The sequence below is a fragment of the Cavia porcellus genome, unplaced genomic scaffold (genome assembly GCF_034190915.1).
Source record: "Cavia porcellus strain 051 isolate PalLab524CR breed Dunkin Hartley unplaced genomic scaffold, mCavPor4.1 scaffold_16, whole genome shotgun sequence".
In the NCBI taxonomy this organism is placed as follows: domain Eukaryota; kingdom Metazoa; phylum Chordata; class Mammalia; order Rodentia; family Caviidae; genus Cavia; species Cavia porcellus.
In genome coordinates this window covers 45,997,833-46,142,011 of record NW_026947499.1, presented here as the reverse complement: position 1 = coordinate 46,142,011, position 144,179 = coordinate 45,997,833, and the positions used below count along the sequence as shown (strand labels likewise).

Sequence of the window (144,179 nt, the reverse complement as noted above, 5' to 3'; positions counted from 1 at the left end):
CAGCCTGCAGCTGCTACATAACTCCCTGCCATTTCTCAGGTTAGGCTAGGAGAACCCCTTGCTGTGCACTGACCCTCCTTGTGCAGCTGCTCTATTAAAGACTTACTTTGGTAGTCCTGTAAACCTGCTCATGATTCATTTCTCCAGTAGGGTAAGCCCCAAAAGTCCTATAAATCCACTCAGGATTCTTATCCTGAGTAGTGAGGACAGAGTAGTTGATTCAAAAGAAAGAGCAACAATTACTAGGGGCTCTAAGCACTGCAGTGCTCCAGTGACCACTAGCCAATGGAGACCAGCTGCAGACATTAGCACCCAGAGAATCAACCTACGATGTCTGGCATGAGCTGGCATCAGACCATCTACTGGCAACCAGCATTATCTGATATTATCTGGTGACATCAGGACAGCTAATGGTGCGGCGCTTTGCTGATTCACAGTTTCTATCTGAATCAAGGAAAAGAACCCTGGGCTGATTGAAAAACAGTAGGATGAACTCAAGAGATTTACACCAAGATATAACATAACCAAACCGTCAAAAACCAAGGGCAAAGAGACAGTCTTGGAGAGAGAGACGGAGAGATGGGGCTGGGGAGAGGACTCATCACATACAAACGATCCACAATAAAATTATCAGCTGCTTTGTCACCAGATACTGCAGATGCCAGAGGACAAGTGCTAGAAGAAAAGGCCTGTCAATTAAGACTCCTATGTTTGGTAAAACTGTCTTTTAAAAGTAAATGACAGGGCTGGGATGTAGCTCAGTAGCAGACCACTTACCTAGCGTGCCTGAGAGCTTGGGTTGGACCTCAGCACGGGGGGAAAAGTAAAAGAGTAATTAAGACATTCTCAGATTTACAAAATCTGAGGGAGTTCACACCAGACTTGTCCCACAAGACACGCTAACAAGAATCCAGCAGTTGAAATGAAAGGATACTACATAGTAACTTAAAGAAATAAAGACTTCAGTAGAAATAAACACAGGGCAGTTATAAACAGTGAGTATTATTTTAACTTTGACTTGTAATCTCATGTGTTAGTTTTACCTTTTTGAGATAGGTTCTAACTATACAGTTCAGGCTGGCCTTGAGCTCACCTTGTAACTCAGGCTGGTCTTGAACTTGCAACACTTCTCATGCCTCAGTCACTGAAGTGCTGGGATCACAGGTTTGTACCACCACACTAGCTATATTTTGTTTTCTATGCTATTTAAGCATTAATGCAAAAGAATTTATTAATGCATGGTTTTGGACACATTATATATTAGAGATGCAATTTTATAGCATCAAATACTGGAAGACACTGGGGATGGAGCTACATAGCAGCAGTTTATTTATTTGTCTTTTTGAGGAAGAATCTTACTATGTAGTTCAGGCTGGCCTTGAGCTCACTTTGTAGCCTAAGCTGGTCTCAAACTTGCAACGATCCTCCTGTCTCAGCCTCCCAAGTGCTGGAATTACAGATGTATGTCACTTTCCCTGGCTGAACAGTAGCAGATTTTTATGTTATTGAATTTCAACTGATATAAGTTAAAATTAGAATATTATAATATTAGGATGTAATCCCCATAGTAATCTCAAAGAAAAAATACATCTATATATTTTATAGCTATAGAATACACATACACATATACACAGAAAGGAATTAAAATATTTCACTGTATAAAATCAAGTAAACACAGAACATGAGGGACAAAAAAGCCATAAGGTATATAGAAAATGAATAGCAGGATGACAAAATTCTTTTAGTAGTTGCTTTAAATATAAACATATTCAATGTTCCAATCAAAAGCAGAGACTGACAGAATTAATTTTAAAAATATGATCCAACTATATGCTACTTACAAGATTCTCTCTCTCTCTCTCTGTCTCTCTCTCTCTCTCTCTCTCTCCCTCTCTCTCTTGTTGGAGTCGAAGTGAACACAGGTTCAGGGCTGTGGTATGGCCCGGGTTCTACCATGGCTCACCTGAGAATGAGGAGATGCCTCAGGGGACAAGATAGCCACAGCTGAGGACTCCTGGAGACTTTTTCCTGGGATCGTTCTCCTTAATTAGCATCGTCTGTTGCTTGGAGGGGTCCTTGAATCCCTTCCAAGGTCCTGCTCAGATTTCGTATATTTTCCACCCTAACCTCTTCCTTGTTTGAATACTAAATAAATATGGGCTGCCCAGAAACACTGTCTGTCTCAGCCGCCAGAGTTAAAAACTTTGCAGAGGGTTTTGCCTCCTGGAGCCCTAAAGATCATACTGCTTGTCTCATTCATTTGGACCTTGGCCATGCACTGATTTGGAAGGTTGGGGATCTAGGCACAGTATTTTCTCTCTTTTTTGAGATAAGGTCTCACTATGTATCACAGGCTGGCCTCAAACACACAGTTCCTCCTGTCTCAGCTTCCTGAGTGCTGGGATTGCAGGTGTGTGATTAGCACGCCCAGTTTAAATACCCACTTCAGATCTAAAACATAAACAGATTGCAAGTGAAAGTGTTGTTGAGACAGGAGATTCTGGCGTGGCAAAGCTGACTGGGAAGTAGGCCTGATGTGTTAACTGCAAGGTCCCAGAACGTGCACTCAGCAGTTCCCAAAGCCTTGCATGGGGCTTCTGGTGAGAACTTGAGCAGGTTTGTAACAGGATGGCCTAGATCCGATGTCAGCCTGAGTGTGGGATCCCAGCACTGCCTCTGAGGTCCTGGAGATAGATGTTCGTGTGCATTTTGCCCCAGCTTTGGATTGCAAGAAAGGACACAGATACTGTGAATAACTTGCCATCATGGCTTTCTTCATGATAGTTCACTTTGCTCCGCAGGGCCAATTTCTCTCTCCCTTCACTTCTACTGTTCTAAATAAACTTTGTCACTGTTTTGTTTGTTTTTTGAGGCAGCGTCTTACTATGTAGTGCAGGTTGGCCTTGAACTTGCTTATACAGCCCAGGCTGACCTCAAACTCATGGCAATCCTCTTGCCTCAGCCTTCTGAATGCTGGGATCACAAGCATATGCCACCAGGCCCAGCCTTTTGCTACTATTTCTTTGTTGGGCGCAGGCGCTCAACATACCATACCCCACCTGGGACAAAGGACCACATCAGCTTCCGCAATGCACCATGTCCCATCCCAACCCTGCCTCCTCGTGGCAGCCTGTGATTGGTCACAGTCAATATATAAGCCAGAGCCCGTGGCAATAAAGCGGCAGTTACCTGTTACCAACAAGAGCGTCCTCTGTTTCATTGGGGGGCTGCGCCGGTCAACTGGTGGCCCGTGCGGGGAGCCTCTCTCTCTCCGATGGAACAGAGACGTTAACAGGTAGAACTGCCAAAACGCTGGTAGCGGGGGCTACACAGCGGGTAGTGGGGGCTACAGCGCCAGATAGCGGAGGCTATCGGGCAACCTTGGGTGGACACATTGCAAGGGATTGAGGAACTCGTAAAGAGAGTTCCGGGAGCCGTAAAAAGGCAGGCTACGGGGGTGCTGTGAAGGGGCGCGGGGATTAAGCTGTCCCCTAAAGAGAAATTTATCTTAAAACAGGGTAACACTGCCAGTCAGCCGCTGTTAATTGCTTTGAGCGACTTACTGAGAGAAGAGGGACTGGAAATAAAACGAAAGCAAATCCAAAATTTTCTAGACCAGGTTGATAAGGTAGCACCTTGGTTTGGTCCCACGGGCTCCGTCACAATCCCTAATTGGGACAAACTAGGGAGAGACCTAGATTTTGCAGCAGAAAATGGCCTCCTAGAACCAGGAGTTAGACCTCTTTGGGCGATAGTGAGGAGTTGCCTCGCAGATGCTACATGTCGTGACCATATTAGGGCAGGCGCCATGGCGCTCAGCCACCATCAGACAGAATCTTCCCGCGAGCAATCTCATGAGCCCAGTGTCGCAGGTGAGGCGGCTGTCCCTGACCCAGAGAGTGAGGACTTGTCAGATAGTGAAGAGGAGGAAGAGGCACACAAAATGGCGGATGCAGCGGCCGCCGGAAAGGAGGAAGTTAGATACCCAAAGTCAGGTGGGCCTTACTTGGAAGCTATAAATGATTTACAACGTATGATATCTCAAAGCACATGGATTAATGAAGGGGAGAATGGCCTCCCAGGGCCGCCCCGCATAAGGCCTATGGCCCCACAATGGGAACCTGACAAGATACCCCAACCACCTGAATACCACGCTCACCCAGGACCCTCTTTCCCGCAATGTAACTATTTACACCTGATCAACCTCAATTAACAGAATTGAAGATAATTATAGGGGTCTTTAAGCAATACCCATAACCCTTTAACCTACTCTCAGACTCACATTATGTCGTCAATGCCCTGCAAGTGTTAGAGATCTCGGGCCCTATCAGGGAATCCTCCAGAGCCCACTCTCTTTTCCTGGAGCTCCGCACGGTGATCCCCTAGATGGATACTCCCAAGAAATAACATGGGGATTCTCCTTGGCGCCCGACTTGCCAAGCAGGACACATGACGTCCCCACGAGCCCCATAAGTAAGGGCTGGAGCTGGTATAACTGGAAGCTCACTAATCGGGCCAGAGCAGCAGGAGATATATCAGCCCTTTTCCAATTAGGCCAGACTACAGAGACCCCAGTCCGTGTTTTTCATAGCAATGTTTCAGGGGTAAGGAGCAACGATTCCTTCACACCCTCCACCTACAAGTCTCAAAAGGTCTTCAATATCACAAAAACCCCAGTCTGCCTGCAAGCTTCCTACCTTTTTCTGTTGTTTGAAGCCACCACAAATGTGATTTTTCTAAGTTGCTCCACCGCAACCTGTTGTGTGTCACGGTGTTGGGATAGCAGTACACTTTCGGCTGTCGTTGTGCAGGTACCCCGGTTCGTACCGATTCCAGTTGTGGCAGACCCGGGCAGGTTTCCTGTGATCCAGCTCGTGCGCAATAAAATGGGCAGGAATAGGGGCTCTGGCTACCATGGCTATACTTGCTGCATTCGGCAGTCTACTTCTGCTCTGTTGGATTCGCAGACAAAGGAATAGGGACAAAGTAATTATCAAACAAGCATTGCTGGCCGTGGAATCCGGTCAAAGCCCGGCAGCATGGCTCGCCATGCTGTGACGCAGGTGTGGAGCAAAGCATTGCAGGGGGTGTCGTCCTTGGCCAGGAGACACCCCGGTCTCCAAGTCGATGAGCATGCAGGTTGGGCTCATAAAACAATATTCCTGCCCCCTCCAAAAGAGCACCAACGAGTAGTGAGGCACTGTCATGACTACAGCGTGACACCTCACGAGGTGCACTGACCCCTGGAGACCCTGCATCAGTTGTAAAGAAAGGGGGAGATGTTGGGCGCAGGCGCTCAACATACCATACCCCACCCGGGACAAAGGACCATGTCAGCTTCCGCAATGCACCATGTTCCATCCCAACCCTGCCTCCTCGTGGCAGCCTGTGATTGGTCACGGCCGAATATATAAGCCAGAGCCCGTGGCAATAAAGCGGCAGTTAGGCAAGAGCGTCCTCTGTTTCATTGGGGGGCTGCGCCGGTCATTTCTTGTTTGTTTTATTCAATTCTTTGTTTGAGACAAAACAACAACAACAACAACAAAAAATATCCTAAAATCAACTCCAGGTTGAGACATGAGCACCACAAAGCTGGTAACATTTATTTGGTGAGCCCATTTCTAGAAGGAGCTGCTCAGTAACATTACCACATGATGGGCAGATACAATCCAGGTTCTTGTGTACAATGAGCAGTGAATTACAAAGCAGCAAGGGCAAGCAGCTACATTTATTGCAGACCATGGAAAGTTGTGCTCAGGGCAAGTCCATGCTGACAAAAATGTGGCACAGACAAGTTATCTGGGTAACAGAAAAGTAAAAGCCCTTCACACAGGTCACAGGACACAGACATAGTAACGGCTGCCCCCGATAAATCAGACTTTCAGAATTTAAAGGCTATACACCTCAGCCCAGGTGTCTCCCCCTCAATCTGTTGATGAGATTGACAGGAATGTTAGACTAGGGTGTTGTGCCACCCAAGGGCTCGCAACACACCTGCTTATCCCAGAATTCACTCTGATCTTAATTACATACATGACATGTAGTGCATATTTATGAATCCATAATGAGATGTGAATAGGGTGGCTGAAGGTCATGTAGGAGATTTGGCAGGTTGTGCTCTTGCCTAGAGCATCAGAGATCTGAGTTATGTGATTTTTTTTATCTCTCTTAAGATCACGGGAGGAAGAACAGCCACAGGGTGCTGTTTAAAATTAAATGCACGGAAGGAAGTGACTCTCTCAGCTCCATTATTTCTAACTGTACTAAAAGGCTGGAAAAAGTTATTCCATGCAAATGACAACCATGGACAGCTATAAATGAGCCAGGTACAAAAAGACAAATATCGTATGATCCCACTTATATGAGGTACCAAAAGTAGTCAAAATTATAGGGCCAGAAAATAGTCTTACTGGTCACTTAGGCTCATGTGCTGAGGTTTGCCTGCTCACTGCTGACCGATTCAAAGGAGGCCACATATTTGGGTAAAAAGGAAACAAGATTTATTTAGAGCCAGCTCAGTGAGACAGAGAGGCTCTTTTGCCTCGAATCACTATCTTGCTGTGTACAGGAGGGCAAGGCTCTTTTGTAAAAGGAACAGAGAGGAGGGGACCGTAGAAAGACAGTATAGATCCTACACTTGCTTTATCGCTTCCAGACGTCTTCAGCTCTTATTTTTTCTTGTGGAAAACAAACCAGACTCCTGGCCCTCTGGGACTGGCATCTGCACATCCTGTCATTTCTTTTGGGCTGACCAGAGGTGGGTGTGGGGGTGTTGCTATGTGCTCAGCAGGTAAAGTTTGGAGTTCTATTTCACAGTGCCAGTTACAATAGGAGGGTGACTGCCAGTGGATGGGGGAGAAAAAGTGAGCAATTACTATGTAATGGACCTACAGCTTCAATTTTTCAAGATGAAAAGAGATATGGAGATGTTTGTGAAACAGTATGAATATACTTAATTCGACCGAACTGTACTCATTAAATAGTTAAGATGGCAAATTTATGTTATGTTCATTTTACCACATTAAAAATGTGTTATTAAAAAAGTAAGGTGTTAAACTGGGCGTAGTGGCTCATGCCTGCATTCCCAGCACTCTGGAGGCTGAGGCAGGAGGATTACTGTAAATTCAAGGCCAGCCTGGGCTACATAGTGAGTTCAAAGTCAGCCTGTACTACATAGTGAGAACCTGTCTCAAAATCACCCTCCAAAATAATAGAATAGAGAAAAATGCATCATTTGTAGTAAAGGTGTACTGTGTTAGGAAATTTTGCTTTTGCATTTGTGTGCATGTAGGTGTGAACTGGGTCAGTCTGTAAAATGGGTAGCTGAGGGTCACAATCTAAAAAGCATGAAAGCCAAGGCTTTGCATTTCTGTATCAGGTTGTGGCATCAGACATACACTACACCTCCACACGGTGGCAGTTCAGAGTTCATGGATTCTCTCTGTCACAGATTTTCCTTAAAACTAACTAATCATTGTTCTTGGAAACCCCTGCAAGTTCAATGAAACCGCAATATCCTCTGAAATTTTTTTTGGCATGACGCTTGCAAGTAGCCAATTTGGAGGTGGTATTCAATGCTCCTTGCTGCTGATTGGCTGCTGCCCTGTGCCCCTCTCCAGCAGGTGCACCAGTGTTCCTGTGTCATAACAGGTTGCTGCACCTGGTGTTGCTGTCTCCAGTGTTCTTGGTGTTGTACTTCTTAAATGCCAAGACACCTAAGATGCTGCCCAAATGTCCGGCACTTCTAAGGTTTCATTAATATAGCGCTTTATAAATTAAATTGCATAACTGTAGGAGACGTCAGGTATTTAGGGTTCAAACTATAAAAACAGGCATTTATAGGAATTTTTCTAACCACATCTGAAACTCACCATTTTTCACAATTTGCAGGTGCTCCAGGAAAGTAAATCCCATGAATTTTAGAGGTCCACTTCGATTGAATCTGAGTTCCAGTTCTTCTGTTTGTTGACTCTGTTCCCTTCAGCAAATTTCTTAACCTGTCTCACCCTCAGTTTCCATATCTGTAAATGAAGATGAGTGCAGGGCCCATCTTCCTGACTGCTGTCGTGAGCAAACAAAGGGGTTCACATAAGTAGGGCTGCAGGATGCCTGGAACATGGTGTGTGTTCCATGAATGGTGTCACCAGTGCTAGAACGATAGAGTTATCTGTGGAGATGCGGAATCAAGGGAAGGTTATGGCCAAATGGGAGGTGTTCTTGGCTGCAGGAAAAAGAGAAGTTTCCTCCAATTGTGGGTAAACTCCATGTTTGGGCAGCAGAAAGCTTCTGGAGGAGGAAAACCTGGGTGATCCCTTGAAGATTAAACATTGGTGAGCCAACAGGAGGGTGCAGGTGCTCTGCAAGGTAGCCTGCTGCGTGTCAAACACCGCAGTGTGGGGACTCAGGGCTGCATGTTTATTTCTGGCTCCCTGGAATCCATGGTATTAGTTAGTGGGGAATCCTCACTTTGGCTTGAAATAAACTTGCCCAGTTAAAAGGAAATTTTCTGAACAACTCTATTTTTATTTGTTGAGAATGTTCTTTGGGGACCAGGATAAAAATGGCCCTCCATCTGCCCAGCCGGGTTATGGACAGTTATATGGAGGAGGCAGAGTTAGTTTCAATTCTCTGGATTTGGGCCCCGGAAGACCTTTTAAATCAGACACTATGGGAAGGAGAAATGCTTCCCCAGGCATATAAGAGGTCTTTCTTTCTTTCTTTCTTTCTATCTATCTATCTTTCTTTCTTTCTTTCTTTCTTTCTCTCTCTCTCTCTCTCTCTCTCTCTCTCTCTCTCTCTCTCTCCCTCTCTCCCCCCTCCCTTCTTTTCTTCCTTTCTCTTTCTCTCTTTTCTTCTCTCTTTCTGTCATTTTTTCTTCCTTTGCAGTTTGGGGATCAAACCCAGAACCTTATACATGCTAAGCAAATGTTCTATCACTGAGTGTATCCTTGTATTAGAGTTCTCTAGAGCAACAGAATCAATATATAACATGCATATATAATTATACAAAGAGAATTACTAGATCAGTTCACAGGATTAGAAGTGTAAGACTAATAGTGGCCATCTATGGAATCAGAAAGGTGGAAGAATCCAAAATAGCCATCTAAGCTCTAGGGAGCCAGAGGACCCAGTACCAGTCAAAGGTTGAAGATCAGGAAGCTTGCTGTAGAGCTCCTGTATTGAAGAGACAAAGAATCTGCTTTGGAAGGCTGAAGGAACTGGAGGCCAAAGTCCAAAAGTAATGGCAAAGACCTAAGCACTTCCAAAAATAGAGAAACGCTCAGTTGTTTCCCTTTTTATTCTGTCCAGGCTGTTGGTTAGTGCCACCTGCATCAGGAGTGGGTCTTCTACCCTCCATTTGCTGGTCTCCATATCAACCAACCACAGACCTTCTCAGAACTTGACTAACCTTACTTTAGTCAAGTTAACATATCATAATTAATAATCACAATCCCCAATACTTTTTTATTGTAATAAAATATGCATAACTTACAATAATGCCTATCAGAACATGGGAAATATGGGGAGATGTAAAGTGGAGAGAGGATGGTTACCAGGTCCAGGGATGCAGTTGGCTAAGGGGAGTAAGTTTGAGTGTTCTGTTACACAGTAGGATAAGTGTGACTCATAATAATTAATTGCATATTTCAAAATAGCTAGCAGAATTTTAAATGCTACCAGTATGAAGAAATTAAAATGTTTGAGTTGATAAATATGCGAATACCCTGATCTGTTCATTCCATGTTGCACACATGTATTGAAATGTCACACTGGACCCCATAAATATAAATTAAAAATAAGAAGTGCTTAAAATAGAATACATGAAATTTACCATTTAATTTTTTAAGTATTGTGGTTCAATGACATTAAGTGTGTTTACAATGCTTTTGCAACACTTGCTATTATTCATTTCCAGAATTCTTTCATCCGTCCTGAAGAGGAGTCCTGTGCCTATCAAATAATGGTTTCCCATTCCCTGACTTGCTTTAATCTACTTTTGGCTTCATGAATTTTCTTATTCTGGGTGCCTCATCTCAGTTTGGTCACACTATATTTGTTATTTTGTGTTAGGTTTATTTTCACTTAGCATGAGGTTTTCAAGACTGATCTATGTTATGGTGTGTATCAGAACTCTATTCTTTTGTATAGGTAATAGTCTCAATTATTTCTAATAGAAGTGGTGAAAGAAGGGATAGACTGGGATTTCTGCCACTGTACCTTGGCAACCACAAAGGAGAAAAGAAAAGTCACTTGTAATTTTCCTGACAGCAATACCACCATCACCATGTAAGAGCCGTCTTTTTGGGTTGGGTTTTTGTTGTTATTATTTTATTTCTTTGCAGTGCTAGGACGGAACCCATGGTCTCTTGCATACTAGACAAGTGCTCTACCACTGAGCTATATCCTCAACCCTGAACGGCTATTTTTTAATCAAGTGGTTTTATGGCCCTAAAACACATCCAATTCATTTAACTCTGCTGGAAAACTTTTGGCCCACACACTACCATCACCCCAATGTATTGGGCTGGTAATTCAGAGCTAATAAGTTGTGGATTTGTACTGTGTCAGCTTAGTTGAAATGGACCTGTACTTCCCAGAACTCACTTCTTGTGGAATTGCAGGGTGACCTGAGGCCCTGAGATACCTGTACCATGCTTGCGGGGTGGGAGTGGAATATCTGGCATCATACTTTCTACATCTAAGAGGCTGATGCCTGCAGGGCTGAGACAGCCCATCATAATATCCTGAGGCAAAGGCAGCTCAATACAAGGCCACTTCTCCACTGGCTCACCTTGGTGATTAGGGCAGCAGCCAGGACTTTGACTGGATCCTCCTTCAACTCTCCCCACTCCTGGCTCAAGTGCTTGTTAAACTGCACACTGAACTGCATCAGCTCCTTCCACATAATGCTCCCATCACTGATACTGGAGAGTGGGAGACATCAAGACACCCACACCTGGGTTTTGGCCCGTCCTCTCGATCCCAGCTGTCTTTTAGTTGCCTCTTTGGCCTTGCTGTCTTCCACTCTGCACTCATCTCCCTTTCCTGCCTGATTTTCCTGGGACTCTAACACACGATGCATAAATGACAGCCCCAGCATACTGTGCACAGTTCACTATTGTGTGAGAGACAAATTGTTTTGTACTTCTTTATGCTCTGCATCTCTTTCTAACTGCAATTCTCTCGCGGAGCCCTTCCGGATCTGCAGATTCTCAGACTTCTGTTAGCCCATGTCACTTTTACACTTTCACCTAGATACAGGCAGGGAGATGTCGCATCCATTTGTTGATAGTCTTGAACAATGAACTTGGTGGAAGCCCAGCAAGGACAGGGGCTTCTAATTTCCAGCTCTGCCCTTCCGTGGTTGTGCTCTGGGGCTATGCTCAGGCTTTCTCTCACCTTGAAGGGCCAACCCCAAAGAAGTTAAGGAGCAGCATGTTTGTGCTTCTGTTTAGTGCTTCTTTTAATTCTGTGTCCTACTTGGTAATGGCCCTACAGGCTATCAGATTGAGAAAACAAAATTGAGGAAGGCCAGAGGCCAGTAATGCCCTGGTGCTCAGTAGGGGAATCCAAAGGACAGTCTGCAGTGCTTGGTCACCAGCCTTCCACCCTCTGAAGCTCTCTCTTTAAGAGGGGTGGGCACTGAACCCCACTGCCTGAGTATCAGTTTACCCCTTTCTTCTTTCTACTTTCCAAAGATGAGTTGCTACTTTGACCAGATTATAAGACATTGATTAGGGTGTAATTATTCACGGGCAGATTCACCATCTATTGAAAGGTGCACTAGTCAGGGTTTTCTAGAGAAATAGAATTAATAGGATGTATATTAAATAAATCAATAATAAATACATACATTAATGTTTTTAAGGGTCTGTTCCCACAGTTGTGGAAATTGTCATCCAGCAAGAGCGTGGTGCCCAGTGGAGGTCAATACTATGGCACCAGGTTTTTGCAAAAAGAAAAGGGTTTATAGCTTGTCAACAGACAAGGAGGTCAGGAGCGCAAAAGAGCTCAAATGTAGCCAGGGGTTTAGCTCAGCAGCATAAGCATCTACCTGGCTAGTACAAGGTCGTGAGTTTGATCCCTGGTACCAATAAAAAAAAAAAAAAAAAAAGAGCTCAAATGTGCCTTTCCAATCAGTCAGTAGTGGGGAAGTTTATAGGACAGGAGATTGGATAGCATATCTCTTTGTTGCTTGCTATATTATCATGACATAGTGTAGGACTGTTTCAGTAGGCATGGGTCTGTGCTTTAGTAGGAAAGGAAGTAAAAACTAATGCACAGATTTATAGGAAAATAATTTCAACTAGAAAGTCAGAAGAGAGATGGGGCAGGACTTCAGCTGAGGTAGCTGGAGCGGGTAACACTTTGATATAGGGGTTCAGACTGGCCCACCCAGCTGAAAGGCCAGCTTTCAAGAATTAGCTAGTAGGCTGAGGTCCAAATGGTCATTTTCTCAGTCTTGGTGTCATAGTTCTAGAATTGTCATGGCTAAGGAGTGGTTTCCTTCCCAGGAAAGGACTGTCTCAGTCACTTGGGGCTCTACCTTTCCTGAAATCCAGGCTATCACAGATTTAGTACAATAGCTGGAGACTCCTGGGTGCAGCTGAATGTCCCTATAAACTTCTTATCTTGGTTTCTTTTGTCTTGAATGGGGATAAAAGCATGTAAATTCAGGGATAATCCACCCTGCCTGGCCAGGTTCTAGACAGACATTCCCAAAATAACATAATCCTGTGCAGAGCCGAGAAGAGACTTGGCTCAAGATTTACAGGAACAAAAGATACAAAATAATGGTCAAGCTTTGTTCTGATTTTAGTTACCTATTGAGCATATGTTGTAGATCCATGAAGAGTCATGTTTCATAGCAAAAATGGTATCCTAGAAGAAAAAAAATTATGATCTTAATGAGCAATGGGCAGGGGCCCAGGATTCTGGCTGTTTCCCCATCCCCATGTCATGAGGACATAGGGAAAAGAAACTCCCAACCTGCTAGATGTTCATGTTCTCTAAATTGAAGAATTAATTTTAGGAACAAGGGAGGTTAAGAGCAGAATATATAGTAAAGGAAAGAAAGCTCCTGTCTGAGAGAGATAGAGACAACAGGGGTCCCGAGTGGGTTGCCAAAAACCCTACCTTTTCTAGGGATTTTTATCGAGCAAATGCATGAGGTGGGGACAAATGGGTCCAAGGACAAATGGGTCCAAGGTGGGGACAAATGGGAAATCACAAGATGGGCATGAGGTGGGACAAAAATATGGTCAACCAGTAAAATTACAAGCCTAATTGCTCAGGCAAAATTGATGAAATCAGGATCAAATGGGGAATCGAGTCACATAGCAAGCAGGCATGAGACAGAACAGGGGCTCTTCCTGTAGCAGGCTGGGTTAGCGGCTCTTTCTGGCTTCTTCAAGGTGATGATGCCCATTTAGAATCGCAATCCCTGATGTTTATCCTCAGGAAGTATGTGAGTGCATTTGCTTCATCTTTGTTTTGAGGTCTGACCCTCAGCAAAGGTACCTGTGTACCCTACAGTTGGCAAGGTATCCAGTCTTCTGTACTGGCTTCTTCAAGGGCTCAGCCCTATCTGACTACCTATATTTTTATCCAACTTAGTTGCCTTTAATACTGACTGTATCATCTTCACAGATTGCATGTTCCTTTCTGAGTGTATTATGTTCTTTGGGGGTGGAGTGATACTTTGGGTTTGTGATGTCACTGATAGAAAGACCTGGCCTCCTCTGCCCATGTTCATTCTTGAAAAGCCAGCTCCAAGTCAAAAGAATCATCTTAAGAAGGTCTGAAGGCTCTTCCTGAAAGGCAACTCTGTTAAGGAATTTATGTGGCCTGGACACATAAATTGGCCTTAGACAATTTCACATAATTCCTCATATTTTTAAAAGGGGCATTCACTAGCTGGGCACAGTGGGACTCATCTGTAATTCCAGCAGCATTTGAGAGGCAGAAGTAGGAGGACTGCCATGAGTTTAAGGCCAGCCTGGGCTACATAGTGAGTTCAAGGCCAGCCTGAACTACAGAGCAAGATTCTGTCTTAAAGGGGTGGGGGGAGAAAGAAAGAAAGAAAGAAGATGGAGTTTAGGTCTTTAGAGAAATTTTAAATCAGGAATTGTTGATCATTGAGTCTGTACTACTGAATGAACCTTTGATTTGAGGAGTTAAGAATAATTACCCAAAATAAAAAGATTAAACTGTAACTTTTCAAAATCAATGAGAAAACCACTTAAGGATTATTTGATTCTCCAGGGGATGTAACTTTGACTTTAATACTGATTAGAACTCAGGTTCTATAAAATTAGGTGTTAAGCTGTAGAAAATTGATAAGTTGTTCTGTGGAGATGCATTTGATTTCCATTCATCTTCAAAGAAGATAACCTCAAAGGTCATTGATGTATTGTATAATATTCTAGAACTTTTCTGGAAATGGCCAAGCAACCTGTATTTAAACCTTGCAGTCCCCACAGTTTTGGTCAACCCCGCCATTACAGGGAAGAAGCTGCCACACACAATGCATAAATAAGTGACTGCGCCTGAGAACCACAAAACCCTTCAGATATGGACGCTGACATGAATTTTATATCATTTTCAAGTGTCGTAAATACTTTTCTTTCTTTTTTAACCATTTAAAACATGTTAACGGTTTAGTTGGTGGGTCATACAAAAATAGATGGTAATCAAGAAGCCAAATAACCAGCCTTTCTGGTAAGCTGTGCAAGCCATGCGGGGCCCAGGAACTGAGAAGTCAGATAGCACCTCCCATGAATCTACTGGCACATGGGCTGAGAATCAAGAAATACCCCCTATCCCACCCCCTGCAAGCAACCGGCTGGTTCAGAGGACAGGCTGATTGATAGCAACTAAGGTAGTAAAGCAACTGAATGCTTGTATTGTTTGGTTGACTTTGCGGGGCCAATGGTCTAAGCATCTGTTGGGGAGGATGACAGTGAGCAGCATAGCAAATATGGGAGGTTTCCTTCTGTCTTGTTTTTGAGGTCCAATATTGTTCTCACTTTTTTTGTTTTGTTCTGATTAATTATTGTGCTGTATTCAGTGTTCTGTTTTGATTGATTTTATTCTGATTTGTTTTGGTTGGATTTTGCTATATCTGATGGCATGGACAACTATTGTGAAGTTAACAAGATATACTGTGGTGGTCATTGTTGTTTTCCAATTATCTTGCTTCTAAGTTCTGTACCAATTTCACTGCTTTGTTTTGATTGGATTTTTTGTTTTGTTTTCTTGTGTTTTATTATTTTTAAAATAAAAAAATTTAATGGTAGATCAGTAATTTACTTATTCTTGCTATAAATATTTTATTTTTCTGTAAATCATGAATTAGTTTAATTTAAATTATGAATTAGTTTTAATTAGTTAAATCATGAATTAGTTTTAATTTTTAAATTTAATTTCATTTAGAGGTTTAATCTAGCATTTTTTCTGCTAAATGTATTATTTGGATATGTGCATGTGTGTGTAAATTTGGTGTGTGTATATGTAATATTTTCCTTACCTTCTTTGAACTAGCTTAGCATCTTGTTGGTTCCTTCATTAAAGGGTTAAATAAATAAATAATACATGTGCTTACATGTGTTAATATTTGTTCAACAGTTATGGAAACTTCTGAAAATCATACATGGACACACATAACAGACATATTTATGATCTATCTTCTTTCAAATCTCTCCCCAATTTTTTTGAACAGTCAAAAACTTTATCTGAAAAATGAAAGAAAACAGAAAGAAACTTTAGCTTGAGAAGAAGGAAAGTGGAAGGGGACAGAGCTGTGATGGAGAGCAGACTGGCTCTTAAAAGGAAAAGTAAGAGACGATACAGAAGGGACTTGAATTTGACAAGCTGATAAAAGGCACAAGCTTTGACGGCACTGCTGAGGTAGGCTGGGGTGTGCTGATCGTGATCTCAGTCCTGGTTTTGTAGCCCTGGAGAAATCCTTATGACCCAAGGGGCAACTTGGTTTCCAAGACATGATTGCTCCTCTCAGTACAAGGGCCCTGCTGGAATTGAAGGTGACTGCAGACTTTGGACAATGGCTGGCGTCTTCTAGGCACCCTTTCCAGGTTGCAAAAGCCAGTAGCTGAATGTCCCAGCAAATTTCTCATCTTGGTGTCCTCAGTATACGTAGGAACTGCTTGACTGTGTGAACTATACTTACTCTGAAGAAGATTACACCTTGGACAGAATCATCTCTCTGGGCTCAGTGTGGAGCTCCAAACTCTGGTAAGAGAAAGCTCAAATTCACTGTGGGTCCAGTTCACTTAAAATGTGAAGTAGTTCAGTTGTTTCTTCACCTCCTCTCCCCCCATTATTACTGTGAGGCTTGTTTTGCAACACTTTCTTTCATGAGACAGCCAGCAGGGGTGAGGGGTGGGTGGCACTGGGCTGGCCTGCACAGATGAAAGGTAATGAACTAATGACACTGGTGGTAGCATGCACAGAGGGACCTCATCAAGGCGGTGCCAGTGGACTTCCAGCTGCCAAGGCCTGCATGGAAGAGAGCATGGCACTGGAGTCTGCAAGGGCTCCTGCAGGTGTTCTTTCATCTCTCCCTGGCATGTGGGCTCACAGCACAGCTGGAGACTCGCCCCTGTGGGTCTAAGGTATCATTAATGCCGTCCAATTCTCTCCAGAAGGCTTGGGTTTGGCAGGCCAGTGTGACGAGTGGATTCTTTCTATTGTACATTGAAAGCATTGACTCCAGTGGGTGGAAAGCAAAGGATGGCCTCCTGCAAAGGGCACGTTTACCAAATACTCAGTTGATGTTTGCTTCCATGGGGGGCAGATGTTAATTAAATGGTATATAAGGGATGGCAGGTGGACATTTTTCAGCTTAGGGATCAAGGGGGAAATTCAGCACTCTCTTCCCATATAGATTTAGGAAGATGAAAAAAGAGATTCATTTTTATCTGTGGGTTTTTTTTTCAACTTGTCTTAGACGTGTTTTGAAAAGGAGGCTAAAAGCTTCATAATTCCACTGGAGAATGTGCTGTAGTTTATTTAGTAGGCAATTCCTAGGAGGGCAATGACTCAACATTTTTCTGTTACCCCAGCCCTGTGTCATAGATGATGAAAGAGGTTGGCATACTGTGGTTTGTCCCCCAAGGGTTCATGTGTTGGAAGATTGGGTCCCGTGTTGTTATAAAAGAGTTGTCGGAGCTGGGCATGATGGCACATGCTGGTAATCACAGCACTTGGGAGGCCAAAGCACGAGGAGTGCTGTGAGTTCAAGGCCAGCCTGGACTATAGAGCAAGATCTTGCCTCAAAGGAAAAAAGAAAAAAGAGTTGCTGGAATCACATTCTGACCACATTCCACCACATTCTGACCACATTCCACCATATTCTGACCTGGCCAAGGGGAGCCTCACTAGAGGTCAAACAGATGAGACTGCCCAATCTCAGACTTTTAGCTTCTTGGTTGTGAGTAGTCCTTCTCCTCCTCCTCCTCCTCCTCCTCCTCCTCCTCCTCCTCCTCCTCCTCCTCCCCCCCCTTCCCCTTCCCCTTCTTCTTCTTCTTGTAAAAACTCTTCTCTTAATCGGTTATAAAATGCATGATGAAATGAACAGCTACTCTGAAGAAAAAGAGACATTATGGTATCCATTGCTGATTCTGTATCATCATGTTGTAAAATCTAGTAATGCTTTTATTGTTTGTCTAGAGTGATTTTATTCTGTTTTGTTTTGTTCAACTTCAACATACATGAAGGTATGGACAGCTATTTTGAAGAGAATAAGAGACATTATGGCAGCCATTGTTGATTTTCCTAATGTCTGGTTTTGAAGGCCCATAATGCCTTCATCACTCTGTTCTGATCAGCTTAATACCATTTTGTTGTGTATGAATTCATTGTGCGTGAAATATGGACAACTATTTAGAAGAAAACAAGAGGCATTATGGTAGCCAGTGATGATCTCCTGTTGTCTTGCTTTGAAATCTGTGTCACTTACATTGTTTTCTTCTGTACTATTTTGTTATGTTTAGTTTTTCCCTCTTTAAAAGAAAATTAAAAGAAACTCTTCTCTTTGTATGCCTATCTCTTATTTTGTCATAGTAACAAAAAATGGACAAACTGCTTTGAAAATGTGAAGTGATACATAGCCCCTGGGATCTCACCCTGTCCAGCTTTTTCTCTCTTGGGAAAAAAAGAATGACTCCTTCTATTATTGGGTCAATCTTGAACTCAGTCTTTCAAACAATGAATAAATCACTGTCAGTCTTTCCAGTTTAATTATTATCACTATGATGCATCTTGGAATGTGCTCAAAACTGGTCTTTATATGCTTCCTTATTCATGTCCTGTTGCAGAGAAAGGAAAATCACTCACTGCTCTAATCATGACATTAAGTGCTTCTTTACAAGTAGCTATTTGGCCATTCTGATTTTAAATTCTAGGCTTCCTCTGTGTAAGAAGAAAAAATCTTCCAAGTGACCCATCCTGGCTTCTGAAAGTAGACTGAGTGAGCCTTCATCCTGTCAGGGATGTGGGACTCAGTTAAAGGCTGAATCCACACCCCAACTATCTGGATTCATTTGCCTACACACCAGAGTATGAGAAAAGCCCATAAAAATGGAAAAAATGCATTCATTCACAATCTGATCAACTTGGGAAGGCAGATAGTCTGCCTACTTTGAGTGCAGAGAAATACTCCAGTTTATAGAAGGGATAGAACAAAAGCCAGGAGATACACATATGTAAATTTAGCCAGACTTTGGCTCACCAGAAGGGCCCAGGAAATGTTGAAAATCCTTCTTGGAGAGAGGGCTGGGGAGGTGGCGGTTTCCACTAGGATAAGAAAGCTGGATAAATAGCTTATTTTTAAAAAATTATAGCTCAATTTTAAGTTCTTGGTTATATTAGGAATGGAAAAATGAGGAAATTCTGCAAATTGAAAAAGGATAGTGGCAATTTCAGGCACTGGAGGTAACCAATACAAGGGAGCTCTTCTAAATTCAACCACTCTGGCATTTGTGCCAATTCAGAGTATGAAGTTGAATTGGTACCATTTGTGTCTGAGATCAAGAAGAGAAGGCTTGACTGAGCAGACCCCATGTAGGCGAAGTGCTCATGGCCTCATTCATTGCACAAAAATCAGGCCAGAGGACTCTGTTCTGGGCTTTCCAGAGATCTCTGGGTGCCAGGTCTCAGCAGAAGTGTGTGTTTGGGGTCTGTCACCAGCCATCCAAATAGCCTCAGTGAGGCATTTGCCTGCAGAGGGCTGCCAGGCAATGCAGTGTGTGTTTGCTTGCTCGCCACGGGGAAGGAGGGTCAGTTTGAAAGTGGGCTCTAAGTGTTGGCAGAAGTGCAGGTGAAGGCCTCCTACTTTACAGGCAGGAGTGGGAGTTAATACTTTAGGATGCACAGTCTACTACACTGTAGGTACGGGTGTCTATCTGGGCCTTATAAGGAGCAGGTGCAAGGCAAGATTAAATGGGCAAAGCTGTGTTTCAGGAAATCCCTCTGGAAACGAACATAGAGAGGAAGACGGGAAAGACTGGTAGAGCTGTCCAACTAGGAAGCAAATCTGACCTCAAGGACAAAGGGCAGGTGTTGTCAGTCATCCTGTAGTTCAAGGCAAGCTCAGCAAGTCATTGTGCCTCCTTAAACTACAACCGACAGACAGGAGCAGCTCTGCCTTATGCCCACCTCACTCTGCCATTCCCAGGGAATCCAAACCAAGGGGTAGGTTCCAAAACCAAAGCCAGGTCCCACAGTCAGTCGTGGATCTCATGGTGGGAGATTTCCTAGACGTCACAATACACACGCCCAGCACATGAGCCACTATCAAAAGGCCAGTAGAGGTGAACTCTGGCTGGTAGGGTTGCGGGACATGTGTACACACACGCACGCACACAAACATGCAACACTTATTTTTGTAACCTACTCATATTCTTTAAAAAAAAAAAAGACTTCATTGAGACATAACTGCATAAAAACTACTCGTGTTTAATGTACAGAATTTCATGAGTTTGGACACCTATGATACCATTACCTCGATCAAGATAACAAATATATTCATCATTTCTCAAAGCCTAAGCATTATTTTTACAAAGAGAAAGTAATACTGTTGTAAAAATATTCATAGATTTTGAACTAGTAATGTCACATCTAGGAATATCTCCCCAAGAAAATAATTGAGCATGTGCACAGAGATGCTTATCCCTGGGCTATTTATAACAGTGAAAATTTACATGCGACCAAAATACTAACAACACAAGATGCATGTTATTTAGATGTATCTAAACAGTGGGATCCTGCACTTCATTTATTATGATCATGTGGGTGATAGATATTCATTGTCATGACCATCAGCTTATCCATCTGTCTTTCCACCTGTCTTCTTCAAGGATAGGGGAAGAGCTTGGCCATTTTCTATCTTTCTATCTATCTATCTATCTATCTATCTATCTATCTATCTATCCATCTACCTACCTACCACCTATCATCTATCTTTGTATATCCTCTCTTTTGTAATATTTTTCTGTCATACCCATTCATCATTTATCTACTGTCTATTATTGATCACTTAGTAACTTTTTGTCTGTCTGTCTATCTGTCTGTCTGTCTGATTCAAGGATCATTTTCAGGTGTTATTGCCTGGCTTCCTGCCTGCAGCATCTTAATAGTGACAACCAGATATGACAGGAGACAAACTTACCTAAAATAGATGCAGCCCATGTTAGAATCATAAAAGAAAGAACAGAAAAGAAAAAAACCCCCAAAACAAAACCATTGGAGAATCTGCTTACAGAAGCAGGAAAATATGTAACATGGCTTAGGTATCTCCATCTAAAATGGGAAAACAGACCATTCTGACATTTGAGGAATACGTTTCAATTTTCCAGGAATGTTTGGGAATGTTTTACGTATGTAAAATTCCTTGTTCCTCCAAGATGCCTGATAAATCAGTGTCAGGGTTGGAAGGGTCTGTGTCTCCATTTTACAGAGAAAACTGAAACTGAAGTTCACCACTCTTGTGAGGTTACACAGTAAGTGGCAGTGGTGAGATGTGAACCCACGTCTGGTAATGTGAACTCATGTGTGGTAACATGTAAATGCACCCCAGGGAGGGACAGAAGGTCATGTATGTTCAGCCTCAGCTGGGACCTGCTGCTTTACCTGTTTGGTGACTGAACAAAGCATGGCCCTAGAGGCCTAAACTCTTTGGCGCTGGGTCTACTCTGATGGCCACTGCTCACCCTGGTTTCCTGCCAGCTTGGCTAAGATCTTGCCAGTAGCATCACATTACCACCCTCCCTCTGCCCCTAGTTCCTAGCTGTGAGCCCCAAACAAACATCCTGTACTCCAAACTGCCTCAGCAGCTGCATCCAGAGAAACCACTGCCACCACTGGCCCCTGGAGCAGTCTGGGGAAAGAGGTGAGAGGATGGGACAGTGGAAAAACACTGGTTGCTCTCATAGCAAAAAGGATTAGTGATGGTAGAACACAAAGCTCCTGTCATACAGTGGTGACCCAATTGTCACAACCATGCTGGAGTGAACTGGGTAGAAAATGTGCCAGACAGAGGGAGTGCTTCAGCTACCAGCGATGGCATAGATGGTCACTGAGATGGACAGTGAAAATAGCAGTCACAGGATAGGCAGACTGACAAGTTATTGCCGAAGAGCTTTGATACCTTATAGCAAGAGAATGCAGGCCATGGGCAAGCATCCAGCACTTCATCCTGGGGTGAAATCCACAGGCCCTGTTCTGGTTGTGCAGAGAAGTTGCCCTCTCCTGTGGCAGAGGGCAGACCTGGTCCAAGGCTTAGAGGGGCTGAAACTCAAAGGCAGTTGGTCATGCCAAGGTCAGGATCCAGGCACATGGGATAGGGTCATCTAGATGGTATCCCCAAAGGTGCTGAGTACCCAGATCCTTCTGAAGGCTCTGAGGTTGCAGACATGGTCTTCTCCATTCCTGGGCTCCTTCATCTCTGGCTTCCAGTTGGGTCTGCCCAACAGAAGACATGGAGAAGGGAAGGGTGAGAAGTTGGGTGTGTGTTCCTCCAATCCGCTCTAGGCTGCTTGTTGACAATGGCTGTTCTGAGGACCTTCTCCTTCAGTGACAGCCCTCTCCAAGTCCCCGAAGTACCATGTCTCCTTTGTTCCTTTAAGCTTACAGATAAAAATCTTTCTGAAAGTCTTTACTAACCTTCATTCTTAATGTTTCTCATCTCTTGAAAACATCCTAGTATTTAACTCTCTTCCAAGACCCTTCTGAGAATTCCATCGATTCTCAGCTGACATTCACTGTACAATCCACAGTGGGCTTTGGTGTCAGATAACCTTGAGTGTCAGCCCACCATCCTGATTTAGACACTGAATTAGCTATCAAACCTATTTAGTTCTTTCTCAATTTTTTCTTCTGTAAAGTGATCTCATTGATTGGTCTGCACTACTTTTACTCAAGGGTTAAGCATGATTGGCAATAGAAAGTATGATATAAATGACTGCAGTGATAATTTATTGTTTTTACAGTGCACAGCATCATACCCACAATTTCATCTGATTCCTGAAATAATCCCTAAGAGACAAGATGTATTTATTACTAGGCCTGTTTATCAGGTGATGAACTGAGATTCAGAGGGGTTTTGGATGCCATTGAGGTCCCGCAGTGAGTTAGGTGCAAGTTCTCCCGTCTTTCCTTCTCTCTGTTCTGCCAGTGTAAACCACACACAGCAGAGACTGGTGAATAGTGGCCCACCGCCTGACTTCACATGGCTTGAGACTTAAAACATTTTACAAAATTGAAAGGGTAATACTTCATGACATGTGGTAATACTATGACATTTTATTGAGACACATGGCCACACTCCTAATGTTTAAGGAGGCTTTCACTCAACAGTGGTAGAATTTAGCAGTCACAACAGAAACTGCATGGTTCATGAAGCCAAGGCATTTATCACTGGTCCTTTTAGAGAAAGTGTCATGATCCCTGGGATAGGAAACTGCTTCTCCAAATCCTCTTATATTTGCCAGTGTGGACTGCTCTGGAAAAGAAACCCAGGGAGTGACACACTATAGTACTCCCACTGATAATGGTGTTAGCTCCCACATACTGGATTCTTACTATGTGTCAGGCTCTTTTGGTTCAATAACTCTCTCTCTCTCTCTCTCTCTCTCTCTCTCTCTCTCTCTGTCTCTTTCTTTTTCTCTCTCTGTCTCTCTCTCTCTCTCTTTTGAGATAGGGTCTTGCTAAGTAGTTTAAGCTGGCCTTAAACTCACTATGCACCCCAGACTAGCCTCGAACTTGCAGCAATCCTCCTGTCTCAGCCTTCTGAGTGCTGGGATTATAGGCATGCAAAACCATGCCCAGCACAGTATCTTATTTAATCTTTACAACATAGCTGTTTTCTACTCATTGTACAGACATGGAGAACAATGCTTTCAGAGGTGAAGTGATTTACCTGAGATCACATGATAGGGGTGTAGTAGAGTTTAAGATTGAATTTAATCTTTTTGACTCTACAGCAACTATGTTTTTGATTAAACCTCACCTCTCTGCACAGAACAAGTCTAAATGGTCTGTGCTGAGGTGTCTGTCAACCCAGAGGGTTATAAACAGAGGCTTTCTTGAAAGACGTACTGCTTTCAACCACATCTGGCCCATATTTCTGTCCTGCAGTGATATCTTGAGCTAATTCTGCAGCTTTCTGGTAATGTCCAGTTAGTAAAAGGGCAGACCAGTCTTACTCGAAGCTCGAGGCATAGGCCAATTTCTATATTGCATCTCTCCAGTATAGGCTGGGCTGCAGCTCGAGGTGTTCATGCTCAGTGGAACAAGATTTCCTCTCCTCTCCAACTCTTTTGAGTGGAGTGAGACAGGGACTCTTGTCTGGCATCGGGCCATATGCCCGCATTCCTCTATCGGGGTTCAGCTCCGGGCTGAGAGGTGAGAAGGAGGATAGAGAAATCACACGTCTTTTTACAGAGCTCCTCTCCTGGGTGGAGCAGAGGCTCCTGGTCTCCCTCCAGCTTCATCTGCATCCAACAGTGACCTCTGACCCTGGAACTGTTTCCTCATAGATGGCGAATGTGTATTTCTCATGAAATGTTCTGTTTCTCCCAGACGCCCTCCATAATCGAGAGCCCCTTTCACAGAGGAGCTCTGGCTTTCCTCCTCCTATCTGCCTGTAAGCAGAGCACACATTTTTCTTCATTAATGTGAGGTAAATTTCTAATTGTACAAATGTATTCCTTTCCAGAACCAGAACAAATTGACTCTAGAGGTGAGTTGGGTCAGTGTAACACATCTCACTGAGCAACTCTCAGGTACCATACATTTCCTATCACCTTTCCACAATTTACCAGCCCTAGAAACCCACCCCTCCTTTCCTTTGTCTACTCGCTTCTCCATAATTTGTCACCATTTGTTAAAATGGCATATAAGCTCCAAGTCTTGCAGCTTTTTGGGTTTTCACTTCTTTTCTGTGAAGCCTCTATGCACACCAATAAAGTTCTAGAGCTATCCTCCTGCTATTCTCTCATTTAATTCTTAAATCCTCAGAAAAACACATAGCAGACACCAGAAAGGTCTATCCTCCTCTACACACCCAAATTCCCAGGGACAAATGCAGTTGCCTGTGACCCAGGTGTCTCCTAGTGGAGGACCAGAGAGGTCAGCACTGGCAACAGCATGGCCGGTTCCCTCCCGTGCAGCCATTTCTTAGACTCTGCTTGGGTGACACTGGAAGTGGAGAGGAGGTGCCCACTCCCTCTTCAGTGAGAAAGGGAGGTGAAGATCCCCTCTACTGTGATCACTGTACTCTCCAGAAGGCCAAGGTCTCCAGTGTTTGTCTCGTCTCAGTCACGTGGATGATTATGGAGAAGTCAGTTCTGCCAGCCCTTGTGGAGGCTCTGATGGGAGAGGACTGGCCCACTCTCACGGCTCTCTTTAGAATGAAGGGTAATCAGCATTTCTATTGTTTGAATTTGGGTGTTGCTCCCCAATGTCCCTGGAAAGCCTTGGTCCCCAGTGGTACTCTGAGGCAGAGCCTGGTGGGAGATCCTCAGGTCATGGTGGGCATGTCACCAAAGGGGATTGGGCACCCTGGCCTGTCCTCTTTCTCCTTTTGCTCCTTGGCTCATGGGGTAAATGGTTTACTCCACCATGAGCTCTCGCCATGATGTGTTCTCCCAGTGCCAGTGGGGCCACTCCACCTTGGCCTGTGACCTCCAGGACTATGAAACCAAATAAGCCTTTTGTATTTATAAGTTATTTGCCTTGAATATTTTATTATATATGAAAGCGGTTATTTTCAATTGTAGACCCGAGAGTCAAGTCTAAAGCAACATGAAGTGTCCTTTAAAACATTCATTTTAGAAGGTTATTCCTGCAAAGTCTGAGAAGCACTACAATTTACTAAACATCAGTTGATGTGTTTTTGTATGTTTTTCTCCACTCACCTTTTCACTGGTACCCAAGGTCTCAGAATTTTAGTTTATTTCCCCCTCCAAGCCACACCAAAGCAGAAGACAGACTCTGGAAATCAGAAACTGAACCCAGGTCTCTTGCCTCCCTGTCCACTGTCTTTCTATTAGTAAGTATTTGCTGTATTTCCTGACCAGCATTCTTTCTTTTGGTAACTAAGAAAAATTAAAGAAAAATTCATATAATATAAAATTCATCATTTTAACCACATGAGAATATATAATTCGGTCACTTCCAGTGCACTCACAATGCAGTGCAATCATTACCACCATCTAATTGGGACTTCTTATCACTTTAAAAAAGGAACCTTGTGCCCTTTAGCAGGCATTTATCTTTCCTTCTTCTGCCCATTTGCAGCAAAAATAATCTACTTTCTGTCTCCATGGATTTGCTTATTCCAGACATTTCTCATGCAGTCACACATCCCTGGATAATAGGGACACATTCTGATAAAGTATCATGAGGTGATTCCATCAGTGTGTGAATATCACAGAAGGTCCTTACACCAACTGTGACAGCTACCACACCACCAGGTGATTTCGTCCCATTGCCTATGCCATCCATGTTTGACAAAAACTCATCTTGTAGCACATGAGTGTATATGGAATCACACCACATGTGGTCTTTTGTGTCTAGCAACATAATGTTTTCGGAGTGCTTTCAGGTTTTTCTATAGATTAGTACCTGGTTCATTTTTATGCCTGAGTAATACTCCATTGTATGGATCTGCTACATTTTGTTTATTCAGTCATATGTTGATAGATATTTGGGTGGTTTATTTTTCTCATATTTTTTATGATGAATAAGGCTGCTTTGATCACTTGTGCTGCAGCACTTATTTCCAATTATCTTGAATATAGACCTGGGAGTGAAATTGCTGGTTCGTATGGTAATTCTATGTTTAACTTTTTAAGGCTGTGCCAAACTAGTTCCCATAGTGACTTCACCATTTTAAATTTTCACGAGCAATATATGAGTTTGATGATATTTTTGTTTTTTTCAGAAAACCAGCCTCCTCTTTGAGCTCATGTGGTTCATAACATATATATTCTGATATATATGTACATCATCATACATTATATATTATTTATACACACATATATGTTTCATGTATACATATATACAGATATAGTTAATTATTTTATTGGGATAAAATTGGTAAAAATTATTTAGCCAACCCTTTATATTGAGGATTCTGCATCGAAGGATTCAAGCAACTGTGGACTGAGTGTATTGAATTAGAAAATGCAGCCATACTTGACATGTAGACTTATTTTTCTTGTTGTTATTCCCTAAACAATACAAATTACAGCTATCTACATAATATTTACATTATATTATGTATTATAAATCATCCAGAAATGATTTAAAGTATATGAAAGAATGTGTGTATGTTATATGCAAATCCTATACCATCCTGTATATGGGGATTAAATATCCTCAGATTTTGCTATTTACAAAGGGTAATGGAACCAATCCTCAACTGAAATGTATAATGTTATGTTTTGCTATACATGGCCATTGAGAAATAATTGCCACATGCAAGCTCTAATTAACTGATCATTCAAATCACATATTTATTCCCTGCTCTTTTGGGTGGAAACACTTAAGATCTACTCCCTTAGTAAATTTAAAATATATAATATATTGTTAACGGTAACCATTATGCTATGCATTAGATCTCCAGAATTTATTCACCTTCTTAATGAAAGTTTGCACTCTTTGACCAACATCACCTTATGCTTCCCACCCCGAGCCCCTCAGATGAGATCAGCTTCCACCTCCTCTCCCCAGGGGTGGGCATCTCAGCAGGACGCAGCCCTCAGCCTGTGCCAAGGTGCCACTCCAAGGATGGGTGGAGGTCAGAGGCAGATCCAACTCTGATTCCAGAGCAGGTCCTAGACTTTTGTTACTTGGGCCAGTATCCACTACTATTTTTATTTACTAATCCAGTTTGAGTTGGGCTTCAGTCACTGGCCAAGTGACCACCATGAAGAATTAAGATTTGCTTGCTTAAAATCTGCCTGAAAGATTTTCCATGTGTGTTTCACAGTTATTTAGAGTCAGCTCCATCCTGGGTTGAACTGCAACACAATGCTGGAGCTAAATTCATGCTGGAGGGCAGGATGGTGTCGGTGAGCACTCAGAGATGGGGCTTGCAGATAAGAGGAACAGTGTTATTCCAAGACCTCAGATCTGCATAAGAAGGAGAGAATGTGGGTGAAGATTCACCCAGTGCAATAAAAGTAACCCTGCCTCCAACTGGAATAAGAGCCTCCTCCAGCAGATTTTGCTTCTATTCTGGTAGCCCTTTCTTGCTGATATTTGACAGGGTTGCTGTCTAGTATTATTTTCTCATAAGGCTGAAGTTGGCTTGCCCCAGGAACAGGAGGGACACATGTCCTCCAGAATCTCAGCCCAGCTATGGTTATTAGGCACTAGGATGGATCTCAGGATAATAAGTCACTATACTTCCCTCCCCTAATCAGGAAAATGAAAATAAGCAGAGGAGGAATAGAAGTTAAATTCTTGGGCCTGAGTCTTGCAGATATGGATTTGATATTCTAAACCACTGCTTGTTTGCTATGTGACCTTGAAGAAGGCACTCAACTGAATCTCAGTTTCTTCATCTGAAAAATGGGAATATTGATATTGCTTATCTCTCATGATTGTCTGAAGAATGGTGATTACTAATACTGCAGGCTCCCTACAGCAGCTCCTTTAGGTATATAATCTTCTTTCCTCCTACCATCCCAGTGAGCTAAGAATCATTAGTTGCATTTTGAAGATGAAGAATCTACACCTTCACCTGAGCTACCAATTAATGAGGGTGGGAACTGGGATTCGGACAATGGCCCTCAGCCCCAGACAAATTCTCTTGCTTAGAGAATTGTGCTTAGAAATGTACCTCCTTTAATCGCCTTAATGGCCTTGTACATAGGAAAGATTATAAGCTTCTCTTTTAGAAGAAGAAACAAAATTGCAGAAAGCAACAGGGCCAGAACTCAAACCCAAGTCTACACTTCTATCATGAGCTACACTTCTGTGTCTCCCAGGCATCATCTTGTTCTGATAGTCGGACGCCCAGCCAGGATTAGAAGGTTCCATTTTTGTGCCATTGTGAGATGATCTGGAAGCACTGCTTTCTGACTACTTTGTGAAAATCTATTTTTGATTTGTTTGTTTTGTTTTGTTTTTCATGCTTCTTTTTCTAATTCCCTTTCATCCAAATCAGAATCTGCATCTCAACAACGAACCATTAAATATCGTTTAAAATTTATTAACTGTAGAGAATGACCAGGTCCCAAATACCCCTAGTGATACTGACCGCTCTCCAAGGTGCTGAAACGTTACCGGCTACCCCAGCCTCTTGGGCTTCTCTCACTGTAAGAACCCTTGTCTCCAGGCACTCGCCGGTGCCACACTGGTGCAGAGTCCTCTTCTGGCTCACGTGGATGCTGCCATCAGGCTGGCTCCCATCCCGGTAGTTATAGTCATGTTGAGTTCTCTGTTCATTCAAACTGGCCTTCCTGAAATCCACAAAGAGGTCAGGAAGTAAATTAAAGAGCGAATCAGGTATCTGAGTCCCTTCTAGCACCTCTGTACCCACCAGAAGGCCTCACTTTTTAGTCTAACACTACAACTATTACTACCACTGTTATTATTACTGTTAATACCACTGTTATCTGTAATGTTCGTTGAGGGATTATAAGGTGCACTTTACTCATTTTATCCTTCAAAATAAGCAAGATCTTCTCAGAAAACTGAAACTTAGGTGGGGCTACCCAAATCCATAGATCTAATGAAGCTTCAGTGCTGGCACTCAAACATGGTGCACCTGACTCCAGTAGCCAAGACCCTAATTACTGCACTCTCCCCGTGAGTGGGAGTCACCACCCATCTATTTTTTTCTGTCCAAATAGTTTGTGTATTCTTGCTTGGTGTGGAAACTACTCTGTCCATTTGAAAGAAAAGTCCTGTTGGGAATTTTATTGCTGTTGCAGTAAATATGTAAATTAACTGAGGAAAGAACTACATGTTTGCAACATGTAGTAACAAAAGGCATTTCTCTATTTCTCCAGGTTTTTAGAAAAGTATCCTCCAAAGCACTGATGATTATGGAGCCTACTTTATATGAAGGGAACAACATGCTACTTTTGAGAATAAAGGAGAGAGGGAGAGAGAGAGGAGAGAGAGAGAGAGAGAGAGAGAGAGAGAGAGAGAGAGAGAGAGAGAGGGATGGCTTGAGATAAGAGATTGAGAGTCCATCTCCACCCACTTTCTTGATCTGCAGTCTAGACAAGCTACTGAGCCTTTTTGAGCCTCAGTTTACACGTTTATATAATGGACATAATCAGAGAATTGTGAGGGTTGAGTGAATCAAAGTGTGTGAAGAACTTAATGCAGGTCCCAGCACATGGTGCCTCACCCTGAACAGAAAATATCCCTTTATTTGTACTGTTAGTATTATTATTAAGTATTGTGCTACAAGTTGCTTAAGTTCTGATGTAACATAGTGATAATGTAATTTTAGTGTAGACATTAAAAAAGGAAATATTAGTGTTTTTATTACATTTTTTTGTGTGCTACAGATTGAACTTAGGGCCTTGTACATGCTAGCATACACTTTTTATCCAAATTAGAATCTGCATCTCAACAAGGAACCATTAAATCTCATTTAAAATTCATTAACTGTGGAGAATGACCATGCCCCAACACCCCACTGGGATATTCCCTATTCCTATTATGACTTCTATGTAGCTTTTGTTCATTTGTTTGTTTGTTTTTTGTGGTTCACACCTTGGATCTTATGCATGCTAAGTAAATGCTCTGCTACTGGGCTATATCCCTAAATCTTTATATACTTCTTGACATATAAACTTATTTTAGAAAGTATCTATACTGAGTCTAGCCACACTTATCTCTGCTACTTTAATGGCAACTTCAATCCTTAATGAAGTAGTTTTTGTTTGTTTGTGATGAACTGAGGTTTAAACCCAGGGCCTTTGCACTGAGCTATATCCCCATCCCTTCTTAATATTTTTTTAAAGTTTTGAGACAGGATTTTACTAAATCACTATGTCACCCAGATTGAGACTGAACTTACAATTCTCCTACCTTAGCCTCCCATAATACTAGAATTACAAGTGTATGCCACCATGCCTGGCTCTTAATTAACTCTTATAGTGTCAAGGTTTTTTTGTTTTTTGGGTTTTTTTGGTACCAGAAATTGAACTCAGGACCTTGTGCTTGCAAGGCACTTATGCCACTGAGCTAATCCCTGGCCCCTTGTATTTGGTTTCCTTTAATTTTTTCCAAGTTTTATGCTGAGCCTTTTTACATAACTAGATCATTTGTTTCTTACAATAAGGCACTACTATTATTATCCCCATTTCACAAAAAGAGAAACTTGGGCTGAAAGATTTTTTTCAAATGCTCACAAGCCAGCCAGTGGCAGAATGGGAATTTGGATCTGGAACTCTGCTCCCTATAGTGCTCTGGGCAAGGCAAGAGCATACACATAAAATAGACTCAGTGTGCAGCACGCCTGGGGGAAGTCTGGGGATCAAATCTCCGCTGGAGTTTGCTGTGATGTTGGCAGGCACCAGCACTGACCCTCTTTAGCCTCCTTCTTCACTATTGTTCTGCCACCTCTGCCCCACTCTGTATTGGTCTTCTTTCATGTTCTTGAATGCACCTTGGTCTCTCCTATCTCAAGACCTTGGCCCATGCTGCTTTCTCCACGTGGAATGATCTGCCTCTAGTTTGCCCTATGCCTTGCTTAGACATAAGCTTAATTGTCTCTGATCCAGAGGGTGTGGCAGCCATGGAAATGCACTGTCCTGGCCACTTTCAGAAGGACCAGCAGCAGTGAGTATGGTGACTCCTCACTCTCCTGCCTCTTCTGCTTGTGCAGAGGGACCCATCATCACACTCACAGTGAGAGCTCGAGGCCTCCAGACTGTTCCCAGCTGGTGACTGGCAGGGGCATGGGAGAGGTACCTGCCTGGCCCATTGCTGTCCAGTGCAGGACTCTGGGAATGGATCTTGGCTTGAGTGTTCCCCCTGGCCTCGTCAGAACTGTGCTGTGATCTGAGCTCCTTCCTAGTGATCCTTCTTTCCTCTTCCCTTTCACAGGTCTCAGGCCCACTTCATTGTCTGAAGCCTTCCCTGTCTCCTTATGGTTCTTTTTTAAAGTCATACATTTCCCCTAAAAATAGTCTCTTGCACATCTAATTATGTTTGTCTGGTTTTTGGAGAGTTCAGTTCAAAGTAGAGACTCTCTGACCATACTGTGTGTTCCCATCATGCTGACTGTGACCTCTTAGCTTATGCTGACTGTGACCTCTTGGGGTCCGAATTCTCTCTGTGTGCTGGATACAGAGCAGCGATCTGGCACATGTGTGACAAGTTTGTTAAACAAAAATAGAATCTTGGGCGGTGCTTCCAAGGAAGCCTGATGGATGCTGCTCCTCATCTGTCTGAGGTCATAAAGGCTGATCCAGATGTCATTTGGGCCCCCAGGAATACAGCTGAGTATGAGGCCATACACAGAGATTCTCCTCCCAGCTGAGAATGTAAGAAACAGTAGCATGGCACTCAGTGCCTCTTTTCCTAGGATGGATATGCAAATGAAAAGCAATTCTTGTTAAACCTTCTGGGCCAAAGCAAATAGATGAGATGATGCAATCCTGCTTTATTTTCTTCTGTTTTCTTTCTTAATTAGGCCACCCATATGTAGCTACTTCCACACGGGCATCTCTAGATTTGACCCATAGCAGCTTAGAGAAGAATTCAACATTGCTATTCTTCTCTAAAAATATAAATCCATCTCAAAAACACTAAGAAGCAAGATGGATTATATTGAAGATGTCATGAAGAGATTTATATCTCCCTTCCTACCAATTCCAGAATCTTTTCTATTTTCTTGACAAATTCAGCCCTTGGCCTTGAATTTGCATAGCCTGCTCTGCAAAACCAAGCTCTGCAGTCAACAGATCTCCCTCCTTAGAAGGCACCTATGTGTTTTCAGGGGGAATTCTCATTCCCTACTTCAAAGAGCTTATCATCAGTCTTTTTTTTTTGCAGTACTGGGAATTGAACTCACGACCTTGTGCTTGCCAGGCAGGTGCTTATGCTACTGAGATAAATCCTCAGCCCCAAATGGGGCATCAGTCTTTTTTTTTTTTTTCAAAGAGCTTATCAAATAACTCACACAACAAAAGAAGTCAACAGAAGGCCCTGGCAATAGTTCACTATCCAAAACAACAAAGGGTTAGAGATGGAGTGATGAATGGGTAGAAGGAGAGGACTGACAACTGGTGGTCAGCTTGTAACACTCAGCTGAACTGAATCAGCATGGTGCTAGGTGGGGAGGGCTAAAAACATAAAAAAAAAGAGAACTGGAGAGGAAGAGGTGGTGCTGTTGATTGTCCTGGAGAAGCTTGTCACTTTTTTTCCTGATATGAACTCGGATGTTCTCATCATTGGAGGAACTTTGGGACTTCAATATTGCTGAGGACAGCTGTGGTACTTTTCAGGAGAGCTCTGATCCTTTAAGCGTGACTTCTTGGCTCCAGATCAGATCCTTCAGCCTGCTGGCACAGATTCTTCATCCCACTGACACAGACTTCCTAGCTTCCACCACTGACCTTTGGGCCTTCCCAGTACAGATCCTTGATACAGACCTGAGTAAGACATTGTCATGGGCTCTAGGCTTCCAGATGGGAAAGTGGAGGACAATGCCATGGAATCTAGGCCCTCAGCTGGACTCTTTGGGCCTCTAGTGTGTGGACAGATCTTACACACTGTTTTCACATTTGACTTTTTGTTGACTATTATAAAATAATTCTATGAATTATGTGTCCTGTATTAAATTGTTTTCCTTGCAAACCCTTACTACAACAGATGGCTAGGTAAATGGAAGGATGGATGGACAGACAGTTAAGCAGGACCTGAAGACTTTGAGCACTGATTCACACCAGGTACTGTGTTTAGTGTTTAGCATAAACACATTTCATCTTTACATCAAACATTGGAATTGGGGCCGACATTACTGGTTGCCCACCCTACAACCATGCCCTATCCTTTTATCCATTACCTACGTCACAACATCAGAAACCAGATTTGAGTTTCCCAACCTCTTTGCAATTAATATTGGCCTTAGGACAAAGTTTGCCTACTTGCACAGAAGGAAAAGTTTGTAGGAGGCAAGTTGGAACCGTTTTCCTCCCTGATGAAAGGAAGGATATTGGGAGAAGGACCCACTTTCTCCTTGCCTTTCCTTTCTGGGCTGCAGGCAATTGGACCTGAAGCTCAGAGCTGCTGTACTGCAAACCCTACTTCCTCAGTGCCCTGGGATCAGTTAGCCTGGAAAAGTCACTTGTAGAAGTCAAAAGGTATCACCTTTCCTAAAATGCCCACTATCAGAATATTTCCTTATGCTTGGAGCACTGGTAACAAACCAAAGCACACACATTTGCTTTCTTTAGTTTTGTGTTTGTGGAAGACATTGGTAATCCACTCCATATTAGAAGCAATCAGACTTCTTCCCAACACAGTGCTCCAGGAGGTCATATACAGTTGCTTAAGAGATACATTTGGAAATGGAGAGGGAAAAGACAAGCTTGTCTCAGAAAATTGGGCTGGCCTGAAAATCCTAAGGGAAAACCAGATCTCTTCGAGGCTCTTAGAATCATGACAAATGAAAAATGTTTCCTCTATGGAGCATGGAGTTTTTTGTTGTTGTTGTTTGTTTGTTTTGTCTTTTTCTTTTTTATCAGTACCAGGGATCAAACTCATGACTGCCTGCTTGCAAGTCAGGTGCTTATGCCGCTGAGCTAAATCCTTAGCCCCTATGGAGCATGGAGTTAAGCAAGCATTATGTGAGAACTTCAGGCATAGTATCACCTCTAAAGCCCTCAGTTTTTAAATGATTACTGCTATTTCCCAGTTGAAGGCTAGTTGACATGGCGAGTTTAGGTGACCTGTCAGAATCACACAGAAAAAAAGATGGTGCTGGCTCTGCCTGACTGCACTTCCCTCAGTCAGTGCCCATAATGTCTCTGATGGGGTTTTAGTGTGAACCTCTATTGCTTTTATCTCTGAAGTGTCCCAATCCTGCCGGATCCTGACCCCACACTGTTTCTTCCAGGAAACTTTCTGTGAACATCTTCCATCCAGTGCTTGATCATCTATAGCCCGATGCTTGTCTCCCTAGCCCAGAGACTGGTTGGTTGGGTATTTTTTTATTTCTCAAGATCTGGGGTCTCTCCAAATGGGAAGCAAGGACCACACTGACTGATACCTTGCCTTGTTTCTATTGACATTTTTCCTGCCATCATCAAACTCTTCAGTGTTAGTGCTATAAGAGTGTGTGCTCTATCCAAAATGAGAGTGATAAGATTTCTGGAGACAAAGTAGTTTTCAGGAAAATGGGCTTTGACCCTTGTCCAACCCAGCTGAGTAAGCAGTGGAAGGGTCTCTCATGCGCAATTTGGACTCCACTACACCAACTGCTGCATGTGCATGTTGAACAGCCACCTGGCCCAGCCACTTAGTCATTTTAGCACCATGGCCATCTTTGTCCATCAGCATCTGTGTGGACAATGGCTGAGATGTTTTACTGCATTTATCTGATCAAAATTACTGGAAAATGGAGAGGCACAAGATTACAGCTGCAAGTAATAAGCAGCAGAGATCAAGTGAACTTAATTTAACTGTCACTTGAAACTAAGATGGGAATTATTAGGTAAGCTGAAAATATGAGAGTCTTCAATATCAACCAGATGTTCTGTACTCATAAGCAGATTGTGTGTTTAATTATGGAGGAAAGAACAAAGTGACAAAGTATAAAGAAAAATACTACACAGATATTATTGTGGTTACCCTAGAAATTAAATTGTCATGGTGCATTGGATTAACAATGTTCAAAGCAATCATATTCTTGCTTGTTTTCTCCAAAGGAAAATTATGCATTAAAAAAAAGTACATAGCTAGGTGTGGTGGCACATGGCTCTAATTCCAACATTTGGAAGCCTGTGGCTAGGAGATCGCTGAAAGTTCAAGGCCAGTCTGGGTTGCACAGTGAGTTCAAGGCCAGACTAAACTACGTAGAGAGACCATGCGCAGCCTGAACCCCATTTTTGACAAGTATGTGTGATATTCAAGTTTAACTTTTCTTCATGTCTTCGGGGAATTGTGATACGCTCAAGTGGGGGCAACCTACATAAAAGAGGAAGGGGGAGGATGCTGGTATAAGGAAAAAAGGAAAGCAAAGAGTTGAGAAAAGAGAGAAAAAAAGTAAAGTTATGGCAGAGAACAGGAGGCAGGTGAGGGACCACTGAGGAGCCCTTGCATTTGCCCAGAGGCTGGATCAACCCAGTTAGTCAAGTTCTAGGTCATGTGTAGAATGAGGCAGGCTGAGCTGTCCTTGCTGTGGGTTTACCAAAGTAAAATCTTGGTTTAGAATCTCTTCTATAGGCACTCGTTATTATGTGTGTCTCATTTTCCTCTGCAGGATGAGGATTCCTTGAGAACTTACTTCGTTTGTGCTCTCAAGTGCTTTGCCCTCTAGCAGAGGAGATTTGACTTCTGAAGACTTCCAGGATTCTGTGTCAGCTGGATTCCAGAAGGAGAGACACTGTTGAGTTGTGGGAGGAAAGGAAGAAGGGACTGGCTGGGATGTTCCTCTCCCTCTCTGGCAGGGGCCACCCTCCTTCAGTGGCTCCATCTCCTACAGGACCAGGAAACCTTCCAGATTAGGGCTGGAGTTAGCTCTCTGCTGCGGCATGGTAAATCTCCAGTGTGCCTTAATACTTAGCCTTTATGCTCCGAGATTCTGTCACTTGCGTACAACCATTTAATTCTTTTTGGATTAAATTCCTTGTTTGAAATCCCTGTAGAAGCTCCTGTTTTCCTGATTGGGTCCTGACTCCCTCATAAGGTTTTCACCACTGTGCACAAAGAGTGCTCAAGATAATTGGATGCACAGTTGGTGGGTACAATAATTTGAATGTTCCCTGCAAAACTCATGTTGAAATTAATTATCATGATAACAGTATAAAGAGATGGGACTTTTAAGGCGCTTATGTCATGAGCGCTCTGCCTCATGAAAGGATCAGTGCATGGTAATAGGAGTGGTTCCCAATAACAAATGAGTTCAGCTAAATTCCTTGTCTCATGAATTCACTCACCTTTTGACTTCTGCCATGGGATGATGACACAGTGTAAGAGCCCTTACCAGAAGCTTGTGCCAAGCTCCAACTCCAACTCCCCAACCTCCAGAAATGTGAGAATGGTTCATTATGAATTACCTGGATGCAGAGAATCTGTTATAACAGCACAACAGGGACCAAGAAAGTAGTTCAAGACTTACTTGGAAACTTACTCAAAACAAAGCACAATGATTCTAAAACATAAGGAGTTGACCCTATTTCTAACCTAAAGTGTCTGAGGCAAGATTGTGAATTTGTACTTTGAAAGTCACCGTGATGTATTATAGCAGACCTGAGGAACTCACGCAGCAGCAGGAAATCAGCAGGGAACAGTCTCTCAGCTGTGCTGAGGGAGGGACTTTCATGGAGGTGGGTCATGAGTGTCATCAGGTGCATGGAGTCAGAAGGGACTTCAGTGACCAGATGTTATGACTGCCTTGGAGACTGAGGAGGTATTTCACCCAGAGGAGATGACCAGGGGAGGGAGCAGAATGCACAAAGTGTAGAGGAGTAAAATATTGGATCATAATGGAAAATGCAGAGATGGTCAGAGTGGCTGGGGCTTGGGAGCCATGGGCATGGAATTCAACTCTCGGGTTCAAAATTCATTTTCTGAAGCTGGTGATGTAGGCAGTGGTAGAACTGGGCTTAGCACATTCAAGGCCTGGGTTTGAGCCTCTGCACACTAAAAAAGTCCAGTTTCTTGTACTTAATATTTGTGTAACTTTGAGCAAGACATTTACTGTTTTGGAGTCTTGGGCACTTTGTCTGTAGAATGAGAATACGTACCTAACATGATTTGGGAGAGCTGTAATGTGACAATGTACCTAAAACGCATATCAAATAAATGCCAATTATTATTTCTTGAATCATATTTTTATATTTGTAATATGTCAGTTGTGTGACCAGGTCAAGCTCCCTGACACACACCAGAACACAGCACAAGATTGCCACTTATAAAGATGGATTTTCCACTATGCTATTTGTTATTGCTGGGAAAAGCTTTTGCCCTCTCCTGCCAAGGATAATTTCGATGAGAAATCAGAGTAGATAAAAAGCGGCATCAATGGCCCAAGAGAAAAACCAGTGGGAGACACCATTCTCCACATCCTCTCCCAAAGGGGGCTCTTGGTTAGGCCATGGAGGACAGAGAAGCACAGTCACCTGTGGACGGAGGCCACTTGATAGACTTCCTGCCAGTGGAGAACTTGCAGGGGAGTGCCTCTACCCGAGTCTAATTGAGAAGGAAGAATCTATAGCGGTGGCCTTTGAACTCTGTCCAGACCAGGGGACACAAAGATGCCTAGGGCAACTCCAGCAGTGCCGGGGACAGCGAAAAAACAGAATGGATGGAATGAGAGGGGCATTGAGGTTGTTCCCACAGCCTACTGCGTGTTTTCAGGGATGAAGGTAAAACACGCCCCATAATGATGAATTGGCTTGTAAGGTTGAGGTCCAAAAATACATGCATATCTAAATTTTTCAAAATTATAAAAATGATTAATACATGTTTATCACACTCTGAAATTGTTAATAATTGGCACAGTCTCCCTCAGGTCACATTCATATGGTGGTTGTTTTTAACAAAGTAGTAATTATATTGTACTACACTAAGACATTATTCTGACTTCTAAAATCAAAGAGAATAAGCATTTCCCCCATGTCATGATTCTTTTTTAAAAAAATAAACATTGCTTTAAATAGCTCTTGGATATTCTCCTGGGTGGCCATCCTAGAGTCCTAGAGTTCATTTAATCATTTCCTTATTTTTGGGTAATTAGATTGCTTTCCTTGCTTTTTTAAAAAAAAACTATTACAAATAATGCAGAGATAAATGGCTTTGTGCACACAGCTTTTGGAATTTCTGAGGAGAGAGTTGAGGACTTTGATACAATTTGCTAAATTGCCTCTCGAATGCAATTTCAAACTCATGCAGTCCTGTCTGAAAGTGCCCTCTCACCCTGCCGTCTCCAACACCAGGGTCATCACTTTCAAAGCAATCTTTGCAAATTTTATAAGCAAAAATGGTATCTTGTTTCAATTTGCAATTCTAGGCTATCTGGCAAGGATGCATATTTTCTCACATGTTTATTGACAAGTTAGAGCCAAGACTATTTATATCTTTTGGCCTTTGCACTACTGGATTTGTTAATTCTGAGAAGCTACATGTTTTAAAGACACATGCACACACACACAAAGTTCTTTCAAGCCTCAGCACCTCAGGAAGCTTTTTGGGAAAGGTTTTCTTGGAAACCATGACCAAAGATGACTGATTGGGAGCAGCAGGCAAGATGAGGACCTTCTCACATTGGTTTGAGAGAACCACCCATGAGGTCATGCAGTGGGCAGTGGTGAAATTTGTTATACCAAGTCCTGGCCCACCCTTCTACCTGGCCTACTGCGAGACATAGGCACATATCTTTCCTTCTTGCTTGTCAAACTAACTGGTTCCTAGAGTCCCTTTTGTGGCAATACAGTGTTATAGAATCTGCCTTCAAGCCACTGTAGTGACTGGCTGAGCTCATGGAATCATGGACAACATTCATGGAGCACTTATAATGTGCAAGCATATAAAAGAGATTGAGGATTCAACAGGTTAAGGTCACTCTGAAAATAAATGGCTGAGTAAGGATTTGAACCCAGGTTTATACTAATACATCACAGGAAATCAGTATGGCTAAGATTGGTTAATGGTTTTTTTTTCTTTTTTTCTTTTTGGTCTTTTTCGTTTTTATCAGTACCAGGGATCGAACTCACGACTGCCTGCTTGCAAGGCAGGCGCTTATGCTGCTGAGCTAAATCCCCAGCCCCAGTTAATGGTTCCACATCATAGGGATTCTGAGCCAATTAGTTGGGTCATGTAAATTCACCAAGTACTTGGCATAAATGAATTGCTCCGTAGTAATGCAGTTGTTAATAATTAGCTGAAAGTTTCACAATCAGGGTTAATGCAGAAGTTTAATTTCCCTACAATCCAATATAAAACCAAAAAAGTTCATGCATATGTGTGCAGGCATTTTTATGGGAACAGAAAGGGACAACTACTACAATCAAGACACCTATGCTAACCTGCAAGTTCAAGTCCACCTTCCCCAGGATTAGTTAGAGCCATCGGGCATTCCCATGTGACCAGAACTGGTCTTTCTCCCACCCAAACCAGCTGTGATGATCAGTCCTGGAAAATCCCAACCTCTTGGTTAGTCTTAGCCAGCAAAGCATGGCATGATTCATACTGGAGTGAACTATCTGGGAATTTGCTGTCTTAACCCTGATCTATGTGGCAAAGGAAAAGAACTCTGAAGTTAAGAACCTTCAACTTGTCCTTACAATCTCTAGGTCTCAGTCTTCTCCTCTCTCAACGGAGAACAATGGTCTAGGACAGTGATGGTGGAAATTTTAGAACTTTCCGTGGTAACAAATAATACTACTGCAGCATGCATGCTATAGATTCACCATCACTGGTCTAGGAGAACTTGGTCTTGAGGCTCAAGGTGGTCTTGGCTGAGAGGGTGTAAGGGCCCTTTGTAATGCTGGGTGTGACTAAGCTCTTTGTGCAGACTTCACAGCACTCTCTACTACATGGAACACTCAGTGGAACAACTGCCAGAGTCTGATTTTGGAGCAGCCTCCCTCTCTTAGCATGGATGAAAAGAAGCAAACCATTCTTATCTTTCTTCCATCATTTGTCGCCAGGGACACTCACTGGTGAGAACTTGGCCAAGTTGGCGTAGGAGTGGTTGGTTCTCCAGGAATACAACACTCCTAAAATTTTTTAGTATCCTAAATGTCCATATTAGTCTTGGAAATAGGGTGGCCAACCCATTCCGGTATGGCCAGGACTGGTCCCAATTTTAAAATCAAAAGTCACACATTTTGGGTACCTCTTCATCTCCCAGCAAACTGGATGGTTGGTTTCTGTCAAGTTATGGTGTTTAACCAAGGGTAATTTCAACCCCGGTGTACACTGAATGATATGTAGAGAAACTGTTGGTTGTCACAGCTGGGGTTGGGGATACTACAGGCATCTGATAGATAGAAGCCAGGGGTACTGTTAAGCCTCCTACAATGACTAATTCCCCATGACAAGGTATGATTATGATTTGCCCCAAGATGTCAATAGCACTAAGGATGAGAATCCCTACCTGACATGAAAGACAGGACTCCAAAACTGGAAGATAACCCTGCAGTGCAGCAGCATAAACATTCTAGCAGATATTCCTTAGCCTGTCCATATTTTCTACAATAAAAATTAAGCCATAGTTCACCTAATGGATTAGAAGTAGAGTTTGGGCCCTATAATTTCAGAGTTAAATGAATTACTTTAATAAATTTCTGGTATAAAGCTGGAAGAGTGTATTTAAATATAACAACACAGACCTCACCAAAGAATACTTCAGAAGAAGATTCTAGCGTTTTCTTCTCTGAATTTAGGATGAAGCAGACACATTTTTAAAAATCATCTCTCTCTGAAAGAACAAAAAAAAATTTTTTTTACCTGTTTTGGAAGGTGGACCTTTTCATGAGTCTCTAAGAGGTTTCAGACTTAATTCCCTTTTTTTGTAACAGAAAATGCAGCCCCCACCCAGCCAGTACACTTCACTTTCTTAGTTGCCCAGATAAGAGTTTCTGTTGCAGTCCTGGTTGCTTCTGTCTCCTAGAAACAGCTGGTCACTGTGATGCATAGCTAGTAACTATGACAATATCATAAGAACCAATCTCCAACCGACAAGCCATTCTGCTTCTGTATTTCCTGCTTGCTTATCCTATATAAGCCTCAGACCACTAGAGATCAGGGCCTGATATGTTGGGAATGATCTCAATCAGTGCCCACTGACATAAAATCAATCTGCCTCCAAATCCTGGATGTCATTTCTGCTTGCCATTGCATCTTCAAAAGGCTTTAACATCACCTCTGTGAAAGTTGTCAGTGTCAAAATGGAGTCATTTGTGTCAAGCCTTAACAACAACAGTAACAACAAATTCAACCGGGAAGCTGTGAAGCAGGAGCTCTTGATATACAGGCTTGATAAAAACAACAGTTAATAAAGGATTCTTCCAGAGCCACAACTCTGCACAAAGGTCACTACAATCTTACACCAAAGAAATATTCCAGCAAGACATCTGCCCACTAGCTGCCTGTTGCATCTTGGCTGGACATCACCGTGGTTATTGATCTCTGTAACTAAGTATTATTGTTCCAGATTAATTCATGCAAGCCTCCTCATTTTGCCTTTTAAAATGCCCGCTTGCGTCAACCTCTTTGAGCACGCACTTGGTTTTTTACTTTGGCACATGTATTCCCATTGCAATGCCAATCTCAAACCTATTAATCTATGGAGAATCTTTTTCTCTGCTAGTTATTTAGGTTTTGACAGCTCCTTCCTCTGTGTGGGTGCCAAAACCTAACCCCGTACTTTGCCAAGAGTGAGGCCACACAGGGCTCAGGACTCAAGCCTGCAGGCAGCACTGCTTTAACTTCTTTTCTTTGCCTCCGGCCCCAATGTAGCCCTTCAGTTTCTTAGATGTTAAGCTTAACGTAACTTTTTACTTGTGGTGCTGGGGGTGGAACCCAGGGCCTGATGTGCTTTAGGCCAGCGCTCTATCACTAAGCCATATGCCAGCCCGTGGCTTCACTCTAAAGTGTGTTTGCAAGACTTTGTGTGGTGTTTCTACATGGCTGTAGCAGAAAGCTTTAATATTCGCCAACTCATCATACTGTCTGTTCTGGAAGTTTCTGTCCGCTTTGCTTTTTCTTTTCCTTCATTTAAAAAAATAGGCTTTTCATTTCGGAATAAACTTTGAAATTCACAAAAGTTGCAAAGAGAGTGTGGTGAGTCCCTACATACCTCCATACAGCTTTTCTGATCTCCACATCCTTTTTCTTTTTCCTAGCACTAGGGATGGAATTCCGGGATGCTTTACCACTGAGCTACCTCCCCGGACATTTTCATTGTTTGTCTGGACACAAGGTCTCACTAAGTTGCCTCAGTGGAACCCGAGATTTTGGTTCTTCTGCCTCAGCCTCCCTCCATGCTGGGCTTACCTAACATTTATATAGTAACTTAACTCATGTAATATTTTTCAGGACTAACATTAACATGGTACAATATTATTATCTTTATTCAGATTGGACTATTTTTTTCTGTTTCCATTCCAAGATCCAAGCCAGGATATACCATTATATTTACCACGTCTTCATAGTTTATTTGACATCAAATACAGTAGCTAGGATTGCATGGAAAAGAGGATTGGTAAGAACTGGTTGAAATGGGTCAGACTTTTCTGGCATTGTTAGACACTTCACACCAGGCCATCTTTGCCTCCTTTCTTTTTCACTCTCCTTGCGTCTGATTGCTTTTCGAGTCTTGTCTGTCCTGTCTCCCCAGTGTCTCTAACTGGTTCTTTCCTTTCTCTCCCTTCCACATCCTTTGGTCCCAGTGCTCTCTCATGAAGACCTTCTTAGCTGCCTCTCAGTGGCTCCTTCTGCCCGTGTCACCTCCCAAGTTCAAAGCCTTCTTCTTTCTGGGGACAACCTCATCTTGTGGCCTATGGGACATCCTTGCTGCCTCCTATGCACCACTATGCATCACTGGCTCTTTCGCTCTCATTCTGGCCATTTCTCAAACACATGTCTAGACTTTTCTTTTCTTTTCTTTTTTTGCAGTACTGGGGATTGAACTCACAATCTCATGCTTGCCAGGCAGGCATTTACGCCACTGAGCTAAATCCCCAGCCCTTTATCCAGACTTTTCCAGACACATCATTGTATCTGGTTCAGCCAACTCCTGTGTCTCCTTTAAGTCTTAGCTACACAGTGAGGTCTTTGGGGATGATGGGGTGGAAGCCACTGATGAAGGCTCTCAGGGCCCCCTGTGCCTTGTTTCTCCATATCCCCACAAATTCTTGTTCAGTGTTGGTGTCCCCTCTGTTGTGGTCACCCCTCTTCACCCAGGACACAGACCTATAATAGGTGCACAATATGAATGAGGTGTATTTGTAAGGAATCAAACATCACCAAAGGCAGGTTATCTGGTCTTGTTTTTCCAGATTGTTCAGCTGCACATCCAAAGACAACATTAGCGTCCCCTAGCAAGGCAGGGCTCCAGCTCCACTCAGGCCAGAGCTGCAGAAGCTGCATCTTCACGAGATTCCCCAGGTGATTCATGTGCATGTGACAGTCTGGAGCTCTGGTCTACAGCACATGGAGCCTGTAGAATTCCCCACCTATCCACTCATGCCTTCACTTGCTCATTGAATAGGGCTTGGCAAAGCAAGACAAATCCTTGATGAAATGAGGGAGCTTGAGAGGGAGAAGAGGAGGGAGGGTCCTTGGTCCGAAAGCCCAGGGGATACTTCCAAAGGGACCCCACCTACCCCTATCCTATGTGGAATCCAGATCCCTGAATTATTTATACCCTTTCCTTTCCGCTTCTGTTCCATTAGATTTTCTCCATGAACAAACGGTGATTCTGGATGCCTGGGGTGAAACACACCAGAAAATGGGCTGTGATGGGTCACGGATCAATGATTTTCTTTTCCATCCAGGCAGACAGAGGCCTTTAATTAGGAGGAAAGGAGCACTAACTGGGCAGGGGTGACAATTAATTCCCACTTGCCTGATGCTCCCTTTACCAGGGGCATTTTGAAACTACGCAGAGAGGGCCTTTCACCAGCCTGACCCCAAAGCAGCCTTTGCTGGTCTATCTCAGCCACAAGCTTAGAGCTCGACCTTCAGGTAATGATGATAACACAATAACCAGAACAACTCTTACTGAGCATTTGTGCCAGGCATTCTGTTAAATGCCTTCCACATATTGATTCATCTAGTCTTCACGTATCCTATCAGGAAGGCACTGTGATCCTTCCTACTTTACAAAGAAACCAGAGCCCAGAGAGGATGACTAACTTGCTCAAGGTCTGCTACTAAGTGGCAGAGCTTAGATATTTGAAGCCAGGTTGTCTGCTGCATTTAGGAGGAATGAATAATCGTCCATTCATCCCTTTATTCAATCAACAAGTACTATTTAAGTACCTATTTGTCTCAGGCTAAATGCTGGAGAGACTGTGGTGAACCACACAGATGGAGCTTTGGACCTCATAGATCTTACAGACCACGATCAAGAAAAGCACTAAGTGAAGATGTAATTAATATGTAACTTGTGAATATGTGACATTCAGACAAAAATATGAGGAGGACAACTCTAAATTATTTTGGAAACTGATTGTTTGACCCTTCCCAGATGGACTTGGTGGCTGCCCTATCCCTGGTGTCAAGGAGCCCACAAATGATTAGGATAGGGCACCATGGAGGCACATAGGCCAGAGGTAGAGGTTTGGGAGGCTTCCTGGAGGTGGTAGTGCCTCTACCAAAGCCAGAAGGATGGTAAGAATCAGAGGAAGAATGCTCCAGGTGGAAGGCACAGCATGTGCAAAGGTCTGGAGGTATAAAAGATGGTAGAGAGTGCAGAGAATTAGAAATGGTGGCTAGGAATTAGAGAAGGAGAAGAGATAGTGATCAGGCTGGAGGAAGCCGGGGGAAGGGAGCATGGAAGGGAAGGAGGCAGCAGAGACGGGCTGCACAGAGAGACTCATTGCTCTGGACACCAAGACCAAGTTACATGGTCTTTTATATCAATCAGCAGCATCAAGCCCAGAGGTCTCTGATCTGGGTGGGAGTCAAAGCCCTTGGGAGCTCCGAGCTTGTTATGGGGAGAAAACACACCAGTGGAATCCAGGGCTCTTCCCCCCACCTTCTTTTTCTTTTAAAAGAATAAATTGTCACCTTCCTACTCAATCTGGCTGTTCACTCCCCTGGCCCCCTTCCAGCCACCCACAAATGCGCCACTCTCTGCCACCTGCCCAGATCGGCTTTGGGACCCAGCCAGCAGAGGAGGTGGGGGCCTCAGGGGCCGCATTTGCTTGGTCAGTCCCTTCCTGTACCTGCACACTCCTTGCAGATGAGTATCAGCCTAGATGAGGTCACCAGCCTAGGCCTCATAGTGGGACAAGTGCCTCTGTAAGAAGAGGAAGAGAGACCAACCCTTGTTGTCTGCCAAGTGTGGAGGTGGCCATGTGCAACCCAGGAAGAGAGCCCTCCCCAGGAACCAAATCTGCTGGCACCTTGATCTTGGACTTCCAGCCTCCAGTCTGTGCAGAATAAATATCTGTTGGTTCAGCCCCCAGTCTATGGTATTTTGCTGTGGCAGCCGAGTTGACTAATACTCCCAGAGTTTAGATAGAACAGAAGCCACAGATGCTTCCTTAATGAACCAAGGCTCCCCTCATCCCTCTGAGAAGCCTTTCCATTCCCCAAACAAAAGCAAAGCAAAGCAAAACAACCAACAACAAGAAAGGATGCTTAGTTAAACCTGAATCTCAGATAAACAGCAAATAATTTTCAGTAGAACCATGTCCCATGTAGTATTTGAAACATATACTACACAAGGTCATTTGTGGATGTTTACCTAGCAACCCCAGCACTCACTCTCCACCAGCCCCAAACCTGGCTTGATGAGACCCTTTATCTAGGGGATTCATTGTTAATTTCACTTTAATGGAGATAAAAATAAGTGGTGTCTCTACCATAGGGTGATTGTAAGGATAAATAAATGTACACGTGAAAAGTGCTTGGAACTCTGTCTGGCATATTGGAGGGCTGAGTAAGACTTAATTGTTGTGGATATTGTTATACATCTCATTTCATTTTTATTTTTATTTTTTATGGTACTAAGGGTTGAACGCAAGGCCTGTGCATGCTAGGCAAGCACTCCCCCACTGAGCTGCATCCCCAGCCTTTGTACATTTTAAACAGTGTTTGCAATGAGCCTGGGAGGGGCTTCAGAGGAGATTTCAGGATTTAGAACTCTTCTCATCCAAATGGGGGTGCCCCAGAGTCAGCAGCCCAAACCCTGGGGACAGTTCACAAAACCCCACAGGACAAGGCCACCACGGAGGGCACAAAAGAGACAACTGTGTCCTCTCCTGCGTGCCCAGCCTTGGGTGGCTCAGCAGCTGGTCTGAAAACTCCCTGGGAACAGCTGTCATGACCAAGGAGGGGGACCCAGATGCCAAATCCCTAATAAAATGCCATTTCCGAGCTTCCTCCCAGTGCCAGGCACTGTGCCAGGCATTTTCACCATGTTATCTCCCCTGCCTAGTACAGCAGCCTCAAGAGGGCCCTGGTGATTCCATTCTCTGGAAGAAACTAAGACTTGGGGAGATTAAGAAACATGCCCAGGCCACATGCGTTGTAAACTGCACAACTGGGGTTTTAACTTGGGACACAAATGGTCTGGACATAGGAGTGTGGTGGGAGATGCTACCAAGAGGCTCAGCACAGAGCCAGATGTGAAGGCAAGCCCTGCAATCCCGGCACGCTGGGAAGGTGAACCAGGAGGATTATGAGTTCAAGCCTCACCCAGGCAACTCAGTCACTTAGTGAAACCCTATCTCAAAATTAAAAAATACAAAAAGGGTTGGAGGTGTAGCTCAGTGTAAAGCTCTGAGTTCAATCCCAAGTATTAAAAAAAAAGAGAAAAAAACAAAAGTAAAGAAAAAAGAAAGAAAGGCTCAGCTTGACCCCTAACAGGCTCCAGCTCACAGCCAGGCATCATCGATGGACCCTCTGGTGCCTGGAGTGTCCTCTTTCCACCTGTTTCCAATTCCAGCCCCCTGCTTACCTAGGTCAGTATTGATGTCCAGTACTGGACCAATACTGATGTTTGTGGAAAGGCCTGTGTAGAGGAGAGTCAAGGAGCCACTGAGGCCCACAGCCCCGCTGCTGCATCCTGAGTTTCCAGCAAGCTGCTTCCCTGGTGGGGGAGGCTCTGTGGGACACTGGGGGCCCATGATCCTCTGCAGCCTCTCCCCTACCAGGACACTGATGTCATCCTCATGTGCTTCTCCGTCGACCGCCTGGAAAATGTTCCTGAGAAGTGGATCCTGGAGGTAAAGCATTGCTGCCCTAATGTGCCTATCATCTTAGTGGGGACTAAGAAGAACCTGAAGCACGATGAGCACATCAGCAGGAGGCTGATCGAGGAAGGCCGGCACATGGCGAATCCGATCAGAGCCTTTGGCTACCTTGAGTGCTCAGCCAAGACTAAAGAGGTGTTTCGGGAAGTATTCGAGATGGCCACTTGGGCTGGCCTCCAGGTCTGCAAGAATAAGTGCAGGAGGGGCTGCCCCCTATTCTGAGATCCCCCTCACCTCCCTGATTTGTTCCACTTCCTTCACAAGGGTATATAAATAAGCCACCCACCTGCTGCACCCTAAGGACTCTGTGCTGAAGACACTCTGGAGTATCCTCTGCCTAGGACTGCCTGCATTGAGTTTCCCAGCCCCCAGGTGGTGGTGCCCCCCTCCCCCCGTGTGAACCAGGCCTGGGCCATGTCCTTTCTGAGCAGAGGCCCTGCCCCTGCTGCCTTGGTCCCGAGCTGGGGCTCCTGCTCCTCTTGACCTTTCCCAGAGAACAGTCTCACACCAGCACTTTACACATTTCTGGCTCCCAGGAGCAGGTCTAGGGTAGGGGACTGGGATTTCTGCTCTGGGCAGGAGTCTTTGTGATTTTACTTGGTGGGAGGCATGAATAAAAGTTGCAGGTTCCAAAAACAAGAAAAAAGAAAAAGAGAGAGAGAGAGAGAGAGAGACAGACAGACAGACAGACAGACAGACAGAGAGCAGTTTACCAGCAGGAGTGACAAGGCCCCTCAGGGAGATCTTGATGAGCCCAGGATGCAGGTGCTGCTGAGGGCTGAGATAGAGGGGTGGATCCTGGTCTTCTCCTCCTTCCTCCTCTCTGCACCCCTGGAGACAGCCCAGAGTGACAGCTGAGAGCAAGGCGACCTGGACCAGCCTGCCCTCAAGAATCTAGAGCCGTACTGTGGCCTCAAGCCACCAAGTCACATCTTCTCTGAGATCCAGTTTCTTCCTTTGTAAGACAATAAGGAGGCTCCTGCTGGATGTCACATGCCTGTAATCCCAGCATTCTAGGAGGCTGAGGCGGGATTGCAAGCTCAAAACCAGCTGCAGCTACTTAGTGATCTACTTAGCAAGATCCTGTCTCAAAAGAAAAAAAAAAATGCTAAAGTGCTGGGAAGACAGTTCCGGATGAAGGCCATTGGCTTTGATCCCCAGTACTAAATAAACAAAACAAAACAACAAAAAAGGAGGCTCAAATTCTAGCTTGCTTCAGGACATAAAGCCTCTTGGTTCCTTCAGAGTATATATATATATCAGAAAGTAGAGATATTAGCATTTTGTGAAGAGGCTTCCTGATCATTGGATGTAATTTGTTTAGTTCATGTAATGTTGTCAAAAATGTTTAAATGTTGTCAGGTAACAAAATCAGGAAATTTTAGCTATAAGTCTGAGTTTCTGCTTGCTGCCAAAAATCTGAAGATCAGGTAAGACTTAACCTCATTTCCATAGCAGAACAATTTTGCAGGGCAGAGAAACGTGCCCCCTCAGGCAAGCTGGGGTTCATTAAGGTGTCCCCCACTGGCCTCACCCTGCAGGGGCAGGGGTTTCTTGAGGTCCCCTACAGCTAATGCCACATGTGGAGAAGGTTCAACACTGAGTGCCCCACACAGAGTGGCAATTGTCTCCACTTTGGCTGAGCTCTGTGTGTTGTTAGCTTGTACTTACATGTTTTAAAATTCACTGCTATTTCTGTTGGGATCTTATTGCATTCATAGAGAATTAATGTTTTTTTTTTGTTTTTCTTTTTTTTTTTTTTTGGTAATACTGGGCAAGAGCTCTATCACTGAGTCACATCACAGCCCTATGGACAATTAATATTTCTAAAAATCAGGATCTTTCTGCCATTTTGTGAGTCCAGAAACAAGTCACTTTGCTTGTCTCAGTTTCTTCCTCCATAAAATGGGGGATTCAAAACTACTTATTTTACAGAGCTGACATGAAATCATGTGTCTACACTGTTACAAAGGTGCTGGCAAACAGCGCTCGGTAAGTGACTGTGCATGTTTTGCTATTGTCATGAATGTAGTGCAAGACTTTCCCTGGCACCCATGCACCCTCTCCACCTTGCTTTTCCTCCTGCTCTTCACAAATGCTCAGCCGGGTGCTCTGATGCCTGTGTCACTGGCATTCATGGGGAGGACTAGAATGTGTCAATTTAGTTTCCAAGTCACTCTTCTGCTCTCTGGACCAGCCCCTGCTGTGTACCTGAGGAACAGCTTACCTGATGGTATCAATTTACCTCAGTTTCCCTGCTAGTACTGGAGTTGAATATTCATGCACCAAGGCCTGACTCTGGGTGTGAACTCAGCCCAGGTCCTGCCCTAGCCTGCAGCATCCTGGGTCTATGCTGCCTCAGAATGCTGCAGTGGTGTACACCCCCAAGCATGAATGTTTATCTATTCATAAATAACATGCACAAGTCATGTGCAGGCACTACTGCTTGTATTAATCTATAATGTCTGCTATAAACCCACTCCCCAAAATTGGTATTGTTAAAGGTCGATACAAAATATACATACTGCATAGAAGAAAGTTGTGTTATTTTCTCTTCACTGCCTTTTGATCATCCTGTGAGCTGACTTTTGGAGCCCTTACTACCCCGTGGCTGAGGGCTACCTGGAAATTGAACACATCTGTTTAGGTCTGTTTTATGCTAGTCAAAAAAACCCTGGAGATAGGTTAATTTATAATGAACAGAATCTGGAGGCTGGAGAGGTCACTATCAAGATATTTGCATCTTCCTGCTTCAGTGTCACATGGCAGAAGGGGAGACGGTGGGTGGGAGAGGAGAAGGGAGGAAGAGAGAGAGAGAGAGAGAGAGAGAGAGAGAGAGAGAGAGAGAGAGAGATAGAGACAGAGACAAAGACAGTAACAGAGATCAAACCATTCTTGCATTCCTGATGAGGAACCTACACACTTTTTAAAGGTTCTACTGCCCAATATCAATCACGGTGACAGTTAAACTTCAATAGTTTTGGAGTGGACAAACATTCAAACTATAGCAATGTCCCTCCAAATGCAGACATTTTGAAGGAAGGCCCTCCAAAGCAGGTTACTAGAAAACCTGAGAATTAGAGACTCCTGTGATCTGGCCTTGATGTCTAAAGGTTTTCATAAGTCAATTCATGCCCCCTCTCTGAAAGGAAACATAAAATACTTACAACTTCCTCAAGTCTAAGTGTGGTCCCTAGAGCTCATTAAAAACACAGAGTCCCAGGCCCCGCCCTAGACCTGCTGAATCAGAATATGCATTTCAGTTAAACCTCAATGGGTTGTGTATACATTAAAGCCAATGAAATATTTTTCTAGGCAGGGTTAGGAAGTCTTGTCTCTATAAAGAGCCAGACAATAAATATTTTAGGTTTTGCAGCATGATGGAATTTACTGCAACTATGCTCTGCCAGAGACATGGAGACTTAGCAGAGTTTCAATAAAACTTTATTTACAAAAGCAAATAGGGAGCAGGACTTGGCCCATGGGGGCATAGTTTGCCAACTCCTGTTCTCAACCTTAAGCTTACTAGCCAGAGATTAGACAGTTTCTAAGCATAGCCCTTACTGTCATTGGAGGCTATAATGTTCTCTTTCTAACATAATGTTTATCTTCTGCTTTCTCGATAAAACTGTATTTGAGTGACACTATACACCTCCCCTTCCCACACAGTGTTCATGGCAGCCTAGAAATTCAATGAAGATTTATGCTTCATTTATCTATCCTATATCATCTCTAATCATTTGTCACCTATCTCTGTATCTATCTATCTATCCCTCTCTTCCTTAACTTCTTAGCTTTTAAGAAATCTTGCCCATTTACCAGTTAAGCAGAGTCCCCACCCTTCATCATCATGTGATAGTCACTAGTTTATCTAATGGCTTTCAAGTCAGAAGCATTTGTGCTCAGATTCTAGACTTGCTGCTGTGTTATCACACATGGATTATTTAATCCCTCTAAGCTTCAATTTTCTTACCTGCAAAATAGGAACAATTCAGTACCCTCCTTATACAAGTGCTTAGAAAAATGTTTGACATATGATATGTTAATGACTATTAGATTAACCTGGATCTTCAAAAATGCTGGATAGAATGGTATAAAGTTGGGTAGCGAAATAACTAGTAGCTATGGTTTGGATGCAGCCTGAGTGTCCCCCAAGGGTTCATATATTGAAAACTTGGTGTTCAGGGGATCAGAGGTGATAGAACCCTTAAGGGGTGGGTTCTAGTGGGTCACTGGAGACGCTGTCCTCCAAAGGGATTAAAGTGATTCACCTGTGATCCTTTAGGGGTCATGAGAAGAGCAAGCTTACAATCCTACCCTGCTTCCTGGTTTGAGAGGTGATCACTTGCTCCCCCCGCCCCCCTCACACTCTCGCCATGAGGGGGCGCCATCTGCTACCTCGGAGAATGAGGCCAGCTTGAACTAAATAAACTTTTTTTCACAAGCAACCTGCTTCAAGTATTTCCTCATAATGATGGAAAGCAGACAAACATACTCCCCAAAGGTTAACTGCTGCCACACTGAATATTACCTTCCACTTTTTTTTTTTTGAGGTCTAGGTTTTTAGTTTTTTATCTACTGAGTTCTTTCTAAGTGGTAATTTTGAACAAAATATGGCACATATCTCACAAGCAGAGGACAGGTTACTCAGAAGAAAAGGATCCTTCTTCCCTGCAGTGATTCTCAGCTTGCTGGGAGAGAAGTACCAGAGACGGAAATAGTTGTTCCTGGCCCTGTCCTCCCACCTCTCACCTTCAGGGCCGGGCCAAGGTTCAAGGGCTGTATCAAGTCCTGGGCAACTCCAAAGGCGCTCTGGGGAGGACTGGGGTAGGTCTGGGCTCACAGCTGCTGTGGTGAAGGAGGGCAGTGCTTTTTTTTTTTTTTCCCCTGTAACCAGAGCTTAAATCCTGGGCCTTCACTCTGAGCTACTTCCCCAGCCATTTTTTATACTTTTAAATTTTGAAACAGGGTCTCTCCCCAAGTAGTCCAGGCTGTGCTCAAACTAGCACAGTGTAGTCTCCTCGCCTTACACTCTCAAGACGTGCCTTTTTATCCACGAGATGAAAGGACTCAGGTGGTCCTGGGAAATGAAAGTGGCTTTTAAAATTCTTCAGCACTGCTTCCAACCCATCTTTTGTTTTGTTTTTTGAGTTGGGTCTTCACCCATGAACGAGAGTGTTTTAAGTGACCTGTGTATCTCTTTTCCCCTCTTACCTGGGGAGACAGAGGATGCTATCATAAATGAGTGGGTGGCCCTTGATGGAGCACGTCGGGCCTGTTTTCTATAGAAATTCAGCCCCCTTCACCTTCTCACATATCCTCTTGGCTCTTGACAAACTACTCCTGGAGACATGGATGGCTGTGATCTGCTGCCACTGTTCCCATCGGTCACCTAGAAAATGCTGCCTGACAGTGCCCTGTAAGCACAGCCAGCGTGCCCTCTACCAAGAAGTGTTCAGAGACTCTGCAGCATTATCCCAGCACATCCCCACATCCATCCTACAGGACTGTCATTTATCTTCATACAAGAGAGGCAGCAGAGCCACTGGCTACCCCTGTTCTGAACCACAGGCATCCAAGGAGTACAGGTTCCAGGCCATGTCTTCCCTGGCCAGTATCCAAATCCTGCAGCATTCCAGCTGGGGGTGCTGGTATTACGGCATCAGGGACGGGGAGCAGAGAGAAGCCATCCCAGCCTGGTCTGGTGTAAATTCTTAACCCATAAAATCCACGAGCATAATAAACATCACTGCTTTCAGCTTCTGGGCTAATTATGCAGCCAGAGTAACTAGAGACCTTCCCTTACTCTACATCCCACAATCATGAGCAAAAAAGATGACACAAATGCATGGCACAAATAAATAATCTTTAATTTCAATAAATAGCTCCCCATGACACCAGACAATATGCTTTGGAAAAGACACAAAAGCATCCAACAAGGAAAGAGAGAGATCTATTCTAAATATGCTAATTCCTCAGCACGTGAGACTTGACTTTGGTTCACGCACAAACACAGAAAGATCTTCAGAGCATGATAAAGGAGATCATCATGGGCAGGGTGTGGCGGCCATTGTAATCCAGGTATTAGGTGCTTGTGAGTCACAATCATCATGATTCAGTCAAAAAATGCTGCCTTTGCTCTATCATATCCTATGTGCTCGACACAGACACAGTACCTTTACCCCAAGTGGGGGCATTGAAGAGACAGGAGGACACTGGTGACGGGAGGCAGCAAGATAGGAGTGCTCAGGCTGGAGCACTCTGCTCTCCCAGAGGACATGTAGGCACATGTGTTCACCTGTGAGGGCACACACACACACACACACACACACACACACACACACACGAACATATACATATAAACCCACAGGACATCCCTTGAAATAAGTTAACACAAGGACAAATCAGTTAAGCCAGGAGACCTTTCTTACACTGTATTATTTTGTTATTGTCATTTGGTTTCTCCAAATAGTCTAACCTACTTATTACATTTACTAAGGAGAAGACGAAGATACTTACACCTTTGGAGAAAAGAATCAGGTTAGAAGAGCCCTCCGGGAGCTACCCGGTGGGGATGTGTTGTGGGGTGGGGAATCAGGCCTCCCTCACACTAGCGTCTGTATTGGTAAACTTGGTCTTGGTGGTGGCTGGCTCCCTTTGGTAGGCCTTTTCTCTGGCCTAAGGGTAGAAAGTGCATCTTGGAATGTGATATGAACAAGAGCAGGCATTGCCAGTAAGTCTCAGAGCAGAGCCCACTTGGCTAGCGATATATATGGATGGGGCTTTGGAAAGTTCTCAGGCCTCCCTCAACAGGAGTGGCCATTTTGTGATGAAAAGTCAGCTTCCTTTCAGTTCTGAGAGGATCTAGAATGTGTGTGTCGGTATATGTGTGTAGAGTGTGTGTGAAGGTATGGATGTAACAGGTATGTGACATGTTTTTTCTGTCTTTGCACAAATGAAAGCTACCTTCCCTGAGGCCCTCAGGTCACCTCCAGGGAAGCAGGAGACACGCGGTCACACTCAGCTCGGGACCTCAGGCTGTGCCACTGTTCCACAGCCGTGCGGTGGGTATTGAGCATCCGTCGCCAGTGGTTGGACTCCGAGGGCCCCGAGGAGTACTGGCCAATGACGATCCTGCCAATGAAGTCGTTGCTGCTCTTCATGTTGTGGCCAAACACTAGGAAGCCAGAGAGGAGGAACAGGGAGGAAAGAGGGGAGTGGGACAGGGACAAGACAGAGGCCATTAGTCTACACCTTCCTCAACTGCAACGGAGAGACCCCTGCTTTGGGAAGTCCATTTCCCTTCACGGTGAGAATTCCCCAATTCCCTCATCTCACCCTCTTGTGAATCTCCATCACAGGCGTACGGTCTACTGCAGTCCTGTAGAATGTCAGCTATACCCCTACCTCCCAGCCAGCCTTTGCTCTGGCTGTTCAACTGGCAAGTGGCTAAGCCATCTTCCATATGTAATACAAACTGAGGTCCTGATGCCTCCCGCTCTGACTACAGAGCCCTAAATGGGCAACTCTAATGGAACCAGGAGCTGTTGGGTAAACAGAGTTTCTCAGTGGCAGCACTGGTGACATTACGTACGGGCTGAGTAACCCTTGCTGTAGAAGTCTCTGCTGTGTGCTGCAGGATGTTTAGCAGCATCACTGAGCTCCACCTACTAGACCCCAGTACCATGTCCCACCTCAAGCTGTGACAGCTCAGAATGTCTCCAGACATTGCCAAAAGTCTCCTAGGGGCCAGGTCATCCCACATGAGAAGCGTTAGGATTAAGCTACAGGGCCAGAGATTCTGAGATGAAGTTTGGCCCTGGCATTTGCCTGAGCTTTTAGACTCTGAGCAAGCCTGGTAACCTTTCTGAGCCTCAGTTTCCTCATCGGCTAAAGAGAATTCTTAGAAGTATTTTATCTCACAAGTCAATGTGAGGTTTTGATGAAACAATGTATGTGCAGTTCTCAGTACACAGGATCCAGCAAGAGGTAAGCGCTGAATAAGTTTTATGCTGCCATTTGGAGGGGGGTTACTGGGAATTGAACTCAGGACCTTGCACTTGCCAGGCAGGTGGTGTGCTGCTAATAACCCTGGCTTCCCTTTTGATCCTAAATTTTTGTCAGTTGACTCTTCACAATGCAGACATCATGTCTCTTCTGTTACACACACATCGCCTCTGTCTCTGTTTGCCTAAAGAGTTAGGCAATTTATCCCACCCCATATTGCTACATATCTCCTCAGAAATTTGTTAAATTCCAACACAAGCTGAATTTGTGTCTTTCAAGCGTAATGAGATGGGTAGCTTGATTTATCTTCCTAGCCAAGTTCTGCTTAATTCTTTTTCTGACGTGGGTAGTGCAAGCATGCCCTCTTGCTAATGGGGAAGAAGGCTGTGCTTGTATTATAAATGAAGGGCTAGAGAATGAGTACTATCAAAGATTCACCCTGTGTAAGCTGAGCAAAGGCAGGCTGGATCCCAGGAGGGATGCCGATTATTAAATAAAACAGCTAAAATATGTAGCCTAAAACGGAACTTGAACGTTAACGAGCCTCTGTTCTCCTCTGTGGGGGCTGCATTAAGAACTTCAAATGATGGAAACTAGGGGAAAAAAGAAAGTGGAAAAACAAAAATAAGAACTCATTTAATGCCTAAAAATCAGACAGACCTAGTAAACCAAGGCAAGTAAAATATTGTGCCACCTCTATCAAGGGTGTCCAGTGCATGTCAGCTTAGGGGAAAAATTGGACCATGTATGTTTTTTGTACCTTCAGTAATGTGTTTGGAATGCACAAGTAGCCTCATTTACATGAAAATCCCTTACAACAGAAAAGTGGCATTAGGAATGGATGGCATCTTAAGTTTAATAAGGGAAATTGCTAAAGTATTCTCTGATACATTTGTGGGAAAAACACTGTTAAAAATCAGATGCTGGAGTCTTTTGGAACTATGCTAGTGGCTAATATAAGGTTTGATCTTAGCAAATGAGAATAAGTTACCAGAATCCCCTTCCCCATGGGACTCAAATCTAAAGCAAGACATACTATTATGAGACATTTTTTTAAATTTTTTTTTGTCTTTTTCATTTTTATCGGTAGTGGGGATCGAACTCACGACCACCTGCTAGCAAGACAGGTGCTTATGCCGCTGAGCTAAATCCCCAGCCCCGAGACATTTTTAGGATCCATTTGATATTCTTCTCTGAGGAAAAAATGTTCTATCCTTCTCTGCCTCTCCAAAGCTCAAGAATGACAGTAAGTAGGTGCCCCTCATACACATTTTGTACTCTTAAGAAAGGAGTTTTAAGAGAGGAAATCTCAAGCACTCTCGTGTGTGGCTGGTGGAAGACCAAGGTGGTTCCACTTTGGGGGTATCTTTTCAAAATAAAAATGTCATAACTTGTGATTCAGAACCTCCACTTTAGGAACATATCCCATAGATTTATCCACACTAATGGACAAATGCATACACGGATATTTTAGATTATGGAAGTTGGCAAAACAGAATCTCCAAGCCACATCTGTTCTGCCCCTTGTTTTTGTAAATAAAATTTTACTAGAACACAGTCAAACTTATTTGCTTATATACGCAAATAGTGCTTTCGAGCTTTTAGGCAAGGGTATCTATTGTCTTGGTCCGTTTAGGCTGCTAGAACAAAATGCCATAAACTGGTTGGTTTATATACAGCAAAGACTTATTTCTTATAGTAAAATTGATTTGGGGGGTTATGAGGTCCAAGATTAGGTCACTGGAAAATTTGGTTTCTGGTGAGATCCTTTTTCCTCACAATGCTGTCTTCTGACTGTGTTCTCTCTGGAGACTCTTTTTATAAGGACATTAGTCCCAGTCATGAGGGCATCTCATTACTTTGGGGAGTGAGGACTTTGACATATGAAAGGAGGAAGGGGGCACACAAACATTTACTCTGTAACTAATTTCAAGAGAGATGATGGGGTCCTTGAGGCCTAAAATATTTACTATCTGGCTTTTTACAGAAAATTTTATTGATCCCTGTTCTAGTGCATTATTTGTATGAAAGAAAAACTGGAAATGACAAAATCTCCCCAAGGATGCATAGCTGAAGCTACTGGTTCTCTGCCCATTCCCTTGGCCCATGCTGCAGGGTACTTGTAGCTCGTGTGTCCTACCTTGGTCACCCAGGGAACTCTGCCTGTACCATGCCAGCCTGTCTGTGTCAGCAGTCCAGTTTGGGGAAGGTGCCTCAGGTTACTGAATATCAGCTTGACCTCCAAAGGGGCTAGAGAGTGTGACACTTAGATGGTCAGCCACATCTATATGAACGACCCCATTACAGACATAGAGATCAAGGCCCCAGCGAGCTTCCCTGGTTGGTGATATCTGAGTGGACTGTCACCTATGGATGCTGCAAGCACTGAGCATGGATCACTTAAGTCTAGTGGGGGAAGACAAGCAGGACTCATGCCAGGTCTGTCCTTTACTCAGCCCTCTATGCCCATCTTAGTCTGTCTGGGCTGCTGTAACAAATTATATAAACTTGGTGGTTTAGAAACAATGAGAATTGATTGCTCAGCTACTCCTAGAAACCGTGGAGCCCAAGGTCAAGGTGCCAGCACATCTGGTGTCTGGTGAGAGCCCACACTCTGCTTCATAGATGGTCTGTACTTGCTGGGCCATCACATGGTGGAAGGGAGAGGGTAGCACTCTGTGGCTTCTTTTATAAGGGTACTAATCCATTCAGGAGAATGGAGCCCATCAGACCTCATCACTACCCAAGAGGTGCCAGTATTGATGCCATCGCATTGGGGATCAGGATTTAGCATATGAATTTTAGGGAGGAATTAATATTCTGACCATAACAGCAACCTTGGAATCTTTTTGCCATAATAAGCTGTGACCATAGTGTAAAAGCTTGGTTGGGTCTTTCTAGTGGAACACTGAAATCGAGTGATTTTTCAGGACCCCCCAGGACTGCAAACCCCACTCATCAAATGTCTTTCCGTGATTTGCCCCCCTTTCTTATCTCACTTCCCCCTCCCTTATTGCTGCTTCTCACAGTCATCTCCCTAATAGCTTATCTGCATTCAAGTTGTCATCTTAGGATCTGCTTTAGAAGACTCAAATACTCAGCCTAGACAAAACTAATTAGCTAATTTCTGATGTCATAATACCAGGGCAATCTATGTCATATGGTAAACATGAGATAGGCCTACACATATCAAATGGAAAAATCTTCAAAATGTATTACTATGAAACAAATGCAAGTTGCAAAAGAGTACAAACAAACAAAATTCTTCCCATAAATGAAATTTAACGTACATAATGAAAAATTATCTGGAGGAACATCGACTCATCAAATTCAAAAGTGACTTTCTCTAGAGAGAAATTTCCACTTTCTGTATTATGTAAGTATGTACAGTTTGAACTTCTTAAAACTAGTACATATTATTTTGGAAAGAAAACAACCAAAAAGGTGCTATTAGAGAATCCACATCTATAACAGTAGAAGGGAAGAGAGTGTAAAGGAAGTCTAATATCCTACGCTCCTTATCCCAATTTGCAGAGTAACTTGGCCGTGAGTCATCTGGCCCTTGAGAGGAGGGAGCCTGTGAGTGATTCAGCCTTTCTGATGAGAAGCCGCTGCTGCTGTGGCCGTCTGAGTTAATTGGCAGGCCTCGGCACTTGCACATAACTTGATAAGTTAGGCACTCTGAACAGTATTTGAAAACGCCAAAAATTTAAAATGCAAATTGCAAGCTAAAGCCGGCTAAAAGTAATGACTTTTATAATAAAAGTCACCTAGAAGAATATCAAGATTTGCCATCCCTATAAATTCTAAGAAGTACGTTGTTGGAGAAAATAGAGAATTAAGATTAAACATATTGAATCCAGAAAGGGGCTCAGAGACAGGAGCCAGATTCTCCTCTCTCCTCCATTTATGGCTAAGAAAACCAAGTCATATGGCTAGTTAGTGATAAAATTTGCAGTACTTAAAAGCAAATTAATCTGGAAAGAAAGTCAATTCCTTATAACTAGATTCCTAAAGTCCTCCTCTTTAAAAACATTCATAAGTGAAAATTTTGTTCTAAGTCACCCTCCTAAACTACTGATTGTTATTTAAAAGTAGATATTAATCTATTACTAGATGATGTATGTACTCTAATTGTACTCTAGTCTTCCTGAACCAACTTCTCAACAATCTCTCTAACCCCAAAAATGGCTTTAAAAAAACCACACCTAAATAATTGGAATAGAATAAATATCACAAAGTCTATGCACAAAATCCATGAGGAGGAATTCTCAGGCTTTTAGGGTTTTTTTTGAGAACCTATTCATTTCTCATGGATTTAGAAACAACTCAGCCAGATTTGATGCCAGGATTTTGATGTGATTTGACCCTCAAATGTTCATGTGCTACAGGCTTGGTATTCAGTGTGATAAGGTAAAGATGGCAGACCCTCTAAAAGGCAGAGCCTAATGGGAGGTTTTTAGATCATTGGAAGTAGAGCCCTCAGAAGAGATAAGGTAGTTCTCATGGGACTCCACTTAGTTCTTGTGAGAGGAGTCTGTTATAAAAGAGGGGCCTGACCCTGAATCTCTCTGGCTTTTTGTCCCACCATGCGATCTCTCCTGCACACATTCTTGCGATGATGCTACCTGTCATGAGATCCTCGCTGGAAGTCAAACAAATGGGGCCACCCAATCTTGGACTTGTCGACCCCCTGAACTATGGGCTTAATAAACCTTTTTTCTTTATAGTGTCAAATTTCCTATTTTTTATTATAATAATGGAAAATGGACTTACACACTTGATCATCTGGTTTCCCACCTGGAATAACTTAATGTAGTAGATCAGGACAGATAGATACAAAGACTCAAAAAAAAGAAAAGAAAAGTACAGTAGAATGGTGCCATTTGGGGAAGAAGCAAACAATTTCTTTCTTCTTTGTAGAACCAAAGGACACACACTCTAAAATCATTGATTCCTAACTCAATGTTCCATTGAATGGTTCAAAGGAAATATCAGAATTTTTATATCAAACACATTTAACATTTTTTTTAAAAGAGAAAGTTGTAAGAGAAAAATTTACTCATGTGAAACCCTTTTAGTAGCCCTCCCCTGCTGATTATAAAATAATCACCTTCCACAGGAACTGGCTCACTTGCCTGGCCCTACTGTGTTCTCTCCTTGATCTCACTGGTTCTCAAGTGCCCTGAAGGCTTCAATCTCAGAGAATCACCCTCCATGGAAAGATAAGGACATAGAAATTCAGTTCCCTTCTTTAGACAGAGACACCCTGCCCCATTTCACTTTCTGGAATTTTAGATTCAACTTACCTGTAATGGGCCATCAGTGAATCTATCTAGTTTTGTACTGCCGGTTACCATGGCAGCTCAGGTAAGGGAAATACTACTGGCGAATGCAAAACCATAAAAAGCACACATTGGATTATAGGATTAGGCTTTAAAGAAATAGGGGGAGCACCATTCTTTTACTGAGCACCTACTACTGGTATATGTTCAGCCCAGATGAACCCTGTCCTATAATAAATCATCAATACACTGCATCTCACACAGCACCTCCAGAGCAGAATTTCTCACTGAGTAGTACAGACATTGTGGGCATTCATTCTGTGATGTGAGGGGCTGTCTGAACATTTAGGTGGTTAGCAGCACTTTTGACCTCTGACCACTAAATGCCAGTAACACACAGACACACACACACACACACACACACACACACACACGACAACCCAAAGTATCTCCCAAAATTATTAACTTGGTTAAAAATCACTGCTCCACAGTGGCTACTCTCATTGGCCCACTGTATAGATGGGAAGACCAAGGTCCAGAGAGGTGAAGGGGGATCACTCACTGGTTTAAGATAGACCAAGGAATCTCCCCAAACCAGGGACAAGTTGAGGTTTTTACTTGGTGGTATTTTCTATGATAATGAATTTGATCTTCTCTGGAAGAGCTAAACTCTTTTGGTTGCTAATTTCATTTGCCAAGGCACCCAGTTCTGGAAGGGAAGCTGGATGACTCTGAATGTGGGTGTGATAAATGCTGCAAATTAAAAGAAAAAAAACCTGATTTTACCAACGGGTGCAGACTCCACAGATCCTCATTTTGCAAGTTTGGTTCAAGGAAATGATGAATTCTCCTCAGTACCCCAGGCTCTCGCTGAAACCCTATGTAACTTTGATCATGCTTGGAATCACAACATCACAACAACTGTACCAAGAGAGACAACTCTTGGGTGCTGGGTTAAGTTATTTGCCCATTTCTGGAAAAAAAAAATGTGCTAAGTCATCAAAGACCCATCCTGGGCTACTTCATTTTCCTTCTTCACTCCTCACCATGGAGGGGTCCCCATACTTCATCAGATGTTGACTTAACAGTGGAGGAGATCCCAACAGGTCTGTACATCTCTGCAGAGTCTCCTCCTCCCTTCTTACCACAGGCCAGCTCTGCAACACCCCACCAAGGAGCCTGCAACGCCCTGACACAGTCACTGTTCTTTGAAACTTGTGCAAAACTTCCTCAACCTATCAACTTCCTATTTGTTTTTTGGTTTTTACTCCTTTCTGACACCTAGAAGCTAAGCTTTTACAACAGGATGGATCTTGGCTCTTTCCTGGGCCCCAGTTTCCCAAATTATATAGTGGGTGGACATATATGGGTTTTGGAGGCCCCTTTCAGCTATGACACTAAGTTCTATCCATGACTTAAGGGTGACCTCAGGGTTTTGTAAGCTTCCTTAGCTTATTTTGTGATTCATACCAGCTGCTTCAATGGTGACAATGTTAATTTAGATAAATGTATTAAAATAATTAAAAGTCAGCAATACCAAATTCTGAGCTCTCTGTACTCTGCAATGAGAAAAGCACTGTATGTGCTTTTTTGGCATTAACCCACACCACAACTCTATTAGGGGAGGTAGTATTTCTAACCCATTTTGCAAGTGGGAAACTTGAGACTGAGATGGGTTAAAGGGTTGAGGTCACCCAGTGACCCAACGTCACTGGTTGTGGCCCAGCAGGAACTGAAATTCACAGCGAGGCATCAGTTCTCCCTTTCTTATCACAAAAAGAAAAGTGTCATCCATCACTCTCCTTGGTGTCTTATGTGACAAGGACAAGACTATGAGTAAAGAGAGACAAATGCACTTCAATTTACAATAAGAATACGTCCCAATACACCCACCATAAATTGAAAATATCATACATCAAAAATGAATTTTATATATTCCATCTTCCAAACATTGTAATCCAAACATTAGCCTAGCCTATCTCAAGGGTGCTCAGAACACCCACAGTTGCATACAGGTGGGGAAAATCCTCCAACGCAACGCCTAATTTATAATGAGGTATTGACTATCTCATGCAATTTGTTGAAAGTGAAAAACAGAATGGTTGTATGAGTTTGAATTCTTAACACTTAGCATGGTCAAACCACTCTAAGTCAGGCAAAGATCATGGAGAGTGAAAGTTGGAAAAAGAGCTCAGTCCTCAGTCCAGTCCATAAGATGAAAGGTGCCAGTGGTCAGTATGGTCCTGGAAAATTTCATGAAATCCTTTAAAAAGGGACCCTGTTGGGGATCTTCATAGCATCTCTCTATGGACCAGCACAGGGACATGTGAATGGATGGCAGCTGATACAAAAGAAAATTGTCTTTCATTTAGGAACTATTGATATGAAAATATGACAATAGCTTTGATCAGGAACATAGCACTTACCAGCTTCCATTTAATACAGCATTTAATTTGCACAACACCCAGGGTGGTGAGTACTATCATTATCTCCCTTTCACTACCATCTTGGGCTGAGAGGGCACACCGTGGCATCATGGCCCACCTAGCAGAGGACAGACTTGAAGAGCCCTGAGAAGCCTGGGAGACAGGCTGGGGCTATCTGAGTAGTACACTGTGGGACTTTAGTAGGTGGAGGTGACCCAGAAAGGAAGATGCACACTCCCCAATGCCTCAGACTTCTCACTCCACAGAACACAAGGCCCCCTTTGCCCAGATCTGCAGATTAGACTGGCCTGGGTGAATTACTGAATTCTTTAACAGAATGGTTCTCAACTAGGGCCAATTAGCAACGTCTGGAGACACTTTTTATTATTACTTTTTTAATTTTGGGGGGAGGGCTACAGCCCTCTAGGAGTACCAACATGGATGTAGCTCAGTATCCTACATTGTACAAGACAGCTGGTCCTCACACCAATTATCAGTCAAAATGCCAACAAGTGCTAAGGTGGAAAAATCCTACAGTAAAGGGAAAGAATGATGAGATTTCCTTTTGCTAGTTCCAAATCTCCTTCATGTCACCCTCCAGAGGAAAGCTGCTGATCTGGGGAGTGGGGTGCTATACAGACCTAAGGGGAAAGGAGCTAGCTGGGAGGTTTGGGGAGGGAGTGGGAAAAATTGAGTTAAACTGCATTTGGGAACTCAGCACAAAAGTTCCCAAACAAATCAGGGGAAAGAAAACCAGAGAGTGGAGGAAGACATTTTCACTGAGAAGTCGCTCAGAAGTCATTGTGAAGGGGATGAGATTTATGAATTATATCTCCTTCTCCTTCCTTAAGACATAGAAGTCAAGATTAAAATCTCTTTTAAAATTCCTTTGGGGCCTCTGGATCACTTCTCCATGCCTGTGTGGAGCCTGGGCCACCTGGAGCCTGCATTTATTAAGACAACATGTGGGTTGAAGAATCACTTTCAGCTCTGGGTGTGAATCACACCATCTTGGAGGAAGCATTTAAAGTTGTAACTACAAAGCAATGTGCTTGTTGTTACACGAGCCACCAAAATGTATATATGTGAGTGAGGATCATCTTTGCACATTTGTTTTAGAGATTTTGGCGTGGTTTTGGGGGAGATGCTCAGTGCAAACTGCCTTTCAAGCTGGATACAAAACAGCTAAGAAACCCTAAAAGCATTCTGACTTGTATCGTCCCTCTCAGTACTCAGCTATACCTCAGAAAGATTCTGTCCTTTGCTTTAGGCATGGAGGACTTTTGTGGAGGTCCGATGTGTAGTCTAGGTTGGTGCAGAATCAAAATCTCAGATGGACTGGTAGTCCAGCTAGGCTCTGGGAAAGGCCTGACCCTGCTATTTGGTCTCACTAGATTAAGCTTTTCTGACAGAGACTGTGCAGGTTTCGTTACTGCAGGCTGGAACCCGAACAATGGCTCACTGAAGAAGTCACAAAAACGCTGTCTGCATGGGACAGAATCATCCCAGAGAGAAGAAGAGGCTTGGGGACCTTCAACAGCTTCCCCCTACCCAGAACAAGGCTCAGGCCTCTCCATGCACACTCCGTGTTCCCCATCACACAAGTCAATTCTCCTGGGGAGGAGTGCTTAAAGAATTAAAAGGACCCAGGTGTTACTTTAAGCCACAGAGGGCACACTTTTTCATAAATAATCAAGCTCTGAGGGCTAACTCAGATTTCTGTTGTAAGTACTCAACTTTGCTGTTGTAGTACAAAACAGCCAAAGACAGGACATTCACAAATGTGCATGGCTGTGTTCTAATAAAGCTTTATTTACAAAACAGAGTGGATCAGATTTGCCCTATGGGCTGTAGTTCGCTACAGTGGTGCTTCTTAAAATATGAACCCCAGACCTGCAGCACCAGCAGCCCTAGAAACCTGTTCAAGATGCAAATTCCCAGGCTCACCCAGCTCTACTCAGATAACCTGGGAAGGGGACCTAGTAATCTGCTTAGGAACCCTCTGACACTGACTCTCAGCTCAGTTGCACACTGTAATCACTGGGGTATAATGTATAATCCTTTTAACACCATTATGATCAGGGTCAACTGCCAAGATCTCTGCAGGTGGCTCTGATGCACTTGTACTTTTAAAAAGTTTCCTCAGCTGGCCTAATGGATAGCCAGACTTCAGATCCCCTGATCTAGACCAAGTATCCTCACATAAATATTAACTTGGGGACTAGAATCAAAACACTCATAGAAATCAGCCTCATTTCTTTAGAATGAGGCCTCATTTCTGATTTTTTTTTTAAAAAGGCACTACTGAGCTTGATCTATAGAATCATTTCATTTTCCATGACACAAGCTGTTACAAAATATGTCTCGCTCCAATGATGAGGAATTCCATCATAGTTATTCATTTTCTTTTAATGCACTGCAGGCTGGAGGTAATGTCAAATGAGCATTCTCAGACTTGTTCTAAGTGACAGTAATATGACTCAAAGGACAAAAGTCAATGCTCTGAGTCCCTGCACCCCTGAGCATGCACGATCTCATTACATCCTGATAAAACCTAGAAGGAGTTAGATATTCTTTCATTTTCCTGATAAGGAGACTGAGGCATGGGGTTTAAGTGCAAAGAGCAGAATTGTTCACAAGTGACTACAGGTGCTCAGGAGGGAACCCCAAGGCTGCCCTGCTCACATCCATCCTAAAAAGTGGCAGCAAGACAGGCACAGAGTGCTGGCACAGGTGCACACACCACAGGCTTACAGCAGTTGGCCAGGCCATACCTTTCAAAAGAAAGGGAGCTGGAGGAGAAAGTATTCAAGCCTCCTCTTTAGCCGATGCTTGTCCTGTTTCACTGTTCCTGTATCCAGGTAGATGTAATACCTTAACCTATAACATGCACCACTGTGGCATTTATCTTGAACTCTAGTGGAAGACAAGGTAGGAAAGCCCGACAACAAATAGAGGCTCAGCTGGGCTCGAGCCTGCAGTACAATGGTAATGCTGGGATATGAGTTTGGGTCCCGATGACCTCCTATAAGTCCTTACTCTTGACCTTGTCTTTTGCTGCATGCAGCACCTCTCATCATGCTTTGAAGGAAATGATGCTTATTTTGATGAGCACCTTCTACAGTGTTTATAAATCACTCTACTTCTGTTTTGCTGTGGTTTTTTGAGACATGGTCTTGCTATATACCCCTGGCTGACTTCAAATTCATGGCAATCCTCCTGCCTCAGCCTCCCACCTGCTATGACTACAAGAATGTGCTACCATGCCTAGCTAAAATCACTCAACTTTTAAAATTGGACACATACATTTTCCAGTAGTAGCCAGATTGCACACTAAAACATTATCCCAAAATTGAGTGGAAAAATCTGCAACTACACTCAGTGATATGAACAAGTAATGTTCACAAAATAACATCACAAAAATATCTACAAAAGAAGTGGTATGCTTGCTGGAGATACAGCTCAGCAGCACAACACCTGCCTGGCAAGTGCAAGGCTGTGAGTTTGATTACTGGCACAAAAAAAGTGGTATGATTCCATTTATCAAAAGGTCAGAAAGAGGCAAAGCGAATGCACCGTGAGAGAAGTCAGGGTAGTGCTAGGTCATCCTGGGGAAGGGGTAGTGTGGACTGAAAGGGATGGGAGAGATTTTCTGAGAATGACCCGTTTTTCATCTGGGCACTGATTACCTGGGTAAATTAATGCTTCAAGGATCACACAGGAGGAAACAATTTCTTTGGATTGCAAATCTTGACAATGGCTACCCAAATTGACAAAAATATGTGCCTTAACAGAGACATCCTGCTGCCAGGAGTCTAGTTCACAGAACATTTGGACATGCCAGCAAGGAGATGTGTGCAAGAGTGTGCTTTCCAGCAATGTTTCCAAACACACACACACATGCACGCACACACACACACCAGAATTAACTCCTTCTCCATTAGGCTTTCCTTGACTCCCTTAACTGTCACCTTCCTCTCTGCCTGGGTCATTTCCCCCACTTCTGTTCTCCTTAGCACTTAATGTCACCTGTAAACTGCATAAATCAATTAATCATCTTGTTTGTTTCCTATCCGCCCATATTCCCTTGCTATATTAACTCGATGGAACTAGAATTTTTGTCCAATTTGTTCCCTGTTATATCCCAGGACCTGGCTCATCAAGGTACTTATAAGTGAAGAAGCATATGTTAAGACAGAAAAATGTCCAAAATATAATAAACAAAAAGGTACAGGAAATTGTGTATTTTATGATGCTAACAAAAGACATACCAAAAAACACATACAAACACATGGATATATCTGAAAGCATACATTCTAGAAGAAGGCTAGGATAAATTGCTATAAATGGTTATCTTTAAGTAGAAAAAATTAGGGACTTTTATTTTTTGTTCTACTCTCCTTTTGTGGTTGTGTATATATATGTGTACGCAGCTCTTATATAAATGATACTTAATTTTATGTAAATACAATTCACAAATATTCGTTAATGTTTATTAATGTATTGGTTACCGATATATTTATATATATTTTAAAAATCTAAATATGTGTACCTGTATGCGTATGTACATATGCACACACACACACGTGTGTGTGTGTGTGTGTGTGTGTGTGTGTATCTTTTGTGAATTTTTTTTGGTACTGGAGATTTAATTCAGGGTCTTGTGCATACTGAGCAAGCACTCCCCCACTGAGCTACATCCCAGCCCCAATGTATCTTTTGTAATAGCAATATTAAAAAGCCATCAGTACTTCTCCTGTAGCACCTTCATGTCACACGCACCCATTAAACCATAAGCTAGGGAGGAGCAGAGGCTTGATTTTCAAAAAAAACTCTGCTCACCTTTCTAAGAGGACTCCCTCCCCTCTGGGCCATACCACACCTGGCTGGGCCACATCAGCGTCAGCAGAGACAGGGCTTGTTTGAAGACTGAGATACTCTGTTTGTACAAGTTTCCCTGGGTGGAGCTGGGCAGTAGGTTAAAAAGTCAGCACAAAGGAGCACTCAGCATGCTCTGCCCAGTTTCTTCACACTCAGGCTGCAAAGAGAAACCACTGGGAACACAGAGGTGAGAACACCACCTGAGAGTGAACACCGCCAGCAGATGGAAATCGTAGCTGACCAGGCCACAACTCCAGGAAAACCACAGAATCCCATGCTTTTAAATCCAGGGTTTTCCAGCCTCAGTACTCTGGGCGTTTTCTGCCAAATCATTTTGTTCTGGGCGCTGCTTGTGTATTGTAGAAGGTTAGCAGCACTCCTGGCTTCTACCTACCAGATGCCAATAGTGTCTCTTTGGTTTGGTAAATAAAAATGTGTTTTTATCCATCAGCAGGTGCCCAGGGCTTTCCAACCAAAAGATATTACAACTATTGCCAACCTGAAATTTGATCAAAGAAATTTTCCCATTGTTGAACCTGATCATGAATTTGGAGGTGAAAAGTCCCTGGAAGGCAGCGGAGGAAGCTTATTTGGGGAACTGGCTGGCTCTGCTCTTTGCTTGCTTGGGAGCACATAGCAGAGATGGCTGTGTGGTCCCCAAAGCCCCATCATTCTCTCTGGACTACATCTCCCAGCTCACACCTTACCTCCAGTCCTCATCCATAAAGTCTTCCCAGCAATCCTCAGAGCTCTCCCTCTCTGTCTGCCTCTCCCTGACCCATCCACCAGCTGGAGGCAAAACTCTCTAATGAATGCTTGAAAAGATGCAGAGTTTGAGAGGATCCTGGGTTGCTGAACCGCCACACAGAAGATCACTCATGATAGAACCCACAAAGGTCATTATGCAAGCAGGGAAAAAGCCTCTGTTGCCAAAATCTGGGCAACTGATCTGTCACAGTAGTTAGCCTTCCCTTAAGGGATGCAATGATTTTTAACTTTGTAACAAGTTATTTGAGTTCTCTGAGCTTATTTCTTCTCATGTAAAATGAGGTAATAATAGAACCTACATTATTTGTTTGTCGTGAAGATCAACTGAAATAGGGTGTATATGGTGCTTGGGACAGAGCCTGGAGGATATTAAGCTTTTAATTAAGAGTGGCTATCATTATTATTGATGGGACAAAGCCTGAAGTTAGGAGCCGATCTCTTGATTCCTTTTCTGCCTTTTTACCCAAGCCACACTAAACCACTTGAAGAAGTAGGATTTGCCCTACCATCCTTCTTATGATTGATTCATCTTGTTAATTCAAGAAGTTTAGAAATTTAATTAAGAGATTCAGCAGGGAGGCAGTATCATTACTTTGTAAATATCCTCAGCCTGTGCAAGCGGAGGGCACAGAGGGCTACACCTGCCCTGGGTTGGGAGTTGCCTGCTTATAACATAAGGGAAGAGAAGAGGCTTATTTTCCCCTCTTTTGTTCTGGCTACTTTTGCTGACCGCTGCCTTTAAGTGTTGCCCCAGTGCAATGCCACATTGTCTTGGAGCCAACTGATTATGGACTGAAACCTCCACAAAGAACGAGCCAAATAAACCTTTCCTTCCTTCATTTTGGATGTCAGGCATTTTGTGCCAGAAATGAGAGAAAAGTAATGAAGACAGAATATGGTGCCAGAGAAATGGGGTCATTGCTGTTACTGTACCTGACCATATGATACAATAGCTTTTGGGAATGGCTTGTGGGAAGAGGTTGGCAAGGTTCAGAGATGTCACCTGAAAGAGTGGCACTGTAATGCCTTAGGTTGTTCTGTATGGGAGATTCCGGTCAGAGCGCAGAAGACCAGAAAGCTGATAGTAAAGATCAGGCTCTGGAGTTTCCTGCTGGGTAGAAGGGCTGCATTGGTTGTTGGGCTTCAGCTGATGTGTGCTATGATTTGGCAAAAAGTTTGTCTGCATATTGTTTGTGTCCAAAGACTTCGCCTGAGACTAAGATTACGGATGGTGGACTAATTATCCTGTCAGCAGAAATTTCAAGGCAGTCAAATGTTAAGGATATGGTATAGCCATTGTTTGTGGCTTTTACCCAGATTTATGTTGCAAATCAAAGGCAAAGAGTCCAGCAGGATGATTTAAAACACTGTGAGCTTGGCCAAAAAGGAAGTTCCAATAAAGTGGTGGACTCTAAAGATAGAGCTGAGGACATATCATTTGTTAAGAAGGAATGGGAGAATAGAAAAGGTGGCCTGAAGGCATCACAAAAATCAACAAGTCCCAAACCTTTGCAGCTGTAAAATTACAAAACTGAAAGACTTTGCTTTGAGGTGAAAGCTACAGAACACCATGTTCCAGAAAGCAGCAGCTGCACCATGTTCTGGAATACAGGCAGCATAGAAAATTTGTTCCTCAGAATTGGATTCAGAGCACCCAGCAATTCAGGCATTTGACTCCTACAGCCCAAAGAGAGTAAAGCCTGACTACTTGGCACCTTCCATCTGGCACTGCTTTTAGGTGCATACAGAATGCAAAAGTTCTGAGGTTGGAAAGGCTTCCATCCTGATTTCAGAAGGCCTGGGAGGCCAGGCAGTGTGCCCGAGAGGGCAATGTGTGAAGCTGTGAGTGTGAAGCCGAAGGTGCAGAGGAAACCCCAGCAATTTGGAAAAGCCAGGAGCATAGATCATCTAAGGAAAAGTGTAAGAAGGGAGCAAAACCAAGAGAAGCCTTGAGAGCTACAACCACCACAAGTGCCATCGGGGGTGGAGTTGCTCAAGCCTTTTGGAGCTCATAAACAGACTGCTTCAGATGCTGGACATGGAACTCCAGGGACTGTTTGACCTACTGGATTTTGCACTTGCTTTGGTCTCATTCCCTTGTGTCCTCCTGTTTGTACCCCTTGGAATGGGAATGTTTATCTTGAGCCACTGAATGTTCCAAGTGTTTAACTTTGTTTTCATTTATATATGGGCTTGTACTACAGTTTGCCTTACCTTTCAGAGGAGAGGGGATTTGGACTTTTCAGCAATGCTGAAACTGTTATGGCTATGGCAAGTCTTGAATCCTAATGAGGATTCAATGCCTTTTGCATAAAAAGATATTCATGAGTCTCTGGGGGCCAGGGTGGAATTCTATGGTTCTAATGTAATATAATGTTGATAGACTTCATACTGATTCTTAAGGATTGCTAAACCTGTGTTATAACTTTAGTTGGGAAAAAATTGTTGTGTATCTGGAAACAGGATTAAAGAAATGTGTCTGGTTGCCAAGTGACAAAGTACTGTTATGGTTGATACATTGTTTCAACTTGAGAAGTTTATAAATTTAACTGAGAGACTCAGCAGGAAGTCATCATCCTTAGTTTATAAAATCCTGAGCCTGTGCAAGAGGAGGGCACAGAGGTGGTATGCGTGCTATACCCACCTTGGGGTTCAGGTGGCCTGAGTACAACATAAGGCAGGAAAAGTGGCTTGCTCTTGCCCCCTTTTGCTCTGGCTGCTTTTTGTGCTGCTGCCTTGAAGTGTTGCCCCAGTGCCATGCTACCCTGCCTTGGTGCCAACCGATCATGGACTGAAACTTCCACAAACAGTGAACTAAATAAACCTTCTTTCCTCCATTTTGGGTGTTGAGTATTTTGTCCCAGCAACAAGAGAAATGTAACCAAGACAGTCCTTAAATGACTTAGGGAACCACCACCACCTTTTAGGAACACTTCTCTAATGAGGCCAAGTGCTATCACTTTAGCACACGGTTGTTCAGCCATGGATTAAGTGTCCTGGCCTCTCCCTCCCAGTGAAACTGCCAGGAGGCCAACTGTGCCCTGGAACAAGTATTGAAGAACCACCCACTAACCACCCACAGGCTGCCTGTCCTTAGCTCCTTCAGCCCCAGTAAGCTCAGTGAGTAAAATCCCGCAGCAGACACCTAATGAGAACTATGGCAGCCAGGACCTTGGAGACTGTCCTGGTCCCCAAGTCTGTTCTACAGGGGTGACCAGCAGTTAGGTCCAAAAGCCTCGCTGGCCAGTGTGGGACACTTGCTCATGAAGGCAGGAGAGCCAGAGTCTTTGGCTCACCAGCCACCCTATCCTTTTCCCTGCTTTGTTTTGCCCGGTAGACAATGCCCTCACCTAAAGTTGTCTCAATGATGATTTCCATTAGAAGCAACTACATTTTGTGCTGCTCAAATGCAGGGGCTGGGGTAGGCAGAAGCCCAGAGAAGTAGTTTTCACATCAACTTACAAACTGGAAAAGAGAGAAAATCACACCCACACGACATCTGCTATGTGTTAAGTCCTTGCGTGCGAGTCATTTCATCCCGTCCCTCACGGAGCCAGGAGTCTCATCTGTTCCCCAGTGCCTGATAGCTCTGGGCACACGGTAGGCGTCTGACAAACACGTACCATCTCACTGTACTCCTCGCCTGACTTACTGCTCTAACTTCATTGCAAGTCACTCCTCTAACTATATTCCAGGCACTCTGGCCTTCAGTGATGGAAACAAGCTCATTCCTGCCGCAGGACCTTTGCGTTACTATTTCTTCTTTCTAGAACATTCCTCTCCTCCCCCCTTTTTTTGCACGAGTGACTCTTTCTTAGTATCTATTACCCAATTTAAAGTCATTCTCCAGGCATTCTCTGACGTTTCATTCTCTCATTATTTAGGTGTTTATCATTTTAAATTTTTTCAATCTTAAATTTCTGTATTTTTATTTTCCTACATTTTAAATAGTGCACACTGGTGATACAGATTAATGGGTTTCATTTTGACAGATTTGTACATGCACATAACATAACATGGTAACAATAATGATTCCTCTGCCATAGTGTTGCTAAGACAATGACATGAGCTAATCCATGTGAAACCCTTGGAGCACCGCCTGGCACGTAGCGTAGGAAGCTCTATATATGTGTTTGCTATTATTATGGTCAATACTGCATGAACATCCCCAGAGATAGACTTTATTTGCATCTGATAGATGAAAAATAGAGGGCAGAAGGGATGCAAAGGCTCTGCTCAAAATGATACAGCAGCTAAGCTCTGAGGATCTGGGACTCTGGTTTTTAAGCCATAACTAATTTCACTACAGCCAAAGGCTTCCTAGAAATGTTGGGAGACAGGTGACACTACAGCCTGAGCCCCACAGGTACTGGTATTTTCATCCCCCTGCCCCCCCTTGCCATTTAGTGTCAAAGTCTCATGCATGCTAGGCAAGCACCCTTTCACTAAACCACACTCCTCTGCCTGGCCATGGTATCTGAAAAGTGTAGTTCTCTGCTGCTGGCTGGTGACATCAAGACAAGGAGGTGGATGGAGGAATATCTGGAAAGGGTGCTCCTGATTTCTGACCTTATTCCACATGCAAGCTTCCCCCAGGTGCTGGCTGAGGCTGCTGAGCCCAAGCTGACTTCTACTAGCACTGAGGCATACTTACAGCAACCGAATCCCCAGCCTCTAAAGGGCCAAGTGTGATTGGGTAAATCCTTAGCTCCCTGGTGCTACCTGCCATGGGGGTGTGTCTGGAATGAACCTCCATCCAAAGGCACCCAAATCGTAAAAAAACAAGATGGAAAGAAAATCCCCAGGGTGCCTTGGAAGCTGTCTGGTCTTCAAAGGCTGCCTTTGGGACTCAAAAGGATCCATCCAAGCTTTCCCACCTGTGTAGATTTTGGTGGCCTCAAGGGGCTGGAGGAGAGAAGTGAAGGTGAAGACCCGGGGACAATGTAGCAGATCTGTGCTTCCATTGCCGACCATTTGGTGAGAGCTCTGTCCTCTGTCCATCTCCAAGTTCAATTTCCCTACCACTGAGCCTTCATGATACACCAAGCCTGCATGGAGCACGTTCACACACCATTTCTTGCTATTCCCACAAAAGCCCATGAGCACCATGATCCAGAGAGGAAATTCCAACTCAGAGGAGTTCAACAATTTAGCTGAGCCATAATGGTCCTTGACATCTACCCAACTTGCAAGTTCCATTGATTCTACTTCCAATATTACCATCCACATAGCTACTTCTCTGAATCCGTCTGACACCAGCCTGGGCCAAGCCACCATTGCTTCTTTCTAGGACCAACACAGTGGACTTGCAGATGATTCTCCTCCCATCAGTTTCTCTGCAACTCCCAGTCAACAGCTGGAATGCCATTTTTCAAACACTATCTGCATCATATCACTTCCCAAGTCAAAACCTCCAAAGGTTTCTCAATGCACTTAGAGAAAAACACAACTTCTTACTCTACTGGCCCCGGTGATCTGCCCTTGCTATTTCTCCAAACTCACATGACCATCTGCCCAGGCTATACTGAGGTCATGTGGGAGAACAGAGAAAGGGCCACTGCTATTCACAATATGATCTTCAGAGCACGTTAGAAGCTCATTAGAAATCCAGAAGCCTAGGTGCCACCCCAGATGTATCAAAATGGAATCTGCAAAACAATGAAATCACCAGGTACCTGGAGATGTGTCACACATAGCATGGTGGCTAAAGGTAAGGAGGGCTTTGGAACCAACCAGCTTTTGTTGGAAGTACAGCGCAACCACTTCCCAGCTGGATGACTTTGTACAAATCACCAATTAATTCCTGTAGGGTGAAGAATTAAGTCTTACCCAGACAGAGGTCTGGTGTTTGCTGTGGACTCTCTCAGCCCACAGTAGGTCTAGAGAGGAAAGTCTTTGTTTGCCTGAGGGCTTTGGCTGTGGGACAACCTGGCAGTGTGACTAGTGATGGATGATGCTTCAGGGCCATGCAGCATGAGTTCTGTCCTTTGGAGAAACTGAGGACTAAAGGTATTAAGTAGACCCTTGGGAAAGGCTAAAGAGGGGGGTCAGACATCTATGTAGGATGGGATCAAGTGCCAAGAAAACTCTGGACACCCAAGTACTCTGGGTCTACTGTCACACAGTGACCAGGAGGAGGCAACACTGTCCATGACTCCGTGGGGAAATGTGGAAACCCAAGGTTTATAACCTTCCAGATTTCTGTTCTGTGTGGTTCTGAGCTGATATAATCTGCATCCTATTGCTATAATAAAACCGTGGTCACAATAGTGCTTTTCTGGTTCTGGGAGTCCTTCTAGCAAATAATTGGCCTAATGGTGGTCAGGTGGACCCTGACCTTGCAGTCCACTGGTGAGAAGGGAGGGGTCCTGATGACCTCTTTTGAATTTAAACTTGGGGTGGCATTTTCAGTGCAAACAGTTCATGGGCAATGTTCTCTCCCACAACTGTTAAGTTGGCTAACTCATTGCATTTCTCGTTTATGAGCCTCAGTTTCTCCAATGGAAAATAGCCATAAAAATAGATCATGTCTTCCATATTTCGTTGAAGGATTTAATGAGATAATGAATGTATGGGAAGGTTCATGGTAAGTTAACTGTCCCCACTGTTCAGACAAGAAAACGGAGGCTGAGAGAGGCAAAGCAGTTTTCTTACAGATGCGCAGGAACCAGGTCTGGATGACCTTGGCCACAGTGCCATACAGTCCCTCACAAGCTGTTCATGCTTTGTGGGAAGGGAAGAGCAGTGGTATGTAGCTGAGCTGGGATCCAGAAATCTACTGAGAAACTTAGGGATCTTGTAGGATAAGCTGCTCATTCCCCATCAATGCTCTCTACCATTCCCTCCTCTCCTGAGAAACACATGACATGAAGGTGAGAATTCTTGATCTCTTTTCATAGGTCTTTCCCTCCTTGGGGCTTCTTTCCCCCAAACTTTTCACTCTGCAGTTAACATATGATTTCTCTTGATCTGTCTTCCAGCTCACTCTTTTCAGTTATCTCCATTTTGCCACTAAGCCCATCATGTGAATATTTTAATTATTGGAGTTCTTTAGTTCTAAAATTTCCATTTAAAAAAATTCCAAAAATTCCACTTGTTTTTTTGATCAAGAGGGTTCACCTTTATTTCCTGGAGCATGGTTATCATTCCTATTTTAAAGTCTTTGATAATTCCGGACTTCTGGGAGAACATGGCAGATAGATAGCAGCAGGTGTGGAGGCTCTCTGAAAAAGCCAGTTTATAATCCAGGAATGCTGTGGTGTGAAGAGTCCTAAGCAAGGGGAGATACACCCTGCCAACTCAGGAATGAAGTAAGCTGAGAGAAACCAACTGGAAATGCAATCCCAGTGCTATAACAGGAACAGATAAACTCTCAGCACTGAAGCTGGAACCTGTGCCTCTGGAAGCTGCGATTTGAATTTCTTGCTGCCACTATTGCGTCCCAATTGGCACAGCAGGGAGAGAGAGATGAAACCTCTGAGCATGGGAATTGGTGGACGGAATTGAGAGCGGGACTGGTGGGGAACCCTGCATCAACCTGCAGTGAGTGAGAGAAACGGGGACCCTTCCATAGACTAGGAGGCTCCAAAAGAGGACATTCTGGGACTGGGCAGACTAGCCGGAACAGGACACTGCGGTGACTTTAGTCACATATTCCCCTCCCAAGCAGGACTGGTAGGGAGTCCTGGCCTGAGTGACACTGCAGACTAAGACCCAGTAGGCTAGCCCAACCCAGGTCCTAGTGCCTGGAGGTGCACCCTAGCAGTGAAGCCTTCAGTAGGTTGACTGACTTGGAGGGGCAGGTCCAGCAGAGGCTGCCCAGGTCTGTGTCTCCCTAGTACATTGCAGTGGGCGAGAACACCTAGCTGGCACAATTCAAACAAACTATAACCGACAAAGAAAGAAACTGGGCCTCCTATATACGCTTGTATGGAAGGAACAAAAAATATGGGAGGAGGGAGCAATAAGAAAGGGTCCTCGGCCCCCAATCCTGAGAACACTGATCCAGGAAAGGTTAATGCAAAGGAGAATGAGGACAGAAAAATGCAATATCAGGCATGGCACCAACAGACATAAAGCAGTATCTCCAGAGCCTCATAGACGAGTTCAAAAGTGAAGTATTTAATGAAATAAAGCAAGATATAAGTAGAATAGAGAAATGCTAAGCACTGCCCAAGAAAAAACAGATGGTGGAATGGAAGAACAGAAAAAAAGGGGAGAATTGTTTGATGGAGAAAATAGAGAAAACGTAGAATACATGAAGCAGGTTCAAAGAGATTACCAGGAAACTAAAAACTCTATTGAAAGCTGGCATAACAACTTGAAAGAAACTAAGGACAGATTATCTGAACTGGAGGACAGATTTGTAAGGTGGGAGCATGAAATGAAAAACTTCTTAAAAATAACAAGAAAACAAACAGCAATAATACAAAAGCTTGAAGATGATAAGAGGATCTATAACTTAAGAATTAAGAACATAAAAGAAGAAGTAGGGACACAAACAAATGAACTACAAAGTCTATTCACAGAAATAATTTAGGAGAATTTTCCTAATTGAGCAAAAGGTAAAGATACTCAAATGTATGAGGCATACAGGACCTCAGCCACCTACAATCCAAACAGAACTACACCCAGGCATATAATAATCAAAATTCCAGAAATACAATATAAGAACAGAATATTAAAAGCTGTCAAAGACAAGAAACAGATCACTTACAAGGGAACACCCATCAGAATTACAGCAGACTTCTCGGCACAAACCATCAAGTCACGAAGAGTGTGGGGGGAAATAATTCAAGCTTCGAAAGATAATAACCTCCAGCCAAAATTGAGATATCCTGCACAACTGTCCCTAGAAATTGATGGAAAAACAAGGTGCTTCCAGGATAAAGAGGAACTAGGGGAATTTGCAACCACCAATTCAACTCTACAGAGAATACTGCAAGACATTCTAAAAAAAGAAAAATACCAAGATTCCAGAAACAGTGGCAGAGAGGCCACAATGAATGGAGCAGAAAGCAAATTAAGAAGACAAACTAACAACTAATGACAGAAAAAGAGCTCAACAGAGATGAGGCAGAGAAGGTTGGATGATAGGAACAGCTATTTTGGAGAAAACAAGACATCATAATAGCTAGTGCTTATTTAATATCATCTAGTTTTGAAGTTCAATCAAGCTTTTGTTCTTCTGTCTCCATCGGTCTTAACATGTTGTATCTTATTGGATTTTATTATATGTGATAATATAAACAAAAACTTTTATAGACAAGGAGATTATACGGAAACCATTCTTCATTTTCTGTTAGTTGATTCTAAATACCCTGTAATACTGTCATTCTCTTGAATGGTTTTACATTGTCTTGATATGTTTGATGCTATAGTATTCAAAGTTATACTCAAAGATTTCAAGGAAAGAGACACTATGGTAACTACTTTTATGTTAGGATATATGGTGGTGAAACACTATTTTGCTTAAATGGTTATGTTTTGACCTGTGCTGTTTTGTTGTTATGTCCTCTTTTATCTCAATCTCCTTTTATTATTTACTTTTTTATTTTTATCTTTGTAATTAAGGAAAAAATAAAAAATAGCAGGATATATTATAGTAACCCACTTTGATTTCCTATTAACTTGATTTGAAACCCTGTATTGTTCTCACCATCTTGTTTTGACTGATTTTCCTCTATTCTGTCTTGCTTGATACTACCAAGTTCAAGAGTATAGGCAAAAACTCTGAAGACAATAAGATTCATTATGATGCCCATTCTGGTTTGACTATTATCTTCTTCTGAAGTCCTGTAATGTCTCCAATATTTTGGTTTTATTGATTTTGTTCTTTACTGTTTTGTTCAATTTTATTATAACTGCTGATATAGGCAATTCTTTTTAAGACAGCAAGAGGCATTATGGTAACCAATGTAGATCACTTTGTATTTTGTTTTTACAGTATGTATTATGTCCATCCTTTTGATTTGACTGACTATTTTGTAATGTCACAGTTGTTTTTATTCTCTTCAAAAAAAGTAATAAGAACTGTGGGAGCAATAAAACCCTAATGTGTAATTGTCATTGTACAAAAGAGAGGAAAAGAAAGTGCTCTAAAGGATATAACTGCATGTATATTTAAGTGTATAAGATAGATAACCATATTACTGAGTTTTGTTGGATCATTGAACAGAACTGTTTGCAGTCTCAGTGTTTGAATGTCCACTTTGTATGCCTTGATTTTGTAACTTGAACAGCTATTTCTAAGATGACAATATGTAATCTGTTAGCTAGTGATTTCCTACTGTTTGTTTTTTCTGAGATTCTGTATAACTTGTACCATTTTTCTGTTTTTTTTCTTTTTCTCCTTAAATAAAATTTTAAAAAAAGTCTTTGATAATTCCATCATCTGAGCTCTCTCGTAGTTGGCACCTATCAATAATATTTTTTCCAAGAATCTGTTAGAGTTTTCCGGTCCCTCAAAAATTAGGTCATTACAGGCATTTTGAATATTAGGAGACTCAGAGTCTAAAGTCCCACTGAAAATGTTGAATTCTTCTAAGCAACTGGTAAGGTTAGGTTCAGACCACAGTCTACCTTGCTTTCTTTGTGTTGTTATGTGAATGTCGATTCAATTGTCAGTGCCAATATAGTGGTTTTCAGTTTGGTTTCTAATGGGACCCAGAGGGAACACCTCAGGACATGGGTGAGAATCTGTCCTGCAGGTCAAAACCTCTGTTACACCATTTGGGGTGATATCCACATGTGTACCTTAGAGAAAAACTCAGGAGATCACACATAGGTTTATGGGGGTCCATTCTTAAACTCCTCTCCTTTGTAACCGTTCCCACACTCTGGTCCCAGGGACACACTCACATAGTCTTCTGGCCAGATGGTGGGGGTGAAGGTGATTAGGTGCTGTAGTTGCTAGAGAAATAATCACAGGCAGCTGGGCTGAACTGTTAACTCCAAAGTGCCAGCGTTTCAACTAACACACTGTGACGATGAAAACAACAGACAGGATTTTTCAAGTGGCCACTGCTAGGCTGGATGGCTCCACATGCTGATTTGCCTTTAATTCCCATAATGAAAATTATTTGCTACATTTTCCACAAGACGAATCTGTGACTCAGCGAGGTGGAGTCACTTGCTCGAGGTCACATAGCCAGTTGGTGGTGAGGTCAAGATTCAAACCCAAGACTGAGTAATTCCAGATTTTGCTCTTCTTGGATAGGATCTATATACTGGCAAACCAGTAGCAGCAGCAGGTATCTCATATTTACTGAACACTGTGCACATGGTGTAATCTAAAGCTTAACGTATAAAGTGCTGAGCGTGGAAGCTCTTATCAGAGGAGGGGCTTGAGATTTAGAAAATAGGTAACACTGTCTATGTCACATACTTGCTAAGTGGCAAAGGTGACACCTGAGTCAAACTGTAGCCCACTCCAATCCACACCCTGCACAACCTAGAGCCCTGTTTCTGGGAGACAGAGTTAGAGGTGGTGTCCACTGAGCTGGGGAAGAAGGCAGGGGCCGCAGACAGCCAGGGTGGACAACAGCTTCAGGGAAATGTCTGTGCCCCTGAACAAGCCCAGAGCATCTCTTCATCTCAGAAGCACTGCGCTCCTCTCAGATTGGCTTTGTGTCTCTCCTCTCACAGATGCCTTCAGCCTACCCACTGTTCTGCTTCCTGAACCCCAACCCTCTCAATCACATCCATTGCTGCTCTTTGGGCCCAGGGTCTTTCTAGGCAAGAGGGCAGCAGCACTGCCCCTCGGAGCCCCCAGCTGTTCCTGTGGCACCTTCCCACCCATCTCATCGCCCCAGCAGATTCAAGTAACCAATTTGATGCTGCAGCTGCAGAAAACCAAGCAATTATGGAAAATAGAGCAGGTGCCTTGGAACAAACTCTTACAGTGGGGCCTGGGAGGCCTCCAAACAGACAGAAGGTGGGGGGTGAGGCAGAACAGCCTGGCCCAAGACTGGCCAACCCAGCCTGCGCAAGGGAGCCTCCTGAGAGCTTTGAAAAATACAGATGCCCCAGAAGCCAAACAAAAAAGGCAGAAGCTCTGGTCGTTTTAACTACTGTGGGCTAGAACCCAGGCATCAAGACAGTTTTTTTTTTAAGTCCTTGCTTTAGCCTGTTTTTCTTTGGGTGCTGTGACAGAATACCCCAGGCTGGGGAATTTAAGAGTACGCCTTTGCTTTGAGTTCTGGAGGGTGGAGTGTCTAAGAGCATGGTGCTGGCATCTGGTGAGGGCCTTCTTGCTACAAGACAGCATAGGGAAAGATCCCCTAGAGTCACACAGTAAGCATACAGTACTAGTTTACATCTCTGGTTCCTTTCTTATAAAGCCACTAATGCCATCACAGGGGCCGTAGCCTCATAGCTTCATCTAATTCCAATTCATATGCTAATATTATTAATATATGAATTTAGGAATTAAGTTTGCAACACATGAACATTTAGGGGATACATTTGAAAACTAGCAGTTTCCAAGCAATTCTAATACACAGACAGCTTTCGGGACTTGAATGTTAAGACAGGACAGGGACCTGTGCTGGAGAGTTTGACTCTTAAACACACATGGAAAGGTCATCACTCATCCTGATTCATTTCCTGGGTCTCGCAGGTGTTTGCTTCCCAAAGAGTGATCTGCAGACCTACAGTGTGAGCCTTCTCTGGGAACTGTTGGAAATGTAACCCTCCTCTCATCTCGTGGGTCAGAATCTACATTTTAACCAGTCCCTGAAGCTGCCTATGCATGGGAAAGTTTGAGGGGCCACATTTTCTAGTCCTCGCTAGAGACACCAAGGGTTGGCAGAGTGAGCTGTGTCTGACTTTGCCTGGTTTCCCTTCTCCAGTGCTCCGAATGCCAGTTACTCACAATGGATCCCTACCGAAGCCAATGCCCAGGTCAGTTTGGCAGCAGCTGCCCCCCTGAGCAGGGTAGATGGCTCGCAGGGTAAGGGTCTTCCATGCTGACCCAGGCAGCCTGCCCACTCCTACTCTTGAAGGATGAAATCAGCCTTTTCTGGAGCAGATGCCCTGCCTGACCTCTTGCCCATAGGATTCTTCTGCTGATTAATGCCTCCTGGCCCATTGGTTCTCAAGTAATATGTCACCTCCTTTCACACTGAGTTCAGGCCAGACACTCTGCACATACTCTGTCTTTTCTACACAATCCTTAGACCAATTCATGGTTCAACTGTTAGCTACTGTAGCACTTTATTTGTGACTCTCTGTCTCCTTACCAGAACTTATACCACCATGAGAACATCGGCTATGAATATCTTTTATTTTTCTTTTTGCAGTATGGGGATTTGAACTCAGGGCCTTCACACTGAACTACATCCCAGTTCATTGTAAAATTTTTATTTTGAGATAGGGTCTTGCAAAGTTGTTAAACTGCTCGAGATGGGCTCCAATTTGTCACTTTCCTCCCTCAGCCTCCCAGATTGCTGGGACTGTAGGCATGCAGTATCACACCCAGCCTGACTCCCTCTTGAACACATAGCATCTAGTCAAGGTACACAGTAGGATCTCAAAAAAAAACCAAGAACACTGTCACTCCTAGGGAACAACATCTGCCCAATTCCTGGTCGGGAAGACGAATCCCAATCCTGCTTCCCACAACAGGATCGTGCAGGCAGCAATTCCCCTACGTTCCCCCAGGTCCTGGGGATGTCCCCAAATCGAGTACCTTTTGACTAAGTTTGCCAGAGGAGCAAGAGTTCTGAGGCAGCTAGTGGAAACCAGGTACTTAGAGGAAACTAAGGGAGATGGTGGGCTGGAAGCAAATGAGAAATGAGATGACATCTGTTCCCCTCCCACCCAGAGGTTTCCCCCAAAATTTCATCTCACCAAAGATAGAGCCTCTCTGCTAACACTGGGAACCACAGGGATAGGAAGGTGACTGGCTTTCTTTCAGACAAGCCTCAGGGTGGTATCTGACTGCAAAAGCAATTATACCATTTGTCCTTCAAGTGACAATAACAGCTACTACTTAAGCACCTACTTGGAGCCAGTCGCTATTCTAAGCCTTTACCCGTATTAACTCATTTGGACTTTTACAACACCCCACTGAAATAAATACTATCTACCAATTTCACAGACGAAGAAGCTGAGGCCAAGAGAAGGCAAGCAAAGTGCCAACATCACAGACCAAGTAAGTAGCAAACGTGAACCTGAGCCCCGGATCAGCCCCTGACCATTCGCTCCACAGGCTGGCAGCAGCGTGAAGGAGCCGCGCCTCTTCTCAGGGAGGAGGACAACCTCCAGTGTCCTGTGTCAGCATCCAGGGATTGCTTTGCCTTTTTTCAGTTCTGGGCTGCTCATGTCACATTTCTTTGTTTTCCTTTTTCTTTAATAGTAGTAAAACTCACATGAAATGTATCACTTTAACTACTTCTAGGTGTACAATTTAGTGGTGCTAAGTATCTTCAGGTTATTATGCAACCACCACCACCACCGACCTCCAGAACTTTTTGTATCTTCTCAAACTGAAACTGTGCCCATGACACAGAAAGTCCCTATCTCCCTCTTCTCAGCCCGAGGAGCTCCACTCTGCTATGACTGTAACACCTCTAGGCATCTCATGCAAATGGGCACCTCATATGAATGGAATCATTCAACGTTTATCCTTTCTGACTGGCTCTTTCCACTTTGCACATCATCAGGGTTCATCCATGTTGTAGAAGGTGTCAGAATCTCCTTCCTTATTAAGGCTGATTATCATTTCTTTCTATGTGGATACACCAGATTCATTTCTGTTTCTATTGATCCATTGCTGGATGCTTGGTTTCTGTATTTTAGCTATGGTGAATAATGCTACTATGAACACCAGTTAATGAACATGAGTCTCTGCTTTTAGTTACTTTCTGGTAGATATCTAGAAATGGAGTTGCTTGATTATATAGCAATTCTATTTCTAATCTTTGAAGAACTGTCATTGAGTTGTCCGTTCTCCCTCCTTCCTTCCTCCCTCCCTCCTTTCTTCATTCCTTCTCTCTCCATCTCTCCTTCCTTCCCTGTATTTTTGTTTTCACTTCCAGTAATAGCCAAGCACTTCAGTGGTCCACCCTACTTTACTTTCAGTAAACTTTTGCATTTCCCAGAAGGCCTCTGGACTATAAGTGACCATCTCAAAAACTAAAAAGCAATTTTTCTGTCTTTTCTTTTTTGGACTTTAGCTACAGAAGTCACCTGACTGGAAACTGAAGAAGAGCCCTCTTCCTCCAGAGAAAAGGAACTGTGCAGAAAGGCTGGCCCAGCAGCTAATTACAGGCTTTTACCGGGGATTCTTGCAAAAGCTTAAATTGCAGATCAACCTGACTTTTGTTAGGAAGTGTTTGGAAACACAAGAATGGGCTAGGTTTCAGATCCTCCGCCTAGAGGTGACAGCTATTTCCCTCCTCTGACAAGTAAAACAAGAAGAACCCTGTGGATCTGCATTCAGGAGAATTGCAGCTTTGCCTAGATTTGCAGCTCAGCCTCATTTCCTTCACTATTCAGTCTTAAGTTAAATGCCAGTCAGCTGGTATTTAACTTAAAAAGTGATGGTTCTGAACCCTGACTGAGCATTAGAAATACCTGGTGTACTTTAAAGGCATGTTTAAAGGTGTATTTACATCAGTCTTCCACCCTTATCTGCAGGGATTCATCCAAAGACACTGGTGGATGCTGGAAATTGAGAATAATGCCAACCCTCTGTATGTTTTTTCCTATGCACATACATATGATAAGGCTCATTTTATAAATCAGGCATAGTAAGAGCTTAGCATCAATAACCAATAATAAAATAGAACAGTTATAACAATGTATTAGTAAAAGTTACATGAATGTGCTCTGCTTATTTCTGGAATTTTTTATTTAATATGTTTAACATGACCACATTATATTTTTACTAAATTATGTATTTGAAACACTTTTCTCCATTTAATCACCTATTAATGATTAATATACTGATGGATATACTGGATTTTACTTAACGAGTCTCCTGTTGCTGAGCATATGAATGAATAGATTTTAGTTTTCCATATTATAAAACAACACTACTTTATTCATCTTTGTACCTAAATCTTTATTTCCATATGGCAAAACCCCTAGTATTTGTATTAAGGGGCAAGAATGATAGAAATTTGTGAAACTTTTGACCTCTGTTATCAAATATTGCTCTAATATATGTATTCCTGATACATATTTGGGAGTTGAAGGTCTCTTTAGGATATTTGGGTAAAGGGAAATAACACTTAGAATAGAATAGTTCCCTTTTTATATTAGTTTGATCCAGATTTATTCTTCTCTTTTTGTCATGGCAAATTTAATTCACTAAGTATAGCCAGAAACTTACTCCCACAAGGGACCATCTCTGTTTTTATCACAGTACACCAGGCAACAGTATTGAAGAGTTATTAAAAATAAAGAGTGCAATCCACTTGTCTTATTGGCCTGGCGGGATGGAACACATTCACTGTTAATTAAACAACAGTGAGACTCAGCATGATATCCCTGGAACAGTTAGGTCAGGGATAATGTCTGCCTGGTTCTCTGTGCTGTTGCTAAGACTTGGAAACCACATCTGGCCCAGAGAAGGTGTTTAATACACACTTGCTCAATTCATGAATGACTCTGTGAAAGGCCTCGCTCTCTGTCTGTGGATAATGTTCGGGCACCCCAGCAATGGTGTGAACGATGCATGCAGGCATGTTAAGGTGGTGCCTTCCGGGAGAAGAAACTGGAATGATGAACAAGGGAGCAAAATTTCTATTCAATAACAGCTGTGAGACTGCTCACTCTGAGCCAAGATGAGTGCTCAGCACTGCGTGTGGTGCTCTCACTGAGCCCACAATCATTTTGTTACTCTCACATCACACTGAGAAAATCTAACACACAGATCTTGCCCAAGGCCACCAAGGTGGGCAGGTGGCAAAGCCAGCCCATGCACTTCACCCCTCTTCTGATCCTCTGGCCTTATGCACCTTTCTGTTGCGTCACTCATTACAGCAAGTGTGCACTCCTTTTGTCATAGAATTCTGGGTAAAGTATGGAAGTGTCAGAACTTTCCATCGGGGCTCTCAATGCCCTCCAAGGTCACCTCCTTGTCCAACCATACCACAGGAAGTCCTTTATTCCAGGGAGACTTGGGAATAAGTGTTTTGTGTTTAATCTATTTTGGTTTGGTCATATTCTCACTATCTGCCTTTCAAGGATTTGACAGAAGTCCTTGTCTTCTGTCTGGGCTTGACTCTAAAGAGAGCTCATCCCTCGTCTGCCTGTAACTCCATCTGAGCAGCACTTGTAGCAGACTGCGTCAGTGCGAGCTTCACATCTGCACAGGGTGGGCATTCCTTGATGGGATACAGACTCTCTGGGTAACAGGCCCTGAGACAGTCCAGGACCATTCTGCCTTGGAGAGTCTCCGATGGGGGACATGAGCAAACATGGTGTAGGAAACAAGGAGTTCTTGCAGAGAAGCCTTATGTGCAAGGGTTTTCAGCACGTGGGAGATCTGGGGTCTCTAAACATAGGAGTTTGCAGTTGAACTTCATAAGAGTAATGTTGAATCCCTAATGCCTATGCTCCCTGATGCTTGAGGAAATGGAGGCCCTTGACCATGGAATTGGCAAGACCAGAACTTGGCTCTCTTAGCTTGAGACACTGAGTGGGCTGCTGGGTTTCAAGTCTCAGGCCCTACCCCTGAAACTGGAGGATGTTGACATACTTGACGGGGTTGGTTATGGTGAATCTTAGCAATGAGATGGGGAAGTTCTCACTGTGATCAGCACACGGGCAATAAGAGCCATTACTTCTACTAACTGTCACCCCACTGTGCACAGTTTCTAGGGTGGCTCCCCCTGATTCCCATTCCTCACCATTTACACCCTGAAAAAACCTCTTCCTCCTGAGTGTGGTGGAACTAATGAGCTGCTCTAAAGCATCAGACAGGGCAAAAATGATTCTTTCTTGCCCTGTCTTACTCCCTCACTTGATCACTGTGATGGGATCCATCTCCCATGCTACAAGTTGCCCTACGGAAGCCCACATAGACAAGGAGGTCCCTGAAAGAAAGAAACCAGAAAGAAACTGGGCCTCCCATCCCACCATCAGCAAAGCGCTGGATTTTAGACAGCTGTGTGAGAGGATCTGAAAACAGATCTTCCCTGGCTGGGCCTGCAGATATGAGTACAGCCTTGTCTGAGAAACTCAGCCAGAACTAGGTAAGCTAGGCCTGCATCCTGAGCTACAGGGACTGTGAGAATAAACGTTTGCTGATTTTACAGTGATTTACTATGCAATAATAGAACTAACACACTGGAAACAATAGAATAAATTACATTCTGGAAAAATAAACAAAATTGTATCAGATAATGGTACTTATACTTCTGCTTAAGCAACTTGCATCATCATCATCATCTTTGTCATCTAAGCTAATATAAAATGAGTCCTTATTATGTCCCAGGGATTTACATATTTGAAAGTCATTTAACTCTTCACACAAACCTTTTATTGTGGAAATTTTACGAATGAGGAAACTTAGGCTCAGAGGCATTAACTAAATTGCCACAGGTATCAGTTATCATGTGGTAGGTCCAGGAAATATAGTACTAGAACTGGATTGTTCTATGGATTGATGAGTCTTGTAAAAAATCATAGGCAGTAAGTGAACTGGATCCCAGTAGCTAAATATCAGATACTAAGTTTTTAAACATAACTCTTTCAGATGGCTTCTATCTCTAGGACAGCAAATTGAAATACCTTACTTGGGGCTCACCAGGGTTTAGGATGCTACCAACCTGTAAACACCAGGCTGGCATTTTCCAGTTCTTCCTGGGGAACTTTGAAGCTGAAAGATTCATTGTAGAAAGGGTCAATTGTGCCTCTTAAGAAGGATGTCTTCTTGGTTTTCACAAGCTTGAGACCATGCACCAACTGGATTTTCACAAATGGGTCTGAGAACAGAACACAGCACCACAGAATATTGGAGCTCATGACACATCAACCTGATCCACCCATACATCCTTTCATTCATACATTAATTAATCATCCATACATCTGTCCATTCATCCATCCAACTTCATATCTATCTCTCAGTCTATCCATTCATTTATTCATCTAGACATCCAGCTATCTACCTTCCCATTCACCCATCAGGTCATCCTTATCATCATTTCATTATCCTTTTATTTATTCATTCTGCCATCCACCCATCCAAGTTCCCTTCTATTGACAGCCCAACCATCCATCCATCCTTCCACCTATTTTACCATCTACCTATTTACTGATAACCTATTCATTCATTGATCCTCCCATTTATCAGTTCAGGTATGTTCCTTTTGTCTCATTTATTTATTTCTCCATCTATCCATTATTTTATTACCTATACATCATTTTCCTAGCTACCTCTCTTCTTCCAGTTATCTAATATTTTTCCAACTTTTCCCATGTTTTGGGTACAAAGTTTATTTTGTAAATGAGAAAACCAATGAATCAAGATGAAAAATGACTTGCTTAAGATCTGGCTGGTGGAGGCAGTACCAGACTCAGAGCCTTTCTGTCTGTAGAAACCTGCTATCATGAAAGTGAACCCATGATCCATATATAGGAAAGCAGAGATGGGTGAATTGTAATCATCATCTTTATATTTTTTATAGTTACGTACATTATGTGACTTAATATTTGTTTAAGCAATTCAGTGAGAAAAATATAGTTTTTATGTCAATTTTTAAGATGCAGAAATTGAGGTATATAGTAACTTCCTTAAGGCCACATCATTTGCAAATAGTAAAGTGAATCAAACTGAGATTTGGCTTCAGGCAGTTTGGCTCCAGAAGTCTTAGTCATTTTATCTATAGACTCTCCCAATGTGATGACTTTGATGTGATGACTCTCCAATCTTTATACCATTTTTTTTTTGCCATTGGAATCTTTGAGTCTTCTGTTTTATAATATGGCTTATGAGCATACAAGGCACCTTCTAGATTCAGCTGTCACCTGATTGCAAATGTAATTTTCTTTGGCTATTTCCCTTAGAGAAGACAGTGTTTCCCTCACTGAGTCGAAGGATCCCAAAGACCATGGTTAAATAATATCCTTGTGCTGTTGTGGGAGAAGCTACATATAGACAATATGGAATCTGGCTCCATTTCATTACAAGTGATATTTGAAGTGGTTTGCTATAAAGTGGTAGACACTGAACAACAGTCTTTCAGTGCTAGGATTTATAAAGATTTGTGGTGTTTGCACAATGAGCTGGGAAAATCCCTCAGGCTATGTTCACCAAGGCTGTTGATTAGAAAGAGCAGTTGTTAAGTGTCTACGAATTTATAGAAAACCACCACTGCCTGCAGCACGGTGTCTCTACTCTAGGCATAGCGTTTGGAAAGGCAAGTCGCTTCCTTGAGGCTTCAAGTGTTCAAAGAAGATCTAGATTTCAAGTGATTGTACCTGGTCACAGTCAACTTTCTGACTCATAGACGACATCCTGTGCCTGCTGCATCCTAAGAGATAAGTGTGATCATTTATTTTCCTCACTGAACAAGGGCCCTACTCTGAATGCTCTCCACCCTCACAGAGCCTTATCAGTAATATCCAGAGTACAGAAAAGCTGGATTCCCCAAAAACATTGATGCCCCCTTAAAGAATTGGGGGAGGAAGGGGTCACACTGTACCTGAGCCTTGGCTCACATCTGTCTGCAGAAGTTGCTTGGCTCGAATGATGTCAACGTTCAGCCTCCCAGCACTTGGGAGGTAATTCAGTGACAGAAGCAGCTCCCCAAGCTCCACCTCATTCTGCAGAGAAAGAAAATGATCAGAAATATGCTTCCTTTTTCTATTTCTTTTTGCACCCACTGTGCAGGGAATTTCACTCCAGCATCTCACAATGAGTTGCTGTAGGTGGATCAGTTGACATTGGGTGCTTCTTTCTTTGACTTCTTTTAGCTTCTGCCTCCAATTATTTTCTTCAGTCCATCTCAGAAAGTTTTTTCCTGTTCTCAAAATGCTTAGCAGAAGCAGCAGCCGCAACAATAACAGCAAAAGAATTGATAATTTAAAAATATAATATGCCATCTACTATGCTAAGCCCTTTACATGCAGTAAGTAATTGAATCTTCATGGTGAGTCCAGGAGGTACAGTATTCATATTAATCTTATTTAATAGATGAGGAAACCGAGGTTAGAAGGGCTCAAATAATAGGTTCAAGGTCAAATGACTAGAAAGTGGGATAGCTGGCCTTTGGACCCAGGGAAGCTGACTCCAGATACTCTAACCACTGTATTACTCTGATTTCCCCAAGGATACCTGAAGGCAGGTCCTGGGAGGCAAGACACCTTGCAGAGAAGCTACTGAGTGAGAAGCTGTTCTTAACCTGTGGCCCACAGAAGAGCCCACACTTCTTGTTTCACCATGGCAACATTCAGCATGTGGCCTCTTGCTGAACAGTACCCATACTCTCAATGTCAGTGCTATCATACTTGTGGAAAATCCACATAAGCATCTAAGCATGACTCCATACTGCCAAAATGGCTACAAAACAGGAGCTTTTCCTTTTGAAAAAAAATGTAGAAAATTTCAGCCACTTCAAATTAATAGGCTAAGGCCAGGAATTTAGTTCAGCAGCACAAGTACCTGCCTGGCAAGTGTGAGTTCATGAGTTTGATCCCTAGTACCAAAAAAAAAAAAAAAAGTTAATAGTCTAACATAACTGACATACATATCCTCATCATCCAGTTGTAATAATGAGCAATGCACTTTGCTAAACATATTTTACCTATTCTCCTATAGAAAAGTTTTGCTAAACATTACAAGTCCCAGACATGATGTCCTTTTATTTATATATCCTTCAGAATATATCTCTAAGTGAAATAGATATTAAAACAAACATCCCTAACATAGAAAACTTTCAGTCATCTTAGAACACAGAAAAGTATAAGGAACCTCCAAAAACCTCCCATCACTCACTCAGCTTCAAAAATTATTGTATTGTCCAATTCAATTCACCTATCCCTTCTTTCAGCTTCATATATTGTTCTGTAGTAATTTCTAGACATCACATTATGCCATTTACAGCATTTTAGTACTTCTAAAGGATAAGAGTCAACCACTCCCACCCACCACCCATCCATCCTCCATCCTCTTACCTACCTATTCATACACCCACTCATCCATCCCACCCATCCATTCATCTATTCATCCACAAATCCCATCCATTCACCACTTAATCCTCTCCATCCTTTTGGTGGCAGTCATTTAGCAAACTAAGGTCAAGTGGTAGCTCTACAACAGTGCTTGGCAAATCACATTTACTCAATAAACATCTGGATAGGAACAAACCAGAAGATTCTTGTACAGAGAAAGTCGGACCCCACACAAACAAGAAACAACCTGGCATATTAACTCAAGGTTGGAAATTGGCTGCCTGTGGGTGTGTTGTTTGGCCCACAGCATGTTTAAACAGATAATTACTTGTGAATTGTTATGTAACTCAAGAATTAGGATATTTTACAGTTTTTTTTTTTTAAAAATCTGTATTTCTGGTATTGTATGAAAAACAAGAAGGTCTGATAATACTAGGCTTATGTTCTCCCTAGAAAGTGACAGGTTTCTTTGCTTGGCCAAACTTTATTCAGGCTCCTGAAATTTCTCCTCAGCCCATTTTTTTTTGCACTGCCTTGCAAAACCGATTGTTAGTTAAAAAAAAAAAAAAAAAAACACTGCTAAGTTCATTTAACAGGAACTCCTTACCTTTCATACCTGATCAGCCTCTTTATCTGAAATCTGATGATGTCTGATCACCCTGGACTTGAACCCAATGTCACTTTCCCACCATAAAAATCCCATCACCATGGTGCCTCTAACTACCATGATGGTCCTGAATCAAGTCTGCCTAACTGTGCTTCAAAGGTGTCACTGGATATTTTTTCTTTATCATCATGCAATACTCAGTAGATAAGACCTGCCCCTTCATATTACCATGCCCCATCTGCTCATCTTCACCCCTTTGGGTGACCAGCAACCCTGATTTGGGCATATGATTTCCAAGACAGGAATTGTCAACTCAGTGTCCTAAGCAAATAAAACAAGTTTAGATCCCTTTAACAGTTGCTAGAGACTTCCTGCTGGTTCTCAGGGACCTAGAAGAGACAGCATCCTTACATATGAACTGGAAGTCATATTTATCTTCAGGCACATAAGGCTGGGAATTCTGCAGGAGCCCAGGCTGTGGAGAAGCCATTTGTATTCTCCTAGACTTTGTTCCTCCTAGGTCACAAATCAGAGTGACACCTCCTTCCTTTGAAAGTCCACCAGCTTCTCTCATGATGCAGCTATACATGGTGGAAGGTAGGGGATGGATTGTAATGCAGTCAAAGTATATAAACAAGATACAAACATGGAACCTAAAAATCTAATGTCAGGGAAGGTAATTTATTTAGTGATGGTCCAACTGAGAAAGAGTTTGGCAAGGAGTTAGCTTACCTATATGGACCAGCATATAGCTTACATATATAAACCAGTACATGAGATGCTTCTGGGTCAACTGGGAGGGATTTTGCACCCAGGAGACACCAGGCAAAGTCTGAAGACATTGTGAGTCATCACAACAGTCGTGGGGGTGCTAAAGACATCTACTACTGGATAGAGGCCAGGGAAACTGCTCCACCTCCTACCAGCCATAGGACAGCCCTACAACAGTTATTCAGCTCAAAGAGACAAGAGACTGAAGAACAACAGATGGTTACTGGGCCGGAAAAGGAAAGGGATTAGAGGTGTTTTTTGTTGTTGTTTTGTTTTTTGTGGTACTAGGGACTGAACTAAGGGCCTTCGCAATAAACTACATGCCCAGTGCTTTTTATTTTTATTTTGGACAAGGTCTTGTAAGTTGCTCAGGCTAGGTCTGAACTTGCAAAGAGTGCTGATATTCCAGGCATACATCACCATACCCTGCTCTAAATGTTTTTTTTTTTTAATAACAAAGTCAGTTGTCCTTTGACCCCACTAGTTCTAGGTGCAGAAATGTACCCACACACTTACATGAAGATGTACACAGCATATGCTGAATAGCGTATCTTAGTCTGTTAATTTACACAGGCCTACTATGTGCCTGTGAAAGGGATACATCTGTGCATGGAACACAGTTCCTGGCCTTATAGAATAAAGGCTCCAATGGAGAAGATAGGTAACATACTGAATAAAAATATACATCAACGAGGCGATTCTGGATAATGTTGATCAATTACTGGGAAGAAAAATAGCACATTGAGAGAGATGAAGGGCCTTTCACGGGTGATGGGAAATACTATAACTTAAGTGGTGGTAGTAGAGGTCACAGATGACTCCTTTAAAATGTCTGAATTTATGACATGTAAATTCTACCTCATACAGTTGGTTAAATATGGAAGATTTGAAACAAGAAAATACAGCAAAATACTGGGAGCTTATCAGATCTGAGCAATGAGTACTTGAGTGTTTTATGATTTTGGGGGGGGGGAACAGAAAACAAATATTAAAACAGAAGGCAAGACAAATTGGGCAGGGCAGGATACTGATGAAGGATGGGTACACGTGGAAGCTGCCACTCCAGTCAGAGTGGGGGAGCTCAGGAGGAGAGCCACTGTGAGGGCCTCAGGCAGGAAGGACTGGGCTACACCAGGCAAAGGAACAGCAAGTGAAAAGTCTGATGGCAGAAGGAGGGAGAAACAGACCTGGCGTGCTTAAAGAACAGAGGGAAGGGAAGCATGGTTGCAGTGTTGCAAGAGCCACCCAGCCACACTCACAGGAACCATGAAGAAGACATGAGGCCACTTTCCAGGCCCTTGGCACCCAATGGTTGGTTACAACCACCTTCAAGAGTGAACAGAATATCCCTTTCTCTCCCCTAGAGCTACCAGCCAGACCTCAAGCAAGGGCGCTTCCCAGACTCACTGGCTCTCTGTTTGTTTCTCATCTCAAATAAACTAAAGCTCTTCTGTTTCTTCTTCCTTTTGTAGTATGCAGGTTTGCTGCTCTCTCTGCTTATTCTGTCTCCATCCCAGACATGCATGATGGCTTTTATGGTGGGTTTCTCCAGGCAAACATTCGCATTGATCCTTCTTTCTGCCTGATGACAGGAGTGATCAATTTTTAAGGCTGTTGTCTGGAGTCAGGGAAACAGTTGGTAGAAAATAAAGACAGGGCCAATTGGACAATATCAAAAAGCTTGTTGATTCACTTTCAAAATGCTCAATTAACAGTTACTGGATCCTCAGCACTAGAGACATCATGGCCATGAGCACGGTCCCAGGTACAATAAGGCCAATTTTCATTTTCTCTCTTCAACAATCTAGAAGCTCCCATTTCACAGATGAAAGAACCAGGATTCAAGAACAGGATTCAAATTCAGCCCATACATTAAACTGGATACTGTACTGCCAGTGATTAAAAGTGCAGTCATAAAATCCAAGCAGTCACAGTTGACTGAGCTAGAGCAGCAAAGATATAAAGCAAATCCAAATTCCAAGGGTTCCACATCCACCAGAATGGCTGTGATAAAACACAAATGAATTCACAAAACCAGAAAATAGATTGTTGGTGAAAGCATATAGAAATTAGAACTTTGTACTTGGAAAGTGGAAATAGAAAACTGTACAGTCACAGTGGCAGGTCCTTAAAAGGTTAGCCAGCAATTCCACATCTAGGCCTATATCTGAGAGAACAGAAAACATACACCTACACACGAACCTGTACACAAATGTTCACAGCAGCACGATTTACAATAGTCTGAAGGTGGAAACAGCCTGATGTCCATCACCAAATGGAAACACAGAACATGGTATATCTGCACGATAGCATGTTCTTTGGTCATAAAAAAGAATGGAGCATGGTACATGCTACCATGTACATGAACGTCAAAAACATATGAAGTGAGAGAAGCCAGACACAGCAGATCGCATAGTGCATGACTGCATCTATGAGATATCCAGAAGAGTAGGCTAGTATTGTCGGGGTCCCCGAGGAGAAGGGAATGCAGAGTGACTGCTTACTGGGTACAGGAGTCTCCTGTGGAAAAGTCTTGGAGTTATAAATGTCACAGAGGTGACATTTATACACTTCAGAGTGCACCAATACCACTCAATTGTAAAAAGACTTGTGCTCACCTTGGCAGCACATATACAAAACAGACAGCATTTATTTTATATGAATTTCTCCTCTTAAAAATCATAGGGTCTACGCATTAATGGGCCTTAAAAACAGAGCCAGGACTAACTGAACACAACCCATTCTTGGCAGGGGAGTGGTCAGCAAAGTCTTTGTGGAGAAGGAAGAATTTGAGCTAACCCTGGAAAAATCAGTGGGATTTCAGTGTACCTTAGTGCAGGGCAGTCCTACAGAGAAGGGCAGCTATGTAAATGGACAGAAGCAGGGAGTTTGCCTGCCACCCCAACCTCCCTCCCATGCTCTGGTCCCAAATTTCTCAGTTTCATAATAGAAAGTACCAAGAAACTGGGGGGGGGGCGGGTATTTTTTGCTCTTTGAGATGGTGTCTAGCTATGCAATTCAGGCTGGCCTCGAACTCCTGCCTCAGCCTCCTGAGTGTGTAACTTGTTATTAACATAGCCAAAGATGGTTAATAATTTAGGATGAGGTATGATCAAGAAATAGTGTGTGTAAATTTTAAGAAATTATTACAGTAAAAGACACATTGTTATGAATCCCTCACAAAACGCTCCCCTTCCTTTGAACACACTCATTCCGCTGTTCCTGCCACTTTCTGAAGCAGCTCTGGAAACTCTTTCGTGGCTGTCTTCAGTTGCACTGTCACAGCTGCCTCAAAATGTTTACTTTTTGCGGTCATTTTGAAAAGCTTGAAGTCGCTTTGTAAAGACCCTCATGACACAGGACCCTCAGAACTGCTTCGGAAAGGGGCAAGCATGATAGGTTAAATGTGTCGGAAGTGAGGGGGAATATTTTGAGAGAGATTAGTGGCAATGGGGGATTTTACTGTAATAATTTTTTTTCTTTTCTCTTTTTTGAGACAGGATTTCACTACCATAGTTCAGACTGGCTTTAAACTCACTTTGAAGCCCAGGCTGGCCTTGAACCCATGACAATCCACATGTCTCGCCCTCCTGAGTGCTGGGATTACAGGCATGCACTACCACATCCAATCCTACTGTAATAAAATTTTTTACATGTCAACAGTCATCATATTTTTCAATCACCCCTTGCAGATTTTAAAAATATATTAGGATCCTCCTGACAATGCCACTCTCACTCCCTGGCACTCCTAGTTTGTTGCTGCATTGATCAGAAGAAAAGATAACACTGGCCCCTCCTTAGAAGCAGGTGAGATCCTGCATCTCCACTTCAAATAAAAGGGAAAATGTCTTCTGGGGCAAGAATTTTGTATTTCAGAAATAACACTAAAAGAATCACCAAGAAATCAGAATGTAGCTGAGATTTACAGCTGAGAACTGTTAACATGTTGAATGACACAGGAAAGGATACGCCATACTTCTAAGGATGTGAGGGCTCAAGATCATTATTGCAAACCAGTCCTGGAGAAAATGGCACTATATGCCAGCCCTCTGCTTCAGGATGTGAAGCATGAAGGAACCGCAGCAGCCACTTGGGCATCATAAGCCTTCAACATGGGAGAATCAGTGGTTAGGGCCCCAGTTCCAGCCCCAAAACTAAAATAACCCCACATCCCTGCATCACCAACTATCTCAGGGCCCAAAACGTCCCTAGAAGATTCCTAGAGCCAGCATCCTCTTAAATTCTTTTCTTTAAAAATATCTAATGCTACATCTAAAAGCTGTAGGAAAAGGACTTTTTGAGAACAGACAGCAAGGCCATCTCATCCAGGAGTTCCCCAGTCTTTGGCCCCCCAAAATGATGCAGAATGGACAGTGATCTTTGCAGATGCCCATTAAGTATAAGCAGTTATGCTTCTATCAGCCTGGGACAATGTTGCCCTTTCCTCCCCTCACTACCTTCAGAGATATCTGCCAATGTCTAGGAGCAGTTTGGACTGGCACAACTTAGAAAGGGAGAATTGGCCCCAGCAGGTGGAGGCCAGGGATGCTGTTAAATATCCTGCCAAGCACAGGCCTACATTTCCTCCCCCGAAACCAAGATGATCTACCTCAAAATATCAATAGTGTCTCAGTTAGAAAACACTCAACAACCTTGAGTCTTGAGTTGATTTAAAGTTTTCTCCTGTACATGATTCTGGCTGAACAAATTGTTAGCAAAAGCCAGACTTCAAACTCTTCTCCAATAGTTATCAGAAAGATCCATTCACTGCCTCTACTGAGCTGGGCTTAAGTCTCCTCCAGCCCCAAAGATGCCAAAGCAACAGCTGCAAGCTATGTTCCAGAAAAATTTCCTTCCTTCTGCTTCATTAGGCCCTTTTTAATTCTCTTGATAGGTGGGTTTGGGCGTCTCAAGGATATGGATGCTTGTGGAGGTGGGGTGGGGTGGGATGGGATGGAGACAGAATCATCAGTCCTCTGAAGTTTCATCTGTCTTACTCAAATTTAATCCGAAAAGGTTGCAATATCAGAGCTGAAATAATGTAGGCTTATTCTAGGCTTATAAAAGAAAAACAAAACCAAGCCATTCTCTCATTTCTTTGTTTAAAATTCTCCAACACTTTTAGAATATAAATCTTTTGTCTTGGATCTAATCTACCACAGGAGTCGCTCATGTCTGTACTACTGCCACTTGGGACATTATCCTTTGCTATGAAGGGTTGTCCTGTGACTGATGACATCGCACAACTATGATGCCCCAAAATGTCTCTTGAAGGCAAAATCACCCAGTTAAAAGCTATCTGTCTACAAGGATTTGCAAGGATCTAAATGGGTTGAGAGACCTCATCCACAGGTTAACCATCCCTAGCATGGGGCTGAGCAGCTGCCACACTAAGATCCCAGTGAGGATGTCTGTGTGACATTCTGTCACCTGCCCTGTCCAACCTTGAAGCTGAGCTGAAGGAAGCAGCCGGGTGACCAGTGTCATGCTACCTTCTCCTTTTCTGAGGCAACGTCACAAATAAACAAGGCTCATTTCCCTTTTTATAAGAGCTTGATGAGCTTAATTTGGTGGAAGCATGTGGGGTGGGCTAGAGAGAACGAAAATAGACCATCTCTAAATTACTCAAACGAATCAAGAAGCCGCCCTGCAAGCCCCCAGCAACCGGCTTGTACAAAACCTGCTCAGTTCCACCCAGGCAAAACAAAATTCTCTCCCTGCAGCCTTTAAATACAGTTAAGTCCTAATCAATAAAAAAGAAATCAAAGAAAACCATCTGGGACAAAAGACATTTTCTAGGGAAGACAAGAGCCTGGCTCTCCCAGCAGGCCTCCCTTGAAGTGCTCTGAATGGCACTTTTGCTCACGCTCACCTAAGCAGAGGGCATCAGATGTGTGTGCACAACTTCTGAAGATGCCAAACACAGCTGCTCGGGCTCCTCTCTGCTTTTGTTCTTTCTCACGCGTTGGGAGAAGCTATTTTGTCTCTTAATTTACTGCACAAACAACCTTACAATAGGGATGGATTATTGAAAAAGCAAAATTCGACCACAATCTCAGCATCTTACACATCTCATCAAATGCTCCCCCTCCTCACCGCCTTTGGCAGCACGCCAGCATGTCTGCTTAGCTGAACTGTCAGCAGGCGAATACTAAAATCCCTCTTTTTTCCCCTTCAAAAAATGTTTTATTAGCATATGTTTGCAATATGTAATAAATACATTCAATATGTGGAACTGGCATATATACATACGGCACCTCGATCCTGTTCACTTCCCCTTTCTAAGGACTTGAGCACATCCATTTTCTGTTATGACTTAGACATCCTAAAAATTACTTTCAATGCCCACATGAAATATTCCTTGAGGCTGAAAGACTGTAATGGATTTTCCTGCTGCTACATACGTAAGTTATTTTTAATGACCTCAGTGGGGCACTCGGGTTTTTTTTTCCTTCTTCTTCTTTTAGATTACCATATCCTCCTAACACCCAAGGGTGATATCACTGGCTCAAGGAATAGCAACATCTTTTTTTAACCACTCAAAATAAATTGCCAGACTGATGCTAAAGGGGCTGTCCTAGCTTCATGGCTATAGCAGAGGGGACACGCAAGCCTCCCATGATGTGACCGGCTCTGGGTGTTACCATCTTAACAACATGAGATGGGTATAACTGCCAAAAAAAAAGCATAAGGTAGTAACAAATTTTATTTGTACTTTTATAACTACTGTCTAGTCATATAACAGTTTAATTCAAGCATGTCAAACCTACATCCTGTGTTGTAACCTTTTAACACTATTAATGATTTTTAAAGATTATTTTCCATGACTCAATTGCACAGTCGGGTGTAAACTGCGACAGGAGACTGTGTAGGGAAGGCCACATTGTAGTGTGACCTCCATGAGCGACTACACCATTTTAAAGGGCGAACCACACAGAGAATAAAATTAGAACAAAAATTTGATCAGCACCTTGAGAACTAAGAAGCGCAACCATTTGCACTGAATCAGATGTTGATGTATCAGCCTCATAAGAATGACATCAAATATCCTGCTAGTTTCATGTTTACCTCTTTTAAAAATATTATAATAAAAGACACAGAAATAAAAGAAATTTTGTTACTAATATACATTAACTATATATTTTACACGTGGCCCAAGACAATTCCTCTGCATGCAGTGTAGCTCAGGCAAGCTAAAAGGTTAAACACCCATGCTTCAATTGACAGGAGTTCCTTCTTATGCTCTGTGGGTGGGGGATACGGTCCAAGACTCTCAGTGGATGCCTGAAACCAAGATAGGATTGAGTCCTGTGTACGCTGATTTTTTCTTACATATATAAAGCTATGGTAGAATTTAATTTATAAATTAGGCACCGTAAGAGATCAACAGTATTACTAATAAAACAATAACAATAAAATATTGGAATAAAAGTTATTTAAAGCTTGTGAATTATTCCTGGAATTTTCTGCTTAATATTTTCAGTCCACAGTTGATCCTGGTAACTGAAACCATGGAAGAATAAGCTGTTGATATGGGACTATTGTCCTTTTTGGTTCAGAAACACCGATTTTCTAACTTTCTCTGTAGTGCTCCCTATTTCCCCACAATGTGCCTGACCATATAGATTTCACCCTAGCTTACATTGTCTATTATTGTCAGTTTTAAAAATTATTCCTATCTAGTGGATATCTTACTGAAGACCTAGTCTGCATTTTCCTGATTGCTAAAGGTAAGTACTTTTTCATGATTATCAGTTATTCATGCTTTTTCTTCTATGAAAATCCTATTAATTTCTGTTTATTTTTCTATTGAGTGTTTATCTTTTAATCACTTGCAAAAGACCTTAATATATCATGGATACTAATTATTCAGCAGTTATATATTATTATGTGCTGAATTGTGCCTCCCCAAATACGAATATTCTGTCACAAAGTTTCAACCTTTAGTATCTCAGAATGTGATTTAGAAATGGGGCCTATCAGAGGGAATTAGGATAAAGTCATACTGGAACAGGGTAGGTCCTACTCCAAAATGATCAGAGTCCCTATACATAGGGGACATTTGGCCACAGATATGCAAAGAGAGAACAGCATGTGGAAACAAAGATCTACAAGCCAAGGGCCACCAAGGATTGCCAGCAGGCCACCAGAAGGCAGAATACAGGCATGGATCTGACCCTTCCCTAGTGACCGCCAGGGGTGCACAGCCTGCAGACCTCCTGCAGACCATGGGACAGTGAATATCCTTCTTTAGACCACCGTGAATGGTACTGTGTTATGATAGCCCTGGTAAACTGATATAGATGCAGGGTAAACACATTTTCAGGTTGCTTTTTCACTCTCTTTACTATGTTTTCTGGGAAACAGTTCATCACTTTAACATGGTAATTACATCCATTTCTTCCCTCTATGGTACTTAGTTTATGATCACTAGAAGAGATGCTTAGCTATGCCAAGGCCATAAAGATACCTCTTTTATTTCCTTCTAAAACTAAAATCTGGCCTTTCAGATATAAGTTCTTGACCACCTGGGCCTGGTTTTGGTGGGCGAGAAGGCTCTATTTTCATTCTGAGGTAGTGGTCACCTCTTTTCCTGTCTTGTTGCCTCAAAAGGCTAAGCGCTCCCTGAAGATAGTGATCTTATATTACTTCTCTCCATCTCCCAGTGCCTCTGGTCCATAACAGACCTTTAGCAGATGCTGGTGTGATGAACTGTTTACTTAGCTCTTTCATGTGATGCTAAGCCTTCCAGGAAATCTTGGAGAGCCACTCAATCTTTTGATGTCTGAGTGTATATGTCCCCGACTCATTGGCCATCCAGATGTGATCAACCTTCTTCAGATCCACTCTGGCATCACTCTGGCATCTTGAAAGAGTGAGACTGATTTCATGCGAACTCAGCTTCCCCTGAGTTTCTTGTTGCACAGCCCTATTCAGCAGAGATTGTTCTAGAAGATGCAGCACTCAGCCCAAATTCAAAACCATGCCAGACATTTAGCACTGCCTCCAGCAACTCAGTGTCCACAATAGAGAACACACAGTGGGAACACCCTGGTTAGAGCAGAACTAGCACTAACTGAGAAGGGAACAAGGACATGCAGGGAAGCAGGAGAAGCAGAGGGAGGGTCTTCAAGGCAGGAGCACCCAGCCCTAAGCTTTCCCACAATCTCTCCTTTCCATTTCTGCACAGCAAGCTCCTCTGCTCGGTGTCTCATTCACTCCTGCTCCAGCTCAGAGCCACCCTGCTACCATCCATAGGTATTTACAGAGAAGCTACCCTATGTTATTCACACAGCAGGTGCTCAGTAATTATCCATTTACTGAGTTACCAGGTCAGGACAAAGTTTACAGCAGTGACCAAGACAGGAAAGGTCCCTGTAATGGAATTCCTGATAGTAAATAATTCATGAGTAACTCTAGTGTCTAGTTAATTAATTGTGCAATTACATAGCATGGTGTTATATACTGTGAAGAATAAGGGGTGTTACAGAAGCTGACCTTCCTAAGTCTCCCCAGCAAATGTGATGCTGAGCTAGAAAGAAAGATCAGGGGTTTGAGAGCAGGTATAGTTCAGATCTCAAATGTTCCCCAAAGCTTGGTCCCTAGCTTGTGCTATTGGGAAGCGGTGGACACTTTGCGAGATGAGGCCCAGTGGGAGGTATCTGAGTCTTTGAGAGAATACCCTTGAAGAGAAATGTGGAGCCCTGGCCTCTTTCTTGTCCTGTCTTTGCTCCCTGATCAGTAAGTGAATAGATTTGTGCAGCCATATGTTCCCACCACAATGTGCTGCTGTGAGCCACAAAGCAATGGGTCTTTCAAGCCATGGGACCACTCACAATCATTCAGGTGTCTTTAGTCCAGTGAGAATCACTATGGGGATGGCCACTCTCATCCTCAGCATTCTGTACTCTAGATGAACCCTGTCATCTCACCCACTCATCTTTGCCTGCTCCTTCCGCTTCACTCTCTAGCACCTCCAACCAGCAAGCTCCTCAAACCAGAAAAACTGAGAGGGATCTTAGAGACCTAACCCTAATTCTCCTTGACTGCAAGCCACCTCCTCTGCTCTAAGGCATTCCTAGGTGTTTCCTACACCAGTAAGGTTCACCTTGCCTCTGTTCTCACAGGCGTGACTGTGTCCCAGGACACATGTGGTAGTGTTTGGAGGCACTTTGGGTTGCAGCAATGTGCGTAGGGAGTGGTTACTAGCATCTCATAGTGAGAGATTAAGTATGATGCTTAATATTTATTGTACAGGGCATCCATCCCAGGATGTAAGGAGTACCAGAGAGAACCTTGCTCTAAATGCAGCCCCTGTGCCACCCCAGGAGCGACTGAAAACTCAAATCTGACCAAGTGGCCCCCTTAACTTTTTGTCTTTTAATGGTTCCCATGACCCTCCAGATAATGCATAAGATCTACCATCTGGTCTGCAAGGATCTTCATTCCCCAGCATCTGCTGCCCTCAATCTCCTGTTACATCATTCCCCATAGGGGCAACTCGTGTGTCAGGCAAATGGATATCCCAATCTGCCTCCCACACTGGCCCATGCCCAGTGGGGCAAGTTTCTCTGTCACGTGCTTGTCATCTCTTACTTTGAATACTGTTGGGTCATTCATTCCATGAACAGAACTGCCACTAAGCCAGGCCCTGGTGCAGCGCAGGGCTCAGTGCCATGAACAGGCCCCAAGAAGCTCACCCCAAGGAGGTGCTAGGGTGCGAGAGGTTAAATAAGAAGTGTCTGCAAAGACTCATGCATTGAGAGCTTAGTCCCTCGTATAGCAATGTTCAGAGAGGGGGCCTACAGAGATGACTGGATCAGGAGCATGCCAACCTCACCAACAGGCTGCAGGGGGTGGGCCCAGTTGGAGGCAATAGCTCCCTAGGGGCATGCCTTTAAAGATCCTATCTGGTCTCTGGACCATTCCTCTCAGGTTCTTTCCTTCTGTCTCTACTTCCTGACTGCCATAAGGTAAACAGCTTTCCTCTGCCATGACCTTCCACAGGCCTAAAGCAGTGGAAACTAGCTACTGTGGACTGAAGTCTCTGAAATCATGAGGCAAAACAAACCTTCCTTTCTCTAAGTTGACCTTCTCAGATATTCTAACACAAAAACAACCCGACTAGCACAGTAAGACACAATTTATGCTTCTAGTTCTGTGGCCATCAGCTTGGATTACAAGCTCTTTGCTTTCCACTTTATTCCCAAGGCCCAAGCTAAAGTCAATGTATGAAAACCTCCAGACACTTCAACATGTAAATGAACCCTAACTTTAGCAGCAAATAGCAGCCAAGCATGCCGCATGCATTATCTCATTCATCAGGATGTTCCTGATAATGATGATGATAATGATAATGTATTGATGTCAGCCCACACTAGTAAGGACACACCACATACTTTCCTTTTAACCTTCTCCACAATCCTTTGCAGAGTACTATTACCTCCACTGTCCATGAGTAAGCTGAGACCTCCAAGGGTATAGGCACACAGCTGACATGGCACAGCAGGCAAGTGGCACAGCCAGGATGTGGACAGGACACTGGTGCCTATACTGGGTTCCTGCCACATAGTTCAAGATCCTTGAAAACCTTTTATGTGATAGAGTTGGCTTTTGTATGCAAAGGAGGTGGCCAGTGGCTGGGAAGCCCTAGATGGCTTAAAGATGGGGCTGGTCACCAGAAAGGCTGTGTTGCAACCGTCAGTCTCACTCTCTAGTCTCCAGGGAGGAGAATGGGCTGGAGGTTAAGTTCAGTGGCCCAATGGCCAATGATTTAACCAACTGTGCCTGCACCATAGACCCTTTATAAGCCCCCTAAATAACAGTTTGGAAGCTTCTGGTTTGGTGATTACATCAAAGTAGAGGAAGGGTGATGTGCCTAGGGAGGGATGTGCGCTCCACCACACCTCCACTGCCCCACACCTCTCCTTATGACCCTGCCATTTGATGGTCCCTGAATATATTTCTTGTTTTTAATACAGAGTCTCATTATGTAATCCAGGCTGACATCAAATTTGCAATTCTCCTGCCTCAGCCTCTCAAATGCTGAAATTATGGTGTCCATCATCACATTCAGCTTTGAGTTGTGCTGTTTATAATGAACGGATAACCACAAGTGGAGTGCCTTTGTGACTCTTTCTAGCAGGTGACTGAACCTAAGGATGGGCCATGGGAACTCTCCACTTCCAGGCTGGTCAGCAACCTGGGACTTGACTGGCCTCTGAAGTGAGCCTAGTAGTGGAACTGAGTTTTTACCCCTTGGGGTATGCACTAACTCAGAGGAATTAGTGTCACAATTGAGTTTTACAACCCTAAATTGGTGTTCAGAGAGATGGAGAATTAACTGGTATAGGGAAAACCCCACACATTTAGAGTCAAAGTGTTGCTGAAACAATTTAAAGGCTATGAACCCGAGGAGACTGACTCCAGCTTCTGGGCTCTTGGTAACTATTCTTCTGCTTTTTATTTCCACTTTCCCCACTGAAGATGGAGGCGCTGCCTCCCCCCAAGGTCACACGGAGTCTCCTGGCACATCAGTGCCCAGGCTGAGCAAGTGCTCAGTAAGTATCTGCTGAGTGGGTGAAGGTGTATGATGACAAGTCAGAGCTGTCAGACTTCCAGCCCACCTTCTTACCACTACACTCCAGTGCCTGGTCCCACGCCTGGCATGTGGAAAGAATCCAATAGCTCTGCTTTGGCAGCATGTATACTAGAATTGTTTAATTTGGAAAAATTTTCCAAATTCAGGGCATCCTTTGCAGCTACATTTCTCTCTTACATATGCTGACCTGAGAAGCCCTCACTATTATAAAAATGGTACCTTAGCTCAGTGTCGGGTTTGGGAGGCACCTGTTGCTCCCATGTATTGTCCTCCCCCTTCTGGAATAAACACCTCTTTGCAGTGATATAAGCGAGACTAACCCTGGGCATCTGACCCTACCCAGCATGGCCTCTTCCCAGCCATGGCTGATTGGTTCAAAGGTAGTCATGGGATTGAAACAACCAATCAGTGTCCTCTTTGTAAGGGTGTTATGGGCAGAATTCTAAGATGGCCCTCTAGAGACCTTGTATAACTCCCTCCCCTAGAGTGTGGGTGAGACCTAAGACATGGGGTGGTACTCCCATGACTGGATGACATTATACAGAACAGAAAAAAGGTTTTCATTCATAATTAAGGTCTCTCACCAGTTAACTGGTTCATTGAAAAGGAGGTCATCCTGGGTGGGCCAGACGTGATCAGGCAAGCAGCAGCAGATCTCTCCAGGATAAGTTCAATTCAACCTTGAAGCAGCTAACTGTCATTTACAGAGAGGTCCATGGGGCAGGGAACAGAAGGAGAGGCTGAAAACCCATTCCCACAACTATGCAACACTGAATTATGCCAGCAACCAGTTAGCCTGGAAGAGGCCTCATGACTCAGATGAGATCCAAGCCCCAGGTGACACCCTGATTTTGACCAGGTGGGATAGAACAGAAGACCCAGGTAAGTCATGTCTGGAAATCATAATAAATTGATGTTCTTTCATGTTTTTGGTGATTTATTATGCAGCCACAGCACACTAATACAGGGTGCTGGGCTAAGTGCTGGCTTGAGATCATTTATTCTAATGTCTACTGTTTAGAGAGTCCATGTTTCTGATTACAAGGCTTCGGCCCCCACATCTAGTCTGAAGATCCTGGGACTGTACCCTGAGGGGACACTTCTCCCTCTCAGTTGGGATCTGTCCCAGGTGGCCCAAGGTCCTGACACTTCACACATAGGAGGCAGGTTCTGCCCTACAAGGGGCTGCAGAGCAGCTGGTCTCTGTGTGCCTACATGAGCAAGTCTCCGTGAGCCCCTAGTCATCACCCAGAAACCAATATTCTCTCTCACAGGATGTAAGTGCAGGCCACAGGGTCACCTGGACTACCTGGGTTAGTTGGAGTCTCTGCATTTGGCCCTCAAGGAGACTCCTGCAATTGGGCCCTGAAGGACATGGAGAGTCATCGAGGGAGATCTGGGGATGTCTGGGAATGTCGTCAGAGATGTCCCCTGGCTGACCCCCCACAGGAGCATGCAGCCCTGCCTCCAGTGGCATGCAGCTGATCTGACCTTCACTTCCACAGATTCCTGTTGGCCCCATCTCCCTCCCAAACCAATTCCAAGACATCCCAGAGCCGAGGATGCCAATGTGGCCACCCGCTGGTCAGAAACCTCCTGGAACTCAGCCTTCTACCTTACTTCTCCCTCTGCTTCTTCCTCCCTACAGTGGGTCTCCATACATCGTGAAGCCTCTAAGAGCTGGAGCAAAAGTCCAAATCAAACAAGGCCATACCTTCTAGAAACATCTGGTGACGTCAGCTCTGGACACCTAGCCCCAGGGGAACCCACTGGATTCTCATCTTCTAGAACTTGATTGGAGGAAGGGAGGAAGGGAAACAGAATGAAGGGATGGAGGAAGACAGGGAGGGAGGGAAGCTTGGAGTTCACAGAGCCAGTTGGATTACTCTTATCATTCTAGAGCTGGATTGCCTATACAGGAGCCATCAGCCTTCTGTGGTTGTACACCAGGAGTGCAGCTGGGCACCTCAAGTGTGTTGGTTAGCATGATAAGAGGGAGCCCATTTCACGTTTATGTTTTTCATATTAATGACATGTAAAATAACATTTTAGGTGACGCGGGCGCTGGGTTCGTGCTGCACGCCCAGGTAGTTTCCCAGCCAAGGGCGCTTATTGCAGATGCTGTCGCGCGTGGAGCGCGTGAGTGATAATTGCGGGGCACCAGGCGCTCCGCAGGCTTCACTGCAACTTTCCTGAGCCTCGCCACTCTGGAGTCAAGGACAGCAAGGAGAAGCTTAGAGTGCCAGCCTGGACGCAGCAGCGAACCTGCCCTGTCTCCGAGGCCATCTGCAGAGCCTCCCAGGTGGATGCGCGGCGCGCTGGGCCCTGCGGGGTTTGGCCCTCCTGGGAGAGGCTGCAAGGACCGCTGGTGGCTCATTCCGGTGACCCCGCGGGGTGGGCTCCGGGATTTCAAAACTGTAATTTCTGTGTTTTTATTAATAAGCAATTAAATTGGACTTTAATTGAAAAAAAATTAAAAATAAAATAACATTTTAGATGTACTGGATTCAATAAAATAGTGTTCAAGTTAAATTCACCTGTTTCTTTTTAGCTTTTTAAATGTGATGTACAGTTAAGGTAGGATGTAAATCTGACTGGCTTGAGATCTGCTGAAGGAAAGAATAAAGCACGCTTCTGGGTGTATCTGAATAGGTCAAAGAGGTGTGACCTTGGAAACTACATCCTGTCCCCAACCCCTTTCTGTTTCCTGAATGTGCTTTCCAGTCACCATGAACTAGAAGCTTTGCTTCACTATGATGTTTTTTCCTTCTGCCATGATGTTTCTGCTTGGAGCCAGTCAACCAGGCACTAGACCCTCTGAAACCATGAGCCAACCTCTCTAAAGTGTGTGTGTTGAGCACCTGTTCCAGCAACAGGGAAGTTGACCAATACATGTGACTATCAGAAAATTTGAAATCACAGAGTGATATAATGGCTCACATTATATCACTAAGTATCAGCATTGCTCTAGAGAGAAACACACAAAGATCCATAAAGAACTGCCCAAGAGCATTTGTAGGCATCTTGATGATTTAATCTTTCTTTTCTTCCAGAGAGCCCAACATGAATCCTGGCTCTGCCATTTGCCAGCTGGCTAGTTGTAGGAATATTTTGTAACTCCCTGGCCTCAGTCTTCTTATCTACACCATAAGCTGGAACACTAAATGGTTTAATAGATAACACTATGCTTAGGGATCAGCGTTGATGAACTGAATCTATTATCTTATTCAATCTTTTTCTTAAGATGAGCAGAGACAGTGTGCTATTGCTTCAAATAAAGACTCTTTCTCTCCCAGCTCCACCAATTTTCTCCTTGTATCATAGAATTGGGTGGCCACGAATGTTTCTCAGTGGCTAATGCAACTAACGAAGTACTGAGCTCAAGTCATGCTAAGTGATGCTCCTTGATCTGTCATTTGAATAACTCACACAAGTCACACACTGACCAGGACCTCAGTTTCTTCCCCTGTAAAATGGAGATTACTAATGTCACAGGCTTTTGTGAGTATTCCAGGGATTTAAAAAAAATGTGGCCCACAATATAAGAAACAGGAAGCAGCTGATAAATGATTACTATTCATTATATCATGACAGTCAAGGGCACAGACTGGACCGGCTCATGTTTGCAGTCTCAGATCTACCATACATATCTACTCACCCCGTGATGACAGCCCAAGGAAACCTTCAACTTCAACTTCTCTTTCTGGAATCAGAGTTCTCTGTGATTCCTCTGGCTCAGATACCTGAGCCACCCAACCTGCCAAACACTCAGAACTCAGGACCCCATCTTCCCAAGATTGCTGGAGCTGATGAAGACTTGTCTGTCAATAGTTACTCTTTGCTTCTGGATCCAAGTAAGTGTCAATCTCATGACCAGAAAGATTTCAGCATAATCATCACAGTAATGACTGCCTGTGACATTTACTTAAACGTTACCAGTAGTAAGTCCAAGTTAACAGGCCTTGCTCTGTTGTACCACCTGGCAAAACTCAACAGACAGCTTGACTATAAATTGGGGTTGTTATTCCTTCCATTTTCCAAGAAGCTAAGCTGATCCTTGGTGGACTGGTAAAGGTGAAGAGCTGCCACCAGAGTGAATGTAGTCTCCTCCACTCACCAACTTCGTGGACTTGGGCAAGGGATTCAAATTTTCTGTGCATCAGTTTCTTAATTCTAAAATAATAATAGGATAATGACAGTCTATGAGTGGGTTTCAAACTTGATTAGAAAGCCCTCAGGCCATGCTGAGTCCCTAGAAAGCATTCAGGCCAAGCCAGCTCTCACCAATGACGCTGAGTGACAACTCAATGTCACACCACTAGAAGTGGTTGGGCTGGCCTGACCTGAGTATTATGTGACTGCTGGTCTGTGCTTCTGATCACAACTTGGCAGTGCTGAGTTCATGGGCCAGGCTGTTATCAGCACATTACATGGCTAGATCTCCAACTGCCCACAACAACCCTCCAGGTAGGTCTGCTAGAATAAATGCTGTGATGGAAAATGTTTAACTCTCCAGGGGAAAGGGGTTTGTGGCACTTGTCTTTTTATACACAACAACTGATTTCAAGCTGCTGATGTGACATCACCAGGTTTATAAATTTCCTGAAAGCTTAACAAATGTTTCTGTGAGCCAACGCAAGCTGGCAGCAGCATACCACATGATACCTCTTTGTCAAACAAGGAAACTGAGGCTTGGACGTGAAAGCAACCCACCTGCGTCCACACCTCTAATGGGAAACAGGTCAGAACTTGAACACAGTCTGGATGGATCCAGGGCCTGTGCTCTTAGCCACTATCCTTTGCTGGGCAAGGCAGCTGGCCCAGTGCAGTGGCACAGTGGAGAGACCGCTCACCTGGAAGTCAGGCAAATTAGCACAAGGTCTGTTTCTGTTATGGAAAGCTGAGTGAGCTTGGCTAAGTCTCTCAACCTCTCTGTACTGCAGCTTTCTCATCCATAAAATAGGGAAGTTGACTGGTCCAAGTCACCTCTGCTGCCCCTTCTATTTCATGTTATAACTAGGAATCAAAAGTTCATGTTGAAGTCTAAACTAGAAAAATCAGTTTCTACTAAAGAATGAGGAAAATAACAAGGACTACTTAAAAAGAGACTTCTAATTCACGTCTACTTTGTAAGGCTCTGGCCTGGGCTAAATCACTGCCATTCTCCAAAACCTGGGTAGGAAATGGTTTTAACTCACACACAAAGGCCAAGGTTTTTTTTGTTGTTTTGTTTTTGTCTTTTTTCCTTTTTATCGGTACCAGGGATCAAACTCACGACTGCCTGCTTGCAAGGCAGGCGCTTTGCCACTGAGCTAAATCTCCAGCCCCAAAGGCCAAGTTTCTGAAAGGGTCACAGCAAATGGCAGGCAGCTCAGAGCTAGTTAATGAGGGACTCTTTAAAACATCTACATCTGCTTTCTCCAGGGTCTTGCCTAGAGAGAGACCTCAAAATCCAAAATGCAGCTAGGAGTACATATTTACCAGGCTGTCTTCTGCAACTGACAAGGTAGGCTGGGGCCATCTACCACTCCAAGTAGTTTCCAAGGACCAGGTACAATCAGCATGTAACTTCGAGCATCTCAAATTATTATTTTTTTTCAGCGAAACTACTCTATATGGCATTATGGTGGATATATGTCATCACAATTTGGCAAAAACCACAGAACATTCAATGCCCTACACTAAACTATGCATTTGGGACAATAATGATGTCAATACAGTTCAGCAATTGCCCCAAATGTACCATTCTGGTGAGCAACGATGGTACAGGCAGAAGTTCTACCTGTGTGGGGGTACAGGGTTCATTGGTGACCTCTGAACATTCCTCCCAATATTTCTGTGGCCTAAAACTGTCCTAACATCTGAGATGAATACACACTCCTCAGATGAAGAAATAAAAACAGCAAATAAATTTATGAAAACATTTTCAGCATTACTGGTCAAATTTGAGAGATGCAAATTAAAACAACACGGAGAGTCCATCTCAACCCAGAAACAATGACCATATATCAAGAAATCAATCAATAACAAATGCCGGTAGGTCACTATTGGTGGGAGTGTAGACTGGTGCAACCACTGTAGAGATCACTGTGGAGAGTTCTCAACAAACTATGACTAGAGGTTCCATTTGACCCAGTCATTCTCCCCCTGGGAATCTTTTTAAAAGAATTAAAAGCATCATACCAGTGACATACGCACCCCATGTTTATAGTGGCACAGTTTGTAATAGCCAAATCTTGGAAATAACTCAAATGCTCACCAACTGGTAATGGATAAAGATGTGATTTTTTTTAAAGAGCAGAAATATTTATTGAGAAAAAGAAAGCTTCTGTCTGAAAGAGAGACAGAAGGGGTCCCCAGGGGGTTACCAAAGATTCTATGTTTTCTCTGGATTTTTATAGAGTAAAACCATGAGGTGAGGCGGGTCTAAGGTGAGGGAAACTGAGAACTACTCACAAGGTAGATGGGCATGAGATAGGACATAACTGTGGTCAACCAATCAGATTAATTGTTCAGGTAGAACTGACCAAATTAGATACATATGGGGAAGTGAGTCATGTAGCAAGTGAGCATTCTTATGGATCAATGATTCTTTCTGTAGGGGGTTGGGATGGTGACTCCTAGCTTCTCAAAGTAATCCATACCTAATCCCCAATGTTTATACTTAGGGTGTGTCTACATTTGTTTTGCCCTCTGTTTTGAGATCTGGCCCACAGCAAGAGGTGTGCGTCTCCTCCAAGGTCACAGACCTTTAGTCCTCTGTGCAATGTGATGTTTTTATGCAATGAAGTTACTATCTGCCATAAAGCAGGACATGCTCAAGACATTTCTAGGAAAATGGATGCATCCTGAGTCTATACTCCTAAGTGAAATAAACCAGACACGTATGTGTGAATACCAAAGTTTCTCTGGTGTGAGAAACTGAAACTGTAACTAAGGAGCATCTACCAAAATCTCCTATTTTGAAATAAGAGGAAAGTGCTCAAATGGGCAGGGAAACAAAAGTGAGGAAAGGGGCAAAAGAAAGAGGAGAAAAGTTAAAAAAAAGAGAGAAAAGAGAAACAGAACCAAAGCTTTGTAAGTGGGGAAGGGCGGAAAAGTTGAAGGGAGGGCAGGGGCATGGGGAACAAAACAAGTTATATCATGTAGAGGTACAAATTCTCTATGATGAAAGTGATTGTTACGTGCATCTAAAATATACCAATAAAATCTAATGTAAAATTAAATAAATACAAGAGCCCAGATACAAACAAAAAAATTGCCCTAAAAAGTAAAATCTTTAAAAAGAATTTCTAAATCTCTTCTCTCTACCCTCTGGCTCAAAGTACTCTAAGGTTAACATCAAAGCAGTACATGACAAAAAAATACACTGAAGTATAAATAAAAATTTAAAAATTATTATAGTGAAAGATACACTGTCATTAGTCCTCCTCAAAATATTCCTCCTTGTGTGAACACACTTAGCCCATCATTCTTGCCTCTTTCAGAAGCAGTTCTGGAGGGCCTCTTTCATGAGTGTCTTTTTATGGCTATCTCATGTCCTGTACTGATGCAAAGCACCTGCCAGGTAAAACATTACAGCATGTCCTCATCCACCTTATTTACCAGATCTGACATTGTGTACCTTCTGGCTCCTCCACAAAGTCAAAATGACCAAGAAAAGAAAACATTTTTATTCAGAACACTGAGGCAGCCACAAAAATGCAAATAAAGATACATTAACCACACACAAAAACAAAGACACATTAATCACAATGTGTACTATACTTAAATTTAAAGAAACATTCACTGTATTTTTTGATCACACTGCATATACTGAGACCCAAACTGGTTCCAAGGCCAGTTCCTTCTGGTCTCAACTTCACTTGGTCCCCAAGCTCCTCTCCTTTTCTTGGGGTCTCCATCCCCACCTCTCTTCTTGCACCCACCAGGTGCCTGGGCCCCCAGTCATCATGTCCTCATTGTTTACCAGGGTTCTGCCTGCCTGATCTGGTCTATCACAAGGCGATACACTGGAGGGGGACACAGCCTCTGAAGGCAAATGGCTTGGGTTGAAATTCTAGCATTATGGCCATAGCTACTTCATGTGAGCCTCAGTTTCCTCATCTATAAAATAGGATAATAATAGTTAATGTATCTAAAAATCCAAAATATTCCCAAATCTAAAACTTTCTTAACCCAAATTATTAGTGGCAATCAAAGGCAAGTGCACTAAAATGTCATAAATAATTACCTTCATAAAGCATATCATAAACAGCTTTTTGGTGTGTGTGTGTGTGTGTGTGTGTGTGTGTGTACTTGTATGTATCTTCTTTGTGGTACTGAGGATGGAACCTTCATGTTGCTATGGTTTGTGTCTAGATGTCCTACCCAAAGCCTCATGCAGTCACTGGTGGAGCTTTTCAGAGGTGACTGGATCTAGAGTGTGTGATGCTGGGATCAAAGATATGTAATAACTAAATTAATCCAGTGCTTGGTTTGGCATAGTCCTGGGTGTGGATAACAGGAAGGCCCTCACTGGGGGTGAGTATTACCCACTCTAAGGACATGTAGCTTGGACAGAATACAAAGGAGAGAAAGAGGGCTGCTGTCATCGCCACCTCTTTGGTACTATGCTGCTTTGCTACCTTCTCCCCACCATTAAGGCTCCTGGGAGCACCCAGAAACCACGTGTGATGGGACCCAGCGAACACACATCCCTAGCTCCCTCTTCCTTCCTGCCTGCCGCACTGAGTTCCCTGTAGGATGAACTCCCGAGGCCCACAGGCGTGAGCAACTTGCAAGGTAACTCACTATCTAATTACTTTCCTTTACCCTCTTCCCTTCTGGTCATCGTGGTGTCCCCTCCAAGAAAACACACGCACTGAAATCATTGTCAGGAGGTCTGTTTGTAGGGAAGCCCAAGCTAGGAGGCAGATGACACTCCCCTGGGTCACTGGTCACCAGAGAAGATGGCTGGGTCAGATAGCACTTCCTAGCCACAGGGTCCAGGAGCCTGGACATGCAAGATCTAAAGTTTTCCTTTGACCAGAGCAATTTCAGGTGAAAGTCATCTTCAGAAACATAAATATCTAGCCCTCTGAGTGTACAAATATCACTTTTGACTGAAGACATTTTCTTCTTTTGGAACCAAATCAAACATTTCTCCTCAGCAGTCAGTCAGATTTGGACACACAAGCTGGGCATTGTGGCACTTTGAGAAACTAAGGCAGGAGGACCACAAGTTCTAAACCAGAATGAGTACTTTAGTGACACAGTGAGACCCCGTCTCAAAATAAAAATAAAAAAGGGCTCAATGTGAAGGTCCTGGGTTCCATCCTTATACCTGGACATGACTCAGAATTATCTCCATGAACTCTGAAGAGCATTTGACCTAAGTATGCTCCTTCCCAGAATGGCTCCATTCATGCCATCACAATGGCAGCAGGACACTGGGTGTCCACATCCACTGTATTCCAGGCCCACTCCAGTGTATGCCATCTCATTAAGCCATCACCAATCAACCCGTGAGTGGCAACGCCAAGCCCAAGACCCACATCTGTTCAGCTCCAAGAGCCAAACCCTCCGACCCTTGAGCACCCCCAGGGTCTCAGAATGAAGTGCAGAGTCCCCACAGAAGCACCTCACCACCCCTTAGCTGGAGTAGACTCTCACACACAGAGGCTTAGGACATCTGAACAGCAGGGATGAGGCCTGGGAACCTCATGGTCTCACCCCTTGCGGGGGGTACTAATGCTTATTTACAGAGAACAGCTGCAGTAATGGAAACCCCTCCAGTATGTAACTCCCCGCAAGTGGGGTTCAGTGCGGACCAGGGATGCATCCCAAACCGGCCACTTGTCACCTTGGGCCCACTCTGGATCCAGACTGTCATCACCTCTCACCCAAAGACAGCAATTATTCTTAATGGGTGCCTTTGTCTCCTTTTGTCTTTTGTTCCCATTTTCTTCCAAACATTTTCAAATACAGAAAAGCTGAAAGAACTGTAATGAGTGCTCTTAGCTAATCACCCAGATTCTACGGTGTACACTTATTGCTATTCACAATTTTACACTTACTTTTAAATATGCCACTTTTATATTATCATGTATCTGTCTATTCACCTCTCCTTTTTCAAATAGATTTCCAAGTGCTGCAGGTGTCAGTACACTGCCCCTTGTCTTCATTCATTTGGGCTGCTAGAACAAACACAGTATATATTGGGTGGCTGAAAAACAAAAGAAATGTATTTCTCACATCCCAGAGGCCCGAGAATCCAAGATCAATGCACTGGCAGATTTAGTCTATGGTAAAGAGCTTCACTGTCACATACAGGAAGGGACAAAGTGGATCTCTAGGGACACTTACAAAGGCAGAGTGTCAGGAATAGTCAGAAACTTTTCCACCCGTTGCCTTCCCAGTTCATAATTCACCAAGTGTCATTACCACATAGCACCCTGGGAAATTATAAAGTACAGCCTTGCTCTGAAGAAGCACAGGACAGATGATGTCCCCTCCTAACAACCAGAACTGTCACTTGTCATAAGTTTACCACCCACCAGGCCCTTCAACAAGTTGACAGTGTGAACATCTGGCCTCACACCTGGACGGTGGTGTCACACCTCCACTCCACCTGGGAGAAAGTAGAGGGTGGCAATGGCTCCCATGGGATGGGGACCCTTACCAGTTCCCCTCCCCTAGGTTTCTCCATCTCCCATTCCTCCAGAACTGGGAAGGAGGAAGGGTGAGAAGGCAGAGAGACGAAATCAAAGTACGGTGATGTGCCAGGAAGGCTTTACTAAGGTGCCATCCAAGCAAAGGTGTGAAGGAGGCCAGATGTATGGACATCAGATTCTCGCATCTCCTGCGAGAATGAGCAGAACCTTGCAAGTTGGAACTTGCTGTGTCTTTTATGTTGTAAGATTCTAGATGGCCGAGACAGGTCCTTCCTTCAAGACCCAGTGATGTCAGATGTCCCTGAAGAGACACAGGAAACACACAACCTCCCTGGGTGGTGTGATGGGAAGGCTGCCGGGGGTAGTGGTGGCTGGGACAACGGCAGACTTTGCTAACACCTGCCTACCCTCCTCCCCTCTCCTGCACTGCTTCAGCACACACAGGCTGCTTTCCAGCTGCCACCTCATGCGCCATTTCATATCTGCCAGGGCCACAGGCCAGAAGGGGCAGGGACTTAATCTTCCAAACCCCAGCAGGCCTTACTCAGTGATGAGAGAGTGTCTATGTATACAGCCTGGCTCCCTCACCCGCGATGAGGTGCCGATGGCTGTATGAGCTCTATCTCCCCAGCAGGTTTAAGGAGCATCACCACTGTGAGAGCCAGCTCAACTGTACACTCTTCATGTGACACTCCTGCTCTGTCCTGCTGCATCTTACTAGTGTCATCTCTCTGATAACAATGTCCTTTGCCTCAATGTCTTCTCAGAGAATTCGATCCAAGACAGGGATAAATCTCTACCTTTGAAAATGCACACACACACACACACACACACACACACACACACACACACATACACACACACTCTTTCGTGAAACTGTCACTCTTGGGCCTCATGTTTAAAACCTTCAAACATGTACTAATGAAAATTTTAAAAATTAAAAATGAATAAAATCTGTACTCAGGGCTAAGGCATGTCTCAGTTGTAGATCATGTGTTTAGCAAATATAAGACCCTAGTTCTATCTATGACTCCAAGGGGAAAAAAAGCAAATTCCTGTTTGTGGTACCAGATCATCAAATCCTGGAGCAAAAGACACATCTTTGAGATGTAACTAGTGTTTTCATGTTAAATAGCCCCACCTGCATCACACTGGACTGTTGTCACCAGTGTGCCAGGCTGGAGAGACTTCTTACTGGTGAGTCTTCCTCCTCCAGACCTCAGTACCTAAAGCAGGTACAAAATGAACCGAACGCTCAGCAGCCTGCTGGGGACACAGCCAGGCCCACGGTGGTATCACATTTCCCTGGGCTGCGCAGGGGAAGGAGGCCAACCGTTTGCCTGAGAAGCATCCATGCATCATGCAGTCCTCTTGACCTCACTTTTCTGTCCTGCCAAATCAATTTCTGAAAGTCAAAATGACTGATAGTTTTATACCCTGGACAATCATTCTCCTGATTAAATAACTCAGCATCAATGACAAAAAAGCTCCCAGAATAGTGGTGGTCACATGAATCTATGTCTGTGATAAGATTTCACAGAAATACACACACGTGTGTGCACACACATGCACGTACACACACACACACACAGCAGTGCACATAAAAAAACCAATGAAAGCTGAACAAGGCCCAATCTAGTTTCTACTTCCTGATGTGGCTAACATACTCTGGGGTGTAAGATGTCATCCTCAGAGGATGAAGAAGACATGAAGACTTTCTGTGCTATATTTGCAACTTCTTTTATGAGCCAAAAATTATTTCAGTCTGAAAAAGTGTTATTACTCCAAAAATAGTTTTAAATAGTAAAATGAAATAAAAGTGCTCATTCCTCAGTAAAGCCTGCAGGAGGAGACACCGTAAAGCCGGCCTTACCTGTGAGCTGGGGATCAGTGCCTTCCACCAGTGCCCGCCCTTCACCAGGTCCACTTCACACAAAGGCACAGACACTTTGCCAATGACACAGTGGCGTGAGAACTTATCGAAGTCTACCACAGTCAGGAGCAGGGTCCTCCTCTGGGCTTCTAGGAAGGGGATCTCGAAGGTGTAGCGCTCCTCAAACACAGGCTTCTGGGTCTTGCGCTTGACCCCCGTCTGCTTTGAGTTCTTCTGATCGGGCAGGAGGCAGATCTTGACGTAGGGGTTGGAGTGAGCCATGTCCTGGCGCGAGCCATCATGGGCAATGGGGGGCGGCAGGTCCCGGGCCTCGATGACCCTCACGGTGAGATGGTTATGCAGCAGGTCGTACTGTGTGCTGAAGTGTAGCATGCCCAGCTGGTACTTGGACAGGATCTCCTCATCAGTCAGAGAGTCCACGTCGTCGCTGCTGGAGTCTAGGGAGTAGAGACGGGGCTCGAACTTCCTGAAGTAGTCGTCTGGGGTGTAGGTCCGTCGGAGCACCGAGGGCTGGATTGGCTCCTTCTTGGCACTGAGGATGCCAAACTCGATAGGTTTGATATCAATGAGCGGAGAGCTTGGCCGTCTTGAGTCAAGACCTAAACAGAACCAGAAATAGCAATGAGTATCACTCCCTGGGCCAGGGGGTTCCCACATTGTTCCCTCTGCTTCAAAATGCTCTTTACCACTGGGCACCTGCAACTGCAGTTACCCCTCAATGCATGGGGACTGGCTCCAGGATCCCCATGGATACAAAAAATAGGTGGATGCCCCGGCCATTTATATACAATAGCACAATATTTACACACAACAAATGCACATCCTCCCATATACCTTTTTTTGGCAGAGGGTGGGAGGGGTTACTGGGAATCAAACTCAAGACCTTACACTTGCCCAACAGGTGTTGTGCCACTGAGCTATATCCCTGGCGTCCTGTAATTACCGTGGTTTATTTTTCCTCCCATAAACTTTAAATCATTTCTAGATGACTTGTAATCTCTAGTGCCATGTAAATACTTTGTAATTACTTGTTCTATTATAGCATTTAGAGAACAATGACAAGAAATTAATCTGTGCATTTTCAGCACAGAAGCATTTTTCCTCCCGAGTATTTCTGATCTTGGTTGGTTGAACTGGAGGATGCAGAACCATGGATACAGAGGGCTGACTATACTCTGATTTGTGTGTCAGCATCACCATCGCTGTCACTACCGCCATCATCCCAGCAGCCAGGGGTCCGGCCCTGTGTTTACCTATCTAATTTCACAGCCCCTTTGATTATTAGGTAATCTCTATTATCCCCACTGTACAGATGAGGAGAGAGAAACTTCAAGTCACTTCCAAAGGTCACATCCTTATAAATGGAGGTACCATGTGTCAAGCCTCGTTTGTCTCGCTGTGACCATCATCTTGCAATCCACTTTGACAGGTTGGATGGACCCTGGAGCCATGTGCCTAGGTCAAATTCCAATTCAGCTAGTTATTCATGAGCCCTGTGACTCCTGGCACATGCTGTAGACACTGGACCTCAGTTTCCTGCTTCTGTAAAATAGTAATGGCAGCTACTTCAAAGACAGTATGAAGATTCACTGAGCCCATGTGTGGAAAGGACTGGGCACAATGGGTGCAGAGCAACAACCCCATAAATGGCAAAAACTAGACCTCTTCAAACCTGATGGTTCCAAGGCTGCTTCTCCCCTCTTCAGCAGTCAGCAGAGTTCCCAAGCCCAGCATTCCAAGTCTTTGCTCCTCCCTCTATTCTGACAGCAAGCTCATGGTGTTACTGCCCATTGCCCAAACATCTGTCCTGTCGGCTAACATTGTGAGACTCTTGCCTGATGCACAAGAGGTGCAACAATAAACATGAAATCCAAACTACCTGTGCTCAGAGCTGGGAACAAGATGGTAATCATCCAGGTCAGCACTGGCCTCAGACATACAATGCATGCCAGCAGCGCAAGCCACTCAGGTAACATAAAATGTTCCAGAAGTCATAACATTTAAAATGCACAAAGAAACAGGTGGGATTTAATTTAAATAGCTACTTTCATTTGACCTATTAGTTGACTGGGCCTAATCAGAAAATACAAAATACTTCAAAATCCAAAACTTTTTGAGTGCTGATATTCACTCCACAGGGAAAAGGCCACTCTGACCTCTTATGGAAGGTAGCAGTCAAAAAGCAGGTGCCCTCAAAATGTTATATAAAATTACTTCCGGGCTGTACACAGAAGCTCTGAAACCCAGGTGAATTTCATGTCCAACCATGGGTCCTAAATCTGATGTTTTATGATATATATGAAATATTCCAAAATCTAAAATCGAAAATGTTTCTGGTCCCAAGTCTAAGGGATATTCACAATCTGTATTCCAAAATATTGTCATTTTGGCAGGTAATCAACAAAAAACATTTTAGTGAGGTCCTTTAAAGTCTGTTTTTCCTAGCACCTTCAAAGTCCAGCCTGTGTCTTACAGTCACATCATCTTTTGATCTAGCCTGTGGCCACTTACAGGCCAACAACTGCATGTGACTGTTGGCTATTGGATTGGACAGCAGATGTAGGACAGTCCTCTCCTTTCACAGACAAAGCAAGACCTCCAGAAGACCAACATCCCTTCAGTCTCCTGCAGACTTGAAGCCCCCGAATTCCTTTCTCCTCCTCCTTTCCCCACCTACTCCTAGGAAAGATTAGATACAGGTCATCTCCACTAGGGTAAATTTGCCTTATGGATTTGAAGCACTTTCCTCCTGCTAAGTGAATCTCAAACATTAGCTCAGTAAGATGGCAAATACTTCTGTAGTGTGACAGACGACAGGAGCCCCTGGTCTGTATCTTTCTTTCTCTTCCCCACTCAAATCGTACCATTTGGTCAAACACATGTGCAACGAACTCAGCAAAGTGGGAGGCCAGATTGGTCTTAGGTTCATATTTTGTTTAGGTATAAGCTAAGGAATTTCATTTACAGTGCCAGTTTCTCTTCAGAAAGATCAGACAACACTGGGCCCATAACCCCCACATAGCCACCAATGGCTATGCTGCAGTAGCAGCCACCTGCTCCCTTCAACAAGACATTGACTTTCCACTTGGCCATAGTCGCCATGCAGCCCTAGTGTCTCTTCACACAGAACATCAGCTACCATCTGTCACTGCATGAGGCTAAGTTTATGTCTACTAACCCTCTGTGCCCGGCCACTGACACACCCCAGGGGCCCAGAGATGGCAAGCTGTATAACGAGGTAGCAGGACCAGATATAACACACATGACAATGACAACTCATTTAGCATCAATTAAACTTGTGATCAGTAGCAGCATAGATCAATCAAAGCGATCACTTCTAACCAACCTTCAGCAGAAATCATGCAGGTTGGGCACAACCCACTTTCACTGTGGTGTCATTACCTCTTTTGTTACTCATCTCCTGGACTGTTAACACAGTTTTATTTCCTCCTCCCACCAACCCTGCCCTTCATAACCCTCCCCGGAGATGCTGGTAGGTGTCCCAGAGAGCCTGCCAGACCCTAGCAGTCACTTACTGGAAACCCTCCGGGTCAGGCTATACGTGGACTTGGAAGTGTCCGAGGACGAGCGCCTCCCATCTGGGGAGCTGGTCCGTGGAGTCAGTGGGACGTCACTGGCTGTGTGGACAGAGTCACCGTCCTTGTCACTGCTCCGGCTGGCTACCCTGTAGAGGTAAGGAGAGGTCTCAGAAGTCGCCAAGGACTCCCGAGGGATACGTCTGGGCTCCATGGCTAGTTGTCCCTTGCCCATACACTGTCTCCCTACATATGCCTCACAGACCAGGAGCTGGGAGCAAGCAGAGCAAACATTCAGTGGCAGAGCACAGGGACTGTCAGATCCATGGAACGGCAGCTCTCAAACCCTTTGGCCTAACCTGGAACAATGTAAATCTGAACTAGTGTTGCATTCTTAAACCCTTAGTGTTCTGCACAAAATGTGCAGGGGTAGGAAGGAAGATTTCCCAGTTTATAACAGTCAGCCAAGAATCTGCCTAGTCTCAGTGCATCCTCTGCGTGGAGGGATGTGAGCAGAGCTGGGCTATTAGCACTTGGGAGCGCCACAGTAGTCAAGGGCAGGCCTGTCAATAATCAGGCTGGAATGAACCATGTGGCCGTTTACATGCATCCAAACTTCTGTAAGTATCACTGTGTCTATAATTTTAAAATATTCTATAATGATGTCATTCAAAGGAGTGGCAGGAAAACAGTTATGGAATGACCCTGAGACTCAAGGATTTAAGAACAGAAGCTACATGGAATAGCAGCAGCAGCTGTGACTCAGTGTGCTCCCAAAGGAGATGAGAAATGCAAACAGGCTGGAGAAGGGGAAGCAGACAAGGAAGGAGATGATACAAGGCAGTAATTAAGATCTTAGTCTTTGGGTGGCAACTCGGACTAGGTAATCCTGGGCAAGGCCCCTCCTCTCTCTGTACCTCCCTTTCCCCAACGATACCGCTGTCCATATCAAGTGAGTTATCACATATAAAGTACTAGAACAAAGCTGCGCGTGGTGAAACATGCCTGTAATCCCAGAGTTCTGGGAGGCTGAGGCACGAAGACTGCAAATGTCAGCCCGGCCTGGGCGACTTAGTGAGACCCTGTCTCAAACAATAAAAATGGCTGGTGATGCAGCTCAGTGTGAAGGTCCTAGATTCCAGCCCCCGTTCAACTGGGAAAAAAATAGCTAGAACAGCGCTTGGTGCTATAGCTGATATTACCACAGGGATGGCTTCAGATCCTCAAAATACTCGCCCAGCCAGGAAAGACGCTGTGGGAGGGGGTGATGTGGGCGCGAGGTGCTGCTGATAACACGGCCCCGAGCCGTGATGGCTGCAGATTTACGCCTGCCCACACTGCAGCCCCTCAACTGGACATTTAAGCCTGTAGGGAACTCAGCTTGAAAAACGCAAGTTTTGCTTCCTGTGAGGTTTTCAGATACAACCTGTGCATGAAATGAGACTGGTTTATTGTGCTTTCAAAGCGACAGCAGGTCATGGCCAGGACAAGACTGTAGTTGCTGTAAGAGGGAAATGGAATGTTTGCTTGCTCTCTGCTCCTTGCCTGAGAAGGGGCAGGGAAGAGGGGGCCAGGGCATGGGGCCAAACCGAAGTGATCATTGTCTCCCAGAAATGAGAGGAGCAGCTCCCAATCATGATGATCCCAGCACTCTGGGAGACTGAGGCAAAAGGGTTCCAAGCTCAAGCCCAGCCTATTAAAAACTTAGCAAGATCATGTCTTGCAAGGGAGGAAGAAAGAAAGAAGGGAAAGTGGGGGGGGGGGACAGAGGCGGGGAGAGAGAGAGACAGAAACAGAGAGACAGAGAGAGAGATAGACAGAGAGAATAGAAAGAAAAGACAGCAGTACCTCCCAAATAAGACAGAACCAAAATGTCATGGCCTCTGGGGCACCTGTCCCGTATGTGACCCTGCTTCCCAGCTGCCATGGCAGCCACCCCTGCTGTGAGATTCCACCAGCCTTCCAGGATGAGCTTAAATGTCACCTGATGCCATCAGACACAACTGCAGCTGCCAGGCTGCCCTGTGCTTCCTCCAGCACACTGAACCGTGGTGTTCCCTCTGCCCCAACGCCCTTCCAGTCCCCCTCTGCCTGTCTGGTTCCTTCTCATCACTCAGGTTTCCACCTCAGTGGTGTCTCCTCAGAGAGATCCCCAATCTGTCCCTGGCATCTGCTCCTACCCTCCTTCCCTACACCCCCTCTTGCCCACCTCCACTCCCCCACACCTGTCCTCTCCTCCATTCTGCACATAGCTGTCGTCAGTGGTGGTGGCTGTGGTGCCATGTGTCAGGGGCACATCCACCCGGCTTACCACAGCCCACCTGACCCAGCGCCATGCCTGCGCAAGGGGATCTCTGCACTTTTCTTCTTGGTGAACGAATGAACGCACTCTCCTTGTGCTTCTTAGCCGACTCAGCCTGGATCACAATTATCCAAGTGCAGGTCTTGTCCCCTTTCACATGCCAAGGTATGTATTTTTTGGTGAGGCCCTGGGGATTGAATAGAAGGCCTCTGCATACACTTCTGAGTGATGGGATGTGTACTTGTTATGACTGAGGGCACCAGACACAGAGCACCTGTAAATTGCCAGGCACCATGCTAAACGCCCCATTCGCACCAGCTCATTTTAATCTTTGATCCAGAAGCTGGCAGTCAAGAGCACCTCTCCCTTACAACAGATGGGAGCGATTGGGCTGGGACAGGGATAGCCAATTCGCACCACTGTGGAGTGGGAGGACCCCGTGGAGCCAAGTGATGCTGAAGTAGGGACAGCACACTCCTGTCACGGCCTGGGCCTCCCCTGTGAGGCCTGTAAGAGCCGAGCACACACCCGGCACTCAGCACAGGCTCGAACCAACAAACAACTGGCATCTATTCACTCTGAAACCATCGGTTCACTCTGGCATTTTGCCTAAAAGGAGCCAGTTAAACTGTGTGTGGTAAGGCACATCTGTGATCCCAGCTACTCTGGAGGCTGAGGCAAGAGACTACAAGTTCAAGCCCAGCCCCAGGAACTTAGCAAGACGCTCTCTCAAAAATAAAAGGGCTGAGAGTGTAGCATGGTGTAAGAGCGCCATCCTAATCCATTGAGGGCCTGGGTCTCATTCCGGGCACTGCCAGGAGATTTTGCAGGGTTCCTGATGGGCACCAGCCCAGTCTCACCAGCCCGGGTAAGGCAGGCTGTGAAACACAAGTGTGTGTGACACTGGATAGTGTGTCCCCCAAGAGCAACACAGGCCAGCCCACCTGCCACGTGTCACTCCACAGAGACACGGGCCCTGGTTCACGGCTCAGACATCACAGCAGGCACAGCGCTGCAAAACCTATACACTTGACATTTCTCCTCCCTGCCTGTTTGATAACAGGAAACTGCCCACTTAGTAAATAAATCTGTGGAAAGCATAAGCTGCAAATTCACTTGCTCGATGATTTAACCCTCCTCTCCTTTAGAGATTCCTCTTGCCGTTTTGAACGATGCTGAGTGCCAAAAATGAGTTCAGTGCTGCTCTGAGGTTGGGGCAGACCCGACAAGTATGAAAGTCACACACAGCTGTTCATAGTGCAGACTACACAACTCAAGATGATACCGTTCACAAAGACCACCATGGATGGGATGCTGGTTCTGGAAAGGACACTCCAGTGACTGCTTTGTGACACAACCAAAATAAGTGTCTGCCCATAGAGAATTCTCTGCTTGGACAAAAGGTCAAAGCCAGACACAGTTGTCCTCCAGTTTGATGTCAGAGTTAGGCTACGTACTTGGAATCCTCAACATCTGGGAGTCTGGGGAGTGGGTGCCTGGCTCTGACCCCAGCGCTGATGGCCGAGTCTGAAGGCTTGTTTCCCACACAGTCCCCATTCTTTCTGGCACATAGTCCATCCCCTCCTCTCTGGTCACCACACCTGCATCATCTGCTACAGAGATCAGCAGGCCACAGAGCCAGCTCACAGGCCACCTTTGTAAATGAGGTGCTCCTGGAACACAGCCATACCCTCACGCAGCTACAGTAGACAGAAGTCATCCCCACAGAGGCCAGAGGGCCAGTGCGAAAGCTCTGCTTCCAGCCCAATAGCATCAGTTAGCCATTCCTGGGTCTCCTCAGCCCAGCCCTCGCACACCACCTGGGAACAACCCCTTCCACAGGCAACACGGCATGATTCCAGCAGACAGTGACTGGCATACGATGTGAGGCAGGCCAGGAGAAGTCCTTCTGGTTGTCTGTGGGGGCTTCTTGCTGCAAAGATTACAGAATGTGAGTCTAGTACAGTGCTGCTGTATGGAGCAAGCCAGCTCAAGAATGAGGCCAATTCAAAAGACACAGGAGAGAGAGAGACCTCGGAGACATTATATGGGCCCCTGGATCCAGCCATGCCTGAAAGCCATTGTCCCTGGATTTTTCCCTAACAAGGCCTTGTGCTGGGTTGTCACACATAGTGCACAGGTTGTAAAAGCAACTCTGGGATAACGGGATTTCCACAGTAGCCTTATCTCCTCCTAAGTGGATTTCAAAGCTCCTGACCATGGTAACAGGACTCTATCTAGCCTTGTATAAACCAAGATGCCTAACACACAGCAGGTACTCAGAAATAACTACCAAAGAAACTGAGAGTGACTTTACAATTGGATGGTCAGCACCTCCAGGTTCAATTCCTACACACTGCTTAGTCTATTTTGTAGTTTCAATAATGAATACAGAACCTAGGAAGTACTGAGTTACACTCCTAGATCTTTTTGTTTTGAGATAGGGTCTCGCTCTGTACCCAAGCTGGTCTCACACATGATCCCTCTCCTGTCTCTGTCTCTGAATAACTGGTATTACAGGTATGTATCACCATACCTATCTTAGTTTGGTTCATTTGTTTGTTTGGTATTACTGTGTAGTCTAGGCTGACCTTGAACTAGTTATGTAGCCCAGGCTAATTTCAAACTCACGATCCTCCTGCCTCAGCCTCCCAAATACTAGGATTATGGGTGTGCACTATGACCCCCAGCTCAGTCTATTAAATACAAGATGAAGTTCCCTGTCCTCATAGCCTTGGCATTCTTGTGACCCCAGGTAGACAGAACCACACTCCACACTGGGCAGCAAGCACTGCATCATCTAATGAGTTGCCTTCACCCAAATCCCAACCCTGTGCTCACCTGTATGGTTCAGGCTACAAGTTACCATCACGGGGAGGGTTCCCTAGCATTTCTCAACATCCAATCAGGGCAGGCTGTTTGTATCATGGAAAGCTCTGGAAGGGTCCCCATCACCAACTTAGGGACTCTGCGAACACCTTAGGGGCAGCGAGGAGCACGCACAAAGCTCTCACTAGTGTACTAAGATTGTTATGTCCCGATCTCTCTCACTCTTAATTACAGCCCTAGGAGTTCTTTTACTGTTGCCACTTTCCAGACAATAAAACCAACACCAAAACAAGGTGAAAGGACCTCTTAGCATTTATGATCAACAACAAGCCTCAAACATTCTTAAATATTTCCCCACATGCAAATTCATCCCTCTCCCCAAACAACCCTATGTAATAAATAGTATTATCACCCCATTTTACACATGGGAAATCAAGGCACAGAGATATCCAACAATTTGCCCAAGGTCACAGAACTAGAAAACTGTAGTGGAAATAGGACCTAAATGCACAACACCTGACACAGAGCTACTTTGCTGCAGAAATATTTGCTACCTCAGTTCACAAATTTAATTTTTTCCACAAGAATCATGGGATGGATTCTGTGACCACAATTGTGGAACCAATTAAGTTTGTGAACCAAACTTGCTTCTAAGAGGGGAGAATGAGGGTCTTGCTGGGGGATGGGGCTCTAGGGATCTTAACTCAAGGATTTAGCTGACATAGGACTGGCTGGCCACCTAAGGGCTCCAACCTTGAGCCTGGCTACATCTCTCTTTTTGCTCCCACCCCCAGCTATATGTTAGAGGTTGTACTTGACAGCTCCTAGGCCTTTCCCAGCCATAGACTCCCTGCCTCTCCAGCCACGGAGAGGTGGACCAGAAGCTAAGAAGCTTCAAAGCTGTGTTCCCAAAATATCCGAGCAACTGGCAGATGGAGATGCTGTATGCAGGCGAGGGAGGAGAGAGGATTAGAAATAAAATGAAAGATGCCAGAAAGAACATAAACAGCATTGGAGGACAGGATGGGGCCTGGAGGTGCTTTCCCACTTCCCTGAGTTTCAAGTTCTCCATCAAACTAGCAAAAAGGTACTTGCTTGTTTGTTCTAGCCACCCATGTATGCAACTTGTATTTATTGAGTATCTACTAGGTGCCAGCCCTGAGCAGGTGTTAGGACAACTTATCATACAGCCTGGGATGGAAACCCAGAAGAATGCAATGTGCACAAATGCCTTTTTCTGCTTGGAATGACACCCAGTACGACTAAGGCCCACTAAACCCAGCTGGACTAAAGACACCACCCCTCTGCCCTGCCAGCTGGTTTCAACAGCTTGCCAAATAAAACAAGTGGCCTAAAACACCCCCCATCTGCAGCCATGATGTCTATAGAATCTCAGCCTTGCTCTCTCTTACCCTCTCTCATAACCCTAAATCCCCTCTCAGAGAGACAGAGAGAGAGAGAGAGACAGAGACAGAGAGACAGAGACAGAGACAGAGACAGAGACAGAGAGAGAAACAGACAGGCTTCTGAGGTTGATTTCAAAGCAGTTTTACTCACAGCCAGGGAGGAGTCTGGGCTGGGAAAGGTCCCAGAATTTCAACTTCATCCTCGCTTGACTGGCAACAGCTGGACTCGTAGCACTTCTGACAGCAATGCCGGCAGGTCCATCTGCACAGCAGCAGATCAGAGATTCTAGAAAGAACACCCTGAGGCCAGGCGGGCAGAGGGTGCAAGGGAGGGGCAAAGGTAGGCAGGCAGGAAGGTTAGAGAGAAGGAAGAGGAGAAACAACACCCAAAATTACAAGCAGCCCAGTCCTGCAAGAGACAAAGACATTCAGGAGTTCTGCTTCCACTGCTAGCATTTAGAACAAAATGTTTCCCAGTCCTATTTACCAACAGTGGGCACAGATTGGCAAACATGAATTCGGCACAGCCATTCAGAGCAAGCAAAACATTTGCAGGTATTTTCTTCTGTAGTTTATGCAAAGGTCTTTCTTGACATTTGGATGTTTTATACAACATCAGGGCCAGACAATATGTTCTTGAAACACAATGAATATTACTCTCCTCTCGCAAGCAAAGAAAAAAATATTTAAAAATAGTCATCTCAGTGACATCAAAGTATACAGAGAGAGTTAACGGAATAACGAGGGGTGAGGAGGGACACTTGTCTTGCCAATTAGCGTCCTTTCACTGGGATCTCCTTTCTGTGCCCTTATCAACATCCGGTGATTAAGACTCAATATCCCCACAACCTCATGTAAGCCTCCAACATGAAAGGCAAACATTTCTTGATTAGAAACCAGACCACACATATTGAATTAACCCACCTCGTTTAGTGGTTCCAACTGCCCTTTTAGAGATCCACGATGAAGCCAGGGGGTGGGAGGGGGTGAAGGGGTTACAAAGAGAGAGAGAGACAAGACCAGTTTAGCAATATTCCAGCAACTCGAAAAGGAAAACAAGCAAGCAAAAGCACCCTGCATCCTTCCACTTACCATCCTGGGGAGGCAGCTGACTTGCTAACAAGGTATTGCTATTCTCGGGGCTGCTGGTAGCCTTCTGGTTAACCAACACCAAATGAATGGGCAACTTTAGCATTTCGATCTGATTTGCACCGTATGCTGTTATGAATCAGAGCGGGTGGATAGATAGTCATGCTATCCAATGCAGCCACACTTCAGGGGAATCCCAAACCTTCCTATACAGAAATAGCCATGAAGCCAACCCAACAGGACATGATTAGCTAACAGGCACAGAGTGGCTGTCACTTGGCTCCTCCGCCCTCCCAGAAGTCCTACCTTCCAAGTCTGCTCCAATGGTGATGGTGGGGAGTTTCATATGACCACCCACTAATAGGGGGAATCAGCCAGAAAAGCCAGCGCTGGTCCTCAGGGGGAGGGGGGAACCTTCCTCCCTCTTTTGGCCCCACCCCCACTCCATATTCTTCTCACAGGTTGCTTGGGCACAGACAGACTCCTCTTCCAGTTAAGACGGTTTTTCCCCTTAAATAAGCCAGGTAGGTTACAGTTCTGTGTTGCAGCCCAGAAATGAACACAGTTGGGGGCCAAACTCAGAACTTTGAAATCAAGGGGACCAAGTTTATTGTCTTTTTCAATTACCTCGCTTGCAAGAAAAAGAAAGTCTCAGTCTGGTCTCATGGCTCACCCTTTACCTCACACTTCCTTTGAAACAAAGAAAGCAGACCCCAGCTCGGCCATACCCCTCCCCTGTACAAAATTAATAATATGTGTTTATTTTTCCAATTGCCTTCTGCTTATATCACATGATCCTGGTTTCATATTACCATAATGACATAAAGTTTCCTCTTTTCATGTGTTTTTTTTTTTTTTTTTTGTCTTTTTTGAGACAGAGTCTCACTATGCAGTTCAGGCTGGCCTTGAGCTCACTTGGTAGCCCAGGCTGGTCTCGAAATTGTTTTTATATGATTTTAGAATTTAAAAAATGAGGTCCATTTATTGTAAAAAGTTAACAATAGTGGCATGTGGCTAGCAAAAAATTCATGATCCTTAAGGTGGTAAAGGATTAACTGCAGCTTGGGAAACAGTCAGAGACACTAATCCTCCAAAACCAAAACTCAAACCACAAACTACACAAGATCTGCAAGTGGTGATGGACCACACAGGGAGCCATGTGGGGAAATCCTAGCCATCCTGGCCTCATCACAGCCACCCATCATGTGTGTTGAGCAAGTCTGGGGTCTCTCTGAGCACGTTTTGTTTTTTCTCCCTCTGTAAAGGGAAGCTATTGAGATGAGAAAGGAGGCTGACTGTGAAAATGCTTGTGCTGCCCAGCTGCGAAATAGTGTGCCCCTTCTGTGGCTTATGAGAACAAAGTGGCTGTCAATACCTGCTAGACGGTAGCAGGTACCATGAGGGTCCTGGCAGGTAAGCAGTGAGTCAGCAAAGGGCTGCATTTCCATGGGGCTCCCCTGAGAAAGTGCTATGGGTTTGGAACAAAGTCATACTCTCCCACAGCAACCCAGGCCCATGCTCTCCACTTAGGGGAGTGTTTCCCAGGTACAAGGTGATCAAAAAAGAGCTACAATAAAATCACAACAGACAGAGACAAGGCCATCTGTGTGACTCTGTCAAGGTACAAGATGAGTGTCTGAGAACAGAGTACCCAAGGAAGGAGTTCAGGCCAGATGCCCCCAAGATCATAGGCTTGGTAAGGCTCCTCACAGAACTGACAGAGTCCAGAAAGCAGAAGAAAGGAGAGTCCACATATCCTAACAGCAGTTGCAAGCCCAGGCCAAATCCCCAGGCCTATTTCTACACAGTCCTTGAGCTAAGAATGTAAGAAGGTTTTTACATGACTGGGAAAAATAAAATGATTACTATTTCTGGATTTGTGTGAGGTATATAGAATTCATATTTCACCATCCACAAATTAAGTCACCCCCCACCCCAGTACTGGTAGTGATATACTGCAAACATTGTATCACTGAACTGCAACCCAGGCCTCACTCAGTTTTATTAGGACACAGCCACGCCCACTCGTTCACCACCCATGGCTGTTCAGCAGTACAGTCAAAGTTGACTTGTGACAGGCAGAGAATATCTGGGCCTCAAAGAAAAAAGTGTTTACTCTCAGGCACTTTATAGAAAAGGTTCAACAGTATCATTGGTCCTCCTTATACAAAATGCTTAAGACATCCCCTATGCATCCCCACCATGCATGGTTTTTGTTTTCTTTTCTTTTCTTCTTTTTTTTTGAGACGGGTCTCGCTATGCAATTCAGGCTGGCCTTGAGCTCACTTTGTAGGCCAGGCTGGTCTCAAACTCCCAAAGATCCTCCTCCCTCAGCCTCCCGAGTACTGGGATTACAGGAGTGCACCACACCGTGCATGTTTTAGATCTCAACTGGCCCCTAAGAAACTGTGCAGACTTGAACAAGTGGTAATTTCTCAGGGCTACACGCCCTGAGAAACTAAGAACCGCGGAAGAAGGTTGCAAGGTTCATCTCTCACTAGGCTGAGCATTCATCCAGAGGGGCATACACTGTGCTGTGTGCACCAAGGGTTGATGCATGATTGGTGGTTATTGTTTGCTGGGTGACTGTTGAATGGTGCCCCAATAACGTTCAGTTCACAAGGTGCACAGTGAATGTGACCTTCATCGAACTTGAAATGAGAACCTAGGGACTCCATGAAAGGGGAGCCAATCCAGGGGCTCTAAGCCAGAAGAGGAGTGGGGCAGCCTCGGCCAGGTGACAGACCATAGTTTCTGGCAAGCTGAAAGTCTGAGGACAAGATGCAGGGATATGTGTGCCAGAGCAGAACTAGGGGATCAGCAGTCTCCAAGCTGACACTGAGGGGACAAGCTGTGAGCCCTTGGATGCAGAAGCCTGTTGGCTTGCAGCCCCAGAAGCAAGCAGCTTAGCGGGTCTGATTGTGTGACCTTGGCACTGACCTATCGCTGATTCTCTCCTAGCAGCCAAAAAAGCAGCCCAGTCCAGCCCCAGCTCCCCAAAAAGGTCTCAGAAACAATTTCAGCCCAAGATTATTGGGGAAGCTTCTTAAAAGGGTCTACAACTGGCAGACCCCAATCCAACAGGCTAAAGTAACTAGCTCCTACCCTCACCAGTGCGCTCTGGCCTCTGCGTGTCCCCCAGTCCTGGACACTCAGCGCCCAGGAGGGACGACGTCCTTGTCCCTCCTGGCCAGAACAGCTGCCTCCAGCTCGCTTCACCGGCCAATTAGCCGGAGCTGTCACCACGGCAACGGCAGCTGGCGGGCCGGTGGCTGGCGCGCCCCGGGCCGCGGCCCCTCCCCTGGGGTGGGGTGCCAGGGAAGGGAAGGGAGAGAGAGGGAAGGGAGGGCAAGGGGAGAAAAGTCTGCCCCACCCCCATTCTCTCCGTGGGAGGCAAGGGCGCGTGGCAGACAGACCCTCCACCCTGGAATGGGGGGTCCCCTGCTTCTCCTCCTGGGGCAACAAGCCGCCGCGCACAGGTTGCCTGCGCTCCGCATCCTTTTTCCGCAGGCAAGTTTGTAAGAGCCTAGGCACGCGCCCTCCCTTCCGCGCGCTCCCGGCCGGGCTGGGGGCGGGCACCCCCACCCGCATCCCGCACCTTGCCCAGCCTCAGCCCTACCTGGATGTACGCCATTTTCGCCCGCGCGCACTCACTCCGGCCCGGGCATGGCGCCGCCGCCACCACTTTGCCCTCGCCAACAGGGGAGGGGGAGAGAGCCGGGGGGAAAGGAGAAAAAAGGCAGCCGGGTGGCCCCAGACGTGACTGGCGTGGCTGATGAGCGGCGCCCGCCCCTCCGCCGGCCGCCCCGTCCTTGCCTTCGCCTTGCGTTCGGGCTCCCAGAGCCGGGGCCGCCTCCCCGGTCGGCAGAGCTCACGCGCCGGGGGCCCCTGCCTCAGCCTCCTTCGCTGTCCCGCGCCGCTGCCCCCGAGGCGCTGCCCAGGCTGGCACAAGGCCGGGGCGCCTGGGCCGGGAAGCTCGGGGCAGCCACGGGCACTGCAACGACCCCGGCGCGGGCGGGGCCGGAGCTGCCGGGGCCCAAGCGCGCGGGAGGGGGAGGGTGGGGGACACGGGAAGGGGTGGGCGGGGGCGGCGCACAGGTCAGCCCAGCCGGCGGGCCCCGGAGCCGGCACCTCCCGAAAGCGGGGCCCCGGGGCGGCCGTGAAGCCAGCGGGCACAGTGCAGCCCGGGATAGGGTCTGAAGCTGAGAGGGTCTCTCTCCTCCAGCCCTCTCCCCAGTCGGCTTGGGAAAACTTTACTCCCGCCCCCACCCGACGCGCCTAGAACGGTTGCGGTAAAGTAGACAGAACTAAGCGAATCGGAACCCCAAGCTAACGTGGGCGTGGGGCGCCCAAGAAAGTCGCCGCAGCCGCGTGCTGCAAGGGGCGCGGAGAGAGCGAGAGCCCCTTTGCACCGAGCCTGATTGAGTTGCGCCCCGGACGCAACAGGTCTAGCGCGGGGCGGCCCCGCAGCGCCACCCAGCGGCCTGCTCCGCCTTGCGTGCGCCTCGGCCTGCTAGCTGCCCAGCTCCAGCCAGCGAGCTTTGTCCCTGGGGAGTGTCCCCCTCCCGCCTGCCTACGTGGCTGGGGCGCCTTGGACCCCAAGGACTCCACCAAATCTGCCAGTCCAGGGCCTGCCAGCTCTCAAGGCCAGACAGGTCTGGTGCAGGTCTCCATGGAGAGATAGGAACGTTGCCTTCCACTGGTTCTCTTTTTTAAATAAATGCTCAGCCGTCTCCTGTTGCTAGTCACAAGCTTTATTAGCCTTGTAACTTTAACCTCCCAGTGCTGCTTGTATTTTCATCAGTAAAAATGGGGTAAAGTCTCTGCCATGCAGGAAACAAATGAGAAAATGAATGCGAAAATAATAAAGCATGTTTCTTCTGGGTAAAACTCTAGCACATGTATACATTTTTTAGTACTGTATGTTTAATTTGTAGCACAGCGTATAACATGTTAATTGTTATAATGGGCAGGCATAAGGCCGGCAGCATGTGGGCACTGTCATGTCATCCTGGTGCCCTAGTACCTCTAGACAGAGCCTGAGCAGAACAGCCCGCAGCAAAGGTTTTTGTTGTTGCTGTTGACTGTTCACTCCATGAGGGGGTGCTGGTTATCCCCAAATTACAGAAGAGGGACATGAGGTACAGAGAAGCTTCTACCCAAAGACAGGACTGCTGACCTTGGCCTTTCAACCTACAAGTTGCAAACTTAACCACCTTCCCATGTTTATCTCTAGTATTTTCTCTAGCATGCCTGGAAAAAGGCGCTTGGTGAGAAGTGGATTCACAGAGAAAGGTGCCTCCCAGAGTGGATGGGCTTCTGGGGACCCCCCGAGAGGTGAAGGAGTTTGCTAGATGTTTCCATGAACCGTAATAGTTAACCCTTTTAAAGATGCACAGTTTTCGACCCTTTACAAAAAGTCTTCCTTTCAATTCTCTGATAATTATGAGGTACCAACCCATTCCGGTTGGGAACAGAGGCATAAAAAGGTGAAGTAACTTGTCCAGAGTGTACATACCTTACAGATGCTGGGATTTAAATCGAGGGAACCTCAGCTTGAAGTCTTCCCTCTGGTTACTGCATGGAACTGCCCCACAATGCCACATTTAGGGGACAGGCCATAAAGCTCTTAGGGTCAGTTTGGTATCTTAATCTCAAAACTGGAAACTCTGATCAAATAAGCACCTTTCCCTAAAGAAGAGGTTCTTTAAGTCTGGGACACTAGAACCTAACTCTGGTATTATCAAATGGGCCAACCACAATAGTTGCTTAATAAATGCTTGCTGAGTGAGTGAGTGGATCAGTAATAACAACATACATGGTCCCAACTCCCAAGACAAGTGGCTAGTGTAACCTGGGAGCTAAGCAGGGATCTCTTCCAGGTGGAGACTATGGTGTCTCTATTTCACAGATGAGTAAGCTAAAGTTTGAAGGTAGGAGGCAAAATAAGTTGGACAGGATACAAAGATGAGTCTGCTTAGCAATAAAGGCCCAGCTCTTCCTGGCTGTAGCATCCTAGGTGAGAAAATGTGTGGGAAATCAATGTAAGACCTTCATCAGGGCAGTGTCAGAGGTCACTCTGAGATTGGTCTACGGTCTTATTGCTCTTCGATTTTCTCCCTGCTCTTCATAGGGCCATTCAGTGTAGCTTTGAGGTATCACGTAGACGCTGATTGCACCAGATTGGACAAGGCAGCTGGTTCCTTTACAGACCTTGGTGGAGGAACACCCGCTCCAGATGACAGACACGTGCATGGAATTATATGTGACTTGTGTGATACAAAGAAAAAGAAACCAACTCAGTCCAGCTTAGTGAAAGAGAATATATGGGCTCATTCACTGCTAAATGCAAGAGCAGATCCTCCAGGCATGGTTGGAATCGGCTCTAAAGACTTTCTCTACACATCTCACCACTTCATAGCTTCTCTAAACATAAAACTGGTTTATTCTTAGAGTAAATTTGCTACCTGTGGCAGAAAAAAATGGCTTTAAATTTATGTTTTTATAATTTGTGCTTGAGGAAGAGAAACTGTATATCAAATTTCATGGAGAACTTCTGGTGGCATACCTACTGTGTCCAGAGGACCCAGCTCTAAGACAAAAATGCCAAGAGGCAAAAACACTACACCAAAGAACATCCAGGGGAGATGTCCAGTGGATAGAACAGATGGTTCTGGAATTGGGCTCCTCCTAGAGCAGAATGACACTCAGAGCTGATGATCAGGGTATGTGGTCTCAATCTCCTGCTAGAGGCATTTCTGGTCTCCAGTCCACCTCTAGTTTTTGAAAGCACGCAGCTGCCTCTCCTTTCTAGGAGCAGCCAGCCCTGGGAAGCAGACACGTATGCACACTGGGAGGCTCTCTGAGACTTTGCAGAGATAAGAAGAGGTGGGAATGCAAACTATAGACCTCAGAATACCCAGTATAATTAAAAAGCACCCGGATGACAAAACTTTCTTTAACACCCTTATGGACACCACAAATTCTGCTTAGGTAACTTTCTATTTCACCCATGCCAACTGATGGCATTTGCCTCCTAAGTCAGTTTTAATTGTAAGGTTCCCAAACGTGCCATTCCATTCCTGTTTTAGCTGTTCCTGTGAGGGAAGTAAGAACTCTCTAGACTAAATAGCTAGTTTAAAATAGGAAGGGTGGCCACCTATGAAGCATGAGTTCCCAAAGCCCAGGGTGCCCTGCATGGGCACCAGACCCTTCCATCTCCATCCGCAGGAGGGGCAGCATGGTTTTATAGTTGGAGATCTGGCTTGAAGTCCTGCCTTGCCTGCCTAACATCTGTGCGAACTTGAGCAAGTGGTATCATCCCTGAAACCCTCGGATTTCCTCATCTGCTGAATGAATCTAACATTTGGTCTTCCAAGACTGGTGTGAGATATAGCACAGAAGACTTCACTTGAAATACTCATCAGGAATGGATCTCTTTCTTTACTTGAAAGTATACTCTTGATGGTGGCAATGGTGCCTTATTTTATTTTATTTTACATTTGGAAGGAAAGAGGAAGAAAGGATAACATGGAGGTCGAACTCCTACACTCAATCAGCTTGGGGGTAAGCTGCATACTGTCACTTACTGTGAGATCCCAAACATATTTCTTCATGGCCCTCAGCCTCCTCCTCTGTGGATATGGGGCAGGATATGTTTCCTGGAATTGAGGTGTCAACCCGATAGATGTGCATAATCAATCTACATTTATCCTGTGACCACCACCATGGAGGTATTCAATAACTGCTACCTACTATAGTTTTATTTTCCAAATATATGTCCACACAGACAAGTCATTATTATTACTAGGAACTGCACTAAATGTTTTCTTTGCCTGGAATCATCTTTATTCATGATCAAGACTGAGAAAAGAGATCCATTTGGATCCAAACACAGTCATTCTCAAAATGTATTGTGCATAGGAGGGGGATGATTATTCTGTTAAATTCCCTTTTTTAGGGAATTCTGAGCTGAGGATTGGAGTCTGTGGATTTGCAACGCTTAACAAACTTCTCAGAGAATGCCAAAACAAGTGATTCAAAGAATGCCCTTGACTTTACTATGCTGGGACATCATCTCTGTGATGTTCAATGCCTAGAAGGTTGCTCACCACCAGCCAGGCTGCTTCATGAGTGTTCTGTTGGCTCCAAAGGATCAGGGTCAGAAATGACACCGGGGGATGGTCCTTCGTTGAACCCAGAATGTGTTTGACTCACCAGCACAACTCGGCCTCCTGTTGGTCCCTGCATCCTACCAGACATCTCTTCATCTTGAATGCTGTCTGCTGGCACCTCTGCTAAGGATCTTGCTTAGAGGAAGGAGTCAGGCGGTCTAACCTTCGAAACCCCCTAAAGCCCCCACCTCATGCTCCCTCCAGCCCCCACCCGGGTACTCAGATTTCCATTGCACCTGCCCCTGACTCGTGCTGGTAGCTGCAGTCAGCCAAACCATCTCCACCCCATGATTCAGAAAAGGGCAGCTAATTATTTAGTTTTCAAGAAGGAAAATCTGAGGGCGATTTAATAATGGGCTGCAAACATGTGAAGGGTTATTAGCAGGAAGCTGGTGACCACCTGTTCCCTCTCTCTGTTGCAGCCAAGAGGGGCTTTAATTGCAAACATAGAAGGGCATGCCAGGGTAGGCATAAACATGAGAGCCCTGATGGAGGTCTCAAGGGGCAGCATATAAAATCTGTTGTCCTAGGATTTGTGGCAAAAAAAAAAAGAAGTTTCAGATACGATATGAAGTCTCTTCCAGACACAGGAAAGGTGACCTAACGCTGTGAGCAACTTCAGGACAGGGATTTCATCTTACCCAGCCCTGGTGCCTGACGCCTGTGCACTGTGCGCCAACAGTTCTCAAATGTGTTTGGACCATTAGCTGGAGCAGCATCACTTGGGATCTTGCTAGAAATGTGGGGCCTCAGACCCCATCAACTGCATCAGAAATTCTAGGGTGGAAACCGGCAAGCTGCACCTCAACAAATCCTGCAGGTAATTTTGATGCTGGCTGAAATGTGAGACCGCGGAAGTGGCTTCTGTATGTTTTCACTGGGGACATTGTCCAAGGCAAGTTTCTGGTTGAGAAGGCCTGGGGCAGAGTCCTAATGAATTTTAAGTTATGCATGTTGAATGTCTCCCAGTGGCCATGTATTAAAGACTTGATTCCCTGGGATGGTGCCACTGGGAGGGGATGGCACCTTTGATAGGTGAGGTCTGGTGGAAGGTCCCTAGGTCACTGAGTGTGTGCCCTCAAGGGGACTGTGGGAGCCCAGCTCCCTCTCCTTCCTCTTTTCTGTTCCCTGCTCATGAAATGAGTGGTTTTGCTCCACCACACCTGCCATCACGTGCTGCCTGTCTGTAGAGCCGAAGCACAGAGGCCAACCAATTACGGATTTAAATCCTCTGAAACTGTAAGACATGATGTCTTTTCTTTGTTGTTGACATTTAGTGATCCTTCAGTTACTTAAAAGCATACCTGATACATCTGTCTGAATATATATTCATTTTCTCTGCCTTTATAAATTATTTTGTTAAAAATTATTTTTGTTTTAGTTTTAAAGATATTGTAAATTTATATGCACTTTGTTTAGTGTTAGTCATAACAAAGCAAGTATTGAAAAAAAAGTTCAATGACAAATATATAAAAGAGGCATCTATAGGTAATGTCACCAACTCTTTTCCATCCAGAGAAATTTACAGGCAGAAGGCTGTTCGCATAGAGATGTACAGAATTTATGTACAGAATTTATAGAAAGGAATTTTCATTTCCAAGTAATCTATTTAGTGTTTCTTTGTGTTGTCTAATGCTTTACTTGTGTTTCAAATTAGGGAGACATTAGCAACAAAGTATGCAATGCAACCTGCCTTCTGGGCCCTCTTGAATTAACTTCTTTTTTTAAAGCTTCATAACTATTTAATTTCTTTCCCTTTTTCCACTCACTTGTATTGACTATACAGACCAGTTGGTTTCATTCTGGCAGATGTGTGCACACACGTAACACACTTTGATCATTTTCACGTACTCACCACAGACCTTGTTCAACCTCACCCCAGTTTTAAATCTTGGGGTTACAATGCATATCATATATTTGCTCATCTCCAGCCCCTAACTCATTCCCTTTCCCCATTATTCTCTTTCTCTTCTCTAATAATACTATCCCTTCTGTTTTTTGTCATTTTTCTTAGATTCCACAGCTTAAAGGGAGAACATACTTTATGTTTCTGAGTTTGTCTTATGTCTCTTAACATGATGATCTCCAGATCCATCCATTTTCCTGAAAAATACATAATTTTATTCTTCCTTATGACTGAACAATGCTGTGTTGCATATATATATTCTACATATTTCCACATATATTCATCTGTTGGGGGGCCTTTTCTCTTTGTAAGTTAATTGCCTTAAGTGTTTTGTTACAGTGACTGAGAGCTGACTAACACTGATTGATACCCAGTTTGGATGGTGAGTTCTAGAATGGATACATTTCTCCTGCACACACCAAAGGTTCAACCCACTTCTATAGGAAGCATGAGAAAGAGCAAGCATTCAAACCCCTTCCAAGGTGGGACACAGCAGAAAGAATGTAGTGTCTCGGAAACCTGAATTCCAATGGGAAACCCATCCATCACTGACCAGTGCTCTGAGCCTTCATTTCTCATCAGTACATGGCATGTACTTTTGAGCTTGAGGAGCAGAGGAGATGAAAGAATGGGAGCTCCTTGTTTATTGTTTGGCTGGTGATACACACCTGCCATGTGCTGCTGGTCTCCCCTTTGTGATCAGTCCCTAGGTGATGGTGCTGGACCCTCTTCTGATTGTTACGTCCACTAAACATGCGTGACAAACAGGTCTCTTTTCCTCCTTTTGCTCTGACCAGTTGCTGCCTAAGCCTCATATGGAACAGAAAACTGGTGCCCACCACACATCCACTTGCTTCCCACCGTGGAAATGGAGTTGTGGCAGGGCATGTGGCCACTCAGCTGTAATCCACACCACTGATTATGTACCCAAGCTTCAGCTAAAACTGGATTCAGGCATTCAAATCATGCTTCCAGCTTTCTGTTTCTGCACCTCACATTTCTTCAGTCCATCCAGAGAAATCCTCAGAAAGCTTTCCCAGCCCAGATGCCTCCTCTGAATGCTCAGACACCCCATATAATGCACGGCTCCATTTCTCACCTGTGGGTTTCAGGATGGGGGTTAGCAACTATGGTTGAACACAGCCTCCCACCTCACACACAGCCTGTGTAAATACAGCTATATCAGAACATCTGTATTTTTCTGGCAGCTTTCATGCTGCAATGGCAGGATAGAGTGGTGGTGACAGAACTTTATGGCTTCCACAACCTAAAACATTAACTACCTAGTTCTTTATAGGAAAAAAAAAAAGGATCTCTGACTTCTGTCATAACAGATGTGATTTCTAAAATTAACTTCTTTTTAAAACATTCAAATAGTTTTATTGAGATGTAATATATCATTAAATAGTTTTATTAAGATGTAATATACCATTAAAAATCACTCTTTCAAAGTGTATGGATTGAGTATATTTTACTGTGCTCAGAACCGAGCAACTAGCACTCCAATTTTCATTTTAGAACAATATTGTCATCCCTGAAAAAAATCCTCTACCCATTAGCCATCACTGTGCTCCCACACAAAGCCTCATACACATATCCAAAACTAACCTCACGACCTTCACCCTACCCTCCTAAACTGCCTGTCCCATTATCTTCCTGGTTCAGATTGCTGACATCAGAACCTTTGGAGTTACCCTTGACATATACACAGAGACATTTGTCCCTTAAGGATAGGGACACATACTGTGAAATGTTTTATCAGTAGATTTTGCCATTGTGAGAATGCTAGCCTATATGATCTAGAATCACTGGGTGTGGTCTCTTGATCCAATCCAGAGATGTGGTAATAGTCTCTAGGAGGCTGAGGCAAAAGGATCACAAGTTCAAACCCAGCCTAGCCAATTTAGCTGGCTTACTGAGATCCTCAATCAAAATTTTAAAAAGGGATGGAGATGCAACTCAGTTCAAAGGTCCCTGGTTCAATCCTCAGTCCTGAAAAACAGAGAGAGAGAGAGAGAGAGAGAGAGAGAGAGAGAGAATACACATGAGATGTATGAGGTTGCACAGGCAATCTATTTATAATAAAGTTTTTTTTATAAATAGAATGAGTAGACTGTAGCAATAAAAAGTATAATATAGTCAATACATAAACCAATAATTCAGCTTATTTTCATTATCAAGTATTACCAAAAATGTATTAAGTACCGTTCATAATGTATAACCTACACTTGTGTATGACTGACAACGCTATTATTTACACCAGCACACCCACAAACACACCAGAAATACACACCATAATGCTGGGGGCTCTTGGCCTGCTGGTTCTGGCATTCTCGTGTAATCTCCCCTGACTGTCGCAGGTGAAGGGACGTCACCTGTGACTAGGTTACACAGGCAGTGATTTCTGCCCTGGTAGCTGACTCACTTTCTTGCTGGCTTTGAGGAAATAAATTACCATGTTGGAGAGATCCACATGGGAAATACATGAGGTTGCTAGCCAGGAACTGAAACCCTCAATCCAACAGACTCAGGGGAACCCAAATTCTGCCAACAGCCACGTGAACTTGGAAGCAGATCCTTCTCCTGTGGAGCCCTCAGCCGAGACCTCCATCCCCATCCCAGACAGCACCTCAACTAGAGTCACAGGGGAGACCCTGAAGCAGAGGATCCAGGTAGGCCATGCCCAGAATCCTAATCAAACTGTGAGATGATGAACGCATGCCTCTTTTAGGTAGAGAAATATGTTTTAATTTGTTAGGCGACATTGGATAATACAGGTTGAGCGTCCCCAATCCAAAATGCAGAATCTGAACTGCTCCAAAATCCAAAACTTTTTGAGCTTGACATGACCCCTTAAGAGGAAAATTCCACATTTAATTTCATGTGACTTCTTATAGTCAGAACACAAATACAGTAAGTATAGTTATCTTTGGGCTATGAATATGAGACGCATAGAAAACAAAAATGAATTTTGTGTTTAGGCAAAGATTCCATTCTCAAGAGGTCTCATTATGTACACACAAATATTTCAGAATCCAAAAGAGTGTGGAATCCAAAGCATTTTTGATCCCAAGTCTTTCAGATAAAAGACACAAGACCTGGAGTACAGGTTTGTTCACAAGTCGCCTTTTCAGCCTGACCTCCCCTCACCTTAAATGATAAACTCTCTCCTTTCCCAGAAACTATTACTGCCCTTCCCTGCTTAATGTGGCCCCATAAACCCAGCACCATGTAATCCACCTCATGTTTTTCATACTGTTTGCATCCTACCTGCCCAGCATAGAGTAAGCACTGTGAGTGTAGGAATGTTTTGTCTCTTTCATAGCTGTGTCTCTAACACCTCGAACGGTGCACAAAATGTAATAGACACTCAGTGATATTATCCAATGAATGAATGGATGAATGAATTCTGCTCTCCATCTCTCTATATCAGTACACAAGTAGCAGTAGCAGTGTCAACTTCATTTCTTTACCACAGTAATTCCAATGAGAAAAGAGATTTTCTCCAACATGCACATAAGTAAATCCAGAGAGGCACTAACTAGGCCACTGAAAGGAAAAGGCAAGAAGTCTATACAGAGCTTGAAACCATCTGTACCCTCTGCAAAAAGTTTTACCTCCTCAAGGGAAATGCATGATGTTTGACACCATCCATTGTTTCCAAGTAAGGTTCGCCACAGCTTCTGTACCCACAGCTTCTGTACCATTTTAGCAGAGAGCTTGCTTCTCCGTGATGAGGAAGATGTGTCATCCATTGTCCAAGAACCACAAGACTCATTTGCAAATGTTCACAGAAGCATTACTCATAATTGCCAAAAAGTGGATACAATCCAAATACCCATCAATGGATGAGTGGATTAAAAAGTGATCTAGCCATACAATGGTGCACTTTTCTGCAATAAAAAAGAATAAACTACACATACTGTAGTTACACATTACACAGAGATGACCTCAAATGCATTTTACAAAGGGAAAGAAGCCACAAAAAAGGCCACCACGTATCATAGGACCCCATTTATGTGAAGAATTCTCTAAGGAGAAAAGCTATAGAGTCGGCAAATAGATTTGTTCTTTCTGGGCTGGGGATGGGAGGTGGGAATGAAGGGTAAATACAGATAGACACAGAAGATTTTTGTGCATTAATGGCAATGTCCTAATTGTACTGTTGCGATGGTTTCATGATTCTGTGACTTACAGTAGGTCATTGAATTGTACACTTAAAATGAATTAATTTTATGTCAGTAAAACTATTTTTAAAAAGAAAAGAAAAAGCCCTGCTAAATGGTGTTTTGGTTCCATGTCTAAAATCCCTTCTATCACATTCTGCCTGAGAGATACATCTTCTCTCTTTTTAGACATTTCTGTGAAATTTCAATTATAACTACCCATCAGTATCCCAGATAATATAAATGAAGTTTATACTAAATAAACTAATACATCAAATTGGCCCAAATTTTGCCTGGAGCAAGGCAATAAATAGGGCCATAAGATTCTGACTTTTTGTGATAGTTTTTGGTCATACTTACAGAACTTTTGTTGTCTGACCTTGTCACTGAGTAAACTGCACCAGTTTTAGGGGTAACTGCCCATTAGAGCAATCGGCAATGCCACATTCACAGGGGAATACGAGCAGTCATTAAAATATTGCATTGTAACTACAGGGGCTTGAGGAAGTGTGAAATAGTCTGATGAGCCTGTCTCTTGGTGACCTGCAATTTCCATTTCAATGCAAAGTAGGATGGAGGTAACTTCTATTTTGTTAGCTCATCAAATGCTGCCCTGGATCAAGGACAGGTGCAGGGGTGGTGGGAAATGTAGCACTATAGTTGATCCTGTTGGGTCATGAGCCCTCCCGTAGGGAGGATTGTGCCATGATTGGCAGCTCCACCAGAAACATACAGCACAAGGAAAAAGCAGTTCCTGCAGAGGAAACCAGATGAAAAGACAGAAATGCCAGGTAGTTTATATTATTCCCATGTGCAGAAACATCATGAGTCTAGATATCCTCTGGTTAAGGGAAACATGTCATAAACAACTCTATAACAGGTGCTCATGGGGAAATGCCTAATAGTGATATTTGGGTCCCTCCTTAAACTCAGTCCTATACACATCTAAGTCCTGTCTGTACTCAAGAGGACTTTCAAGGGTTGAGGAATCAGAATGGCAGATGGTTCTAGGGTGATGGTCACTGTGATGGCCTATGTTGACAGTCAGCTCAGCAGCTGTGTCCCTTCCATTTCCCACTCTCAATTAAGATAGGATTAGC

The 144,179-nt window shown here is 44.2% G+C and overlaps 1 protein-coding gene and 1 pseudogene across 10 annotated transcripts; one reads left to right on the top strand and one right to left on the bottom strand.

The window, feature by feature from the left end:
- Window positions 1-45,513: 45,513 nt before the first annotated feature.
- LOC100732990 (rho-related GTP-binding protein RhoC-like) lies at window positions 45,514-47,873 on the top strand (annotated as a pseudogene).
- A 5,625-nt stretch (window positions 47,874-53,498) lies between these two features.
- Window positions 53,499-132,643, bottom strand: Syt17 (synaptotagmin 17). 10 transcript variants are annotated; one of them, XM_003477783.5, is made up of 8 exons: window positions 132,453-132,643; window positions 128,669-128,686; window positions 127,896-128,044; window positions 121,208-121,356; window positions 117,651-118,270; window positions 89,676-89,796; window positions 87,801-87,956; window positions 53,499-54,828 (listed from the first exon to the last, which is right to left on the bottom strand). In XM_003477783.5, the coding sequence occupies exons 1-8, from the start codon at window positions 132,465-132,467 to the stop codon at window positions 54,632-54,634; spliced, it is 1,425 nt and encodes a 474-aa protein (XP_003477831.2). In that variant the 5' UTR covers window positions 132,468-132,643; the 3' UTR covers window positions 53,499-54,631. The 10 variants fall into 10 exon arrangements, with proteins under 10 accessions (XP_003477831.2, XP_063082675.1, XP_005007566.2 ...); XM_063226605.1 differs by lacking the exon at window positions 132,453-132,643 and adding an exon at window positions 128,837-129,110 and having other exon boundaries at window positions 128,669-128,691; XM_005007509.4 differs by lacking the exon at window positions 132,453-132,643 and adding an exon at window positions 128,837-129,017.
- Window positions 132,644-144,179: the final 11,536 nt, after the last annotated feature.

Coding starts and splice junctions, on each gene's coding strand:
- Syt17 (XM_063226605.1), bottom strand. CDS start 128,939: ATGCTAAAGTTGCCCATTCATTTGGTGTTGGTTAACCAGAAGGCTACC. Junction 121,357..127,895: donor GCCCAGACTCCTCCCTGGCT/GTGAGTAAAACT, acceptor TTACCTCTACAG/GGTAGCCAGCCGGAGCAGTG. Junction 54,829..87,800: donor TGCCAGCCTGGTGTTTACAG/GTTGGTAGCATC, acceptor CTGGCTTCCTAG/TGTTTGGCCACAACATGAAG.